This window comes from Annulohypoxylon truncatum (assembly GCF_022578515.1).
Source record: "Annulohypoxylon truncatum strain CBS 140777 unplaced genomic scaffold F4807scaffold_41, whole genome shotgun sequence".
In the NCBI taxonomy this organism is placed as follows: Eukaryota; Fungi; Ascomycota; class Sordariomycetes; order Xylariales; family Hypoxylaceae; genus Annulohypoxylon; species Annulohypoxylon truncatum.
The window spans coordinates 1-129,866 of record NW_025953827.1 but is presented as its reverse complement, the minus strand read 5'-3'; the positions used below and the strand labels follow the sequence as shown (position 1 = coordinate 129,866).

Below are 129,866 nucleotides of genomic sequence, written 5' to 3'. Positions count from 1 at the left end.
CTCGAAAGTCCAAGTTACAGGTCTTGAGGAATCAGACTACGTCGACAAGGTAGATGCTGCTAAAGAGAAGAAGCAATCGGGCGCCGTGACCATCGCCGGTGAAGTAGACCGAGTTTACACACCGGCTAAGGGACCCTCGAGTCCGGTAGTCGTCGCGGAGGACGGTGAAACGGTTTTCAGCATCGTCAGGGACAACCTTAAGGATGTTGTAGTCTGGAACCCGTGGACAGACAAGGCGGCAGGAATGGGCGATTTCGAGCCCAAGGACGGCTACAAGAACATGATTTGCGTTGAGGCCGGTTCCGTTAAGGGCTGGATCACTCTTGACCCCAGCGACGCGTTCGAGGGAGCTCAGACAATTTCCGATTGACTTATCGGAGACAATGATGCGTCGAACGGGGCTACGAAGATGGTAGGAAGGTTATGAATGAATGAACGTCGATCCGTTACGAGTTGCTGGGGATAAAGGACACGGTCAAGGAGAGCAGTGTCTTTGAGGATATGAGAATCCTATGGCAAGAGAGAAATTCTGATTAGATCTCCTCGCTATCTACTTTCCTAATAGAGGGAGGGAATCATGATCGTGCTGGGTCAGTTACAGAGATATCCATCCGTTCCTTTATTTTGGACTTGTTTGATTGTGACTTGAATTTCTTAAAAGGTAGAGCTATCCTTAGGAAATGCATTCGTAAGGTGTCATAAGAGAGCAGCAAGTTACGTACATGCAGTACCTAAATTATCTGCGGGTGATACAACCCATTAATTTCTTCGGTTAGAAACATCCCGTTTCATAAGTCCACGTATAGATATACTTAAGTCCCTACAAGTGTAAAGAGATTCCTTGACTGACATAAAGTGACGCTCTGCTAGATTTAGCCAGCAACTGCGATGGGCATCATTATTATAGATAAACTATGTAGGTACTTCAACAGCGAATACGAACAATCTCATCATTTTCCTGGTTCATATACGCCGTTACTGGAGTCCGGAATTGAAAAGCACCAAAGATAGAACTATACGCAACCAAAAGATGCAACGGTCAACGCTATCAATGTTCCGCTGAGTTTCAAATCAGATAAAAAGAATAGCAATACGAGTATGAACGAGTTTGCACAGAGCCTCTAGACACAATTAACCCATACGCTACGCCCGATGATAAACCCCTTTCCCAACGCTCTCGCTCCTACCACGAAGCATCACCCACCTCAAAAGACAGAAACCGCAGTAGCGGAAAAAAAAGAAAAGAAAAGAAAAATCAACCCTCATACCCTCTCCACATCCACCCCGCCGGCTTAAACACAATCTCCAAGCCCAGCTTCCCGAAAACCCCCACCGAAGCACACAGATCATGATACCCCTCCAGCCCCGTAACCGGCAAATCCTGCTCGCGGTCCGTCTCCTCGTGCAAATCCCAGCGGCCTCTCTCCACCCCATCCCTCGTCAGGAAAACCTGGACTTCCAATCCTCCCTCTTCCCGAACGCGGAACTCCATGCCTAAACCGATAGTCTCACCGACCCGGAACCGTTCCGTGAAATCCTTCCCGCCCCACCGGTCGTTGACGTACCTGTGCCCGTCGTCGCCGTGCACGGCGACGCTGCCGCGGTGCCACCCGGGCAGCCGGAAAGCCGGGTACGGCGGCGCGCAGAAGCCGAGCGCGAGGGGCACCTCCTCCTCCTCCTCCTCGCCAGGCCGAACTTCGTCTCGCAGGATCCGCACCTCGTAGTACGCAACCTTCCCCCGCCCCGTGGCCAGCGGACTATGCGCCGCGACCTGGTACAAAGGCGGCCAGGTCGTCAGACACGTGTCCGCGCACCCGCGCGCGCTCCTCGCGCGCCACGACGCCCCGGGGCCGAGTTGGTCTAGCGAGCTCTTCTTCTTCGCCGCGAAGAAGAAGGGCGGCGCGTACACGGTCACGTTACCGCTCTGCGCCGCGGCGGCGAGGGCGTACGTATTCGCGTTGGCAGGTGTAGGATGGTAGAGTGGGTTCGCGCGACACCAGGATTCGCCCGCCTCGCACTCGTCCTCGGACGCGTTGTTCGCGGGCGAGCGGTCGTACCCGGCGAAGAAATCCGGCGGCGGGGGAAGCAGCGCCGTGTCCGGGACCGCGGCTTCCCAATCGTGCTGCGGAGCCGGTTTTTCTTTATGATGGGATGATGGTGGGGGGCCGGGAGGCGGCGCGTATTCCTCTGCCTCGGCTCGGGATCCGGCGGAGGGGATGGGGGGGTTGTTGAAGAACGGGTTGTTCTTGGTATCTGATGATGGTGGTGGTGGTGGTGGCGGCGGACCGGCCGGAGGCTGGTAATTCTGAGAGTGGGAGGGAGGGGGGCCTGGGGGTGGAGGGTAGTACGGAGATTGAGGTTGAGATTGGCCCTGCCGGCGAGATGGCGGCAGTCCAGGAGGAGGTGCGTAGTCTTGAGGCATACTGACTTTTGGATTTGGGGTGCTTGATGATGGTCGGGTCTGGACGGGTTTAGGAGCTGGATCGTCGGTTCTATCTTTGCGTCCGAGACACATTGTAGTGTGTTCAGATCGTGGATACTATAAGCGTAGTTCTACTGAGGTGTAGTGACGGTTCCAAGCTGTAGTTTGGGCAAGCATAAAGAGTTGAGAAAGTTAAGGTAGTTGAGATTAGTGGATTATTGCCGCGAGCCTCGGCTTTATGTAAGATGTTGGTACAATGCCAAGTAAGACCATGAATCACCAAGACCAGCGGCGAAGCGGGCGTACGACGAGCTGATTTGTTGCGTTACGCAGGCCTAATTGAATATTTGCTTACTATTCGGGCTGTGCTACTAACAAATCTCTAGATTCGGTATTTTCTATTAGTTTTAGATGGAATGGTTGAAGTGACTGGGAACAAAGAGTAAGCTGCTAAGTTGAAGTTATTTGTCATGAACTCTACTCAGCCTCAATGGGTCTAAAATATACTTTATAGGAATCTCTAGCTGAGACCCGCGTGGTCGGAAACCCCACTCGAACTTAACTCTAACACATGAACTACTGCAACCCATTAACGGGCCCGTGGTACTTGTGACGTAATTAGGAAACAGGTACGGTTCACTAGTGTAAGCTGGATATTACACAAGGGGTTCGTGAGCAACTTGATATACCTATCTAATACGAAGGATAAAACTTTCGAATCACATTGAGTCTAGGATCAAAATAAAAATTAGAATATACCGAAAGGAATGTCAATTTACTCGAACGACTCAAGTAGAGTCGGAGTCTTTATCAACGCGCTAATTGTTACCCCAATCCTGATCAGAGCGGCCAAGTTGGCTGGCTCAGCTAATCTCCCGCAAAATCCTCAAATATCCACTCAAAACCCAAATCAATCAATCGTCGGAAGTCGACTCGAAAGAACAAGTGACCTTCGTTAAAGAATCGTAAAATCGTGTAACTCCCCAGTAACGCGAGAATCCATGTGCTGAAAAGTAAGTTCACCTGCTCGCAGATCTTCCCAAATACGCTGAATATCAGCAATGATAAATGGCAATCATATCTCATGCTCGTGTTGAACATCACGGTATCTCGTCGCTAAAATATATGGGGTGGTTTTTTGAAGGGGTCATGGACGACACTTAATCGCCCAGAGAACTGGCGGCATCGCCTTCAGGATAGAAGAACGCGACAACCGCAATAATGACATAAGTAGCGCAAAGTAGCGCACCCTCTAGATAATTGCTTCGGCCGTCCAGGATCAGGAAGTTGATTATGAATGCCGATACGAACAGGCACACGGTCTCAAAGAGGGTAAAGTACAATGACATGGGTTGACCAATAATCCAACCGATGATAACCACGAGCGGCGTAAGGAATAGAGCGATTTGAATCGAAGAACCGATAGCTACGCCGATTGCTAGATCCATCTTGTTCTTCATCGCGACCGAAACAGCCGTCACGTGCTCTGCCGCGTTTCCGACAATGGGAAGGATGATCAACCCAATGAAGGTTTCTTTAAGAGCACTGTTCGATACCACGTCGTCGATAGCATCAACCATGAATTCGGCACACAAGGCGACGAGGGCCGTGGAGATCAGCAGCATGATGACAGCTGCGCCGCGCGACAAATCGCCTTCGTGCTCTTCGCCTTCCTTCCCAGCACCGCCGGTCAAGACCGATACTGGAACCCGAGACGGCATCATTGCTCCGGGGGGGCGATACTGATATTGGTTAAGCCTCTCCGGAAGGGAATTCGTTCGGCGAATTCCGTATCTGACGCGAGGGACAGGGCCGGACGGAACAGGAGGTGTGGCTCCCATCTCCGAACCCTGCGTGAAAACAGGCGGTGCCAGGCTCTTAGCCACGGGCCGAAGGGACAGGACACGAAGGTTATTGAAAGGACGCTTAGTGCCAGTGGGTGTAACCTCAAACGCACCTTCGACGTCAGCAACCGTATCTGCGAAATCCACACGACGAGGCTCTCCGGTATTCGTGACTGGGTTGACTACGCCGTCCGGTCCGGGTGCGGCAATGTTCTCAGGTTGAGCAGCTTCTTCGTCGACAGGCAAAGACATCTTCCTATCGCGCTTGTGCTTACGTTTAGAACGCTTATGTTTACGGCGGGGTTTGGCCTCATCTTCCTCTTCAACGGCTTCGTCGCTACCCTTGGAGTTTAATCTAGGGAAAAAGCTAGGGCCATGTTCCGAGTTGCTGGATCTGGATCCCTCGTGGATGGGACTGGCGTTGTTGGTTCCAAGCGATGAAGTCCGGGTACGAGGCACGTCAGTATCGACAGATGCGACGCTGGACTTTCTACGGCGGTGTCCACGGATAGCACGCTTAACTCGCTTTGACATGGTTTCTCTGGAGTGACTTGAGTTATCCGAGTCCGAATCGGAAGAGGAGCTTGAGTCAGAATCAGATGATTCGAGCCATGCGGCAGCAGGTCCAGGAGTTGCTTCTTCGTCGATGATATGTTGAGGAGTTGACTCATACATGTACGCATGAGACTTCAACTGGAACATAAGATAGATGACATAAACCAGGAGGAGAATTACGCTGACACCATGGCTAATCTTTAGAGATTCGCTGTCCGCTTCGGTCTTGTCCTTGAACGAAGCATGAAATGCGGTCTAAAAAATGTTAGAATAGTCTGTGGGCATTGAAGATACGACTCACTGGCAACATAAGACTAATCACACTCAAACTGAGTAGACAAGCGCTCATCTGAGTAACGGTGCTGTTGTAAATCTGTTCACGGAATCGTAAACCACCGAGGAAGAAGGCCATGCCCAGGATAAGGAGCAAGTTTGCGAGGATAGATCCAAGCAACGAGGCCTGCACGATCCGAATTTCACCCTACATATAATTAGTCACGCACTCATAAGATATCCAGTGAATATATTTACCTTGACCAATGCAATGCTGTAAAAATAAGGTATTATATTAGCAACTATTCATCATGCAGTTTTTTATTTCAAGCGCCGCGAGACACTTAGCAAGATAGTCAACTTACATGCTATCGAATTGTTAGCAAACCCAAGTTATTTAATTGAGATCGTTGACCTGTATCTTACAAAATAATCAATTCAACAGCGTTGCCAAACGTCACGTTAAGCAATGCACCGATGGTGTCGCCCATCTTGCGAGCCACGGATTCCGTGGCGTGGCTAAGGAGAGCCGCAAGAGGAATAATGGCGACGGCGTTAACGCCGAATGTAGCTCCGGCATTTCTGTTCGGGATGTTCGCGATGGCAATCCCGATAGGAACGCAGACCAAGAATAGGTTGATCCAGCTGTGGAGAAGGACCTTCTTAAATTCGAGGCAGGTTTCGATGAAAAGGTTGGGTTTCTTCTTGGTACCATTGTCGTCTACGAGAGACCCCGTCCCCTCCACTTCAGATGCCGGCGAACTTGACTTATCGGCAGCTTCGTTATCCGGTCCGGCATGGCGAAGTGTGTGGTTTGCGGAGCCGTCAGGAAGACCCTGAGGGCGGCCGGCGAGGTTGCCGGTGCTAGCATCGTGACCCTTTTCCGAGAGTTGCTGCGAATCAGGTGCGATTGGGTTGCTTATGGGAAGAACAGGAGTACTGTTGGACGCGGTGGACCGTGTTGAGCCTCCATACGCGTGACCTCGTGCCCAAGAGCGTATGCGATCTATATAAGAGGCCTTATCAGTCGAACTTTCCTTCATCGATGTATGCGGCTTTGGCAGATTCGACGCCAAGGTCGTTGGATGTTCTGTAAGGAGAACGGGAAGAGGGGGGGAACGTGTTGAGCAACGTAATGCGAGAGCGAGAGAAGCCTAGACTAAATAGGCGTAGAACAGTTGGAAAATCGGGGCGGGACGGTGGCGTGGGGAGTGCTCTGATTGGGGAAGATCAAGGCGTAATCAGAATTGCTATCAGGGGTAGCCCAAGTGGTGTGCTCGGATTGGTTCCCAGGTCAAAGGCTCGTAAGCCAGTCATCGACGTTTTCCAGCAGAGGCGACGTACTACGCAGTACGTAGTAGGTAAGTTTGGTAGACCGGCTTGGCAACTGGTCACTGGACCCCTGGAATTCGATAACGTGTAGGCTAAACTGTGTGGATTTTCGCCTTGCTTTTCGGGATGGCGATTGTAGCGTCGATCCACATATGAGGCTTGACTTGTAAGACGTAATCAAATGATAATAAAAGAGACTGGGATTTTAATTTTCTTTTTTTTAAAGAAAACATTTTAACTTCTTTGTTGCTTGATCTCGATGATGGACCGACGGGGTATCGCATCTCCTGAGCTTTGGAATAACAATGGTTATAAGCTCAATATAGGAGCTAGAAGCTTGCGAGCGGTATCGACCGCCTCCAAGATGCCTGGTATTTTCCCAAACGACTAAAGCCGGCAGAGGATCAACCCCACTTGGAAGTTTGCCGGAATTAACGTAGCGTCGAGCGCATACGTTGGGGTGTATGGATGGATCCATCATACGTAGATTCGCGGAATAATACCACCGCGCCGTGACTTCATTCGAAGTGACGATAATAATACGTGTCCGAAGGGAGAGGAGAGTGGTAAGGAAGGATTTGTAACTTGCAGAGGTGATAGGATAAACAAAGCAAAAAAAGCGAAGAAAAGCAAGAACTTACGCATTCTGTCTTCCGCGATCAACCCCGAAGAGAGAGTATCGTCCAACTGCAAGACGAATACTCCCTCTTATAAGCTAGCTGGGCTTTGTGTCTCCAACACCCCAACAAGCTGGTATTAGGTATTGCCTTTTCTGCTTCTACTGTTTTCTCGTCAGCGATTGTGTAACGCGTCCCCCGCGCTCTCTGCCCGGCGATATCAGCGAAATTGATTCGCAGCGTCTTAGGTCCGACCGTTTGTTGCGAGGCTTGCCAAACAAACCGCCAGCAACTAAACAGCTAAAACAGCTAAACAAATCAAGCTTAGAGGCGGTGGGGTCCTCAGGTATGTAGGCGACGCAGGTAGGCAGCTGGCAGGGGAACACCGCCTCACTTCTTTATGAGGCACAAGGTAAGGATGCTTGTATTCCACACTGTGTGCCACGCTTGACTCCAACGAGCGTGCGTAGGGCTGACAAGCCACCTATGTAGCGTTCGACGGCTCTTCCTAACTTGTATTAAGGGCCGGAAACTCGAGCTTCTAGGTTTTTAAGAGAAAATATGCGTATTGTATTGGTGTAGGATCCGGAGTCGGACTTTCTCAGATAGGATTCCCAGATCGTTAAATGGATACCTAGATCAGGAAGGGAGAAATTGTAGATACTAGATAGTGTTTGTGAAATGTAGAGATATGTGGCTGTGCTGTGTAATAAAAGGAGAGCATTTAAGCTTAGTGTGGCATTCCAGAGTTGGTACTTACGACCGGGGAGTTCCTAGTAAGGTGTTAAATACCTAATGTACGAGTCATAATGTGACTGTTTCCAACCTGTAGTGTTGTGAAGCACCTGCCAAGGTTTCTGCTCCTGCCTTAGAGCCCACGTGTGATAGAAGCCGTAGTTGGCCAATGACGTAGTTACCAGATATTCGTACTACCTGTAATTTTCGTAACTGCGTATTATTTACTCGAGACGAAGTCTTCGCTTTCCAGTATGACGACAATTGCACCGTTAAATATGGGTATTTCTTCGGTATTTCTTCTTATCACCAACATCAATTAATAAGAGCATTGAATTGCCAGGTTTGCTGACTCTACTACAGCATCGATAATCGTCATTGTATGACTCCTTTAGAGCCGAGTTGTCTTCCTTACATTGTTAGACCCGATTCCGGAATTAGGAATTGGGCCGCAATTCTTCATCCTTCTCATCGTGGCTCTATCAACATTGCCGATGACCTGTAGTTCGATTAAGGTCATCGTAACTTAGACTCGGATCTCCGCCATCTCTGTCTTTGCCGCCGAGTTATCGGCTCGGTTTTAACAGAAGGGGTCGACCTCGGTCAATCCAGCATTAGGAGCCTTCATCATATTTAAAACTACCCCCGTCGTCCAATTTGCGAATGCGAATATAAACCAATTGAAAAATTTCTTAATCAAAGAATCCTAGCAGTGTGTCGTGGCACATATCAAGAGACGATCATTTCGCATTCACAAAACTTCAATTGGCCATAGTCAAGTGCTGTGGGCTGCTCTGATGATATGACTCCGGCAGGCTCATTAACACACATAGATGATATAATACTTAACCTTGTTAATATCATTGAATACATCCACCGCAACGTTGCCGTCAACAAGATCGAGCAGGGAAATATTCATGACTCTAATGTTTTCCTTCATTTTCTATGGTTAGGGTTCAAAAGCCTCTATCCATGTATTAACATGTTGACACAAAATATATGACGCTATAGGTTGCTATCAACGAAGACTTTGAGTTTACGCATGAACATAACATCAGGCCCAACGTAACCTGAGAACACCAGAGAACAGTTCGAGGAAGGTTCAAAAACTCATCATAGTTCTCGAGATCGAATAGACCTGAGTCCTATCAAAACTTACATGAAGCTTCATGTAAGTTTACACCTCGAATATTTCAACCTTATTCTCGCCCAAATATTTAACTATAATTATCGCCTCCTTCCCCTTTCTTCGGACCACACAAGTATATGTTGTTACTTCGTTTCTAGCTTACCCACATATGAGTTATTCTTTTATTTAGCCAAGGGTTATGGAGAGACTCCATAGATGCAGGTGCCTGTTAAGACAAACCCTCCCCTTCCAATGGCCTTTCTTAGAATAGCATCTTTAGGACTCATGTCTACTGAGGTTACTAGGTATCCTCAAAGTAACCAGCCCAGGTTGGGTTTCTCCAGGAGATTTACTCACACTCAGAAACACGGGATACTAACCACCTTCTATTACTTCGTTTCTCGAAATTCGCTCATAGGGTATTCCATCTCCTTGTTCTCAACATGTGATCAGATTCTTCCTGTCATTCAATATCCAAACACATTAAACCGCGGGAGCTATTCTCGCAACTTCGCACTAACCTCGATCGATTCAGGCGACCAGAACGTCAATCAAGGACAGCACGTTTTAAATTAGACATTCATCAAATTTATCTTATCTAATCCTTTTTATTCTCTTCACCTTTTCTTTCCTCTTCCCTCCCCCTTTTGTTTCTCTTCCCCTATTCTCTCTCCTACTCTTACTACTTTCAAGGTCTAGGTAATTCAACTAAGTACGCCTTACAACTCCTCAAACAACATACGGCAAAACTTGAAAAAGAAGAACAGGAAAGGCAAGGCGAGCGAGCCTATGTACAAATCCTTTTCATTTAACTTCACTTGTTGTGAAAAACCCGGGTATTCTCATTCCTAAACTGAAAAAATCATTGATTGCAAAGCACGTGCAACGCCAGATGTACATTTAACCTTTAATTCGCGGTGACTCCCCAAGTCTAGATAAGTATCTTAATCTAAGCTCATCCATGCGAATGCCGAGAGCGAGCCCGCAATCAGAATTGCCGTGAGGATGCCAGCACCAGCCTTATCCCCACCGGTTATGGGGGAAAAGGTAGGCACGAGGGGCTCGTCAGAACCGGCATTCACGTCACCCTTGGATGTACCACCGGTGTTGTTAGTCAGAGGCGGTGCGGCATCAGGGGACAGAAGGCTGATCAGGGCTCCTAGGACGTTCATCTGCTGGCCAGCGCCGACCTGGTTGTCAAAGACACCGGTAGTCCAGTGGAAACCACAGAATCGGCCGTTGGTGCCCCCGGTGCATTGCTTGACAGCCGCCTCAGTCGACGCCTTCAGCACCGGGTAAATCTTGTCGCGCGTGTAAGGAGCTAGCTGCATCGTCGAGCCCATCCATCGATGAGTATATCCCTTGAAGGATTCCATATCGGCGTTACACTTGGTCCCCTCGCATGACGGCTCGTATGCGACGTTGTTGGGGAAGAAGATCTCGATCATGCGGTCAACCAGGTTGTCGATGCGTTCCTTCCAAATTTGGCTGCCGTCGGTCTGAATCAGGGTTAGCAGCAGGTACGGATGAATTACCCACGATGAATTTTATGAAGCAAGGTACTTCCACCCATGGGAATATCGGTGATAAGAACGTACGTAGTTATACAAGAAGGCGGCGCCTTGCAACAACATGGCAGCATTGTAGGAGAACTGGGCCTTGTTGATGTCGGTACAATCCGGCAAGTGGGCACCGTCATAAACATCCCAATTGTCTGAGATGTAACCTAGATCGCTGATGATATCCCAAGTCTTGTTTGCAAGATCTGCGTAGGTCGAATTGTCCGTGTAGCGGGCTAGCCGAGCGCCGATGTTGAAATAGCAGGCATTCGCGATGGCTGTAGTCTGGTTAGTTTCCGGGACCTTGTCCGCCCCGCTTCATATAGAGTCTAAAGAATTGTGAGTTATTCAACATACTGTTAATGTAGTTGTATCCGTTGTTGGACGGATAAACCTGCCATCGAAGACCCCACTTGCATCGTCCACTAGGCACTCTTCGATCCTCATGCGTCTGCTCGTTGAATACGGCCTGCGCCAGCGACAACCACTGAGGCTGGTCTGACGGAGGATCTGTGTATCCCACCTCGGTAGCCAGCATAGCAGACAACGCCCAGAAAGCTTGATCATCGTTACCCATGGATGCCGTCCAGTTGGGCGGCATGAAGTCCTCGTTAGGACCCACCTGCCATAGTAGCGCTTGCGACACGGTCTCGTCATACGTCTTGTCGCCGGTATGGTGTCGGTAGTCTAGCATCGTACCCCAGAGTGCACCTCCCTGCCACCAGTAGTAATCGCCGTCGGGGGGAGGGCCGGGCAAGATGCCGGGAACCATGCCCGGCTCGTCGCCATGATAGAAGGTGAGAAGATCTTCGGCGACTAAGGCGGCCGCCGACTTGATCGAAGCTGGATTAGCGAGGACGACATGTTAGTCATCTCTCCTCATCCGCAAAAATACTTATCGTAGATTTTCAAGGATTAATAGAGGTACCTACCTGGATCGTCAAGATTTACGTCGAGGGCTCCATAAGCTCTGTCGGCGACTAGGCCCAGTGCCGCCAGCAGCGGTGTTGATAGTCTCACCATGATCATGTGAAGTCCGTATTGTCCGGGAAGAGGGGCGAAACGAGCGAATCGAACGAATCACTAGGAAGGGGAAAAAAAGGGAACGAATGAGTGAAAGAAGTGAATTACTTAGATCTAGATTAGTGGTGATAATGAATGTTCATCCGGTAAGAGAACGGATGTATATTATTATTACAACTTTATCGTGGTAGGTGACGAGAGGGTTTGGGCTTAAGGATAGTGGAACTCGACGTCAACGACATAAAAAGATAGAAAAAGGCAAAAGGGACAAGACAACACTAGATCACCCAGTCACCTGGCGGATTACATTGGCAAAGAATGTCAAGCCAAGGTTTTCTGATTCAGGAGGTGACAGACGAAGGGTCGTTGACTAAGGATTAACCCATCTTGGGTGCTTAGCCAAGAAAAAGCCCAGACCATCGTGGAGATTGTTTGCCGGGAAAATATGGGATCAATGGGATCACTGGAACAAGGGACAAGACCGGGACGAACGAATCACCTAGACCGGTCGACCGGCTTTCCTTTGCCTAGAATTACCAAGACTTAAAGCGTGCCTATTTCTTTATCTCATCTTTCGTCGTTCGTATTCTCTTTGCGAGGACTTGCGAGGACCTGCGAGTACTCGTAGCCCATTCTTCGGAGGTTGCGAGATGAAAACTCTATGTGGGAATATCGGAACGTTGAAAAAGAAAAGTTGAGATTTTACCATTAGCTAAGGAAGTATCCAGGTAATTCGCCGTAGATCATGAATCCTGACAGATCAAGCATGTGTTACACAGTACCCGACCGCCGAATTCCCCTCACAATATTTGAACGATTGAGCAATCAGAAGGCGCCTTGTACAATATTGTATAACGTACCCCTGAAGATCTTGGCGCCTGAGCCGCCAAGCCGCGCTAGTCCCCAGACGGATTAAGGTCTCTAGGCGCGCGCCAGAATTGCAAGCCAATGAGACAAGGCCAAGGTACCTTCGTATTTCAGGCGTATCTCACTGGAAATCCGTCCTTTCCGATCTCCTGTTCTGCTGTGCCTCGCCCAAAGGATGGGACATCTAGGTAGACGCTTGTCGATAGAAATATTCTAGAAGATTTTATACATAGATCTGCTATGTGACATTTTCCACGTCTTCCAACTCTTCGAGAACCTCGAACCCGGTAGGTTAATGTAAGTGTGGTTTTGTCATAGCTCATCTACCACGAATAGTGGTTCGCGGAGTAGGATAATAATCTAGTACATACCTAGTTACTCGTATTTTCTCGTATTGCAATTTTGGATTAAGGATATTATTGCGAGAAAGCCTATGACGGCTTAATGGTATATATTTCAGCTGACCACATTTATACGCAGCATAACTGAATAAATATACTCGGTAGAATATAATTGAAATTCGCAAGGTGAAGACGGTCGTATCCGCAAAGGAACATTACGAGTATATTCACGTTACATATGTATAATATCTCGAAAGTATGGATTTGCAGTTCGCCGCGATCTGTGATTCTGCTACTTGACTTATCCGATTCTACCTATTCCATCTATGGGTGTTACCATAACCTTGCCTTCGATCGATAGTTTTTCCTCTAAGGACCGATCTAGTACACGACCAAAACCCTATAGGTTCCTAAGACGCAAGAGCTTGGCATGAACATGACGAGCTCCGGTATCCTTCCCCAACTTGCCAACGAAATAGCTCCGTGTTAGCAACATTTGGTCGTACCTCGGGAAAAGGATGAAGTAAAAACGTATCGTCTGCTCAGGGGACTTGAGCGATCTTCGGGGGTGCGGAAGCGAAGAAAAAAAACGAATGTTAACACCAATTGTTCTAGCCTGATCTTGTTGGCTATATCGCAACCTGTAATCCAACTCCAATGATAACGAAGCCATCCTCCTAATGCCTATTTCAACCAGGTGCGGTGAATGTGGAACGGCTTTTCCGAAAATGCAACCGTGCAACCGATTTGATAAAACTCCTGTTCCAATAACGCCTGGTTTGACAATGCTGAAAGTGAAAGTCGCAAATGCAACGGATATCATATGCTTATGTCCTTGTTGCTCATGTCATGATTGATTGGCGTAGTTCGTTCAGACGCTGCGTATTCCTGAGAATGCTGCATAGCAACATGTGTTGCGGATATATATTCATAGGCGGACCGAGCCCGGAAGAGAATCGTACCGAATATGAAGCGTGAGAAATTGTTTGTTAAATCTCTGAATGGATCAACGAGAAATTTGAGGCATCATCGCCCTTTGCTGGCTCGGAGCAGCTTTGTCCTTAACCACAAGATGAACATAGTCCAAGTGCTCTGGGTCTTTTTCCTGGCCGTGTTCCTCCGCTTAGATGGCTGAAAAGCAACGTCGTGAGCCCCTCCGGCTTCGTTACCAAACGCCGGCGGGTTCTTTGCATCCAAGGAGTCGTAGTTGCTGCTAGCAAACCTGTCAGACTCCGCTAAGGGGCTAGGGGCGTTCTTGCGCGACGTGCCCGGTCGGGACATGCTGGTCCGGGAAATGGCTAAGCTGGGACGACCACTGCTCGTGGCGCTAGCCTTCCTGTTCTGCTTTCCTCGAGCGATCGCTTCCTCGAGCTCGATCGCCTCTTGACGGGCTTTGACAGCCATCTGCTCTTTGTATAGAGCGGCCGCGTGTTTCTCTTGTTCCTGGGCGCGCTTGTTGTCGGCACGTTCCCGGCGTTTGATCTCCTCTCGTGCGTATTTCTCTTCCTTCGCCTTTTCCCTTAGCTCAAATTTCCGCCGAGCTTCTCGGAGATGCTCGGCACGGGTTGCTGTATCAAGATCGGACTTGGCGCGCAGGCGCGGGAACCCGGCCGCATCGAACGAAGAGCGAAGCGGAGACATCGGGGCCGCGGAGCTAGCTGGCGACGAAATATGGGTTGACGCAGCATTGGCCGGCGAGTTGGGTGTCTCCAACATGCACTCGAGTTGTAGATCGGATCGGCTCTCGACCTTGGCTAGACGCGAGGACTGCGCCGAAGTGGTTGATGAGACGCGGGATGTATTTATTCTGAGGGACGGCGGATGGTGAGAAGAAGTGGGAGAATGCGCATTTTTCACTTCGGAATAGGACGTGGTGCGCTGGGTGCTTGCTAGAGACGGTCGTCTGACGCTAAGGCTCGGCTGCGAGTGAGAGTGGGGGTTGGCGTTGACGGGATGAATCTGGAGACTGTTCCTGTGGCTGTTGCTACCGTTATCCTGCTCATCGTCGTTATCGTCATCCTCCGTGATATCGAAGAAGGACGTCTGCGAATTGGCATATGACAACGGCGGGGTCGAAGTTCGAGGCATCTGCTGGAAAGGATGCACAAACGGCGCTCCGACCTGATGACGTGGACCAGAACTGCTCGACGTCGCGACAGAGACATGGCTTGCGCCGCTTATCGATCTAGAGTGATGGTACCGACGGGTTCCGACCGTCTCGTTGAATGTAATGCTCATGTCTTTCCCCGGCTGCTGCTCGTACGACCCCCCCGCTCCTCCTGCCCATCCGTCACTATTTCGACATTGCCCCTCCTGATCTAACCACCCTCTATCCAAGTCTAGCGAGGTCTTTTCTGCCTGGGTCGATAGCTTTTTGAGAATTGGCTTCACCGCTGTTTTGGCTCTCGACTTGCTTATCTTGCTACTTGAACTATGCGACGCAGAACCAAACCCCGACAGGCTCTGAATAGATGCCATCGTTCACAGCGACGGCCGTAATAGCACCGGCGTACTTGGGTATATGTAAGCGTATATATGTACCTTAGCTATATATACACGTACATATACACTTATAGGTTATCGCGGAACCATCGAAGATTGTAGAATAAGACGATTCAGGAAGACACGCAAGGTTCGTTCGAACGAGATTGGGGCGACCGACCGATTAACGTCGTGCTACCGGCAGAGAGCAGAAGCGGACTCGCAAACAGCCAGAGATGCGGAATCACCGGCATATAGACATTGAACAGCAGGATCGGCACGTATGGTCAGGTGCCTGGTGCCTAGGTACGCAGGGTACGGTGGTGTTTTGAATAATAAATCACTCAGGAAGAGCTAAGATGACTAAGACCAACGAGGGTAGCGAGAGTTGCGATCAAGGTGACACCAAGGACAGGCCAATATGTCCGTCGCAACCGATGAATGTTATTGCTGCTCGATGTTGACTTTTACCATGTGACTGATAAAAATACTAGTCGTGGACGGACAGAGATTGGTGGGCCTTGGGGTTTTTTTGGAGGGGAAAACAACGTTTGCTTGGTCAAAATATCGGTCAATACAACATGACGGTGAGATGAACAATGAGAACGCGCAACACAAAAATCAAGTTTCGGTCATCCGAAGATGATTGGTAGAACAATGGACGTCTACCTCAAGCAGAGACTGACTAGAATGAATAGGTGGAAAAAGGAAGATTCTTTATTCTTGAATCATGTAGGCGCATCGGCGTATTCCTCTATTAAAAGTAAGAATAATCAGGCGGTGGTAGAAGTGTGAGATGTAGAGAGGATGATGAGAGGATTACGCAGCGAATGGGAGCGAAACGGGATCTAGAAGGAGGAAGAGGCGGAGAACTTGAGCGGAAGGCTACACAAGCCCCAGGGTTAGCTTTGGCCAGGCAAGGGAAATGAGGAGGAAGGACCTTGTCTGTTGTCCGCGAGCAGGAAGGTCGGGTAAGTCGGGCAGGCCCAGCAGATCCAGGTCGGGGGAGACGGGGAACCAAAACGGGAAGAACGGGGGAAGAGGAAAGACATGAGGGAAAAGGGAAAACAGCCTTCAGCCTCACCATTCCATCTCGCCATTTTAGCGGCCACCTGGTCCTGGCCCAGCTGGTTACCATTAAACCTTACTATGTGCTACCTACCTACTCCTGCTACTCCTGACATACTACACTACTTCTTACCTTCAATGTTTCTTTACTCAGCTGCTCCTGCTTTCTCCAGCTGCTTACACCTTCCTTACTTTACCGTATGGTTGCTGGGCTGTTGCTGGTCTCTTGCCGGCCTCTTACTGGACCGCTGCACGTGGACTAGGTATTAACTTTACTTCTAACACACCTTCTAAAGAGGGGAAGACGGGTCGGGGTACCTAGGTGGCTAGGTACCTAGTTAGGTAACGACGAACCCGGAACAGGGTTCGGCTTCGGATGGGTTTAAGTTCGTTGGCATTCCGTCTTATCGATTGCGGAAATTGACCACTGAGAGGGTTGGATTCCAGAAGTTTTCTAGCTGATCAGCACATTCTAAACGAAAGCCTGGGCAGATCTAGGGCCACCCATGAACCGATTCCACTCAACAAATCAGCAAATCAGCCGTGTACTTCGCTAGTTGGTCAATCGGCCAATCGGTCAGTCCATCAATCAGCCAGTAGACAATCGATCCGCCATCTAGATTCGTAGCAGATCCTAGGAAGATAAAAAGGAGGTAAGACTCAAGAGGAGAGGGGAGGCGAAAGGAATAGCTGAATCCCCCTTATCTTCCCAATCTTCCTCAGCTCCGGAAGAGCAAAAAGAGGGGGTGAAGACGAGGACTAACGAAAGTTGTCATGCATGATTAACATGACTGATGATTACATCTATCTGGCTTGACGATTTAGCGCTTGCTAGGTAGATTGGAATCGCCGGTGGGATCCGTGAAGATCTTCATATGTACAAAAGTATATTGACAGATTGAAGAACCTTGGAACCTCGGGACGTTTACCTTGGGATTTGGACAGATGGTTGGTTATGATGTACCGTAGACACATAACCTTGAGACAAGACACGGGAGAAGTCGACCAACCTTTTCTAGATTAATTCATAGAATGTTCTTCGATCGCAGCGATCGTAGTTAGATTCTCTGCTTTAGAAATGCCTGTTCATAATTTTCATCAGTGTTTAGGTACATACATAGGTGAGTACTATACCATGCGCGTGGCATTACATACGGCAACATCGTTATTCCCTCTTTATTCCCACGCCCGATAAACTGCGCCTACCTACGTAGTTGGCGCTGGACTAGTTATCCATGCTATGTACAAGCCACGGGCTTGTAGCTTAGTCGAAAGTCAAACTTGACGTAAAAGCCGGCGTGTTGCTTAGCCGTGTATTTAGAGTTGCGAATTAATATCTAGCCGCGTAATTCGTCGCCGTACGGCCCCGGAGAGGGAGCCAATCGAAGGATGAGGCAGAGCCCAGCCACCAAGTTTTCGGAATAATCATTTAGATGGTGTAGACGTGCACTAAGGCGACGGTGCGGTGACGATATTGGGTATCTAAACGTTGAGAGTCAAGCGAGTCTTGCAGTCAATGGCAATATCTCTCATGTGTGGCGTCTGAAGAAGGAATATCGCCCCGACTTAGGTGTTGGTGTTATGTCTGCCAATCGACATCAACCGGGGATACTAAGATGACAACATATGTATTTCGGCGTGCAGGTGTTATGCTGAGCTACACTAAACGAAACGAAGCGGCATTCCTGTATTCCTCATGTCGTTTCGAACGTCTCCCGAGTAGAATGTCATTCAGTTCCGATGAGCCCTTAAGAGTTGGTCTTAGCCACCATTGGCTTGATAGTATGGCACGACAGACCTCGAGCACTGCAAAGACATCGAACAGTACCCAGATAGCTGCAAAATCTTGTGCGTATGGACATGTCCTCGATTAAGATCAGTACATGCGTCCATTGCAAGATTGTCATCCGTAGTTGTCTTGCTATTCCCGACATCGAGCAGATGGGAATATCGGGATAATAGACCAAACGAGTCGGAACGAAACGACCATCTAGGACGCTCAGTCTACTCCGACAACCAAATGATACCATCACGGTCGGCGTAGACGAAAAGGACGCCTCATTGAGGGTCTCGTCACTTTAGGAGCTCGGGAATAAGAGACTTGCGCACCCATGTCATTCGGAACGCGAGGTTCGGTTTGACGGCGCTCATGATGCGTCCGTGGACTCCCTTCTTCAGATCAGCGACCACGTTTTCGTGGGCTGGTAGATCTCTGTTCCGCGTTGCCTTTGTTATCCAGATCGACGCAAGCATATAGCTGAAACTTTGCCTGCCGAATCCAGACCGCATGGTCGCTCCAACCGATCGGATATTAGACCCGATGGAAATAACGTCGGTTCCCCCGCTCTCGGAGTCCGGACCGGCGATAATGCGAACTCCCTGTATAGGATGACCGGCCTGAATCATCCCTGTCCGTGTCTCAGATTGATCGTCCACGACGGGGTCGGCCTCGACGGGACGACCGCCTCGACAAATTTTCTGCGCAGAGAACTGATGCCTCGACAAGACGGATGACAGATATCGTTAGGCTAGTTTCGAGTGATTGCGATGCTGTTGAATATTGATCTTTCCAGCTAACAATCATGAGTTTGCGTGAATGTGTCCCTTGTCCCTTAATCATAAAACCGGTCCGTACGAGTGCTCTCTCCCGCCGTCGAACATCCGACAACGTGCCGTCTTATCTTCGAAGATCTGGCTTCTCAGACATGTCTTATAATCATGCATAGTAGTATATGTATGAAGCAGGGGGGAACTGTATATTTATTCGAGCCTTTGAGTTGCTCACCACCAACGATCCTAGGGAATAAGGTAATCGTAAGAGCTTCTGGTCGTGAACTTAGGAATAATTAAACTCGCTACATTTCGCTGATCTAATTATGAGTTGCGAATATGTGCGGACTTGTAACTGCTCTTGATTATAGATCAGGCAAGAATCCTTAGGGTCCTGAATTTCCAAATTTGAATAGTTTAGACGGCTTATTATTATGACCTCGAGGAGGATTATGGTCCGCATATTGTGCTACGGCAGATCGGGGGCAAAGCCCGCACGTCGGTTCCCGATCGAACGTCTTTACTTTGTACGTTCCTACTGTGTATTACGATTTATCTCTAGGCGGCTCAAAGAACATCTCGGCACAGCTTCGCAGTACCGTAAAGTACTTACCGCTTCTAGTCAGTAATTCGCCTCTCTACCAAAGGAGAGGCCCCATCCTCTCTTAGTCGCTCGCCACCCCATTTGACATCTGACATTTGACACTTCTCAATATCGGAGGCGAGCAAAGATCGTCCCTCTTGTAGCCGTCGCGAAAGTATGCTAGCGCTTGGCAGGTCGGCGTAATTATTGAGGGGAAAAGCAGCGGCGAGAAAGCAGGCGGCTTATCATACAACCGCGACCGGGGTTCCCGGCAAGTGAGAATCTAGAGCTGCACTGCCGAGTGGCCCGGCGCGTTCCCGGCGAGTTCAAATGCGGAAAATGAAGAGCAAGGCTGCTCCTCCTTTGCCCAGGACATTCTGTCCGGTCCCGCATGCCTTCGACCAAAACAGCATCGATCGCTCGGAGACGCGCAGCTCGTTGGGGTCGTGGTCGGAGAGCGCTGGCCGAATGGGGGCCCTCTCGACGGTCTCGACTATTACCATGGTAATGGTCGTGGCCCGCGGGCCTCAGCTGAGCCCTTTTGCGCATAGGAAGGAGAGCGGGTAGAGCTCTTCATTCGCCGCCCCGGGTCGCTGTGGGCGACGGGCCAACGAATTGGGCGACGCTAAGGGCTCGATTCGTCGCGGGACTCGCCACAGGAGCGTTAGCCACTTTGCTATCGTGCCGACGACCAGAGTTCGGGCCACATCCGCGCCTCCTTCTGAAAGGTCCGCTGCGCGGCTTGGTTATTTTCCTAATCACCAACGTGCATCTGTATATTGTTCGTGCCTATGTAGCCCGAAATTGTTGTTCGCGAATGGGGGAACGTCGGCAGCGGCCTGCGAGCGTAGGTACGTTGGACGCCTTAGTTGAAAATATGCCTATTGCGCTGACCGCCAAATGCCCTTTAGACTGACGAGATTCAGTTGTGTGCTGTATTGACAGGGGGTAGCTAGCCAAGCGACTTACGGCGATGGGTTGGTTGGTTTCCGCATTCCTGGGGGGTTTTTAGGGCCTACTCCTGCCGAAAAGGGACATCGCTTTCCGGTGACAGGGGAACGAGGAGAAAAAGGGAAAAATTTTTTTCTCTCTTCCTATCCCTTTCAGTATCGACCCTCGTGGGTTTGATATCATACCGTAGGACGAAACGTGGGGTTGTCTACCACGGGGCCGGCAGAAAGGCCTCTCGCATAGGAGAACAACTCATAGTACTGCTGCAGGATGCATGTTGTGCCTTAGGATCATGCAGAGGCGAAGGGATCATATGAACCTGACGTAAATCGGAGGGCGAGAGGACGGAGGGGCTCGACTCGTTAGCGAAAAAAAAAGCGTACGGTACCCATAGAGGCTACCGTGCAAGTGATAGACACGATATAGCTTCTCGATCTAGATATGCTGTGAAATGTCAGAAAGTATACTGAATTTATCCGCAAACACAGTAATTTCGCCACATAGCAGGCCCTAGATGCACATCATCTGGATCACCTCTGGTCGGATGTGAGCTCGTGCTTCCGCGAGCCTTGTCTCCCGCTGTGGGCCAAATTAGTATTTCTAGATCTGGGTCGAGGTTCCATCGACTAATGGGACTCTGGAGCTGCCGAATACAGATGTGCTGGTGCTTGGTGCTAAGATTCGGAAGCCAACGAGCCCTTTGGTGCAGCGAGCTCTCTACCGTCTCGGGTAGGTCCTTGCAGGAGATGCTTCGCTCGATTTCTCTTTTTCCCTCCGCTGGGTACCATCGTTACTATCTCCAGGCCGTACGTACGTTGCTTAGGCGGGACGCTGGACCGCTTAGACAACTTGGGACTGGCGTCATGTAGGTAAGAGACCGGTTGCGAACCGCGTCATTGCTTCGACACAGGCTGCCATGTACCAGTTGGACGTGCAGCCTGGTACGAGAAGGGTACCTGCAAGTACCTTTTCAACCCCCCCGTTATCTTGCTCGACCGCAAAGGGAAATGAAACGAGGAACAACGTGGGAGGCCATGCTTCTCGGAAGAATTCGAGCCTGGCTAAGATCACGCCCTCGTCGAGGAGGGTGTGAGGTATTAAACCAGGCCCTGTCGTATGTATAAGCGAGGGCTGTGGTTGCAAAAGAACCGCTTGGAGCCCAACGCCGGACGAGGATATGAGATGGAACAAAGGTGATTTGCCCGTCTCGCTCCTGCTGATATATGGTAGGTTTAGACGTACGCCGGCCAAGAATCAGCTGCTGACGTGATGGACTGATGCTGGTATGGAAATAAGAAGTTCAGCGCAACATCGCTGCTATCGGAGCCCGCCTCGTCTGGCCGGCTTCTCCTTGACCTTTGGAGGATGCGGTAAATCTTGCAGACGCCCGGCCGTACGCAAACCTCCGCGGGGTCTGTATGGCTCTTTACTTCTCGACCGTGAGAGGACGCGAGTCGCCTTTTTTCCCTGATCGCGTACGATCCCCCGCCCCACGAATTTTTTGTTTTGCTTGTTTGCTTGCTCAGTGGATCCAGGCTCTTGTACGACGGTTTGAGTAACTATAAAGGAGGAGGCAATATTAGGGAGTTAAGGTAGGAAGTATTTGACGAGGAATGTCGTTTTCACCTTCGACTTCTCGTCAGTTAGGATTGGAATCCCGGTGCCGAAGATACCGAATCCATGCTCTGGGAACTGGCTGTTCTATATGTAATAAGATAAGTATTTACGACCACGCTTGGCAGGTAGCTTTTCTCAATAAAAAAATCTGTTTCGTAGAACTTGTTTGACCTGCGGCCCTCGGTCAGCGAAAAAAGATTCACCAGATTGTTTTATTTTAAAACTACGACAATCTTTCCGTTTGCGTGTCGTACCTAACGAGCATGTACAGTTCCAAATCGAGATCTGTCGCTTTTGCAGCCACTAAAGCGAAGCCACAAATGACGGCAATTCCACGAGTATCCAACGCGAGGTCGTTTCGAAGATGTGTGAAGGTCGATTTAAAAAAAAAATTTAAAAAAAAATTACACCTTTTACCGAAAAGAGCTCACCGATCCTGCTTAGACCCCCGATGACATTTTTCAAGACTTGTGCCGCCGTACAGCGAAATGAGCATATAATATCTCCGTGACCGGTGAACGTAATGCCTTCCTTTATCGAACGTCGCGAAATGCCTCATTCGGCCGGCAAGGCGCGTTAGCAAGGCACGTCTACTAGGTTGGTGCTTATGGAACCATGGTAGCAGAAACGATGGTCACGTTCCTTCCATGCTGCTTGAACCGAACGACCAGATTAGAGCCCCATCATGGGCCTGTCCGTTCGGTCTGTGTGTTCGGTCTGTGGGCAAACCGGCCAGGGGCCGCACGGTCAACAGCGCTCTTCTTTTTCCCCCTTCAGGATGGGGGCTCTCTTTCGTGGATTAGCCCAGAGCCGTCTCCACAATCACCCCGTCGCTAAAAATGGTGGCGGGAAGATCCTGATCATCAAAGCACGAAAGAGGCGACGGGGTGGTCACTGATCCATGCGTCCGTCTTCCTTGTTCTACAGTAAAATTCACCGAGCGTCAGAGATGGGTAGCGGAGGTAATAAGACGAGTCGCTATACGATACGTAATGTAACGATAACGACGTCTTTCGAGTTACTTGGTTACATACCTCGTGTTTTTTCCCCTTCACGAAAGCCGCGATGGCGAAAATCTAGGAGATTGATCGTAGAGCATGTTATATTATACGTATTATACTAAGGAAGAAGTAGTCTTTATTGTGTGGTGGCAAGGTGACTATGGTGTTAATCTAGAGGCTTGGAATCCCCAACCGAGCCAGATGAAAAAAAGAATACACTCTAGGCTGAATTGTAACATCCAAAGTAGCAAGTAATAAGGAAAATAAGATGACATATCAGATAATATCGACACGACGAGAAAATAGGAGTACGAAGGCTAAGGTGTATGCGGTGTACCTTAGAGTTCCGTCGGCTACATCGTACCGTAGGGTAATACGTCGCCAAACCTGGTTTGATAGAGGTATGTCATACAACCGGCGCGCTCGCGCCGACGACGTTGAGAGGCGGCTGGCATGATTCGAGATGATATGTAGCTACATTAGCTTCGCAGGCGAGTCCCGGTTCAAGATTGTTGGATATCCGGTACGGTCAGGGTATCATTCCGGTCAACATGCTTGCAAGACACGCCATGCCCAAATTCTATTAGATTTCCTCGAGTCTCCGTGGTTGCTCGCTCTGTAAGGCATGGTGATGGGACGCTAGAAATGAAACAGACGACGGGCGGAGCGCGGAGTACATACACGGCTCCAGATAGCCTCATCGGCGATCACGCTAGGAGAAGCGCGGGACCAAGACCGAGATACAGAAATAGCGAGAGGGAAGGGGGAGGAGGGAGGAGAGTAATCGAAAAAGTTCATGACAAAGCTGCGGACCTAAGGTATTATTATGGACCTGGAACTAGCCGGCGCAGGGTTTGCTGAGACTTATGTACGCCTATCCCTGGAGATGACTAGCATGATCACAGCTTAGTGCCCCAGGGTTCGTCCCAAAGCGTCCGGATGCATCTGTACGTAAAGGCGTCGTCCCCACGTCGTGAAGAAATCTGCGCCCGGTTACAGCTACGGTACTATCGTGGGAAAGAAGAGAGGCAATCGCAGAGGTCCATGTCAGAGGAGGGAGACAAATGTCGAATGTCATCCGGAATTCGTATCGCGAGATTGAATCCCGTAAGTAACGACGTATAGATCAGACCATCATCATTCGTAGCATGAAAAGCAAAGATATTATTTGCAAAGTCCGCATATCGTAACCTATATCTACCTATATCTATCATCTATAATAATATCTACACCTAATACGTATGATAATTCAGCTTCCGCGCTTGCTTGCGTGGGGCTCGGGGACCTCGGATTTCCCCCATCCTACTACGACCGTCTACGATGAATTCGATTGTCGTCGCTCGACCGTGGTTGAGATGCAACGCATGGTCGCAATATACGACGGAGGTGATTGGGCGTACCCTGGAGTATGGCATCATGTATGTAGGTCATACAGGAAGGCGTTACACCGTCCTTCCGCGGCAGATACATTGGCGTAGGGAAATCAAGATTCGAGGAAACGAGAGATCTACAAGGTCTGCATGTACGTACATGCGCTGATGATTGCAAAAGTAGATGGATCTGTAATGACATTTTCCATAAGGTACGATGACGCTGACCGAATCCGGATTGCGCCAGAGCACGCCGGGGAACCGTGCTAGGAACAAGGCCCGATATTACACATGCCGGCACGGTAAATCAGGTCATTGGCCAATGGCTCGAGATCGTCCCAGGCCTACCCCAACCTCACCTTTCTTTTTTTCTTCTTTTTTTTTGCTTCTTCCTTTCTAGTGACGGGCAGATAGCTCGCGATCCTTTTCGTCAGGGACCTTAGCCAGGGGAAGCTCTGTCGTGCGACGCCGCTGTCACGACACGCCACGCCTGCTCTGGTCGTAGCACACCTACATACATCATACCCCCTTATAGCGTGTGTGTGAGTAGCTAGGTTGGATGGGGTTGGGGTCGGGATTGGGGTGGCTAGTCGGGGAAATAACCCCCCTCTTCGTCTTTTTTTCCTATTTGCGATACTGTCATGTCGCGACCTGACGTTGTGTAACCGAAACGGCGGACGAGGACATCATCGGAGGTGTCATGGTGCTGTCGTGTTCCCTTAATGTCACTCGCAAGAGTTGGGGAGCCTTGGCTAGAGGCCGACTCGCGCATATTTGTTATTGAAATGTCGGCCGACAGATCAAGACGGCCATCTATTATCACGGTCGTCTGCGAATACGGATACCAGGATCGGGGACAATGACAACCATCAAACCCTGTCGGGAAGAGTCTTCAACCGGCAGGTCGTTGTTTGGGCATGCAGCCTGCATAACGAAATCTTGCGAATCTAAGAAACAATAAGCTGCAGCGGCAGAGGAACAATAACCCCTCGCAGAATGACAACCAAGCCTCGACGTCCCACGGCTTCCAATGCCCTGCCTAGTCTCTAGTACGGCGAGGGTGCATATACCTTATCATCCGTTCCTGATGAGAAGGTTTTTGTTTTCTCTATATATCTCCTTTTATTATGCTATCATATTTTTATTTCCCTACGACTCCAGGGGGAACAGATTCCGCGTCGGGAGGCACGATGCCGAATATCCATGACAGCTTGCAGGTATCGTGATTTAACGGGTTAACCTGGGTACTAGGTTACGATTAGGTGCATACATAGGTATCGTCAATATCATCGTCAGGGGTGAAAATACACGCTAGAGGCGGCTTGCAGACAGCACCATCCACTGGTAACAGTTACGGGATACGTCGCTTGATGAGACGTGGACGGCAGTTCCCTACTATAGTACGCACAAGAAATAATTATGCGTCGTATAAGTGGCCGACGTCGTGTGAAAAGAGAGGAGCCTTAGCCGCGCTAGAAAGATTTACTAGCTCAAATTTGTGTGCTTGTGCGTTACGTGCTACGTGCGTGCCCGTCGATATCGAAGCTCCCACAGGCTCCCACCACCTTACATAATAAATCTGTGGGGGTTGACATATAAGTACCACCGACAGCAAGCATGTATGTGTGCGTATGCAGGTATCGTCGTCCGAACCAACGTACGGAGACGCTAGAGTGTAACTTCGACACACGGGGGGGCGGACCAACCCGGTACTTCTTCCTAGTAGATCGTTATTATAGCAACACGCACACGCGCAGCAGTTGAGTTGCTTCTGCATGCGGCCAACCATTCTTCGACTTCTGGAAGAACCGCCCTCGAATAGAATTTTCCAGATCCTCTAGAGTTAAACGACGCATCGAATCCAACCCAAAATCTTGCGAGACCCGCGTACGTTACAGGTACCGGATTTTGGTTTGATCGTGCCAAATCGTGCCAAATCTTTCTACACGTCCACGTAGGCGCCGGGACCTCAACGAATTTCTTTGCCTCTTTTTAATAGAACAACGCAACTAAGGGAAAATAAAAACAAGGATTAGGGATTTCGTCCCGGGCTTTGTTTGACGCAATCTTTTTTATTTGCGACGCGGCCGAGATGGGACAGCAAACGATTCTCGTATGAGGCGTATGTATGTTATGTATGTACGTCTTGAGCGCGTCGCAATCAAGGATAGACGGAACCGACGAAGCTCTTCTAAAGGAACGACCCTTTGGATATTTTGGAACCGCATTTATTGGCAGCAGAATTACCCGTGACTCCCGTCCGAGGATAGGTTGGGGGCCGTATAATGCTCTCTCCCGAGCCTCTGATCTTCCGCCCACGCGGCTAACGTAGGCCAATCCCGGCCCATCAAAGGCTCTGGTCTTATAGATGCCGAGGAGTGGAAGCTGTGGGAGAGATATTCCTTTCCATCCAACGGGCGGGATTTCTTGCCTCGCGATTTAGGACGATCAGGGAACTAGGAAATCTCTCTCCAGGACTTCGTAATCCTGGGGCCACTAGCATAGCGGCCATCGTGGAGGCTACCGATCAGCGCTAATCCGACTAGCAAGAAGCTCTAGCAAGTAGCAACCTCCTAGCCAATGCCAAGAGCGAGATCGTTCAAGCTGTTCGACGGGGCCGTGCTTGCGAAGATCGATTCGCGCGCTCCACAGCGGCGCATCTCGAGCTTGATTCGCTCGAGACTTGCTATATAGTAGGATCTCTTGGCCGGTTCGACGGCTCCAGCGACTTATAATCTGTAGGGTCCAGCACCGGCCCCGACCAGTGAGAGGCACGAACCCGAATAGACGATAGTCATACGCGCTGAACGCACTGAATCGGCAGCGCTTGATTGAGCAGTATCTTACATAGCTATGTGTCAAAAGCCAGGCACCGTATAAGCGAGCATCGGAGAACCATTCACTTTGCATCATTACATACGAACCTCCCTTTTCCGTGCTGTCTGCTGTCTTCTATCCCTGCGCGTCAGGTCACCTTCGTTATCTTTTATTTCTTATTTTTTTCTGAGATATTATTCACCTATAGGAAAGGGGGAGGGACATAAAGAAAACAAAAATAAAACAAAAATAAACACTGCCCAGACCCGTGTAAGTCCTGACTTGTACCGGCCAAGTATCGTCTGCAACTCGACTTTCAAACCGGCCAAAAACCAGCAGTTGGCCTAGCAGTCGACCTAGCATTGCAGATACGATACAACATGTAATGTACCTCTTCTAGGCGTCCTCTGGGCAGCCTGGATATAGCCCTGAAGACGGAGCACAGTGCAAGTGCTCCGCTGAGGACCCCTTTTTAGCTTGCTTAGAGCCCTGTGGATAGAGCTAACGCGGTTGAGCTCGTGCAGCGAAGCGCAGTACCAATCTACACACCCCCTCTAACCCTGCAATGGCCCCGACTCCACTGCCCTAAGTTTCTAGGTTCCTAAGTTCCCTAAGTTCCCTACTAGGACCTACTGGTAATAAGTCTCCTAGTTGCTGCTACCTGTCTGTGAACGTCCACCAAGCCTTGGAGCCCACCGTGCCCACCACGCCCACTAAATGTGGTACCTATCCACCGCACCGCTGCTCCTTAGAAGCTCCCATCCCAGCGCCCTCCAGCATGTCCAGCATGTCCAGCATTGTCCAGCATGGTTTTCCAGTTGGGGATTTAGAGGGGGAATCCTCGTTTTCCATACAATATCCGCGGACCTCGACTAGCCGCATCCAGTACATCCTCCCCAAACCCCAAACCCCAAAACCGGACGTTTCTCAGCGGCAGCCTCTTCTCCAACTGGCCAAACTTCGACAAAGGTGGCACCGAACCACCATTTTTCTCTACCATTTTTTTTCTCATTACCTACTAATTCTACATAGGTATGTACTAGTTGTCTAAGTTTTCTATTCCCTTTTGCAATGCTGTCGTGTGCGACTTTCTCATTTTCTTGTCAATCGGTCCCAAAGTATGACCAACAGGACCAATTGTCCAGATATAGCTAAGGGGGATGATGATAGATTACCATACTCGTCCTTCTCGGTCTACCTTCCTCGTCTTCGGTTGTATTCCGTCTCCCATTCCCGCGAAATTCGTAGGTAATCCGGGGTGCCGTTTATTACATGTATTATGTGACATCGACAGGATTGCTTATTTTTATCTCTTTTTATTTATTTTAATCTTTTTCTTCTTTTTTTCTCTCTATTAATCCCCCAATCTACTTCGAGGTACTTAGCCTAGGTAGGTAACATCCTAAGGATGTTTCGGCATTTTTCAATATTAATAAGATATTATTTGCTATTCGCTTTTATCAAACTATTTTCCTTATTTCCCAATTTTTTTCTCCATCCTTTCCCTTTTTAGCTCGTGCTCTAATCATACTGGTTGTTTCCCTACCTACTCGAGTATATGCACGTCGGACCCAAAGTATTATACGCTTGTCCTCGTTTTTATTATTATTTTTTATCTTATTTTTTTACAAGGTACCTGTTCCCATACATCGTCACAGCTGCAGAACGGGTCGATCTAAGCACTACTCTACTTTTCCCACATTACCCTTACTTATGTAGGAACGGTACCTATCTTACCTAGGTTGCTACATAACTAAACCCGGGATACCTGGGTTGCCTGCCTACCTACCTACGTACATTACATACTACATACACATACATGTTACGGCGGCCCCTACTACGCAGTACTTATCTTCTTAACCATACTAACCCCATAATTAGGTACGTCCCATTGCATCAACCGCCTTTTACGTATGTAGGGGAATAGGTAGGCACTGTAGTAAACAGGTAATTGTATTATCGACCGTTGGTTGAATGGGGTCATATGGGTCCATCTGCCTATATATCCTTGCCTCCTCTCCCGGGTCTGGCCCGTTTGGCCTCACCTCTGAACGACTTCTCCTATGTCCTCTCGAAGCTCGTTGACCATCATAATGGCTTCTTTTCTTTAGGGGTTTTCTTTTGGTCTGTCGTGTATTATATTATTTGTGTTCCCGGCTCGCTACCTCTCTCTCGGCTTGAAACCCGCCTCGTTCCCGAGAAAATAGTTGCAGCAGTAATAATAGTAAAGGACTCGAGGTGTCCCTCTCGCTGGTTGCTAGGTCGATAGGACAAACTCTCGTTTCGAGCCTCTCACGTTCCGGGGATTCGTTCTTTCTGCTGTTATCTACCACAGTAACATCATTCATACGCCCTTCCCCCCTCCTCAGGAAACCTGTTCAATAGTTGCCACCGTTGCATGGTCTCGGTCTCGTCTATTGTTCCTAATTCCATTATCCGTTAATCACAGACGCAAGAGAGAAAAGGGTTCGTCTGATTCACGACCCTCCGTTTCCGCGCGTGACCGTATCGTGTCCAGATCCGAGAAACGAGAATACCCGTCCAAGTTATTTTTAATAAAAAAAAAGGCAAGCTTCACCTTCCCTCCTCCTCACCCCTCGCCTTGCCGAGCTACGTACACGCTTCGCCGCACCCGTTTCGCGTTGCAACCTCATCTCATCCCTCGCCTGGGGTTACCCTTTGGAGGGGGCTTCTATTTTTTTCTGAGATTGTGTTCCGAGGACCCTGCGGCTCTTACACAACCAACTACATCCCGGTTACTCTCCGCAAAAGTCACCCTAGCCTCTCACTCACACCTTCCCTCCGCGGGTGAAACAGCCAGCTGACCCTTATAGTCCCTTTTAGTCCATAGATAGACTTTTGGTGGAGGCTGTCAGCATCTCTTTGAGGATTGTTCAGACGACCGGCTCGTACATAACTACACGCTCCTCAAGCACGCCCTGGCAGAGACCGGACGCGACAGCTTGGGCTTTGTCTCATAGAACCCTTGATATTACACTAATACGCCAATCCGGATTTTTTTTTCAGCATCCGCTCGGAGAAGAGAAAAAAAAGATATCCGCCATGGGCATCGGTGATTTATTCTCAGATCTCGCTCGTCCGAGCTTCGACTTCTTATCGTCGCCAAATTTTTGGTGGTATACGTTTTGGGTGCTGTGGTAAGTCACGAGTTTTTGCTCTCGCGACGACGTTTCTCGCCCGAGGAGTCATCCTCCGGCCGGCGTCAAACGTAGACATATCACGTATTAACTCTTCACCGTCAGGGTGCACCGATATCTACGTTTAATCGTTCATACTTTCAGCCATTGGTTTTACAAGTCGAAACCAATTCCTGTCAAACCTACGTTTACTTCTGACGACGTGACGGTCATCATTCCCACTATCCACAATGCCTTCGAGGAGCTCCGCTCCTCCCTGGAGAGCATCTTGGCCTGCAGGCCGCACGAGCTGATCCTCATAACGACGGTGGACAAGCACGTGGCGTTAGAGAAGCTCGTGAAGACGTTGTCGACTTCGAACGTCCGCGTGCTCTTCACGCCTATCGCGAACAAACGACTTCAGGTTTGCGAGGCGCTCCCCAAGGTAAAGACGGCGATCACCATCATGGCCGACGACGACGTTACCTGGCCGTCCACCCTCCTCCCGTGGGTCCTCGCTCCTTTCGAGGACCCCAAGATCGGAGGCGTCGGGACTTGTCAGCGCGTGCGTCGAGAGTCGGGCGGATCCGTATCCACCCAGATTTTCAACTGGCTCGGGGCTGCTTACATTGAGCGCCGCAATTTCGAGATCTCGGCTACTCACAATGTCGATGGGGGAACTTCGTGCATGTCCGGTCGCACAGGAGCTTACCGATCAGAGATTCTGTCGAGCCACGACTTTCTTGAGGGGTTTAAGACCGAGCGATGGCGCGATTATATCCTGAACGCTGACGACGACAATTTCGTAACCCGCTGGCTGGTCAGCCACCAGTGGAAGACCTGGATCCAGTACGAGCGGGAGTGCGAGATCGAGACGACGCTGGAGAACGGCCTCAAGTTCCTCTACCAGTGCTCTCGATGGGCCCGGAGCAATTGGAGAAGCAACTGGACGAGCTTGGTCCGAGAGAGATACGTGATTACGTAAGTGCCATGCCATTACCCTGTTCGTCGCTGTTCGTTGTTCGTTGTTCTGCTTCCCTAGCTTCTCCTACTCCCTTGCAAACAATGCCCCCCTTGTTACCCCCTGTATAGCCCTTGTAGTGTATATACCCCCTGTCCCCTCTAGCACCACCCAACTATCTCAACAGGGCCGACTGCGCATGGACTAACTACGGCCCCATGCTTTAGCCAACAGCCGTGGTGCACCTACGCTCTGCATATTGCAACCTTTACTTCGCTGGCCTTCGTCGTGGACCCTCTATTGCTCGTCTCGCTTTGGCGGGGTACCGAGGGATGGGACCTGGAGGCACGACAACGATGCATTTGGGCTCAGGTTGTCTTCATGTTCGCCTTTACGAAGGTCGTCAAGCTGATCGGACTCTTTCGGCGAAACCCGAGTGACATCGTCTTCCTGCCGGTGTCCGTCATTTTCGGCTACTTTCACGGGCTGATCAAGCTATACGCTCTGATCACTTTGAATATGGTACGGAAATCCGAAAATAAATAAATCGAAATATAAATAAATTTGAGCCTCTTGCTGACATCATACACAGACTTCTTGGGGTAGCCGACCCGACGGTGACGCCAACGATGCTCTTCGTATGTCGCCTCGTCCCAGAAGAAGCGACAGCATCGCGACGCCCCCACCTCGGTTTGACGACCTCGACCGTATCTTCCGTATGCGAAATGCTCGCGGCGTCTTGTCCGAGAAGGACGCTCTCCTCCTCGACTATCCGAGAGACACGTTCCCGCCGATCACCATGGTGGCGGGCTTATCGTAACAGCGTGATGGAGGCACAATTCCATCGCGGCTCTATTATTCGGCTATTTCGTACGGATGATTACTGATTAACGGGCTCATAGCACAAAAGAGATGCTATGCATTTACGATTCATGAGTGTTATATTCTACGATTTATTTTGCGGGAAGGGCTTATCGGAAGAGGTCAAAACGGTACTCTCCTACGGTATAACGGCCACTGCCTGAGTTACGGATAACGGCCGCTGCCTGAAATTACGGATAGCGGTCGAAGGGCTTTCAGGCTATAAGACGACGTCCGTCTTCGGAATCTCCGGTCGGTTATTCTGCGACCCCCTAAAAAGTTCCTGGTCTTGAACTTCGTCAGGATGGCGGAGGACGGGTCTCATACCACCACAACACACCAAACGTAATGAATGTTTTTTTTCACGGTCCTGTGTTTCAGCACAGGGTACGGCGGATGAAGTCGCAGAAGAAAGCTCGACTCGTATTCGCCAAGAGAAAATCGTGCCATACTTAATAAGGGAAGCCCCTACAGGACGGGCAGGTGGCATATTCGTTATTTTTCCTTTCAATTTTTCTTCCCCCCTCTCTTTGCTTTTTCTCGCATCGCATATTTCGGCACGCAGCATTTTTCACACGCTCGGCTCTTACCAAAAACAAAATGGATGGTATGGTTTGGTGTGAAGACTTTAGGGAGGTTTCTGGTTGGAGGGCAAAAATCGGGAATAGATTGTGACTCTAGTCTGCATGGATGTCTACGGATTCCTTCATAGAGATGTATTAGAGGGGCATCATTCGAGACCAATGCGAGGCCGACAGAGGAAAAAAAAAAGAGTGAGAAGAAAAATAAGAAGGGTCCTTTTTTCACATGCAACTGCGTAATAGGACATTGGCTGATGGGAAATATTTGTGTCGTACTGCATATATGTAGTAAGATTTTTGATGTGATGTGACTTCAGCTTTTTATTACCTATCCCAGACTCGATGGGATGCAACCTAACCCACTTCCAAGTTACCGATCCGACACCCCCGCGACGTGCCAACGTAGGTCGTGCAGCATACAGGCACCGCACGGCATATGCAAAATGCGACTGAGCTGGACGCGAGATCAACCGCCGAACGGCCTCATCAGGAGACCTGGCGTCGCACGACAGCAACGGCAACGGCAACGTACCAGGGGTAACTCACGGCCCAGAAACTGCCAGATACTTGGTTACCTCCGACGGTCGCGTAAGAACCGCCAAGCACCAGGTAGTAGGTATGTCAGCGGCCAGCTGTGACGGCCGACGGGGTCCTTGCTTACCCCCAGCTTTTCGGCCACGCCAAGCCGTAGAGGCTCTGTTTATAGATGCTCATAGGTTCGTACGCGACCCAGTCGGATGCTTTGACGACTCGTCTACGCCTCCGGAGTCGTGGTACTCGACTCTCTCTCTCTTTATTAAATACGACCGTCATTCGTCACACGAGTCGATCTGAGCCGATCTAGAATGTCTAGCCTTACCGTATCCTTCACCTCAGAAGAATAATCGAGGACGGTCAGGTGTAAGGCCAATCCGTTCCCTACTCCACCCTCCGGGAATATCGCTAGCCACGATTTCCCCGTAAATTGATTGGCCTTCCCCCTTACTACGCACCTCACATTCTTAGCTCAAGGTAGTTAAACGCGTATGTACATACCCAGGTACTCGCTCTAGTGTCGGCGATGTACCTCGCGGAGCCGGGCGATCTCGGGCCTGCGCTCGCAATCGGGCTCGGTTACCAAGACCTTGGTCGTCGAAGCACGTCGATATTAAATTACTACCGGACTCGTCTGCCGCCCATCCCTCAGTCCGTCTTATCTGGGGTTAGAGAATCTTCCAGGGAGCATTCCAGATCTTGGGTGCTACGGTCGTCTCAGAGCAACTTTCTTCGCTAGGGATAAGCGAACAAATACTAAGCCGCTTATCTTAGATGACCGATGAGGGGAACTTCGCGGAAATGCCAGGAGGAGGGTCAAGAGGGGGCTAAGACTCCGAGGACGGTTGAAGCGTCACGAACTCCACCTGCTCTTACATTAACATCCTCATCTAGTCTTATGCCGTCTTAGTTCTGAGCCTCTGTAGATTATTTATGGGTAACCCCCGCAATTGTATCTGAATTCGTGATCGTGTTCGACGATGCTAGGGCTTTTAAATCATTGCCATTCTAAGGTAACGTGCCGCGATCATATATCATACTAGTACCACGCCTCCTAGATAGGTAGCGCTATCTGGGTGTTAGTAGCTTGACGAACCAGGTATATCCTTACTACCTGTCTAGCTACATACTAATCTAGATTGCTTACCCGGTACAGTGGAAGGCTACGATACCTAGCTAAATCGTCACATGGCAACTGGAAACGGCCTGCCGGCTTCAGTTAGGTTGGCATCACCAGCTTCGTAACAAACTCGGCATTCGTCTGCTATGCGGGCCGAGTACCTACACATATATACCTACCTATGTAGATGTAGGTATGTATGCTCGTACGGCGGAGAATTGTGATGACCATTGCAGTGGATGTGCTACCATGGTTGCATATGAGTGACCTGGAAGTGCAAAAGACAAGATCCCACCACCGCGGTTTGTACGGACCCGATTTAGGAAAATAAGAAAAGGACCCTGCCTAAGCTATTGCCAGGAGAAGCCGCCTGCATGTATTAGCGAGGTTGGACACAGGTAGACGGGCTCTCATGGCCTCTCTGCGGCGATGAATGACAGACCCGATTATATGTATTACCACAGTTTATGTGCGACCAACAAACCAAACCGTAGCCCACTGCACATCCGTGGACAGGTAATCATCTATAAGGAATATAGGAGCTGCTAGCGTATAAGCCAACGCCCACCGGACCTCCACCAACGCGATATCACTCGCATCCATGCGCCACAACACTAATGCCTTGGGGAAAGGGGAGGGGGTAACACAACCTAGCTTACCTTACCCTCACCACCAAGCCTTAAGATGTTCGACTATAACATCCAACTTCCCACCGTGATCGCTCGCGGACTCTCGTTGCCGGCATTAGTGATTACCAACTAGGGACAAACACGATCGTGGCATACCTGCACGTACCTGGAAGCGGATCAGGAGGATTACGGAGAGGTGGGGATCCAAAAGGGGTATTTAAGCAGTCACAAGAACGGTTAGAAGCATCGGTACGATACAGGTTCATGAGATCTGAAAAAAAGATGATGGTCACGATCCTGATCTAGATTTTATCGCGTGAGACGAGCTTACTGAACCAGGTAAAAGACGAAAGAAAGGGCTGACGAGAGATTATCAGCCATGGTCGAGCTCACCATAAGATCCCGGCAACGAACCACTGAAACCCTTGAAACCCTGCTAGTTCAAGATCCCAAAGTGATCTCTCCAAGGAGTCCCCTCGATCGTCGATCACAGCAGCGGAATACGTACCGCATTGCAGACTTGGGGGGGACTTGGGGTTTGTACTGTGTAACTGGAAATATAACGATTTTTCTGATACTGTATAAGACGAACGGTGACCTCGACCATGGCATTACGAACATCAAGGTGATAATACCTAGTAGACACCTGGGCATACTTCGGCATCTATCTTTCAGGGCTGAAACATCACACCCTCTTCCTCGCCGGCTTCTATACCCCTTTCTCGCTAACCTTGAGCAATTGATAAACCTATACTACATCATACTTGATATTCGATGTTCTATCCTACATAGGTATGTGGCTACCTCCTAGTTATCTGCAACGCCCGACTAAGCGACCTCGAAGTACATATATAATGTGGAGAGCGACACTACTTCACCCCTCCTCTCTTTTTTTTTCTCTCATGGTCTATCATGCGGTACAACCGAAGACCACCATGTACATGTCACAACGGGGCGCTAATCATAGACCACATTAAAAAAAGAACCCTGGACGATTTGCAACCTCGCGAGCCGCGCTTAACCCCATCTTCTCGGACCTGCGTCTGCGATCATGCACGACTTTACAAATAGGGTGGGACTTGAGAGGTAGGGGGTAAGGTGAAAAGGAGGGGGCGTATATTCGCATGCAGCTGCGCTAGGAAATCTATCGAAACCCCTCTAGCTCGTCCTGGAATAGGCTTACGTATCGTGCTATTTGTGAGGTTGTCTCCTCATCATCTTACATCTCGTTGGACGGTTATATCGTGACGGGAAGAATACGAAGGACGGCAGGTTGGGAAAGCACATTAGGCGCGTTACTTCGCAGATGTCGAGTCGAGCACATACGAGGTGCCAGCCAGGCGCAATTGACAGGTGAGGAATGAGGTGTGAAGTATGAGGTATGAGGTATCGTATAGGTATCTCCAAATTTTCCGACAGCTGCGCGAAGCCATCATAATGACGACAGAAGCGAATGAGAGGGTCGGATTCGAAATCTCAATCAATCTCGTGCGAGAGAGTCCGATCGAGATTATCTTCGGGGGGCCCAGCTCGGCGTGGCCCACCCGGTCTCCTATTCCTATCCGAGACACAACGTGGTAGTCCTCGCGTGCTCCATCGATATACATGTACCTTTATTAAACGCCTACTTACCTATATGTACGTGCCCCCCTTCGTACATGGGTACGTACACAAGCAAGTCCCTGCGCAAGGACTGCCTAGGTACCTATACAAGGACATCATACCACCGGGGTTACGTAGACATAGAGAATAGACATAGAGAATAGGCTTCGTAGGCGCAAATACCAAATTCTCACTTGCGTTACCGAACGAGTAGCAACTGCTTCGATGCGGCAGCGACACATAATGCCAATATTATACGCTTCTTCTCCGTCTCCTCTCGGAAGGTCCCTCTCGTCTCCTGCCTACACATACCAATCAAGGTAGTCTTCAGCAGAACAATGGCTTGCGAAAACCCACTGCCGGGGTACATTAGACAGTTACGGGGGTAGCAATATACTAGTAATGGTGACCACCTGGCGATGTCTCTTCCGAGCGTGCTACCTCCCGATCCGTAAGTAGGAGGCAGAGGCTAGCTTATAATGTCATGGGCGGACAATAGCCCCGAAGATCCTCATAGTCTATCCCTGGCGGGACGCGCCATGCACGAAATTCAGATCAGAAGAGGCAAAGAACCGTCATCGCAACGGTCTTGGTGTAACGCTCGCAATCGTCCAGGGATCCTCATACATAAGTTGGGGGCGCCGTGCCTTGCCTAATAGCGTACCCCCATCCTACCCCCTTATTACGTCCCTCCTCCCACAACTCGAACACATCTGATTCGGCTTCGCAATACTCCGTTTAGCCTTCAATTTCAACCTTTTTATGCACCCGCTCATTCGTGCTTCTCGACGTGGATTTACGTTGCCGAACTCAACCATTATACGTAGAAGAAATCTTCTGCCCGCAAAGATCAGCCATCGCACTCACCGGGGGGGTTTCCGTCGAGTGGATATGAGCTGTTGTTAGTGCCACTGACGTATTTCCCTAGTCGTGAACCTGGGATTAGGTATATGCTACAGAAAACTTGTCCACGCGCTTCCTCGTAGGTATCCGCAAGGTACGTAATTGGGGTCACTCGAAAACAAACGCCAGAAACAAAAGAGACGGATTTCCCACTTTTCCAAATATCGGGAAATATTTCGCCAGGTAGATCAGCATGTACAATGCCAGTATTTACCCCAGGCCAATGACGGCATGATGATGTCGTCGCATACCACATATCAGGAATGCTATATATAGGTACCTACGTACCCCGGGAGAGCACTGACGACAGGCTAGCCGACGATCTATTCATGGTAATAAGCTTATCGTAACCGACCCAGATTCGCGGGACCGTCCAGCGAGACTGCGGAACGACCGTACGGGGTAAGCGAGCGAGGATCTAGATAGACCCAGAGCGCGATCTAGACCTCTGGAGACCAGTCCGGGGAACGACATCCGCCTACAATTCACGTACCGCCGCAGAGTCGCAAGTAGGTACCTACGACGCGGTTCACTTTTAACCTACCTAATCTAGATAGGCCCAGTCCAGCTCATACCTTGACGTCTCGCGTGCTTATATACGCGCATAATTTTACTCCCGGGGAGAATGAGCTGCCTGTGGGGGATTGATAATATGTGACAGGTAACCCGCGTAGAAAGGCTGGGCAGTTTCATTTCCGAAGTAGGTATGTACCTATCGCCTAGGTAGGCAGGCGAGCGAGGCTCCTGACTTGGGTACGGAGACAGCCCGGTGCTGTAGTGGTTCTCGCTAGGTTACCGCCTTCATGGGAGGTGTGTGTCTCTTATTTCTATTTACGAAATACGTTGGATATCCCTACAACAACACGGAGTATCTTCGCAGTTCGCACCATCACCATCTTAATCTATATCTAGTACAGTCATCTCAACCATCGTCTTAGTGAATCTCATTGCTTGACTAGGTATCAAATAGTCGTCACATTTTTTAGACACTGCTTATCGAAGTTACGATTTTATAGGTTTTGCTTGAGATATGGATGAGAATCTTTGTAAACCACAGAGCGCGAACTCAGATGTACACTGGGTATTTACCTGGTTTAAGGTGTTTCACGTATGAGTACCTAGGTAGGTACCTAGAGGATATGGGCGTGTCCTACGTCACAGCTTGTTAGTAATAAAGGGGCACACGTGGCGATATGCTTGGATGGCTATTTTTAGCTATGAGTTGCTAAGGTTGAACGAAGCATGTGAGATACACGGCAATACTTATGTGTATCACAAATATACAAATATGCAGTAGCTCATTATCTCGATCACTCACCCAATACAAGTTTTGTTTTCAGTAATTGAATTAAGATTTTTCATAAAAAGGCTAAGGCACGGGCTCGCATATCTGTGCTTTCATGCTTGGAAAACAGTGCTATTCCTATTGTCCAGTAGGATAAGTTATGCTAAAATATCAACTACGGTTCTCGGGTTAGGGGGGGCTCTTGTCTCTATATTTAGAATGTGTTTGGTGATGCTTGGTGTTTTCGTTCTCGGAATATAATGAACTTGAATTTCCGCCTACTAACTTAGGTAACAATATAGCTATTGACAAGCACCTATCTCTTTCATGCCTTTCCCAAATGTAGTTCGATATAGAACTAGAATGGGTAAATACTAAAACCACTAGCGATACAAATAATTTGAAATTAAGTGACAGGATACTAGATCCAGGAGGCAATACAAGCAAATCAGTATGAAGTTCTCATACATCCTAGCAGGTTATCTCCCGTGCTTATATCCCGTAAGGCTTTCCCGAATATCTTTGCCGCTTGAGGATACAGTTTTGCGGATACTGCACCAAGTACTGGAAGCTTTTTACCTAAACAAAATGGGAGTGCGATTATCGTACCCGAAGTTTAGGGTCGAAGGGATCCCTTGCATTATGACAGTATCGCGTCAACATGCATGAACAACAGTATGGACATATACCTATACAAACATTTAATTGGGGCCAAGAACGGTTTGTAGTTGTCAGGGTGCTTCGACTACGCGCTTAAGAAACATTAGAGAGAAATTTAACTATCAGATTAGCTTGGACGTATCATTGTTTCCCGTTATAAAGGGAAAGTCTCTTAAACTTGGAAAATATGTAATGGTATTATTGAAATGTGAAAGGAAACTTAGCAGATACCTAGTTGGCATTGATAATAAGTGTTTGTAAGCCGGCAACTTTTATAATTCATAAGCTTTAGCCACATGCTTTTAAAAACATTTAATGCGAATATGACCTCAATTTATCACTAATATGTATGTTTGTTAACACTTGACTGTCGTGTAACATTTTTCTGACACCTAGAACCATCAAGTAGAGCACGTGGGCTATATGTTTCACTATGCATATTGTCAGAGTTTCCGAAAAGGTCGAAGCAAAGTGATGATCGAGACCTACCAGGGAAGTCTTCAGCAAATTGAAAAATATATTAGAAACACTAATCAAGAAATAAGTTCGCCTCGAGGAAGACTATCGTGATTTCTCGGTGAGTGATTTTGAATACGTCTAAAGGGGTATTGCACTCCCTGGATTGTGTCGAACCTGGTCCTTGTAGACTCCTCTAGAGAAAGGGGTACTCGAAAAGTATTGGAAGGAGAGCCCTTGATATTTTTCCAAGTAACTGGACTAAATTGTAGTTACCAGGTATGTTTATCTATGGTTCAAAGGTGGACGACCCAGATTTCGGGAGCCGAGTTTTGGTTTGACAACGAGGCCAAGGAATCATTAAGTGGTACTCTTCTTGAACCTATTTAGTAACTAGATAAATGACGGTACAAGCTACCTTTTTATCGCAGTCTTACTGATCTACACAATAGTTCAAGGGTCGACATTACGATGACCGGAATCGAAATACACCCTTACTGTGCCTACATATGATCCCATCCGTTTCTGTTGGGTAGACACTAATGAGAGAACTTATGAATAATAACTTTGAAAATATACGCATAATTCCTATTAAATATTATGTACCTATTGAATCCCTTTCCTCCATCATGTTTCTTCCAGCTCAAGCCATCTACATTCATGGACTGGAACCTGCATACTCCCATTGCTCCCGTAAACCCACCTTCCATCCAAGTAGAAACAAGAAGGAGATCATGTACACAGAGGATAATAACAGATACCTACAAGATAATTAAACCTTCCCAGCTAGATACAATATGTTCTCCTTGATCGCTTCCGTCAGCTCGCCCTGTCCTGTATACACGTACTGGGCCGTCTGCGGCCACGATTCGGCATGTGGCATCGGTAAGTAGACGACATCTCCCTCGTGAATGTGGCCGGACACTAATAATGCCGCAACGACGGGTAGGTACGCGCGCACGTATTTGAGATCTGCGTGGGTGTATATTGTTAGCACCAGTACCTAGGAATAAGTGCTAGGGTTGAAAATACTCACGGACAGGTACCGCTCTCGCGTCTCGGACTAAGCTGTCGAGGTCTATGCTGCCGGTGCCTGATCGTAACAGCGCTCCCGACCGAACGCTACTAGAACGCCTTGACCTTGGTTGCGCCGGGGGTGGGGTGCCGCTGGATAGTATCGACGGGAGACTAGGACGCCGCCACTCGTTTGGACTTCCGCTGATTTGAGATTGCGGTGGCGGGTCCGGTATCGTCGCCCGAAGCTCGTCTATATCGAAATTGCGTTGGATCAAAAATGACGGTCTATCAAGAGCGCGAGGTCGCACGATGGCGCGAACGGTCAACCGATTTTTCATGGATGCTCCCGCTGGTCTCGTAACCTCCGTTGGAGAGCCGCTGCTACGGCGGCGCAGAGATCTGGCAATAATGAATGCGTCGGCCGTCTTAGCGTTGCCGTAGTAAACGTGTCCCCAACTCCGGAGTTGGTCATGAACCCCCGAGACTGAATTCCTTCGCGGAGATACCGGCGACACATCCCGAGTGTAGTAACCGGGGCTCCTATCTTGAGGTCCGGACATGCCACTTAGCGACCCAGATCGCTCTAAGGCGTTCAAGCTGTCTCTCCGGGGAGGAATACTGGGCGAGGCAGGCGTTGGTAAGCCATGAGAGATGCTCATCGGTGGCAGGATGCTAATCTTTTCGAGCCTCGCAACTAAGGGTGACGGCGAATACTCATCGATGGGGGTCAGAGGTGCTGTGTTCACCACGTGTCGTGTCCTCTGATCGAAACTGTCGACAAGGGCTCGATCTTGCTTCCGCATCGATTTATCATACGAGGCAGGATGAACCGGGCTAGGACCTGGGAGACTTTTGGGAGATAGCGGCGACGGAGACAGACTTGCGTTTATAGGAGTTGGCCGGTAGACCGTATTAGGCAAACTGCCGTGGCTCCGGTAGTTAGTCCATATGGGCTCGAGACTCGGGCGCCTCGAAACGTTCACATCGCTTGTCATTGGATCTGGTATGATGACTAGAAGGTATCAAATGCAAGTAATGAACCGAGTATCAGACTATAATCGTTTCTCTGAGAAGTTTTGAGGTTTGCAAAGTTGTTCGGCCCAGAAGTATGGTCAACATCCCGCCGCGGGGCTTGCCTTAAGAGTATTTTGCTATGAATAGATCAAGAGCACAAAGCCTTTTTGTGTCTTCTCCTTTCTATCTTTTAGGAAAGAGGCGCGGGCCGTTAAATCAAAGGGGCAATGCATATTAATTGCGACTACGTCAGGCATACAACAACATAGGTCTCATAGTGTTTGTAAATTTGTGGCGAAAGCCAATGTCCGTCAATCACATAATTCTCTTCCGATGGGGTAGCTTTAGGCGACTACTATACCCGAGAAGATAAAGAGAGGCTAAGTTTCTTGTCGTTTGCTTCGACTAGGATGAGTAATTGATGATCTCAGCTGAGTAAAGAAGAATAAGGGGTCGACTTTTCTTTAGGGAGAGGGCTATAACAAAGGATCTCTTTTTTCATTGCCACGATTTATATGAAGTGAAATTCAAGTAATTTATACAATTCATATCAAGTAGAATAGGTAATTAGGAGCGTTTGCTCCTTGGAAAGAGTTGTCTGACACTGGTTTATCAATGTTGACCTGTCGAAGCATCTGTTTAAAAAGGGGTAAAGTATTCCTTATTTACATGTCACTTAAGGACATATATGAATTTATATGAGATCAGGTTTACATGGTATTTTGCAAACCACATGATGACATAATAATATGATCTCATCTAGGCAATGACTAAACAGGGTCCCGCCGCGTATGATTGGCTAACCCATTGACCCCAACTCGTCGCAAGTTACAAGGTTACAGGCCGATAACCTCAAGCTGTCTTTTTTTTTTTTGGGACAACATATCATATCCATATCACATATCGAATTGATATCTGTTCAGAACTCCCTCTACCGTCGCGATGCCAATCTGTTTCCCGTAGTCCATCCTACCCGAATTATCTTCAATCTTATTTCCATGTTCGTTCCCGTACCTTGCGCCGGGGAAAATGGGTTCCAATGCGACGAGTTACAAGCAGATGAAGGAGGATTTCGTGTCCAACTTAACAGGAGGTTCGGTCACCGAGATCAATAACGTAGTCACCGTAGGACCTGTATGTGAAACTTCAAGTATCCATCCATCTTAAGTGCCGCCGACTGACTCGAGCTATTCGTTCAGATTGCCTTCGCCCTGTGGTCTATTTTACAGTCGCGCCAGTCCTTTTTCAAACCGTATAAACCCCTATGCTTCCTAGTTGATTTCCTCCTTAACGTAGTAGCTGTGTTGCTTGCAATCACGCTCTATGCGAATTCGACTTTTTTGCTTTGGGGTTTGATCCTCGTTCCCGCCATATTCGTCTACGCGCTCCCACCGAATCCCGCCGTCTCGAAAAAAAAGCCCAAGCTCCCTCCTAATGCGCAAACCCAAAAATCCGCCGGCGCGCTCGGCGTCCTATCTACCAAGCCCTTCTTGACAACCTATCGAGGGTCCATGTTGGTCACTACGTGCTTGGCGATACTGGCGGTAGACTTTAGGTTGTTCCCTCGTAGATTTGCGAAGGTCGAGACCTGGGGCACCTCGCTGATGGACGTGGGCGTCGGTTCCTTCGTCTACTCCGCCGGCATAGTCGCCGCGCGCCCAGTTCTAAAAGAGAGAGCCGAGGGCCGAACGACACCATTGCTGCAGAGGCTCATCTACTCTATGCGGCACTCGCTTCCTTTGCTAGTTCTTGGAATCGCCCGCCTTATAAGCGTCAAAGGTCTCGACTACGCGGAGCACGTGACTGAATACGGTGTCCATTGGAACTTCTTCTTTACCCTGGGGTTTCTTCCTCCTTTCGTCGCTCTTTTCCAGTCGGCGCTGAAGATTATCCCATCTTACGCGGCGCTAGCTATCATACTCGGGGTTATCTACCAAGTTGTGCTTGAAAGCACAGGTTTGAAAGCCTTTATCCTCGTCGCGCCGCGAACCGGTCTCTTTTCCATGAACAGAGAGGGTATCTGCAGCTTTTGCGGATATCTTGCCATCTTCTTAGCCGGCCAGGACACCGGCATGTTTGTGCTACCCAGGAGCATTAACCCGCGAAGCGGAACTAGCACCGGCACTCAGCGGACCACCCTTCTCCTGACCATGGCCGCGTGGACCTCTATCTGGACGGTTCTGTATTTCTTCGCCACGGATTACTCCTACGGTTTGGGATTAGACGTGTCTCGGCGATTAGCTAATCTGCCCTATATCCTATGGATTGCGGCGTTCAATTCGGCGCAGTTATTCGCATGTTGCGTTATCGAGACTGTTTTCTTCCCGTCGTTTCATAACGCTACGGATATCAAGACAGAGCACGAGGCGTACGAGACGGCCACGAGTAGGGTTCTACGATCATTCAATAGGAACGGATTAGCCATTTTCCTGGCGGCAAATTTGTTGACGGGATTGGTTAACATGACCGTACCTACGTTAGACGTTGGCCCAACCGCCACGATGGGAATATTGGTGGGATACGGCGCCGTATTAACGGTGCTTGCGGTCGCGTTGGATACATGGGCTATATCCATTAAGCTGTGAGTTAGGAGTATATCAATCAACGAATCCCCTGAAGAACTATCCGTATTAGAGCTCAGTGTGTTGACCGTGTTCCATGCTGCACGGTATCTTCAAGACATCTCCGTATCGTAGCTCTACGCAGATGAATCTTCGGCTATATTGTCATTTCTACCTTAGGTCCATCTACCTACCTAGGTAGGTTGTTCTTGGACACTGTCGATGCCTATACTATCATGTAGCACGGAAGCGAACAATTGATTTGTTACACAAAGGAGGTGAGTCAACGAGGACTTAGTTTGCAATAATGAAAGGTCGTTAAAGAGACCATATATATGAAACCAATAAGGACCTTTTTAACAAGTGGCGCTATGCTCAAGCCTTTGCAATAGTCTTTCTTCTCTTCCCCACCGGAGTTGCAATGCCCGGAGGGAAAATGTCCATAGGGCGCTTAGTTATATGGTACCTAAGCGTATTCGACAAAGCTTGCAAATTAGGCAAACTAATCAGTGTAGAAAGGTACAACTTTGGCACTCCGCTCCTTAAATCCAGGCCTCCTGAGCGACGAGAGCTTTAGCCCTTTGTGATATCCTACCCGAGTCTTTGTTTTTCTCGGCCCGCGTTGTTACATACCTCCCCAAGTTGTCGAGGGCTCCTTTATGTAACCCGTTCCTTTAGAAGAAATCGGAGATACACGGAATCATGCGTGGCATGCTACGAGGCAGCACTAGACCATCCACCGGGACGTTACGAGTGCTCGTCATTCCGTTCCCGCAGCGGATATGCAAGATCTAACATCAACTTTAACGGGCATAACGTCTGCCGTCACCAGCTATATGAGCGCACCAAATTATAACGACATTTAATTGTAAGGGAAAGCCGGCGTATATTCTCAGGTCGAGAATTATGGTTTTTTTTCGCGGGCTACATAATTAATGACGTTGTAATACCACTCTACAAATGCATGCCTGGGTATGTAGGATGAGCGTTGTTTATACACGACGCAAGTTCCGAGACAATTCCTGCTAGAATTGAGTACTCTATGTAGGTGGTCTGTATGGGTATGATAGCATAGACCTTTTCAATCTTGCTCGCTATCATGGTTTTGCTTTAGATGAAAAAGACGAACAGTCTATTAATAATGTCGTAATTGCCGGCTCTTCTGCACGTTTCGTACCTAGATACCTACCTAGCCCTATAGCATGTTCAATAAATAACAATTAGGAAGATAGGTATGGGAAGTAGATCAGATTAGGTACGGATGATCGTCTTCGAAGGCGCGGTGGTGAAGATACTATTAATGTGTATCAGGTTGATCAGATTGATCAGATTGATCTCCCAAGCGATTCGTATTCTCCGGATGATCATTGGAGACAGCCAGATTCCTCGTCGAACCTCCACACTAATATATTTTTGAACGTTTCCGCTATTAAGGATCTTTAAGGGGCGGCTTCTTGAAGGTTATTACGTACTAATATATCCTCGAGACATCGAATCAAGGTAGTACCTAGGAGCTGTTGCAGCTCGGTTGAAATTTCCGGCGCACATATGTAGATACCCAGTGAAGTTTCATCTAAATACTTACATAACTGAGTGTTCTGAGATCGACGCTTGCTCGCAGAGCAGAGCATGTATAAACTCACCCAGGTCTCCTCTATTTTTTTCTTAGTTGGCCGAGAATTGTAGTTACGTAGGTAATTATATAAATCTCCTAGCATTGGGCACCTACTTGGACCTAGGTACAATTCAATTTTACGGATATCTCGATGTTGTTGACCATCTGAATTCTGAAGTATCGTTACACAAACTATCAAGGCCTCGTGTGCTCCCGTAATGTTTCATGCGCGTGAAGGGGGTCCCTTGATAACATAATCATCATGATTTGACTGGCCGTATGAGCGATGACAGAAAGGTCGATCTTCAGGCGGATAAAAATGCCATACGCTAATGGTGAGAGGTCTGAGCTCTCTTGGGTCTTGATCTCGTTTCGGTTAACCGCTTGATAGACCATTCGTGGAACGCTAATAAACATAGGATTATTTCTCTGATCCCTGTCCTTACCCATGAAAGGTCATCTCCGACGTTCATGCGAGAAGATCTGATCTTCTCAGCCTACTAGCCTGGTGGACCTCGGGAATATGTCATATACTATTAAAGCTGAAAGCTGGAATGGAATCACTTTGGTATGTAGGTAAGTCTGGCTGTCTGGATGGTAAGCACGAGCTGATTTTCACGACTTGTCTTTTGAGCTAGGCTCGATGTTGGTTGTAAATGCCGCGTCTCAAATCCTGTTTATTGGATTAGCGCCTCAGCCTTACCGGAACTTGGCTGAGAGGAATTTCCTTTTCTTGATTCGTTATAACCGCGGTTTTCATGGGCCATACAATCCCTAAACGACGTGTCCTTCCAAAACAAAACAGAGCAGGCCATAATCACGACCCGCCGCAAGTGGCTGCGATCATGAGAAAACCGACGCGCTTGAATAAGACCCTGCAATCTGTGTTGATAGAAGGTGGGTATTATGTGGAAAATATTTTCATACTTCCAATGCATGACAACTCAAGTCGGATTAAGGCTGGGTAGAAGAATAAAAGTCATACATATTAGATACTCACAAGGTTCAGCCTTGCATTGTTGATATTGAAAACCATAGCTGGGGAGAAGAAGGCGATGGGAATACAAATGGAAGATGGTAATGAATAATATACGATGATGTGATCTCAGTCCGATCAATCATGGATGTTGGTACATAAGGAAGAAAGAAACGACTGTTTACGGAATGGACACCTCTTATTTTAGACCCCGGCATCTATAACCCCTGCCGTTTCAAGTTCCCCGTCGTTGTTTTTTTCCCGTTCAAAATTCGGTCTCTCCTAGCCGGGACTCGGGAGATGTTAAACGAACACACAGAATTATCAGTTCGTCATCCTTGCGATTCGTGAACGCCACACGTTTAAATAAAAAAGCCGGCAGCGGGACGGATCTCTAAGGGAAGATCCTTGCAGCTGGAAACGACAAACAATTTCGGGACGAGGTCTTTTTAACATGACTCGTGGGTTGGTTACTCACCTCACTTACCTCGGTATTCAGTCGGCGATAAGAATTGGTATAGAAGCCCAGAGACTGATATTGGTTAACGTATTTTGTTGTAAACGACTGACGAACAGAGACCTTGATATTGAGATGTATTGTTCGAGCTACGTAATTGCTGGTTTAGACCAGCTAGATCACTTGAGTTACTTGCTTGGTAAAGAGGAATGCATCTCGTATTGCCATTGATGTTTGCCCTCGTCGTCTGAATTTGCCTAGAAGCCAGATGAGAATCCATCAAAAGAAAATCCTGAGATGTCAGACGAGCTTCCAACAGATGCATAACGTACGTTAGCTGTAAGTGGCTGAATAATGCCTACGTAGGTAGACTCGGGTATCCTGGTACGATGGATCACCGAATATCAAAGGAACGAGTCCTCCTGCACTCCTCCTGCATGCAGCAATGAGGAAACGTAATTCGATTTCTCGCGTCTTCACTTAAGAATACCACATAAGAACTAGTGGTTCTAACCGCATAACAAAATAAACAAGCCGAACTCTGGTAGGTCATATGTGAGTCTCTATTAGTGACTAGAAAGCGAAGTAATTGTCCGTCATTGGTGGGATATGTGTAGTATGGGTTAGTGTTAATAGCAGATATTTAAATGCAGAAGGTGTCGAAGGAGTTAAAAACCAAAAGACCATTGTTAAGCGTCGATATGCCTTGCCTGGAATATTGCATCTATCCAACAATAATATCTAGCGAGCAGTCGATGTAGAAGAATAGAAGCAAAGTCAATGTCATAGATGAGGTTTGAAAAACAAGCACTGCTGTATGTAGGTACGTATAACAACGTGAAGCTTTTAGCAAAGTTTGGGTAACCGACTGCCCAGGCTTTCGGTGAATGTAGCCGTACCTAATGGCTGTCTTGTGTGCTTGTGCTGCTTGTGGTACATGCTACATATATCGTATTGTACCTGCATGAAAATGGATGATTTTATCGTCATTAGGTGGTGGGTACGCACATTATGAAGTACCTTGAGCTTGGGCCGCTTGGAGACCTTTGTGCTACTCTGGCTTTTGGCCGTCTATCCGTCGTGGTAACTACCTAATTTGGTTAATGGCAAATAGTTTCCCCCACAAAGCTCCCGTATCGCGGCGCCTTGTACCCCACTTAGGATCTGTTTGCGGTTAGTCCGGTGTTAGTATTCCCCTCTAATAAAGCGGAAGAAACACGCCAAAGAGAGACAGAAGTCGCGTTCTGCGACCAGCTTGGTGCAATACATTGGGTGTAACAAGAACTACCCCTGCTGGCGTCTCCATCTTGGCCATCTTCCAATTTCCCTCTCAAGGTAATCCCTACCCACATTGTCCCAATTGATGCTCAATTTCACTTGGACGCTTGACGGGTTTGGTTTTGGGGCCCTTTTTTCCCCTTCCCTCTTCCTCGTCGCCTGTCGCCCATCACGTCGTCCACCACCCTCCTGGCCTGCCTTTATCCAGGCGAAGGGCTTTCTAGTTTTTGTCGCGCAATCTGACATCCCTCTGAATACCTTGCGTTTAGGTATCTCAAGAGTTGTACGCAACCAAGCAACAAAACAATTGGGAGACGGTGTATACGCCTCAAGCTCCCTAATTAATACCAATTTTCACATTTCACCTTTTTGACCCTCCAACTTTTTCTTCTTCTTTTCTTTTCCCTTTGCCAGTTGGCCAACATCTAATTGCAACGCGTTCCCCAGGCGTTGCGCAGCGTTAGCTAACAAATCTCCTAACTCAATTGCTAGCCGAGTCCAACGATTAAGCTCGGCTCAGCGCCGGTGAAAGGGGCATAGTCTTAACTTCGCATATCGTTTTTGTGGGCTGTCGAGATCAATCTTTTATTGGATCCAAACCTACAGTTGTCAATTTGTCAACCCCCTCTAGTTTTAGGTCGTTGAAAGGTAACCGATACGCGAAGACGAAACGTCCGTATCGCCTTTTGGAAGTCGCCGTCTGCTCTGTCGTCTCGGATTGCGATCCCGCCACATAATATCTACGAATAATTTGAGTTCGGATCTGGATTTTTGAGCCCACAACTCCCACGACTCCGGTTAGAGCTACGGCTTTCAAGTATACCAAATCGTAGCGGGTTTGGGACGGTAAAGGAGAAAGATCCAGAGGACGCAGACAAGGACAAGCAGGAAACTAAAGATTACTGGTGCCCAAAGCTGCTGCACCCGCATCTGCATGTGCATCTAAGCCTCTCCCCTTTTAAATTTGGTGCAAGGTCAAGGAAAAACATTACAACCACAGCACTTTTTTACCGAACGGAGACGAAAGGTAGCAACGACGAAACACATAATCCCCAATCCTCAACCGGGACTACACGGCAAACGAACACCAAGTTGCCGCTTCCTTCTCAGCGTAGAGAGACATACATATAACTCGTTACCTGACTTATTCGTTTGATAAGAACGTGGCCAGGGAGACGAATCGCCGATCAGCTGCTTTATCCACGCGGTACGTTGTTCAAACGAGATAGCACCCTTATTGCAACGCACAATGCCAATCTGAACTGGCTTATTGGAGGATCAGACGAACCGGCAGCCCTCTTTGATTTTTTTTATTAAAAAATTCAAGGCGCTCGCAGGCATCCCTAATAACCCCCATCATTCCCCTTCCATCACTTTAATAACACCTAAGACCTTCACCGACTCGGATTCATCACCCGAAAAATTTCAAACCCATCACCGCCGACCCTTTCCAACTCATCGTCTTAGGTACCATCTCTTCAGGGCCGCATCTCCCAAGGCCCCGAAGACCGATCTACGCGCGTAGCGTAGAAGATGTCTTCTGCCGCGTTGCAATCAACTACTCACCAGCAGACCTCCCTGCCCGCCTTAAATACGCCTTCACCCGCGGCCGCTTCTCAGCCCCATCGCCAGTATACCCCGGCCCAATCCCCTAGCAGAGAGGGTCGTTATGCGAGTCGAGATAACGCGAATGCTTCGCCCGCATCTTCGAGACGTCCGTCTAGACGACCTAGCGGAAACAGCGCGAGCGCGGCGAGCCCTGCACCGACCCACCCAGAACAGGCCCAGTCGTCGCCAATGACGTCGCGAACCGCATTAGCCTCGCCGGTGCCGGTGGCGGGTACTACGGCAGAGTACGATAGGTCAGCTACGGGTCGACGAAGGAACGAGCCACCCGTCGCCCCGCCGCGAACGTCGTCTACCCAACATGGACCCGCCGGTCCAACCACCTCTCGAAGGGCAGCTCGTGCCGAGGAACGAGCCGCAAATTCCCCCAGACGAACCGCGGCAGACGGTAGAGCAGGCACAAACGGACAGTCGGAGCTTGGACGAGGCGGTTATGACGATCCGAGCTCTCGAAGCAGAAGAGCAGCGTCGCAGCACCTGGCCCAGGAACCTACCCAGAGACCCAGCAGCAATAGAGATCACCGACAGACCGTGACGACCACGATGCCCGTCAGGTCTGCTACCAACGCCTCGTCAAAACAACCGTCGCGCGAGGCTAGCGAGGTACTACATCGCGTAATAGTCTCCCAACCGGAAGATGACATCGAACGAGAACGAGAGCGGCTTGGCGAGGCTCAGGGCCAGCCGTCTAACCGTCGTGCCGCGGCTGACGATGATGTGGCTGCTCCTCCGCCGGTCGTCGGCGTGAACGACGCTCTGGAGGATGGCCGACGTGGAGGTCGAAGCCGCCACGACCATTCCAAACGCGAGAAAGGATCGAAGTTTGGAGATTATTATCTAGGAAACGTCATCGGCGAGGGCGAGTTTGGCAAGGTGAAGCTCGGCTGGAAGCAAGACGGCGGGGTTCAGGTAAGCCACAATTTTCTTTGTTTTGACGTACGTGCGAATCTGAGCACGAACTGATGGTCGTCTGCAGGTAGCTATCAAGCTCATCCGCCGCGATAGCGTGGGGAATAATCCATCTCGGCTGGCGAAGATCTACCGTGAGGTGGCGATTTTACGCGGCATCTCGCATCCCAACATCGTGAGATTGCACGAGATGTCAGAGACGGAGCGACACATCGGAATCGTCCTGGAGTACGCTTCCGGGGGAGAGCTTTTCGACTACATCCTTAACCACAGGTACCTTAAAGACGGACCTGCTCGCAGACTCTTTGCCCAGCTCATCTCGGGAGTGGGCTATCTTCATAAGAAGGGTATCGTCCATCGAGACTTGAAACTGGAAAATCTACTCCTCGACCGGAATCGCAACATTATCATCACCGATTTCGGGTTTGCCAACACCTTTGATCCTAACGACGAACTAACCGAAGATGAAGAGTTGAATCTGTCCGACCGCGAGTTTGTCAAACGCTCCGGCCTGGACAAGACTAAGCAGAATGGCATGCGTAGGGGCGACCTGATGCAGACTAGCTGCGGAAGCCCGTGTTACGCGGCCCCGGAGCTGGTGGTCAGTGACTCGCTTTATACCGGTAGAAAGGTAGACGTCTGGAGCTGCGGAGTCATCTTGGTAAGTTATAAACGACTTATCTTCGTAAGCATGTTTTGAAGTTTACTTACGATATCTAGTATGCTATGCTTGCGGGTTATCTACCATTCGATGACGATCCCGCCAACCCCGAGGGCGATAACATTAATCTCTTATACAAGTATATCGTGAACACCCCCCTCACCTTCCCCGAATACGTCACTCCTCACGCGCGGGATCTGCTACGCCGCATACTGGTACCGAGCCCCCGAAAACGTGCAGACCTATTCGAAGTAGCTCGGCATAGTTGGTTGAGCGAGTACGCGCACGTAGTAGAACTCATCACCAGCACAACGACCACTAGCAACGAGATCCAGAACACGACCGTGCCGTCTGAGGACACGGACACCGGGAACCTGGGGAGGAGCGCCTCCGTCAGGGAACCCTCTAAACCGAAGACGACCGCCGCCCCTCCGGCCGATTCGCCACGGAGGCAGAGCAAGGCCGACGGAGAAGAGCAAGCGTACGGAAAGCCGCCGAAAGACAACAAGCGGCGCACCGTCCAGGTGGAGTACGTGGCTCCCGTCACCCAGACGCAGAGAGGAGGTGAACAGCAGTCGGATCCTCACTCGTCGCCACGCGGAAAGACTCGAGCTCGTTCCTCCAGCCAGGGTCCCGTCGAAGTACGCGCGCCGCCCGCCGACAAACCCCTGCCGAGGGACCCGCCCGTCTCTAGGGAGGAATACCCGACCGCGTCTCGAGACCCGCGGAAACCGCCCAGCTCGCACAGACGAGACGTGCCGCCTCCTAGATCGAATATACCTCGCTCCACGTCCGATCACGCTTACATGACTACTGCCGGCCCGAGCTCGTCGGCCGCGCGACCTACCACGGGAGGCTCGATGCAATCGACCGCCTCCAGGTTAGCGTCGTCTACTAGAGGATCGTACGGTCAACCGCTACCCCCTACCGTTGCTGGCACTAACGCTCACGGAAGCATACAACAACCGAAAGGTAGCAAGAACTACGTCATATCGAACCCCATCCCTCAGGAGGCGCCAGACATGGACTTCGGTCGACCCAGCATCACCGTGCCTCCCAAGCACGCCCAAGCTTCGGGTTTCAGTCAAGGACAGCAGCAGTCTGGCGATGCTAAGGGTCATCGCAGGTCCAACACCATCGGTGAGATCGGCGGCAAGATATTCGGTCGCAGCGGTTCCATCTTCGGTAGCCGGAAGAAGCGCCCGGATCAACCGGGAGAGAAAGCCTCCAAGAAGTATCCTCCTATCAGCATGTCTAACGCTCTGCCCGGCGAGTCCAGGACTTCTATGGAGTCCCGCGCTTCTAGGAGATCGTTTTCTTTGGGACTCGGAAAGAAGAGAAGCGGTAGCATAGCGGGTTCGCAAGTGTCGATAGACAAGCCGCAGAATCGCCGGTTCTCCTTGATGAGAGCGATCGGCCTAGGCAAGGAGCCCACGACACCGCCCGCTGAATCTTCCCAGCAAGATTTGCCCATCCAGGAACCCCCGGAGATGGACGATTATAATCGATACGTGGACCACCAGCAGGTTCGTGGAAACGTGGGGCAGCAATACGGAGACGGTACTTACGAATCGCTACATTCCCAGAGGCTAGGCTCGGCGCCCACTTCTAACCCCAGCCCAGTTCATCTACGATTCCCGGCTAATCCTAGGCCTACGGCGATACCTTCATATCTACAGTCGGGCGCGGTTCTAAACTCCGAATCCGAGTCCTCGCTCGACCCCGCTCAACGAAAGCCACCCAACTCGGCGCCGTACCAGACCGGCTATGATTCTGATCACTACGACGGGCGCCAGTCCGGGCGCGGAAGCCGCGTCTTGCAGAAGAATAGGAGATTCGTGGACGCTTACGACGGGGAAGAATACGGAAGGCCTCACGACCACGCGGGTAGCAGCGGCGCGGCGAAGAGGGTGATGGACTTCTTCAGAAGACGGGGACGGGCGCGCGGGGGCGAACCTTAGAGACGAATTCGTAGGACGTTTATTCAGGGGAAGCGGTCGATCACGTAGGAGAGATCCGTCGCCGACTAAAGAATACGACATACAGGTACGCATCGGCGTACCTAGACGATCTCAAAAATTGCTTCGACTAGAAATCTCCGGAACGCTAATGACACATTGTTCTTCACTAAACGCCTATATCCTACGGTACTTACCTTGTAATACGAGAGACGCAAACCTTTTTGAAAGATCCAAATCTAATATTTTATCCGCTGAGAGATGATACAAATCGTCGATCGTTGGGGAGGGGGAAGTTGAATGAGATGGCCTTCCGGGTGTGTGCTAGCTAGCCCGCTGGCCTTTAACAAGTTTGGAAGAAAGATCAAGCAACGATAAGTGATAGTTGACGATTCGGAACAGACCATATATTTTTTCCCCTCCATCATTCTGCGAGAGTAATCACATCATAAGTCATTAAGGCTAGGAGTTCGGACGGCGTATGTATGTAGAATGGGAGCCTCGGTTTTTATGTTGAGCTCGCTCTTCGTCGTCGTTTCTTAAATCTCCCGGAAGTGCCCCCAAGTATTTTTTTCATCTGTCAGCATTTGAAAAAAAAAAACTTATTCTTCAAGAACATGTTCTCGTGAAGTAAACACTATTCTGTTCGGTTGATTTGTATGCCATTAATGAAGAGGGTCAAGGTTCTAAGGTGTGGTTAACTTATTTGCCAGGCCCTGTTTTTTGTAAATACCCATAACCCGTCGGCTCACTGTCGCGGAAGTCTAGTCTCATAGCCTCGAGAACCAATCTCACTAAGTCTCCTCGTTCTCATCGTTTTCTGTATACTTGATATGTTTAACTCTAATCCACTAAGCTTTGCCTTTGAATATGGACTTGAGATACATGACTTGCGCAAGTTAACGTATATGAGAAGAGCAGCTACGATAGGCACTTGTACAATTTCAACAATCTTATGTTAGTACATCAACGCGTCAGCGTTAGATTTGGAGGCCTTTGGGCCGGATCCTTAGGTACGAATTTTTTAGGATAATCTTATCATATTCAAACTTTTTGTCATTCTGGATTAGTCTGGGGTTGATATCCCGGGCACTACGCAGAGTTTAAGTATCAACAGAAGACCGTGCTTTTCTTCGGCGTACCGATTCTTTGGCACGATTAATCGTATTACTACAGTATCTAATAAGCACGAGCACAAGACGCCTTAATTACTTCTCCCATTCCCCATCTCCAAAGTACCTATCGGGCATATCGACATCCCACAGCGGCCGCTCCACTAGAGCTACCTCAAGGGTCTCCCGCGAGGCTTCTTTTGCGACTTCCCCGGCCGTCCCGTTCGTCGGCATATCTTGTTCGTCGTGTTCGTCGCTGAGTGGCACGATACCTAGAATCGGTCGGTACTTGTACGTGTGCCAGAACGCCAAGCCCTTGCTCGATTTCGCCTCGAGGGCCGACTTGCCCTGAGCACCGCGAAGTAGCGCCAGTTCGCCCGGATTCTCGTCGTCCGAATCCTCGCTCTCGCTCTCGTCTGCCGGCTGGCTAACCTCGTCCTCGTCCATAGGATCGAAGACGGGGCCATCAAGGGGAGTTTCTTCGGCATATTCTCCCGGCACTTGATGAATGATCTTCGTGGGTCCCGCGGCTCCGATTTCCATCCTGCTGCCGGCACCGCTATCGGGACCTCTCTTTCGTTTAGTCCCTTGCTTTACGAGCTCTCCGTTAGACGGGCCCTCGGGGTCGGTCTGTTCTACCAAGTCCCTTGACAAATCTAACATGAAGAGGAACGTGTTTCCGTAGAGCCAGACTCTGTCTCCTGACCAGACAGCCCCTTTCACGAGGTCGCGGATGTTTCGAAACTCGGCTGGGAATCGAGCGATCTGGTTCCTTCTCGACCAGGACGTCAGAGAGCCTAGGGTAGGATTAATGACAAGAACCTGAGGCCTGGCAGTGATAGTTAGAAGAGTATAATCGTCCGCAATTTCGTCGTCATTTGTCGTAGAAGCTTGTGATGCGGGGACACGGTTTGAAAAAGATAGAACGGTAGGGGACGCTTGTAGTCTAGGAATAAGAGACCCTTTCGGATTACGAGCCCATCGCAACCCTTCTGCGTCGACCTGGTCTTCATCATCTTCGCTGCTAGACGATGCGTCGTCATGAGTTCCGTTCACGCCATTTTGCAGCTTCGGCCGCGTTATACCCAATACCCAAGTATCGATATAGCCAGCCAAGTCCGCTACCGCTAACATTTTGCTGTCCGGCGAGAATGCGATGTGGGTGATTGTCCTATCATATTTTCCTAGGCCGCCTAGTGTCACATGCTTTTGTGTCTTCCGCTCGATGCGTTGTAAGCGAATAGCTTTAGGGTGAAGCACCGGCTTTCCATCTGGAGCGGAGTCGCGCAATATCTGTAGAAGGATGACCTTGCTGCCGCTTTGAACGGCACAGCACCAGCGTCCATCTGGAGAAATTTGGACCTGCGTCGCGCCTTGCTTAGATACTTCCTCTTGTAGTTCGACTTTGGAGATCTTGAGCTCGTCCTTCTTCAAGTCGCTTCGAGGCTTTAGGTGAAATGCTTTGATATCACAAGTGGTGGTCACCACGAGCAGAGAACCGTCGTAACTGATCGCTGCCGACGTTATGTTGGCTTCTCCTTTGATTAGTATCCGAGCTAGCAGCTTCCGATTCTTCTCGACAGCAGACTCTCCGTCAGGCATATCTACCAGATCCCGCAGAGGTTTTCTCAACCTCCATACGTGAACCTCTCTCTCCCACCAACTAACGATCAACCTACACTTCGGCGCGCTTTTCAAGGGGGGGCTCTGGGGAAGGTGCGATAGCGTTCGGTGGTTCTCCATGCCAGCTTCTTGCAGGGGTAAGACGATCGGGGTAGCATCCGTGCCTAGAAGAACGGTCAGAGATTGCTATCGACGAAGAATAAGAGCATATACAGACCTCCCGAAACAATAACACTCATCCCGTTCCCCTCGAAAGATGCCATCGTCTTGACGTCGTGGCTGTGATACCTCCTATGCCAGACCTTACCCCATCTCGCTGTCGAACCCGAGGTCTTCCTGTACAGGACGGTCCTGCGGTCCATTCCGCCGCTGACGATCGTCGAACCGTCGGCGCTAGTCGCAAGCGAGAGGACATCCTGGTTATGAGTCTGTAGCCTTTGCGCCTGCGTATACGTTTTCCCGTCCCATATGCAAACCTGGCCGGTCGAGTCACCCGATACGATATCGCGTCCGTTGAGGCATTTGACGGACCAGACGATAATCTCCTTAGCACCTCCGGAAAGATCAGATCCTAGGGTCATCTTCCTCAAGACGTTGCCGTTGCGCATATCGTAGACTCGGATGGCGCTATCGGAGCACCCTACAACGACGACATTACGATTCTGGAAGGCCATGCTGACCATCTTGGTCTTCTTGGACGAAGACCTGACGAGTATCCTATCGAATCGAAGATCGTCGTCGTCGATCGAGTATAGGACGAGGCTGCCATCCATCGTCCCAGCTACCAACTTCTTCCCGCTCTGCACAACGCCGTTCGTAGATTTCTCGCCGCGCTTGGTGGGCGCGACGAAGGGTTGGGCAGCAAGGCACCATATATCACCGTGCATGCCGCTCGCCTGTTTCCTCGGCTGTCCCTTTTCAAGATCCCATTCGGTAACAGTGCTGGTGTAGCCGATGCTGAACAACCTCGATTTTCCAATGAGTTTAGCGCCGTCTTGCAGAACCTGGTCAGGCTCGGTAACCCATACTAGACCGTCTATACTCCTATCCTTGCCCCCGTGAAGGGTCGTCTCCTGGTGCCATATGCCGTTCAAGGGATTCCATATCTCGATGTCACCGTTGGCGCGACCGATCGCTAATCGCACGGGTGCTGCTCTCTGGGATTTGGTGACGGCCGGGTAAGAAAAGGCGATGGCGTTGATGGCGGAAGGAGGGTATGGGACGAAGCGGCATCGGTGGATATCCATTGTCGCGGCTTCGAACCGGTTCGACAGTTGTTTACTACCAGGTTTGGAAGTCGTGATATTGGAGGGTTCGTTGAAGATTTCGCATTAACTTGGGACTTTTTTTTCTTTTTTTCTTATCGTCTTATCGACTTATCGTTTTATCGTTACCTGTGCAGGGGTGTGGCCTATGCACTTAGGCGCCTACTACGTACCTCCCAGGTAATACCCCACTAAGACAATCCCCTTTCCATTCACCAATACCGACTATAACTTGAGGAAATACAGCGTGTGTTCGTTAGACTCAAGTCTAGTTACCATACTTGTATTCACTTCAACATCATTTTTTCTACGGATTTGACCTACATACCTACATACCTACATATCGACTTCTTGTGATCATTTATGAGTCAATTTGCTTCCAGCTTTAACTGCGGTCTAATCAGACTATAGGTACAACTACGAATGAATCGTAATTATGCGTCAGGCACGGATTTGCCTACGTAAGTATCTTATAGTACTGAGATGTGGCAGAACCTTCCAAGGTTCAGTCTAAGAGAGTCTCACCTCCTATACCTATGTAGCTCTTTCCCAGTGATGACAACAACAACAACAACAACAACAACAACGCGATGAGAGACCAATGTTATTAAGCTTTCATTCACTCACCTACCCACTCTCTCTTGATAGGCTTTCTCTTCGTAGGGTTGGAACGCTTGTAACGCATAAGCCCTGAACAACACCAATGAAAGTTAATATCATGAAATATAGGATACATCAACGGAAGACGCGAGTTACGCCGTAATGAGTATATCGTAACTTGTTTCGACTGGATCCCATTCTAGATTTCTCTACTAATACAGCATTGAATTCCTCTTTCATTTTATCTATATGCTAGTGGGACTTGTGGAGTTCTGGTGAATCGACTGGCATCCCTTTGGTGACAACAAGGTGAGTGAGCGATCTATCTATCAGGATAGCAAGTTCGTGTAAAGACTAGCAAAACAGCTGTTTCCCCGTGAGAGTTTGCAATCGAAGCCTCACGCCTCTTGCCGTCTCTAGGGTCCTTGAATCGTAAATATCCGCCTCACCAGCTCGCATTGGCGAGGAACGCTTTCAGCTTATCGTCCAGCCATTTCACGTCATCCTTGCTCTGCCCCGGACCGCCCGCCCTATCTATCGTTAGCTTCCTCCCTGCTATCTGACGTGTTATACGGGAATAATCACCAGTGGCCCCAGATCGACGGGAACGGGATGCATTTGCCGACTCCGGCTGACATGTTCAAAACCTCGTTTTCGGAATCATCGGGAGGGAAGTATAAGTCCGTCTTGCAAGGAAGGACGAGGGTCTTGGCTTTGATGCTCCTCATAGCTAACCCGAAATCTAAGTCCATTTAATACCAGCGTTCTCGTCGACGGCTAGTCGCGCATACTTACCTTTGTTATAAGGCTCTTGGTCTGAGCAGTCGCCCGCTTGCCACGTGTGCAGCATCGTCAGCATGTTCTCCGGGTCTGTTCGGCTATGTAAGCTAAGGGGCTCCGCGCGTTTAGTTGTAGCTCGACGTGCCTTTAGATGTCGCCCAGCCCTCCCAGAATTTGACCATAAAGTCCTCGAGGTCCTTGTAGCCGAGCGCCGTCTCATAAAGTCTCTCACGGTAGAAGGCTTGGCTGAATCCCCACCCCGCGTAGACTCGGCCCAGAGCCTTGAGGCCGTTCTCGCGTTCTGCGGCCGTCCATCCCCGGTACAGCGAAGCCGGTGTCGTCTCTCCCCGGCAACTGCCGGCAGAGCTGGCCCCCTTGGCTGCCAACGCCGCACTCTTGACGCCTTCGAGGAAGACTTGGTTGTGCAGGCTAGTCTTGGCGCTACCGCAGAACGGGACGGCCAGGTCCACGAAGTCCGGGTATTGGGTGATCCACTGGTAGGTCTGCCCAGCCCCTGAATTTGTCAGTCAGATGAATTGTACCTATGTCAATGCTTCACGATTTACCCACCCATGCTCCATCCTAGCACGCACTTCGCGTGTTTGACGCCTAACCCTTCCGTCACGAGACGATACTGCGCGGCCACGTTGTCGTAAAAGGTGACGTCGGGAAAGGGACGAAATTCCGGACTGTTCGACGGGCTTTTGGACTGGCCGTTGCCGAACAGCGCTGGGACGATGATGAAGTACGTCTTGGGGCTCAGGGCCATGTCGTTACCGATCAGCCACTCATTGTCGGAGATGAGGCCGCTATACCACGTGGGGTAGATAATGGCCGGATGATCGGGATTGCCGAAGGTTTTGTAAGCGATGTAAGCGTTCGGGATCACGGCTCCGGACTTGAGGGCGAAGTTGCCCAACTCGAATTTCTTGATCTCCATGGCGACGTAGCTAACACAATGTGAAGATGTTGCGAACGCGGTACTTAGTTTAGAGACAAGAATCCTAGAACATGGAACATCGAGCTGCGGGGTCGAATAGGGGAATCCATCTACGTTCGGGAACGTCGAAGATAAGGCTTCCCGGCTATGCAGATTTAAGTTACGCCGCGAGACCGATCGGTTATTGACGGAATCGGTGGATCCACTTCGAGATAGCGAGATGGCGCGGTAGCTGTGATGCGAATCGTCGTAGTCGCTCAGTACGGGGAGCAAACCCGCTAGTTGTCATCTAGGGTTGACGGGTTGTGTCTGATTGGTCAGTATAACAACCCAAGGATCTCTTGGCGAGACAGAATACTATTAATTACTCAAACAGTTCAGTCGCTGGTTCTCTAATCCTGATGTCTCGACTTGCAGTACCCGGATATCCACTAACGCTATTGCTTCATTGAGACGATAGGTCGGCTGATTATAATATTGACCCCGTCTTATTCGAATTCCGATCCCACGAAAGACCTTAACATGTCATCCTATCCCCATTCATGTTACTAAGTCGAGTTACTATATAATCTTTTCCTCTTTGTATTGGGTGTAATGTCTCACCTAAGGGGCTTTTCACTTTCTAAAGAAACCGTTGATATGAATGCCTGGTTTCTTGTGAAGGTGGACGGATTCAGAAGTTCGACGTTTTTCAATTATCACTTATTGATGAGGACATCATATAATATCCATTATAGACTTTTCCCCCAGGAAGTTAACTTAATTCCAGATACCCAATGAGGAACGTTCTTGTAAGATCACGTTTGCACTTTTTAGACCGCGACACGAATGACTTGGTTTACGCGGAAGTTAAGGAAGCCATTGTGACTGATGAAAGAGGCTAAGACTAGCGGTCGATTACCTATATATTTGAACGAGTTTCGTGCTGGTCAAGATACATAGAACCCTTAACTTGGAAGTTAAACAAGTTCTAATCAAATGCCAGATAGCCTGTTGATGCGTCTCGTTCAAGTTTCTTCGACGATTTTCCGAGTCAGCCTTCCAAATGTCGAAGTATCCATCCAACTTCGGCATCTACCGTCTCTAGTATGTGTTGCGGCTGGTAGATAGGTTTCCATCCAAGCTCTTCTCCGGCACGTCGCGCCGTAAACGTGCACCTGTCATTGCGTAGCAGAGTCAGATTGTCTCGATGATGCGGTGGCGCGGAAAAACTCACCTTCCACCTAGTTGGAGAGGCACGAATTCCTTGGGGGCACCGAGCGCGGCACCCATCTCTTCCATGATCTGATCGTCTGCCATCTCCACTTCACCGCTGCTTACGACGCCGCGTTTAGCGAGGGCCGAGCCGGCGGCGCTATATAGATCATCCCACTATGGCAGTCTTAGCGAACGATCTCACGGACGTGAGCAATTACGCGCAGGCATCCGAGCATGTGCTGTTCCCGGACTCGGGTATCCCAGAGTTGACGAACAGTGCGCAATATGAGGACTTCGCTTACCGCGATGCTTCCCGAAGAAGCCAGATAATAGCCATTTTTTCCATGGCTAGGATTTCCGTCGATTAGAATCTTCCGCAGCAGTTCTATATACAAGCTAGCATTATCGACTACATGGCAAACCGGCCAGGTCTATATTCCTTCATAGTCAGTTCGCGCTTGGATCGTAAGAAGAGAGTATGAACACACCGGGTGGTCGGGATCGACGCGATATACACGTTTTAACGCCTTTGCCGCTTGCACGATCTTGTATATCTGTCTCAGCGTCGCGATGGGTTCGCCAAACCCTTCGCTTTTCCCGTCTGCATATGAAATTTCAGTAAGCGATGGTTTTGATTATCACAACTCCTGCAGCATCACTGAGCTGGGAATACCACTACCTCATACGGCACTCCGGAATATCGATGTCAGAAATTAATGAGGAAACAACTTACACACGATACACGGCACGAAGATATAACTCCGCACATCATGCTGTTCAGCTTGTTCTGTTACCGCGCAGCTGCTATTAACAGCCTGTACGATGTATTAGCGCCGCGACTTGAAAAGAGGTCCAATCAAGATGCATCTACTTCTTGAAGCAGGCTCAACTTCGAGCGTTGGGATTTTTGAATGTCGTAGAGCCGGGGATCAGTATCCAGCAGGGGACGGTCAGTCGGAGCGCCCGCGTGGCTGGAAAAAAGCTTGGCTCCTGTAGTCTAGAACACGATTTGACAGTGAGTTTCGAAATCGACCGGACTGGAATCGGTGCCGATGGCTTACATGTAAGAAGTGGACCGTTTGCCCGGTTCTTTTCTTCACCTCGGCGAGCGCCTTGATGAAGAACAATGGCGGACCGTAAGAGATCGCGTCGACCAGGTAGTAAACCACCGTAATCTTGTTCTCGACAACGGAAGCCCATATTTCAGCCTCGTCCTTCAGGTTGAAGGAAAGGGGCTGCGCTCCATACTGTCGGAGGCTGTCTGCTTGCGCCGTTGTCCGCGCCGAGGCGTACAGCTTTCCATAAGGGGGCAGGTTGGCGGCGCCCATGCGAGCAAGGAGGGTACCTCCGAGGTATCCGGATCCCCCGGTAATTAAGACGTTGTGTAGCATGATGAGATGTCATCAGACGGAATTTGCTAATTCTACAATTCCTCTTCAGAGTCAAGTCACTTAAGTAGGTAGTTCATCTTCGCATTCCGATTAATAGAATAGCCGAATTTACATAAGCCTGTCCACTTTAACCGGTGTCTAGATTCTACCCGTTCATTGTTTATGAGATTATATAATCACGGACTCGGTGGGTTTATACATCATCATTCAAGATGCTAGGTACGTAGCTTACAAATCGAACCCCATTTCACCTTTTCAGGGGTAACTTTCTACCACCAACACTTAGCGCGCAGTGGCGGGTCAATTCAGTTGATCGAAATCGTACAGGAAAAAGAGTATTGATTAGTTGGCTTTGGAAGGGCCCCCTTAATAAAATACTTCAAAACTACAAAGATGTGCCGTTAACATACATTTACACACATTCAAAATGAGCAGCGCATGAGGTCCGTTATTGCAACATAAAATTGTAATAGTAAATATTCAATCATATATAATATATTGAAGCCTAGATAAGAACAGGGTATCAGTATATGCACACAGAATTGCGCCAACACCGTGATATCATTGCTCTTGTCCATTTTCTTCTTCCACCTTTCTTGTCTCATCTGAATCTCCCACAGTTGTCTCGTCTCGTCTCATGCGTAGCTTAGCGTTGGTCCTCCAACCACCCCTGAACAGCGAGTGGAATCGGAGACATTGCTTAGTCCTATCAGGCGGTCCGATCTAACACCGCCATATATCCTTCCATACGTGATGCTTAGATAAATGTTATATAGGTAAAGTGAAGTGATTCGTTATATTTGGGCCGCTCGTCTTAGATCCCTCCCATGAAACCGACTCGCCCCATCGCGAGTCCGTTATCCACCCACGTCTGCCAATTGAACCCTTCTTCCGCGTCCATGTCGACGTCTGGGTCGTCGATCCTCGGCGCGTTCGCAGTCGCTTGATTCGAGGGGCCGGCGGCCCAGCTATTGGACCAGAGCCACGGCGGCGGGTTATCCTCGAGGAAGTTTTGCGTAGGGGGGACCTCCGTCGCGCCGTAGGCGGTGCCTCCGGGGGTGCCGAACGTCTCGGTAGGGACGGGCGGAGCCGGACGGGAATTGCCCGGCGGTTGGGCGCCTCCTTCCGTCATGTACACCCGGTCGCTGGGAAAGGCCACGGAAAATAGGTCTTGCGAGTCGAGATAAGGCTGGGACATCAAGTGATCGACGTATTGCATCTCAGGCTGGGAGTCGCCGACGCCCGGCTGCCGCGGTGGAATTTCGTCGCGCTTCGTCAGCGCGTCGGCGTTCGCGACGTCCGCGAGAGTAAAAACGGGTTTCTCGGGACCCTCGACCCCGACGAGCTTCCGCCACTGATCTTGGGCGAGGGAGCTCCTCACGGAGCTGGACAGGTGCTTGAAGTTATCGGGCTGCAGCCGCTTCTGCTCGTCGATGTCGAGCTGCCGCGCGGCTTCGGGATCCGCTCTCAGCCGCTTGATCTCCTCCTCCCTGTGGCGCTTAGCCTGCGACATAAGCTTGCGGAGAGGGACCCAGACGCCGGGCCTGGCACGCTCGGCCGCGTCGGGGCTCTGGAAGACCGCGTTGAGCACCATCCAGGCGCGCTCGAGCGACGCCGTCCAAGGCAGCCGGCACGTCTCTAGTAGGAGGTAGGCCACGGCGTGCCACTGCGCGTACGTCTGGAAGAGCCATCGCCACTGTTGGCAGCGCGGCTCCATGTTCAGGACCTTCGTGAATTCGACCACCTCGAGAGAAGCCATGAATAGGCGATGCCGCACGTCTTTGTCAAGGGCCTGGCCTGTCGAGTGGTGCAGCATGGGTTGGTATATGATCAACCTCATCTTGGCCATGATGAGTCGCGCGATCATGGCGGCGACCCAGTGCAGGACGTCCACGTCCTTGTCTCCGCACGTCTTGAGATATTTCTTCTCTATGCGCTCGTAGCATTCCAGGAGCATGTCGTCCCGCTGCGCCTCCGTGCTCCGGCCGTGGCACGGGGCCATCCCGTTGGTCGCCAAGTGTATCTTCCTGGACAGGGCGCATATCTCATAGCGGATGAGGCAAAACGTCATGTCCGTAGGCCCGGTCTTCTCTTCCGGGAACTCTGTCATCTCGGGACTTATATCGGCGTCGTCGACGTTCAGCGGGAATTGCGTGTCGTAAGTCCGTTCCGCAATCGTCAGCTCCGTGCCTTGGTCCTCCGCCGACCTGAGATCGAGGATGCATATCGCCCACCACAGCCGACGCCTCATCTCCACGTCGAAGGGGCTCAGGTCGTCGAACTTAGTCCCCTCGCGATGTATCCCCAGCGACTGGGATATTCGTATCGCGAGGCCCGTGAGCGTCCAGGCGAACCTGGTGTCGTCGTACCGCCGGACGAGGACGAGGAAAAGGGTGAAAGCTTGCACGACTACCAACTCTGACGTGACGAGGAAGTTGGCTTTCGCGAGCGCCTGCTCGGTGGCGAAGCGGTATTTATTTATGAGCTGCCCTTTATCGGCGCCGAAATTTATCTTGACCTAAGCGGATCTCGCAGTCAGCCGCATTCCCCAATTGTTTATCCCAAGATTTCCTACCTCCTCCTCTCCCATGGAGGTGATGGAAGCGTAGTATATGACGAACATGAGGGCCTCCATCCCCGGTGAAATGTCGTTCATATTGCTTCTCAGCTCGCGAATAATCTTGCTCATGGAAGGCACGTGTAATATTTTAACTAAGGGGTCGACGTTCTCTTGGTAAACCTGCCATATGAACGGTATCTGAGACGGCAAGGGGTGCAGCTTGCGAAGGTCGACGTTGGAGGAGCTGTAGCCGAGCACGAAACCGTGGTGGTCGACCTGATCCGAGTACGGGTTGAACATGCCGGGGCTGCTGCCGTCTTCCGAGCCCTCGGAATCTTCGTCGCTAAGTTGCTCCGTCTCCGTCCGCAGCTGGTTGATCTGTTCCGCGGTCAGTACCTATCTCGCCGTCCGTTCACCCGTCCGTTTTCCCGAACCCGCAAAAACGTATAGGACCATACCTCGTCATTTATCTTAGACCAGAACGCGCTGCTCACATACCGCGTCTTACCCTTCTCGTTTAGCACCAGCCTCCCGAAAGATTTGTTAACTTCCCCGGCCGCGTTCTTGAAGTCGCCAGTCTGGGAGCGGCCGAGCTTCGAGTGGTCCGCGGGCGGATAACCGCCGGGAAGGTTCTCGCTATATACGAACCCGCTGTGCCTTCGCCTTTCCCTCTCCTGCGAGGTGCCGTCCGTCACTGCCTCGGGCGAGCCCCCGCTGGAAGGGTGTCTCGCGGTTTCGACCTCTATCTGGCCGCTCAGGTCCTCCACGATGCTCTCGAGCTTCCGCAAGCGCTTCATGAGCTCGATCTCGCGCTCGCTCGTCTGTTTCGGCGGGGCGTTCGGGTCTTTCGCGCGCGGCCGCCGAGGGGCTCGGCCCGGAGCCGGGAAGACGCATTGGATCTGCGCTTTGCGACAATTGCCGCACGGCATGAATTTGTCGCACCTGACCTTCCGGCGGCGGCATGTTACGCAGCTGCGGGGGTTGAGCGCCGACGAGGGAGTGGTAGAGGGGTCGAGGGATATCGGGCCCAACGGCGCGAAGGTGGCGGGATTGGGAGCGCCGCCGGATGCGGGAGCCGCCGAAGATAAGGCGCCTGGTACCGGCGCAGAGTCTTGCGGCGTCGATGCTGCGGCGGGCGAGCTGGTAGAGTTGTCGTTCGGGGATGAGCGGGACGAGGACTCCATGCGAGCCGGAGTGGAATTGGCATGTACGAAAGAAGCGGGAGAGGTGCCAGACATCGTGCGGGCGATCCGCGGGCGGCTCTCCGGGTTTTGGGCCAATGCGCGTAGGACTGAGAGATTTGGGGGTGTTGTCTCACTTGCCGAGGAAAAATAAAGGTTGGAATCTCACCCTCGCTTTGGCTATTCAACTAGTATCCTTTGGGCAGGAAACGTTCAAAAGTCGAGGATTCAATACGTAGGTAGTAGGATGAAAGCTCGTGAGAGAGAAGGATAGAAGCTGCAAAACCTGGTTCGGGTGGCGTTCGAAATAATTACGCAGGCTAGTTCGAAAATCCTACAGGGACAGGGCTGAGTTTAGGACTGCTCGCCTTTCTATGTAGTATTGACTCACCGGAGATGGTGTGGATCCTTTTGTCGAAGATAATAAGATAATCTAACCCAGATCGTCTTGGATCGTAACGGTCATCAAGGATTATCTTAAGCTGCGTCTCACATTTCGATTCGTGATCGTCCGAATAAGACTAGCCAAGCTCATACATACGATATCAAGAAAGATGGGAAAATATTATACTGTAAGTGCGGCAGCATGGGAAAATGGGTAGACGCGGGGCATGAAAGATCCCCCTGACCAGCCGGTTATAGTAGCGTCACTCGTCTCTCTTTCACCGCTTTAAATCCGTAAGCTCGGACGTATTGTTGAAGACTCGGCTTCTAACCACCCACATCCGGGTATTTCTTTCGAAGCTAGGTGCTTAAAGAGACCATCGTTTATAATAATGACGAACACACCAGTAGTGGTTTTCAAGATGAAGCTAGTCGCAGAAGCTCGAGGTTGTCTTGGGATGTCCCAACGACGCGAGTAAGTCAAAAGACAATGGATTAAAATCACATCTCACACTAGGTAGGTACCTTTGTAATACATCCCGTGTTCGAATGGTCCGCTCGATGCCAGTGCTTACCATGGGTTCGATTCGAAGCACATAGGTGCTATGCTATTGGTTACCTACGCGTGTACGCAGATTACGTATCAGCTCACGGTAGCCGCCTTCCTTCCGGTTGCTACGATGATGCGGAGGAAAGGTACCGAAAAACACTCATCCTCGGTAGTCGTTCCATATCTCGACGGAGACTGGGTCTGAGCATCGTTACACCACGCAACTCGTCATTTATATATTACCCTATTAGGTAACACACGTAAATAAAGAGATGAGGAAGATCAGATTAGAACAAAATCAGCTTACCTATACTTACTTACCTAAGTAGCTTGAACAATATTACTCTAGCCTCCGAGAAAGGACCAACACAACACTATCATCCTACGTTAAGTCATGATGCAGTCCACTCTACCGAAGACGATGCGCGCGGTTATCTGCACCGCTACCGGTCCGGTCTCCGTCATGGAAATCCGGGACGTACCATTGCCGACACCGCAGCCAGGCCAGGTACTTATAAAGGTCTTAGGGTTCGGCATAAACCGAGCTGGTCAGCCTTTCCTACATCCGGCCTATCCGCCCCATCCGCGTATGCGTGCTGTGGCGTGAGCACACGGCGCTAACTAGAGAGCAGAGATGTTCACGCGCCAGGGTCACTCGCCGGGCGTCGAGTTCCCTCGAATTATCGGGATCGAATGCATCGGCGTAGTCGCGGGATATCCCGCCGCGGAAACTGTCGAGTCCAAGTCCGCTCGACATGCCGTCGGCACCCGCGTCGCCACTTGCATGGGCGGTCTCGGCCGCCAGATCCCGGGTTCCTACGCCGAATACACGTGCGTGTCCGAGGCCAACGTCCGACCTATCCCGGCGACCGACCTTTCGGTCGGCACCTTGGCCGCGTTGCCGGAAATGCTTCAGACGACCTGGGGCTCTCTAGTCGCAGGCTTAGACCTGCGGCCGGGCGAAAGCCTGCTCATCCGAGGGGCCACTAGCTCGATCGGGCTGTGCGCTCTGCAGCTGGCGCGCAAGATCGGCGCCGCGCGTATCGGAGCGACGTCTCGAAGCACGGAACGCGAGGAGCTGCTACGCCAGAACGGCGCCGACGAGTTTTTCGTCGACGGCGGCGAGATCGCGAAAGACGTGGCCCGGAGCGCCAGGGGAGGGTTTGACAAGATCCTCGAGCTGACTGGCACGACCACGCTACGAGACTCGGTCAAGTGTGCGGTTTCGAAGGGAACGGTGTGCATGACGGGAATCCAAGGCGGCGAGTGGGAGATGGAGAAGTTTAGTCCGATGGGCGACCTACCTAATCGCGTACGGCTATGCGCGTACGGAGGCGGTCCAGATGATTTCATGGCTCTGCCGTGGGAAGAGCTAATTCGTGAGGTCGAGGCTGGGAAGGTAAAGATTCCGGTAAGAGAGTTCAAGCTCGAAGATATCCGCGAGGTTCACAAGATACTCGAATCCGGCGGCGGCGGCGCGAAAATGGTGGTTGTTGTTAGCAACGAATGAGATTAAGAGGTAAGTATTAAGCAGTGTAAGGTGTAATTGATGTTATTTACGAAGTATGTATGATGTTGGTTAATTATTATCTGTATTGTAAATCAGGTCCGAGAGTTGATTAGATAAGCAAAATAGGTAACCCCTTCTAATGTGGCCCGCTGTCACACAACGTTTAGCACCGCGTTTTAAGGAATTACCGCGATAGGTTTAGATCCACAATATCCCTTCGTAAACTCAGGGTATTCGGTACTTCGTCCGCCGTCGGTCGGTTGATTAGTTAGTTGGTATATTTAATGCCGGGGCAAGGGGGAATGACCGTTCCCTCGCAGACCTCCCTAGGGGTATGCGATGTGTGGAGCTACTTCAAAGTCTACTCTTCTAATTTCTAATCATACAAAGAAAAGTCCCAGTCTTATACAAAAAAAAACGTCCTCTATATCTAACCTATTAACACATATAATTATGCTCTAACCGTTCCCGTAGGCTCATCCAAATGAACTCGTGTTCGGCGTACAAAACAATTCGGGGGTGCCCTACAGGCTATGAGGTCACCGTTTTCTTCGGTTCTACGGCGTCCGGAGTCGGTCCGCCTGGGTCTGAAGCATGTGAGCCCTGGAGCGGCGTAAACTCAGGGTAGTATAACCTGATTGCATCCAATGCATTAATAATTGGCCTTTATCCACGGTTCGCTAAGGGCCTAGCCTTCGCTCTAAATTCATAGTTACGTATACGAGGTACTTAATGAGGTAGCTTTCCGAGGTTTCTTAAATAAATGCTTGACGTCGAGCTCCAATACGAAGAAAACCAATTCATCTTCACCTAAAACAAAACATCTCAGAACTTACCTACACATCAACGCACGAAATTCGAAACAGCATGTCCGGCATCACCGCCATGAAAGCCTGGGTCTACACCTCAGGTGCCGGCGGCCTCGAGAAAAACCTCAAGCTCGTCTCCGACGCCTCGCCCCCGTTCCTCGCCGCGCCGCCAAATGACGTCGTCCTCGTGAAGGTGCACGCCAGCTCCCTCAACCCCGCCGACTACAAGATCGCCGAGATGGGCCCCGTCTCGCGCCTCGCCATCGCCCCGCCCGCCACGCCCGGCCTCGATTTCGCCGGCGTCGTCGCGGCCGTGGGCTCCGCCGTCGCCGCCGCCGGCTACCGCGTCGGCGACAAGGTGTTCGGGCGCATCGGCCCGAACAAGTACGGCACCCTGGGCGAGTACGTGGCCGCGAAAGCGGACGGGCTGGCGCTCCTGCCGGAAGGCGTGTCTCTCGAGGACGCCAGCACCGCAGGGACGGCGGGGCTGACGGCGTTCCAGTGCGTCGTGCCGAACGTCGAGGCCGGGGCCGGCGACGAGGTGTTCATCAACGGCGGCAGCGGCGGGACCGGGTCGTACGGGATCCAGTTCGCGAAGGCGCTCGGGTGCCGCGTGACGACGACCTGCTCGGCGAAGAACGAGGCGCTGGTTCGCGCGCTCGGCGCGGACGACGTCATCGACTACACGAAGGAGAACGTGAGCGAAGCCTTGAAAGCGAAAGGGCAGATTTTCAAGCTGGCGGTCGACAACATCGGCAGCGCACCCCCGGACCTGTACAAGGCGGCCGACCACTACATGCTCCCCGAGGGCAAGTTCGTCCAGATCGGCGTCCACATGTCGACGGGCGGCGTGGCGAACATGATGTCGAGACAGTTGTTGCCTTCTTTCCTGGGAGGAGGCAAGAGGAAGTTCGAATTTCTCGTCACGAAGAATAGTCACGAAGACCTCGAGCAGATCGGGAAATGGTTCGAGGAAGGCAAGGTCAAGGCCGTGATTGACGAATCGTTCCAGTACGAGGATGCGCCGAAGGCGTTCGAGAAGTTGAAGACAGGTCGCGTAAAGGGCAAGCTTGTAGTCCGCGGTCCTGCTTGACCGGATACGAGCGACGGCGCTGTTAAATTAGGGAATATTTACTTATCATAAACTCCTAGCACACAAGCTACGTAATTGAAAGTTGATTGAAGAACATGAACGGGTTGGATATCGTGACTTTATTATGTATACTGCTAGCGCACAATTAGCCTAAGGATATTCTACCAATACTCCTACCTCGGCGAGAACCCGCAAGGGCCAAATGTCGCCTGTAGGATTATACGAATACCGTATTTTTCGGGAATCTAATATGAAGAAGCACCCCTTTGCTTTATCGCGAAGCTATTCTACGCCCGCAATCGCTTGCCAATGCTTACGCCGCTCAACATGCTCTTGTTCGTCTCGCGAGAATGAAACACTCTCTACAACGTAAATTCCCAACCGACTTCCTCCGACACCTCGCAAAATACCTGCCCAGTAGTCTGTAGTTTTCGCGCCGAACAAACCCAAATACGAGCCCGTCGAACGCCTATCACGATGTATCATCATGTTCCAAACAGAACGTGTCTTCAAATGTCGCGACCTCCGAAACTAAGTCGCAGAAAGAAACAAATCGAAGCGTCTATCGCTTCGACGCGGCTGCCCGGTCGACGGCAGCCGGGCTCTTGACGGCTTTCTCTACCGCGGTCGTCATCGTTAGTCCGACCGGCGTCATGGGGGCCGGCGTAGTGCTCCGGGTCGGGGGTGCGGAACGGTTGTGCGCCATGTGAGCCTTAACTAGGTGGCCGGCGGCAAGGGCGCTGCAGAGCGACAGCTCTCCGGCGAGGACCGACGCTCCGACGATGCGGGCAAGGCGGCGTGCGTTGTCTCCGGGGTTCGTCGGATGAGAACCCCTGACGCCGAGCATATCAAGCATGGCGGCCTGAGGTTCCAGGATGGTACCGCCGCCAAGTGTACCGACTTCGATAGACGGCATAGACACGGAGATTTGCAAGGATCCGCGGAGGCTTGGCAAGTCAGCACTGGATTCATGGGGCTAAAAGAGGAAAAAAAAAAAAAGACTTACTTCTTCATAATAGTAATACAGTTAGCGCTCTCTACGACCTGGGCCGGGTCTTGTCCGGTGGCGAGGAAGACAGCGGCGACGATGTTGGCCGCGTGGGCGTTGAAACCTCCGATGGAGGCGGCCATGGCGGATCCGATAAAGTTCTTAGCCGTGTTCAGCTCGACAAGACTGTCAACGTCGGTCTTGAGCACCGCCTTCACCACGTCGCCAGGGATGATGGCTTCGGCGACGATGCCTTTGCCTCGGCCGTCGATCCAGTTGATGGCCGCCGCCTTCTTGTCTATACAGTAATTTCCGGACACCGACACGATGACCATATCATCGAAGCCGCCCTCAGTAACCATAACATTCAGAGCGTGCTCGACGCCCTTCGAGATCATGTTCATACCCATGGCGTCGCCGGTGGTCGTCTTGAATCGGATGTAGAGGTTGGTTCCCGCGAGCGCCGTCTTCATCGTCTGCAGCCGGGCGAACCTCGAGGTCGAGTTGAAAGCCTTCTTCATGACGGACTGGCCAGCCTCGGAATCGATCCAGAGCTTCGCGGCGCCGGCGCGCTCGAGCGTCTCGAATTGTACGCAGGGTCCACGCGTCATCCCGTCGCTGGTTAAAACTGTGACAGCGCCCCCTCCCGAATTGATTGCCTTGCAGCCGCGGCTCGTGCTGGCGACGAGCACGCCTTCGGTGGTGGCCATAGGGATGAAGTAGCTCTGGCCGTCGATGACGAGCGGGCCAGCCACGCCGACGGGGAGTGGCATGTAACCGATGACGTTCTCGCAGCAGGCGCCGAGGACCTGCTCCCAGTTGTAGTTCTCGTACGGGAGCTTGGATCGGTCGAGGAGGCCGGTGAGATCCGCGGTCGCCTTAGTCCTAGCGATGATGCTCCGGCGAACCTTGACGGCACGAGTGCAGTCTTTCAGGCTCTTCTCCAGGGCGTAACCGGGGATCTTCCCCTTGAGAGAGAGGGCGACAACGTCTTCGTCGGACATTTCGTGGACTCGCTTTGCGGCGAGCATCTTCTCGAGCTCGGCCTGGCTCCTCCGGATGATCGGCACCTTCGACGGTTGAGGGGCGGGGGCGGGCTGGCTGCTCTCGTCATCGGTGTAGGCGGGAGTGATCGGCCTATCCGGTACGGCCGGTTCCTGCTGCTTCGGCTGGATTTCCCCGAGAGGGAGGGTCGCGGACTGGGTATCGTTGAACATTTCAGCGTCGGCAAGCTCTTTGGGGTCGACGGGGTGGTCGGGCAGGTTGGGATCCCTAATTCCCCACCTAGCCACGTTGAAGAGGTAGCCGTTGAGCGCGACGCTCATGGCCAGGGCGACGACGATCCACTTGGACAGGATGGGATCCTCCAGACTCGTGAGCAGGCTGCCTACCATGCGTCCTCCCACGCCGTAGCCGTGCAGCTGCGAATAGCTGCCGCCCCCGCCGTGCCGCCCGTCGAGGGAACCTAGGGGTGGTTCAGCGTAGTGGATCGAGGGGAACTCCAGCTCGTACTTGATAGGGGTTAGGACGGTAACGATGGTCGGCGTCGAGTGGCTCTTCGCGTTGAAGAGGATCTCATCGAGCCCGTTGGAGGCGACCTTGAAAGGGTCCAGGGGTGGCGAGCTGACCACGCCGCCCAGCCCGCCGGCCCAGGAAGAGATGCTGGAGATGTCGGAAGCCCTGAAGGGGATCGTGCAGAGGTTGGCGACGTTGACGGCGACGAAGCCGAGGATCATCCAAAATTTGAACTTGGGAACGCTGCTGCTCTCGAGGTCCTTGCCGAAAAGGGGCTCGTCGATGGATCCCTTGCCGTCTTGCCGAGGCCAGTCGTTGCTCTTGGCGACGTTCTCGGCGACGCGTCGGCTGATCCCGTCGTCCTCCAAGGCTCTCCGCATCTCGACATGGCGGCGGATGCGGTTCACCTCGAGCTTGATGCACAGGATGGCGGTGTAGAAAGTGAAGAGCAGGATGCAGTCGAAGAAGAGGATCCAGGCGGCCAGGAAGCAGAACTGCTGCAGGCCACCCTGTACGCCAGAGGCAGCTCCGGCGACGAGTATCAGGATCTCAATGACGTAGTCCCGGACAATGTCGTACCCTTTGTCCCTGATCGCCCGCTGCACGGCGTATTGTATGATGCCGTCGGAGGCTAGGAACTTCTTCGATTTGCTGTCCTTCTTTTTCTCGTCATCGGGCTTGCGGTGCTCGAGAGCGTGCGACAGGACGGCTCGCGTCAGAGCAATGTTCTTCTCGAAACCGATGGTCACGACTAGGAACGGCAAGCCTTCGGAGAGCAGGACCATGCTGATGGGAACGCCGAGCTTGGTGGTGACATTGAGGCCGAATAGGAAAGCGAAAGTGGAGGAGAACAGCACGCTGATGGCGAGCCAGACGTTGGATCCCATCTTCCTCATGGACAGGAAGAGCGAAACGAAGGTCAGGTGCATGGACAGGTACCCGAGAACCATGATGATGATGTCCAGGGTCTCGGCGTTCTTGATCAGGTCGAGAAACTCGGTCCAGGCGTTGTGAACCCACCTGATGACGCTGCTCCTGGTGTAGCCTTTGGCGACCTTCATGATCCACATCTTCTGCTCGCTCTTGCCGAGCTCGGTCTCGCGCGACTCTTGCCCGGGCACGTCGTTAGGGATTTCCTGCGCGGCCGCGAGGAATTCCGGCGCATCGTCGTACTTTACGGCAAACGCCAGAGCGCTATCCTGGGAATAGGCCGTCAGCGTGTTCGAAGTGGACGGCAGGTGCGAGATGGACAGGTTCTGCGGTAGCGGGACGATGTGAGGCAGCGGCGCGGTCTGAGGCGCGTCCTCGGACGACTCCGGGAAGATCAGGGTGACTAGAGCCAGGTGTTCGGCGTCTTTGGGGGTGGCCGAGTCGGCGTCGTAGCTCTGCCATCTCCACGAGGTCTCGGGTCCGGTTCGCAGGCTCCTGCTGCCCTCGACTAGGGAAGACCAGTCGGCGTTTCTCGCGATCCTCGAGACGTCTAGGAGGCTCTCCTTGACGACGCCGACGTATGTGGTGCTCGCTATTAGAGCAACGATGACAATAGTATGTATTGGGTGTAGGCAAGCTATCTTGGAGAAGAATTGGAGTATCGGCGTAACCCTCTTGTTCATCTTAGATGGCAGGACGGGAGTATCGCTCGGCTGCTCGCCGCGAAAGCGGGAGGGGAGAAATGTAGAGGCGATCATGTCGGTACTACCGCGAAGGCATTGGCAATCGTCTATTAATTCGTCTATTAATCACGTCTGGTCTCTAATTAGAGGCGTTGCATTAGCACAATTCTTTCATCGCGTCTTCGAGAACAGACATTCGTCAATAACCCGTCTTCTAGCCTCGTGTGATGTGTGAGGCTGAGAAGACGAGGGCAGCAAGATAACTAGCGAGATAAAAGCTTTATTTCCGTACCTAATGTCTAGAACGATACACGTATCATCCGCCCTCGACTATCTAAAGCTGGGACGATGGCAAGGTTAAAGGGTTTGCGGATGATATTTCCAGGAGAGGTTGGTTGAAATAATTTCCTAGGCGCGAGATCGGCCTCGATCAAGTCGAGTCGAGTCGAGTCGAGTTATAGGTAACAAGCTCTCAGGTAGCCTTGTATGATGGCTTGATGGCTAATTCTAGCTGACGAGAGCGGTCAAAGTTGAATTGGCAAGCTGAACCGCTAGACCGTCGTAGACCAGTAGACCAACAACGCACAAAGGGGGAGAGTTGGGCGGAAAGAAATGTTGGAAGATTTGGTGGTAGGTGTAAAGGGGGGAGGTGGGGATTTATTGTCATCGGTGTAAGTAGAGAGAGAAATTTCAGCAATACCTCTAGCAATTGATACCTGGTAGCGTGTATATGTACTCGCTATCCTAAAGTACCTACCTACTTTAAGTTCACCACATGTGCCCTGAGTTCTCGCATGGCAACACCGTCCCAATCTTCAAATTAGGGGATCCACCACACCGCCGGTCTGTTATCGATTAACGAAGCTTACCCAAGAGGGAAATGTTCGATAGCGAACTCCACATTTCTTTTCACCTCCGTCACACTTTCTGCCACTTACGTACCCGGATACCTGCGTCCCTACATGAGCTTGGCACATTTGCGTGTACTTAGACTAGAAGTACAAGTACCAACATTATGTAACATTAATTAATTAGGTAGTTGCATCCATTTCCAAGATGATGTCAAACTCTAGCGTTCCCGAGTATGACGGTCCCGAGTTTAACTATTTTCAATGCTAAAGTTTCGTACTTGATATGGCGTTACTTGAAGGCGATTTACATACTTAAATATTGAATTGTCCAAAGATAAAGGCTCTACGGTTTCCTAGCTAAAAGCCATATTATCATGGCTATAAAGGTTATCCACCGAAAGAGACGTTGTTTCCTGAAAGTGTATTGATCTTCTAGCTATTGGGTATAGATACATGAGATCCATGCTTAGCATGTACCGTCGCAATTATATTTTCGGTTCCCTTGCACTAGAGCGCCAATGACAAACAATTTGTACCTTGGCTGGCACCTTCAAATCCAAAGACTCGGTCAAAAGAACAATATGGGAAATGTCCCGAACGCTGATTATTCATATTTCTGAGCCATTCCCTATCTCATGAGGCGATATCATAACATTGAGATGGAAGCACGATGTTGAAGGTGAAAGCCACGGTCCACGGAATTCAAGGTGAACAGTTCATAAGGCGGATGTGAGTGGGGTGTGGAAAGGATAGAAGCAAGAAAAGGCGAATAGTTGTCCCCCACGCTTCTTTTTAAAGCGATCCATCGCTGCAGTGTCACAACAAGGTTTGCTCATTCGGAACCTGCCTTACATGACATGTGGTATCGGAGGAGTTTCCTGCGGAGCAGGATTTGTTACTAGAGATCTCTGGCGACATTCATGATGTTCGAGCTGTCCTGCTCACATTATCAGATAACTAACTCCCTTCGGGCCAACCACTCTAGATCGGAAGGCCACGCATGCATCTGCCCTTTTTTTTCTTTCTGAGTGACAGGCTGCGCTTTGCCGCTCACGTAAGTCCGCTACCGGCTTGTGCGACTCGGGACGCTTGTTACTGGATCAGGAAAACTCCGAGTCCAAATTACTATAGGTACGCTGCTGGGATGTGTGGCTGCTGAGAGGCGAAAGTCATGCTCGGTGAGACTTCAGCTTAGCCAGTCTTGCCCGCTCACTGCGCCGTCATCAATCGACTTACTTCCGGGCCGTCCATGCTGACTATCTTGACACCGGACGCCCCGATCTCCTTCCTACACTCGGGCCAAGCGGACACGTCGACAGGCTTAGTGCACTCTTCTACCAGGTACGTCTTAAACCCTTCCTTAGCGGCGTCGACCGCCGCATTCTTGACGCAGTAGTCCGCTGCTAGTCCTACCACGTACAGGTCTGTCACTCGCTTCTCTCTCAGAGCCTTGGCGAGGCCGCTGTCGTAGACCCGCGGGGACGTGAAGGGGTCGTAGAAAGGGCTATACATCTCGACCCGCGGATCCGTCCCTTTCTCGAGGACCATGTCTAGCTGGTTAGCACGTAGCTCGGGAATCAGCTCCGCTCCCGGAGTGCCTTGCACACAGTGGACCGGCCACAGTCGTGACTCCTGGGTCTCCGACCTGTTGAGCGGGTTCTCGATGGTGACAAAATCCCGAAACGGGGCTTTGCCCTCGTGGTTTGTCGCGAATGAGATGTGATCGGTAGGATGCCAATCCTTCGTCGCGATCTTAGCTACGAAAGGTAGTTCTAGAAGCTTGTTGATCAATGGCGCGACGTCGCGGCCGTTAGCCACGGCGAGCGAGCCGTTCTGCCTACCGTTAACTATCAATCTCGTCGACGGGCCGTAGGTCGTAAGATCAACTTACCGGAGGACAGAAGTCCTCTTGGAGGTCTACTATTAGCAACGCTGGTCTGAAGTCGGGCATATTTGATATGAACAGCTTCACAGTGGGTAAGGACTTAATTTGCTTATCGCGAGGCAAGATTGCAAAGATGATGTCTCATGTCTCAAATTGACGCCGGAGACCGAGACTCGATGACATACGAGACCCGATAAGGCAATCACCAATAGAGTTAAGCTCCCGCTTACTAGAGGTAGGTATAGGTACGGTAAACTGCGGGGAATTTCCAGCGTAGACTTAACCTAAACATCTTCCCCCGAATACCTATTCGTGGATAGCTTCATCTTGTTTCAATTTCAATAATTGGCAGGTATTAAATAAATCCGTACACCTCAACATTCGAACCTCGCAAATAATTGGCCAATTCAGACACCACGAAATACCCCACAAAGAGGGACTTATACACGTGTTCACGTATGTACAAAGCTAACACCTGCGCCAAGCTCACGGTCTAGAATCCGATGATTATTCGTCCTTCTTCGAAGGTAAGGTATATTCCAAACCCTTCGATAAATTCCCAAACCAGAGTTGGAAGTAATCGAAAAACGCATTCTTACGGCCATACCACTATCGTGCATGAAGTTAGCAAACTTGATTGTCACATACGCTGGGCTCGCTACAGTCAATAGCAGAGGGGCGCGAAACATAGAGACACTTGGGAGTAGGAGATAAAACTCACCGGAGATCTACCCGTGATCCTAGGAAACCTGCTCTGTGCCATGACGAAATAAGTCGAGCTATGCGCTACTACCGGTTTAGACGGGTGGGTATCGTCCTGGGCGTGAACTGGCACGACCGACGTAGCCCCTACCTTTTTCATACGCTTCCAGACGCTGATGAGCAGCTTGATGCTGGCGTCCGCTCCCACCGTCCACGAAGTCGTCGTGTACCCGGTTACCGTTCCGGCATTCGGAAGGCCGGAGAGCATGGCCCCTCGCCAGCAATAACGAGTCCCAATTTCGAGGGGTTCTCCGTCGACGACGGGGGTAATTCCACCGAACAAATGGAGGTCTGCAATCCTGGCGGTTAGCGATCCGAGGAAGGCTCCTACTTGCATAACTACCTAGGTAGACCCAGGTAGAGGTAAGCTACTTACTCAGACCGGTTGCTGGCACGATGATATCCGCCTCCAACTTCTTCCCCGACTCGGTCAAGATGCCGTCTTCCGTCACTTTTTGGATGCGATCGGTAACGACGTCGCAGTTGTCCTGATGCAGCGCTTTGAAGAAATCGCCATCCGGACACATGCACACCCGCTGATCCCAGGGGTCGTACCTGGGGTTGAAATGGACGTCGACGTCAATGTCGGCCGGCAACTCTGCCCTCATCTCTTTCATTAAGATTTTCCGCATCTGGTTCGGGAAGTTTATGCTAAAGGAGGAGAAGAGGTTCTCCGCTATAAGAGAGCTATATCACCATTCGTCAGTCGATACTGCTCGAACTGTTCTCGGAGTAGGACAGGGTATATACGGACAGCCACCAGTTGATCGAGTGAGCTATGTGCTCCGGAAGATTCCTCTTAAGCCATACGTTAACCGGGCTTGACAGAGGAAGGCTCATAACGTAAGAAGGACTCCTTTGAAGCATCGTCACGTGGCTCGCCGTCTTAGCCACTACCGGGACCATGGTGACAGCGGTAGCGCCGGATCCGATAATGATGACTTTCTTGCCGGCATAATCAATATCCTGAGGCCAGAACTGCGGGTGCGCGACCGTGCCCTGGAAGTTCTCTATACCTGGTATGTTGGCCTGGAGCGGCTTCTCGTAATCGTAGTACCCGGTGCAGGCAAGTAGAAAGTTGGCGCTGTATTCCTTTTTAACATCGCCCGCAAGGACTGACAGAGTCCAACGCTGTTCCTCGGAAGACCAGCTAGCGCCGTTAACTCGGTGGCCGAATCGTATCTTTTTGTCGATACCCTCAGCTCGTGCCGCATCTTCGATATATTCTCGAATGAGATGGGCGTCGGCCATGTCGTTCTCATGAGGCCATGGCCGCCAGGGGAGGCCCAGAACAGCAAGTTCTGAATCCGAACGGACGCCGGGAAACTTGAAGAAGGACCAGGTACCGCCGATCTCTTCCCGCGCTTCCAAGATGGTGTATGAGCAGTCTGGAAGCTGGGTTTTCAGGCGATAGGCAGCGTCAACTCCTGAGAGTCCGGCTCCGATGATGATAAAATCGTATTCCTCCATGGCGAACCGAGCCAAAGTTGTAGTCAGTTATAGTGAGACTTTGCTGGTCGTCGAGAGGCTAGAAAATATCTAATACTAGTATGAAGAGCTGCGGCGTAGCAATTGAAAAATGGAGCTCCAACGAGTCTAAACTCGTTATAGTAAATATGGATGCTACCGTCACATTGAGGAATCTCACCTGTTCCAAGCACATGGTTACCGCTTCATATGTGCGACCACTTTTGTCGGAATTGTGAAGTCTAATTGGTCCGGGTAACTTTTAGGACAGGCATACATATGTCTGCGTCTGCGGCGTGGAAGCGGCACGAAAGATTCCTCGACAACCCGTCTGCCCATAGTCAACGTTGAAAATATCGGGTTGCTTGGCTGGCTCAACGGGGTCTAATAGAACCCACCAAATTGTTTACGGGGCTGTCGACTACCTAAATTAGGTCCTTACGAATAGCTACATAGCATGTTTCCGTTCATGAAGGCCCGATTCGTATCTAAGGCGGCTACGATACCGCCCCAATATACTTACCCATCTTCCTCATTCTTTCTCGACGGGTTTCGCTGCCGTCAACTCGGCGTCGCCTTTTTCTTCCTTTTCCTTTTCTTGTTCTTGTTTGATTTCTTTCAAATTCTTCCATCCCATTCCCCAACCACTCAGAAATGCGCAACTTGCTGCGGCAAGTTGAAGATACTAGAAATTTGTTAGTTGGTATTAGTCGTTGCCAAAGCGATGAAGCGCTTACAAATATGTGGCTGATCGCTTGGTTATAAGCCAAGAGAGCCCCTGCGAGCTGATCTGGCGGGACAACTTTGGATATCTCCGTCACGCCGCTGTTGATCAACAAGTTTGGATCGATATCCGGGGCAAACTTCTGGAGAGCCGTCGGGATCGAGCTTGTAAATATGCTTTTCCCGACAGCGGAAAAGATGGCGCCCCCTAATAATTGAGAGAACATGGCGTATCCGGTCGCTATCGACGCGTCTTCTCTAGGACAGTTGGCTTGCATGGCGGTGACTAGCTGAATTCATATTTGTCAGCACCTCAACTCCCAAACAAGACGGCCTATCACTCACTAGCTGTAACACAAAGCCTCGGCCGGCTCCCATAAGGATCTGATATCCTATGATGCTCCCCAAGGAGGTAGTCGGGGAGAACGTCGAGGTTAAACCGGCTCCGATCGCTACTAGAGCGTTCCCTCCTATTACCTCGGGTAAGTAGTAGCCGGTCTTCTGGACAAGAGCGCCGCATATCACCGACGCGACGAGTTGTGACAATATCAAAGGGAGGATCATTATGCCGCTCCGCAACGCGTCTGCGCCTTGAATTGCTTGGAACCAAACGGGTAACCAGTAAAGGGCGTTGATAGCTCCGCCGCTCTGCACGAACGAAGTGATTGTTATCATGATGTTGATTCGGTTACGCAATAATCTAGGTGGCAGCAGAGCCGCCTCCCCTTTATAAGCGAACCAGAATCCTAAGACGCCAAAGGTCGCCGCTCCGCCGCACATGAGCCCGATGACTGTCGGGGAGTTCCAGGGGTATTCCGTGCCGCCCCATTGCAAACCTATCAGCAACATGAGGGATGCAGCCGCAAAAATGATGAACCCCCCAAAGTCGATCTCGAGAACTCGTTGCAACAGGGACGTCCGTACTTCGGAAAGCCTCGACACTGGTAACCTCACCACGAATACGAACAGGAAAACGACCAAGCCTCCTACCGGTAGGTTTCTGATAGGGAAGGGTTAGCCGTGGCTCTACTGCCAAAAACGGCGGTCGACGTCGCTTACATGTAAAAGCACCAGCGCCACGTTATCCCCTGCGTCAAGGCGCCGCCGATTAAGGGACCAGCTGCCTGACCGACCGCGAAGCAGCCGAGTATGATGCCGTTCAGAAAAGAGCGGCTCGCTATTGGGACGGTAGCGGCGACGATGGTGGATCCGCCGTTTAGGATACCGGAACCCCCTATTCCGCTTATCGCTCTCGCGATGATAAGCATCATGGAAGACGTCGATAGCGCTGCGATCAAGGAACCGAGCTCGAAGATGACTATGAAGGTAATGAACACGACCTTGATTCGGAAGGTTCTGTACAATTTTCCGACAAAAGGCACCATAACACAGCTACGCCTAACTGTTAGTCTTCGGACGCTCGAAGGCAGGTGGCATGGAACCGAGGTAGACTGACTTGGCTATCAAGTACGCCGAAGAATACCATCCAACATCGTTCACGGTATTGAACTCGTTTGTGATCGCGGGGATTGCCTAAAAGTGTAAGCGATGACAGAATTTAGATCGTGATGAGGTGACCCTCACAGTTCCTAGGGCAGTGGCATTGAACGCTATGAGGAGAACGCCCAAAGTAACGGAAGATATCAATACGTAGAATGGCCATCCGCTCATGAGTGGTTGGCTAGTATTCTTAGTACCATCCTGGTCGTCCCTCGGAGGAGATAGCTCAGCATCGCTGCGGTCGCCATGATCGTGATCCGCAAGAATAGCTCCGCCAGGCTCGGTTTTCAAGTGTTCTTCATTCAAACCAGCCTCGACATCTCTTGCGAGACCGCCCTGAACTGGCGGTTGGCTACTCATGATTAAGGGTTAAACGAACACCCGCGTAAAACGTTGTTCAGCTAACTATCCTTAGCCGAGATATGGCAACCTCAAGGCTTGATATGGAGGTGTTGTAGTGTGACATCTTAAACTATGTAAATCTAAAATATTAAGTAACACTAAATTTATATGATCTGTTCCACCGCAGAATCTAGGACTGATCAAAGCTTATTTACGATAGGAATGACGATAGGAAAGTTCAAAGGCCGGCGCGCTTTCTCGAAACCGGCAGAGCGGTTGGAAGGCGTGTATGGCAGATCGTGCGACTCAAATTAAACAATACGGCCGATCGGAGTTTATCTTCAAAGTCCGGTTCAAGGTGAAAGAACGGCTCTTATTAGCCGTAATCTCTATGTGGAGACCGGATTGCGGAGAATATCTTCAAACTCCGTCCTCTTTCTTACACGTCCATACCTTATACTTCAATGATTTCCAAGTTCTGACAATGTTCACTTTGATTCACGGCTTAGTTTCTCAAAGTCCGCCGGCGATTGTGACTAGAATATTGACTTTCGTTAGCAATATTGATGGATAAGCCAAAGAACTCCGCAATCGCCAAATGGGGTGCCGCATGTTCTCCGTGTGCTCTAGCGAAAGCAAAGTGTATCCGCTCGAGTAATGTACCAAGTGCTAAATGTGATAGGTTAGTATACACTCCTACGCATGTTCCGTCTTCGATACAGGTGCTTACTAGGCTTCTAGATGCGAACGATTAGAAAAGGATTGCGTCGGTCAAGTACACAAGCCAAGGAAGAAAAGACAAAGCAGGCCTTCGTAAGCATCCCGTGTTCCTAGTAGTTTATAAGTCGCGACTTATCATGTACTCTATAACTGTTCATACCAAGTACATTCCCACAGTGTTTCTTCATGATATCACTTTAATACATCCTCATAGTATCTTCCCTATTCTAGTCCCTCTACAATTTCTCTACACCGAGTCTTAGGAGCAAGGGAATAGGAGGGATATCACTAAGCAAAGCTTACCTCATCAACTATATAATGAACGTTGAAACAACACATTAACAATGTACCACATTATAGTAAGACGGCTCAGCTCGAAGAGAGACTGAATAATCTCGTCGACTTCATCAAAGCTAATAACTCTGGCGATGTCCCTACTCCGTTGCGCCAGGTCTCCGCAACTAGACAGCTTTCTCCGTATTCAGGGGAGGCCGAAGGGTCGGTGCAACTCCAAAGCCCCGAGATAAGTGCAGCTCATGGCAACACTCCGACTCAAGATTTGAGGATAAACCGCGAACCAGCAACAGCTGTATTGCCAATACCAAACTCTTACAATGAGCGTGCTCCTCGCATATGTGTCTGCCGCGGTCCGGCGGGCGAAGTTCCTATTCCGCCTGAGCCGGATGAAACAAACCTGTCGATTTATATAGAGAAACTCATGCCGAACTACCCATTTGTTCCGTTGCCAATAGGGACTACGACGTCCGAGCTAGCATCGAAACGTCCTTTCCTACTTTCCACGATCCAGATGGTAGCATCGTACCGCAACATTAAGTCTATGAGAGCCCAGAACTACTTCATACTGAAACACATATCCGAGCATATGTTGATGCGCTCTGAACGGTCTTTGGAGATTCTCCAGTCCATCCTTCTCGTTCTGGGATATTATCACTACCATTGCATGGTACATGCGCAGATGAACAATCTGATAGGATTAGCGAACAGCCTAACCGCGGACCTGGGCATAAATAGAAATCCCGAATTGCAAGAAAGGACAAAGTTATTACAGACAAATTCCGAGGCTCCTCCGCCAGTCAGAACCAACGAAGAAAGGAGGGCGCTTTGCGGGGTCTGGTATATGACTTCGATGTAAGTGGTGATCACGGTGCCGCCTAGCTCAGGACGTAAATAGTCGTGATGCTTATAAGTAGCAGTATCTCTCTCGCGTTCCAGCGAATCGATCCTCCCAGATATACGCCATACATCGATCAGTGCTTAAGAGAGCTTGAGGCCGATGGAGAGTATAAATCAGACTTGCTTCTCGTCCAACTAGTCCGTATCCAGAATCTCTCCGAGCGCATCGCGCAACTGCACGTGAAAGATCACGTCGCGAACGAAATAAACACGATCACTCGTGCACCTGCGAGCGCTTACTCGAACATGTTCCACGCGGAGTTAGAGAAGTTCACGGAGTCTCTACCTGCTAACTTAGTAACGAATCGTAGGCGATTCCTCGAACCAATTACAGGCAGACGGCGACTAATCTAGATATAATAGAGCTCATCACCTGCCACATCAACACGGCAAAGCTGCGCCTATGGGAGCCCCCTCGGATCGACGCCACGCTTCTGGAGAAGATATCGAACTCCCTAGCGTCCCTATCCTTAGACTCGGCCTCCTCGCTCGATATATTCTACCGGGCTAGCGCGACGCTCAGGTCGTGGTTCGAATTCTGGTTTTCCATAGAAGTGACGGACTACTTCGTCCTGCCCATGCCCGTGTCGGCTCAGCTCATCAACGCCGTGACGATGCTGGCCCGGTGGTCCAAGCTCTCGAGCCCCGACCGCAGCTTCAAGCTCGCCCCGAACCCGGCGTCGGCCCAGATGGTCCGGAACGACCCGGGCTGCGGCGGGGCGGCGCTCGTCCCCGTCCCCGCTCTCAGGGCTAAGGATATCGACCCCGCGATACCCTCGGCCGTGCACGCGATACGCACGCATCTGCTCTCGCAGCCAGAGCTCCACATCGACGTCCCGGGCATCCTGCAGGCCATGGCCTCGCGGTTCGAGCAGGCGCAGGCGGAGAGCCAGAAGCAGGGCGGCGTGCCGTGGGATAACGACACGTGGGACATGGCAGCGAAGAAGATCAAAGGCACGCGTCTGAAGCTCGAGCGCTGGGCTGAGCTGGTTGCCGCCGCGGATAGCGAGAGGCGGAAGCCCGGGTTGTCGACGGGCACGGGCGTTGGCGGTGGACAAGACCTTAATGCCGGTCAGGGTATGGATGGGAATTGGAATATGGACTCTTCGTCAGGGTTAGATGTTGACGGGCAACCATCCTACGAAGAATGGAACCCCGGTATTTCGTGGGCTAATGATTTCTTTGAGGGCTTGGGCCTGGATCAGAATTTTTTCTTTGAAGGGCCGGTGGACTATGGCACGTCTATCTTGACTAACTTTTAAGTTGCTGATGGCTTGGGAAATATGGCTGGTTCCTGGGACATCTTGTATAATCAACACACAATCTTGTATATTAATATAGCAAGCGTAATTAGTACGATTGTTCATCAACATATTTCCCTTCACTACTCTATAATCCCGTTGATTATACAAAATTAGAAAAGGGGCGGTTGCGAGAAGGGGCGAGAATGATAATAGGGCCGTGGACAGACACTATAAAAAGAGTATCGAGAGACGTTACCTAACTAAGTATCCAGCGCCGTGTATATTAATAGAATTGCGGGCTATAGTCTTTGTCTTCGGGGAAGCGTACCAATTATTAGGGGATGCTCTTGAGAAACTTTTGCGCCTTGGCGCCGCGGAATCGCTTCTCTCCATGATAATCCTTTCATTTGAGATGAAAGAAACGGTGGTTTAATTTCTAATTATAACAATACTATCGTCTTAGTATAGCGGATCTGGGGGCTACAGGCGTTGTCTCAACTGCCCATGATATGTCGATCATCGTTTGCTCGGCACGTTACCCCCTTTATTCTCGAATATCGCCCTTCGGACAAAGACCTGGTCCCAAGACTCGAGAACCTTTCAAATCCCTCGCCTTACCTGACATATGTTTGGTTATTTCTCTCTTCCTTAGGTAAGGAATTACCATTTCGGATCCAATCCGCCGGGTAAAATCGACGAAACCATATCAACATGGATGGGATGTCAATGTCAACGGCAACGCCGACGCCAACAGAAATCATGGCCACATCCGCGATGCAGTCAACGCTCAGCTCAATGGAGCCAACTTCTAGCGCAGGTATGGGAGGCATGAGCTCGATGGGAAGCGCGGGCGGGACAGACAGCAGCTGTAAAGTTTCGGTAAGACGACGCTATCGCCTTTACCATTACCCGCCGCATACACCCCGAATTCACGCTGACCGACGCTAACACCACCAGATGCTCTGGAACTGGGAAACCATCGACGCGTGCTTCCTCTCGGAGTCGTGGCAGATCAAATCTCGAGGCGCCTTCGCGGGTCTCTGCATCGGCATCGTGTTTCTCGTCATCCTCCTCGAATTCCTACGCCGCGCCGCCAAGGTCTACGACCGATACCTACTTCGCCAGCACATGAGGAAGACGAGCGCCCTCGCCGCTACGGTCGTCAACGGCTCTTCGGAGACGGCTCACGGCGCTCTCATCGCGAAGGAAAACGCGGCGACGACCCTCGCTTCCGCTGTTCCGTTTCGGCCTAACGTCTTCCAGCAGGCGGTTCGTGCCTTGTTTCACACATTGCACTTTGCTCTCGCTTACTGGATCATGCTTCTTGCCATGTATTATAACGGGTATATTATCGTTTGTATTATGATCGGCGCTTTCATCGGGTTCTTCGCACTTCAATGGGAGAGCATTGGTCCTCTGTAAGTGCAGTTCTACCAGGATATATACATGACAGTCGTTACTAACGTAATTGGTATGAAAGAAGCGGTATCGAAGGTGAATACGGCATTGGGAGAGACGGTACCGGTTGCCACGGATGAGTTGTAGAATCGGCACCGAGACAGCTTTGTAAAATATCAGGCGTATAGGTTTTGACGGGACGATCTAAGCTCGAGATACGAGGGGAACATACCCGCACCCTTGGAACTTAATTAATTGGTTATCGATGACACATGCCTTTCTCGTAAATATGTGGTTATGGATCGAAGACGCTAGAGCGGCGACTTTATGAGGGATAAGCCAACGTAGAATAACGGATATCATTCAGTCGAATAATAACTCACTAAATTAATTACAAAGCCCGAAAGCATTGAAATTTGTTGATTAGCGTAAAGTCATCTGTCTTCGTTCCCTAATCCATCCGTGCATTTTTCAACGCCCTGAACGTGATTCACAATTAGATTACAGATTCCCAATGACCTGATGCCTCGACAACCAGTGAACTAACCGCTCGAATCGAGCGGCTCGATCGCCTCGCACATTAATCGATCGAGGCGGCTAGGATAGACATCCTCCCCTTCAAAGCTTCCCCTCGACGAATATTCATCAACGCTCATCGTCCCATACGGATGACTCCGGCCGCGGCCAGCTTCTGGATGTTGGAGCGCACGGCTGGATTGCGCATGTGTTCCTGCAGCGCTGCCGGGTCGGACTGTGCCTGCTGGAGGATGGATTGCATGACGGGATCTTGCATGATGCTCATAATCTGTATGGCGGTGTTAGTCATATAAATCATATCATAGCGAAGCGAACGGGATATGTCTGGTACTTACCTCGGGGTCCTTCATTAATCTCTCTCGGGTCTGGTCTTCCGTCTCGTTCTCCCGGGCAGCGTACATGGCTTGCAGGGCCTTCTGCTGCTGCTGTTCGATCTCCCGCGCGTTGGCGTTGTTGTGGTGTTGGGCGTCTACCGTGGTAGCCTCGTTGCAAGCGTCGATGCACTTGGAGTAGTCGCGCATGCCGAAGTAGATCTGCGCTTTGCGGATGTACGCCCGGATAAACTTGGGATCCTTCTTGATCGCCGCGTTACAATCCTCGAGGGCGCTCGGGAATTCGAATAGCTTAACGAAGGCTGCCGCGCGGTTGCTGTATCCTCGAGGGTCTTCCGGCGAGCGCTTGATCATTTCCGAATACGCTTCGACGGCACCGGGGAAGTCTTGCTCCTTGAATTTTTTGTTGCCTAGCTCGCGGGCTTCCTCGGCCTTGGCCGGGTCGATGTAGGCCTTCTTGGCTTCTTCGATCTTCCTACGCTCCGCGGCGCGGAGCTTGTTGACGGTATCGGGCGTCCGGTGCTCAGTCAGCGACTTTTGGTAGTTCTCGACCGCGGACGGAAGATCTCCGAGCTTCTCGTACGCTGTACCAATGCGCGCGTACGACTTAGCAATCATCTTAAAATCAGCGTAGATCTGGCGGCCTTCCTCGATCGCCTTGGTGCACGCGTCTATGCATGCCTGGTAGTCGCCTTTCTCGAAGTGAGCGGCACCCAGATTGTTGAGGTACGTGATGTCCTTGTACAGCTCCCAGGCCTTGCTGTAGTACTTGATAGCCTCATCGAAGTTTCGCTTCTTGTAGTTTTCGGTTCCTAGAGCTTTTTCCTTGTCGGCCTCTTCCTTCGCCTTCTTCTTCGCCAGCGCCTCCTCGTCCAGCTCGGGCTCGGGTTCGGGCTCGGGAGCCTTGGCCGGTTCGGGTTTGGCCTGAGACTTCGGATCAGGAGTGGCCAGATCCGGCATCTCGACATCCTCTTCGGCTTCCTTGGCACCTGAAGCGGCGGCAGCGGCGGCACCTGGCATATCCTCAGGACCTCCCATGTGCATGTCGATGCCCATCAAAACTCCTAATACCTGGATCATCCTAGGATCGCTGAACAGGTCCTGAGTATTTTGGGGGTTCTGCTGTATGGCCTGGATCTTGGCCATGAAGGAAGGGTCGGCGAAGTAACCGCTAGTCTTCGGGTTGTTCATCAGTTTCTGGAGCAGGTTAGGGTCCTTGAACATATTGCCAAGACCGCTGGCAGGATCAGCACCAGAACCGCTACCTGCACGGGAAGAAACGTCAACATATGATAACCTAGAGAGGGCTGGAGCTTGAGCTTCATGTATACGTACCAGATCCTTCTATCGCTTTTTGAACAGACTCGAGCGATTTCTTCAAGCCTGCGTTGCTGGGGTCGAGCTTGAGGGCCTCCTCGTAAGCCTCGCTCGCGCCTAAGAGGTCGCCGGAGCCATGTAGGGCAGCCCCCTTTCGTCCCCATCCTCGCGGCCACTCCGGCTTGATGCTGGTCGTTTTCTCGGCATCCTTCAGAGCGTTGTTCCAGTCTTTCTTCGAAGCGTAGGCGGCAGATCGGTTGCTGAACAAGACGTGGTTGTTCGGGTCGATGGAGATGGCCTTGGTGAAAGCGTCGCTGCGATAGTTAGTTTGGCCGTTCCACGCCCTTCTCAATGTTTGTGACTTGCTAACTTACATGGCTTGGTCAAAGTTCTTGTCGGCGATAGCTTTGTTGCCTAGAGCCTTAAGCTCGTCTACGGACGCCATGATGATTATAGTTCGCCCGAGACGTATCGGTTACCTAGTTGATCGAGCAGAACAAGCAGAACAAGCAGAAAAGGTGTTTCCGGATAGTTCAGGTTGCTTGGTTCGTAAAAGAGAAAGTTGTCGTTCGTAAACTTTGGAATGAGACAACCAGGAAGTTGGATCTTTTTAGGGCTGAATGCGTTTGAATTCGAGAGCTTTCTACGCTTTTCACAGTGGGGTATTGGCATTCATTGGTGGGGTACAAGCGGTAACATCTAAGGAAGCTGCTCTTAGCGCCCTACCAGTACCACTAAAAACTCAATTGCCTTAGATTGGATCATCGGATCGGTCTAGTGCATATTTTAGATGTATCTTTCTGCCTTATCTGCGCCCATCGATACTTCCCAGCTCTTCGGACTGCGCCTACGTGCATATGTAGTGGGTCGATTTACAAGCAAACGTCCGCGATTGGTGAGTACGATAACGATAACGATAACGATAAGAAATATTTCCAAGCTCCAAGGTTCCTTTCATCGATCTTGTTGCCGCGGGGCAGTTCTTAATTCTGTAACTGTACAGGACCTTTCGCGACCTCGATACCTAGCATCGTCATTTAAGTCCCACTAGGACTTCAACCCTTAAGATACTAGTTATGTATTCATAGCTAATATTCAACGCCTCAATGCGCTTCCACCGCGTGCAATTCTCAACCACCTAGTACTAATATCTCGACATCTGAGTCATCTCCGAAGCACCATCCAAAATGGACGACGAAACCTCCCTTCTCAAGACCCAGCTCTACGCTGCATGCGAAGACGCGTGCAGCGGGGACCCCAATAGGTTATTCTCTCAGGAAGACCTGATGGCTCTCGGCGTCGTCCCGCCGAAAGATGTCAAGAAGCTATTGCAGATCGTCCAACTTCTGACCAGGGAGCGGCTATTCGCCCCCGTCCATTTCCACAGCGGCTTAGCATGGCGAGTCCGTCCCGAAGCCGAAGCAGTCAAGTGAGTAGCGTCGTTACTCCATCCTTCTCTCTCCGCCCTACCTTCCTCGATCGCGAACTAATTGCCGCTTTAACAGATACAAATCCCTAACCTCCGAGGACCAAGTCCTCGTCTACGAAATCATCGACTCGGCGGGCCAAGAAGGCGCGTGGCAGCAAGAAATCAAGAAGCGCCTCAACCTCCAAGACAATGCCTTGCGCAAAGCTCTCAAGGAGCTGGAAGCTAAGCGCTTCATCCAGCAATTTACAACCGTCGAGAACACGTCCAAGAAGATGTGGATCAAGTTCAACCTTCAGCCCTCGGCTCGCGCGACTGGGGGTCCGTGGTATACCGATCAGTATTTGGACGAGGCCTTCATTGACGTGCTGCAGACGGTGGTGGTGCGCATCATCAAAGAGAGGGGCAGCTACAGGAGCACCGGCGAACGAAAACCCGGAAGCGTCAGCCCCGTCATGCCAAAAAAAGGGGTCATCAGGGGCGGACTATCCGAGGCCGCGATAAAAAGCAAGAAGCGAACCGCTGACGCTATGTCCCGAGACGACGCCGCCGCCGCTCCCGCTCCGGCCCCTGCCTACAAGGTTCGCGGAACCGTCCGTCTCCCCTTGCCCGCGGGTTATACCGGGTACCCGACGGCCGAGGAGATTACCGCGGAAATCATCCAGAAGCAGGTGGCGAAAGGGCAGCCGTTGAAGACGGAGCACGTCCAGGAACTGATCGATATCCTCGTCTGGGAGAACCGGATCGAGGCGGTCAAGATGGGCGAACGGGTCGGCTACAGGGCCGTGCGCATTTCGAAGCATAATCCGGAGATGGCCAAGCTGGACAGCGAGGATTTCTGGGAACCGAGGACTAATGGTTTGACGACAGTACCTTGCGGCCAGTGCCCCGTCTTCGAGCTTTGCGAGGAGGGCGGCCCTGTATGGGCCGGAGGATGTGAGTACTTTGATAAGTGGCTAGCATGATTCGATGGCGTATGATAGGATTGGTGGGTACTTTTGTTCTTTATTGCGTGGCCCTTTTTGTTCCTTGGCTTGGAAGTGGCCAAGGCTATTATCATTGCATGGCATGGCGTTCGATGGAAAAGAGGCTTGATATTATAGGCAAACAGAATTCGAGAGTGTTCATCCCCATCACATTGAGACCTTACCAAAACTCGGGGATGCAATTTCATAACTACCTCGATATCCTTGAATGGCCTCCTAAGCTTAGGTACCTTCTATCAAATTTCACTTGGTCAAACTATAATACTTCACTCCCAGATGGAGTGTACTTTGCAGGAATGTGCGACTAGCACTGTACTAGTATTTAAGATATCTATACTGAGATCCAAGCTCAAAAGCTTCCTAACCAATACAACATCTTTATCCCCTCCAATCTTTTCTCTCCCCCATCCCTTGTCGCTCTCCTATCTTCTCGCAAGTGTGCGGTAGCAATATCGAGCACCAGAACCTCGATAGGAACTAATACCTATAGGTTATTTTTCCAAGGATTTTTAAGAACTCAAAAGGGGCGTTATCTGTCTAACTAGATTTTCCACCACCTAGGTAAATCGTAGCTTATATGGCGTCTCGAATGTAGCGGGACGTGTCATATCAGCCATGACTTCTTCCCACAGCTAGTCACCAAAATGGTGAAGGACGAAAAGTTTGTCCACCTTCACTTACTTATGCTTAGCTCTGCTTGAGAAATATTTGATTGTCACCATGAATCGTTACAAACATGAGTACAAAGCCTGGAATGTTGGCAATGGCGTTGTTAAATAACAGCTCATATTTGCAAAGTGAAGATCTCCACCAGCGGCATTATATCGACAACCCTGAAACATCAATTGGTTCACTGGGCCTAGAGGTTGGTTTTCATAAGGGGAATGAGACGAACATACCTGTTCTAGTATCACAAGGAGAACCTAAGGGAATTGCTTCGCCAAGACTTGTCATTTCGATATAGTATTTCCTCTAATAATCGTACAAGTTCCTACGATGGGACGAATTCGTTTACAAAAGTGAACCCACTATGCCATTTTTAAGCTGTAATATACGGCCAACCACCCGAAAGTGAGGTATATTCGAGAACTCCGTGATCACCCCCTTTTGCTTAGAATCAATCCCGAACAGTCTCAGCATTCTCACGAAAGCTGCCAATCCGAGATAGCTGGGCTACATCATTCACGGTATGTCTGGGGTCTTACGATAACAATTAAAAAGCGAGGCAAATGTCATTGGCAACTACCTAGGTACCTAGCGCGTAGACCTGCTAGTTAAGTTGATTCTCAACTAACCACTAAAGTCTTTTTGTCCGATCCTTTTTTTTTGCACAGCCTATACCGATGCTCGGGGAGGCGATCTAGCACGGCCTTACATATTGAGTAGAAATGTTACTACACTATAACGAAGTCCGTAGCGTCTTCCTATAGCTCGCCAGCGTTGACGATGGTAGGTCGCTTGCTATATTTGATAGCACCGCTCTGGGAACCCGTAGCCTCAATAGACTTGACAACCCTTACGGAGTCGCCATTTAAGTCGACGGTGCCGAAGGGGACGTGGCGGCCGTTCAGCCATGAGGTCTTGATGGTGGTGATGAAGAACTGAGAGCCGTTGCTATTCGGAAGGATGTCAGTTACGTGTGAATGGGGCATCGGGAACGACAGATCGATATCTCAAGATATGTATAATTCGATCACCTAAAGGAGATAGTACGAAATGTTCAAAAGGGAGCTTACGTGTTGGGGCCGGCGTTAGCCATGGACAGGGTGTACTGGTCTTCGTGTTGAAGATCAAGTCTCTCATCGGCAAACTTCTCTCCGTAGATGGACTTGCCACCCGTTCCCTACCACAGGGGTTAGCAAGACCTAGACAGTTTCGCAATATATGTTTATACAGGATCAAGTAACGTACGTTGCCACGGGTGAAGTCACCGCCCTGAAGCATGAATTCGGGGATGACACGGTGGAAAGAGGATCCCTTGTAGCCGAATCCCTTCTCGCCAGTGCAGAGAGCGCGGAAGTTCTCGACCGTCTTGGGGACCAGCTCCTTCCAGAGGATCAGCTCAATACGACCGCTCTGAGCTACAAGGTTGAAAGGTTGTCAGCTTCAATTCGCCTAGAAAACAGGAGGGGAAGCACGCAATTGGTGTCTAGAAACCAATTGAGCTTCGTGCTGGAGATTTCCTGGCACGCCCACGTACGCAGCTGTATAACTGCGTCCGGTTGCGTTGGTCCAATATAGCACCGACGGAAATCCTCGAGGAGGAGCTATAACAGATAAGTTGCAGGAGGAAATTAGATAAAACATACGCTTCACGGTAGGAGTAGGGTTCAGGTCTTGGTCTAGGACGGGACCTTCCCACTCCATGTCGAGGAAGCTAGACGATATATTAACACTCTGTCCAGAGGTTTATAGAGCTATATGAAGTCCTAGAGCGAGGGAGTGATAGACTTACGCCTTGATCGTCTGTCCGCGGTTCGTCATGTTGGCAGAGCTTGCTGAAAAGAATCGAATAGATGGTTGGATTATTTGTGATGAAGGAATGGCTGAGACCCTTGGGGAGATTGAAGGCCGGAAGCAGGGAGATGAAATTGAAAATGAGGAAGAGGAGGAAGAAAACGCAGCGCGGGGCAGTCGAAAGAGGGGTTGGAAGGTCTGTCTCATCATCTTTGCGGACTGGTTTGTGAACTGTATAAGGGAGGGGTCAGCTTTAGCTATTCGACCAATCAAGTCGCCGGAACGAGGGGAGGGAAAAAAAAGCTCTTTCCGAGGGGGTTACAGGTGGGGTTGGATTTGCAGGTACCCCATTGTACCTCCTCGCGTTTCAGTGGCGAGTGTATACTTTATACACGTACCATGGAGGGGCTAACTTGGAAAAGGAGCGTGTTGTCGTCACTCGAGGCGGACTTTCCTTACACGCAGGTTACTAAGAAATACATAGGTACACCGCAACAACGATCCAATGATCCGATAACAAATTGAGCAGGAGTAAATAAACTAGAAATAAACAAACCAACCCGATTGCTTCGGGATGAACAATCGGGATTGGCATATTCGACGAAACTAACCGCGAAAAATGACATGGGGAAACGCTCGAGGAAGATATAATCAAGGCAAAAGAAATACCTCTTAACAATACAAAATTGTACAATGTCGAAGATGGAATCGGTGATCAAAGGGTAGGTATGCAAAATGTATGCAAAAGGTATGACGAGATGGCGGTATGGGGGTCAGGGGTCTTAGAGGGTATCCCATCACCCATCATTCCTGACAGGTATCTAGGTATCCGGCAGTATGCTCAAGGCCTAGCCAATGCCTCACTCGAGACTTGTCCTAAACATGCCCGACATGTTATTGTCGGCGTTGACCTACTTCGGTCCCCAGAATATCGGTCACCTTAGATCTTCGACCTCTGGCCAAGAAGAACTGAGGTTTCTTCCATATAACATAAAACCAACACAAGACGGTCAGGAAGGTCAGAGCATCACCGTAATTTCTGCATCGTCAAGCATGCAATGACGTGCTTCGGGACACTGACGATCCAAGAGTCTCCCACGTGCGTCGACCACCGTCGGATAGGGCAACCACTTCTCTGAAAAAGGACGGGGTAGTAGTCCCTCAACATTTTTCATCCTGCTCTCATGCAGAATAGTGCTTTGACCATTTGCCACGCTGGTGGGATGGACGTGATGTTTTTCTTGTACCGGTTCTTGTACCGGATGTCTGCAACGAGCATCCCACTAGAGACGCATGCAACCTCTACGTACACAACATCCACACACCAACGAGGCGGAGATAGAGGTAGGCAGGGCAAAGCTGCAGCTTGACCCCACTTCCGCCCATTCGACCCTTCGACCCTCGAGGAGTTCGGCATGCTTCGGTCTGACAAGGGCAAAAGGGGTTATGCAGCTGGCTGAGCCGTTTGACAGTGTTGGTCTTGGAAGTTGGCCAGATACTGCTGGCCAGATACTGCTCTCAATGCTGAGAACAGCGCCGTTATCCTTGTATAACGATGCTGGCTGAGTATGTTGATGTGCAATGTTGAGAACCTTTCTTTATAATGGACGATGCATTGCTGATTCCTAAATATCTCGAAGCTCCTAAGCTCCAGAGTCCAGACTCCGCTTGGAGCTGTTAGGGCTCTTTTCATGTTCAAGCTTCGAATGTGTGAATTGCAAATTCAGTACTGATGCAAGAAAACTTTTGCGTACCTCGTTATAGAGCTGCGTAGTTAAGAACCGATTCGTATGTAACGATGGGTGTATACTTGGGTACTAGGCAATAACGTTCCCTCGAGACTGGACGTTGGAGCTTCTTATGAATGGTCTTGAGCTATCAAATTTTCTATTTTGCGGCCACTTTGGAGAGTTTGATCTAGAGTGACCTCCACGTGGTCCGAGCGCCGGGGTTCGGTAGACTTACGTACATGTAGGTGTAAAAGTGACCTCTAGAGCTATTCAATCGATGGCCTACAGCTAGAAATTGCTAGTCTATTGCTTATATGCTGAGATATTAAAATATCTCGAATTTAGTAAGCTGGAGATGCTATGAAGAAAGATATTCAAGATCACCTGGCATTTCTCTTCTTTTATTCAAGTATTGCAGTTTTGCACCTACTAGTTCTAGTATGTAACCAAAACCTCTACGAGGTCACGTGACATATCCCGTTCGCTGACGTAAGGAGTCTGAATCCTTGTACGGATAGCTTGTCAAGGTGGTCACTGCACGATTCCGTCAGGGGTCCGAAGACAAGAAGGTGCCAAGTGCGAAAGATCAAAGTGTCAGTTTCCCGATGCAATCCCAATTCATCTAACCCAAACAAAAATAAAGACGACGTTAACCTCAGCCTCGTCAACTCGTCAACGTCCTTTACGAATCTGATATCTACTTACTTCTACCACTTGCCTCCGTAATTACCTAATCGTTTTACTTGCCGTCCCTCGTTGGGACGAAAAGCCCGTAGCCCAAGATGGATTTCAACAGTCTCAAAGACCAAGTGAGCAACCTCACCTTATATGACCTCAAGGCCGGTGTTCGCAAGGTCCAAAATGGTAATCGTCTCCCTACGCATGATGGCATATCGCGCAAAGCTAGATACTGATATCCGCGGCTTACAGCTGTCATGAATTACACCGAGATGGAGGCCAAGGTTGGTACCCCTAGGTCGATACCGACCGAGAACAACACGTTAATCTTGGCGCGCGACAGGTGCGAGAAGCTACTAATAACGAACCGTGGGGCGCGTCGTCGACCCTCATGCAAGAAATCGCGAACGGCACCTTCAATTAGTACGCAATCACCTTACCCGTCCCCGTCCCCGTCCCGTCGACTCGTCGTCGTCATGCTAACCTGGTCGGTGTCAGCCAAACTCTCAACGAGATCATGCCGATGATCTATCGCCGTTTCACCGAGAAGTCCGCCGAGGAATGGAGGCAGATCTACAAATCGCTTCAGCTACTCGAGTTCTTGATAAAGCACGGCTCCGAAAGGGTCATCGATGATGCGCGAGGTCACATCACGCTCCTAAAGATGCTGCGGCAATTCCACTTCATCGACCAGAATGGTAAAGATCAGGGCATCAACGTCAGAAATCGCGCGAAGGAACTTGCCGAACTACTCGGCGACGTCGAACGGATCCGAGCAGAGCGAAAGAAGGCCAGAGCCAACAAGGCCAAATACACGGGAGTCGAGGGCGGCTCCATGGGAGGCTTCTCTTCCGGCAGCGGAGGTCGCTACGGCGGCTTCGGCAGCGATTCCGGTGGTTTCGGAGGCCCTTCCGCGGGTTACGGTGGCTATTCGGGCGGCGTGTATGGCGACGGCGGCGGCTTCGGGGGCCAGTCCGACGACTGGAGAGAAGGCGGCAGCAGTCGCGCGGACAAGTTCGAAGAGTACGACGAATTTGACGAAGGAACCGCGCCGTCGAGTTCCGCCAGGGCGAAGCGACCTGAGCGGACCGAGAGAATCGGCGTCAAGAAGACCACGCCTGCCGAGCCGCCGAAGAAAAAGGAACCCGAAGTCGATCTCTTCTCCTTCGACGACCCCGAACCTGCGCCGGCTACCTCGGCCGCCGTGCCCGCTCCGTCCAACGGCGCTTCCGCCCTAGCCTCCTTATCGACTGCGAACAACGACGACGACGACTTCGACGACTTCCAATCGGCGGCGCCTGCGACCTCGAATAATGCGGGCATCCCTCCGATGGTGACGTCGAGCGCCCACTCTACCGCCCAGTTTGCCGCGCCGAAGCCTCTGTCCGGACCGCAGCAAGCCAACTTGACCGACATGATGTCTGCGATCTCGCCGCCTGCAAGCTCCACCACTACGCCGGCAGCGAACTACTCCGCTTTTGGCCTGCCAACCGCCCAGGCACCGAAACCAGCGGTCAGCTACCAGGCGACGGCACCTAATTATTTCCAGTCGGTCCAGGCGCAGCCCACAGGATCGTCCATTTCCGGGATGTCAGCGTCTGGTGCATCTGCGCCTTCCGGTATGTCGTCGCTCAATAGACCAGCCGGTCAACCGGCGGCGAAGCCGGCCGCCGGAGGTGACCCCTTCGCCAACCTCTGGGGCCAGGCCGGAAGTGGCGTGAAGAAGGCGAGCACGCCCGTGGCCGGCCCTAAGATGGGCCAACTTGCTAAAGAGAAGACTAGCGCCTCCCTCTGGGGCGCTCCTGCGACCGGCACGTCGAAACCGCCGACGAGCACAGCGACCGGCAGCAGTGGCTTGGACGACCTGTTAGGATGAAAGAGTAGGGCGATCCGGAGCGAGGGTCTGGGCGCCCAACGAAAGATTGAGGAATCTGTATATCACATCGGCAACGCCGATAACTTGCAATACGTCTCGGGGCCTAGATTTTGAAAGCTGATGGTGAAAGATGTTCTTGTTTTGAAAGTGGTGTCGAATTGATGGACTTGACGCATTCGCAAAAAAAGGCGTCGGGGGGTAAAAGAACTAGGAAAATTAAAACAATGCCAACTTACAAACCAGCGCTGCCGTCTACCTTACTGTCTAACCCTTAGATGATTTCGCCTAAAAAGGGCCACGGTGCGTTGGCAAAGTCCTACTGACAAGTACATACGCGTAGGAAAAGAAATGGTATTCATGCGACTTAAAATATCTTATGATATCGTGTCACCTCAACCATAGTCTCGCGATATCACGACGTAATGACTTAGATATCATATACGTCGCTTCCGTTTCAGGTCGAGATCAACTCTGTGATGATAGGCTATCCTAGCTTCGACAGCTTCCAGCTAATTTCCACTACAGGTCGGTTGGCTAACGACGAAACCTGCAGCTCGAATATAGCTACTAATCTGCATGACGACGGAGCCGCCTTACCAGGCCGACGGGCCTGACTTCGCCTCATCCGTCAATGTCGGCTTAAGAATGTCGCACACAGATTAGAAACTTTATGGAAGAGGACGATCTGCCAGTTCATTGGTCGACAACCCACGAACCTCTTGAAACAAACATTATCGTATATGTTCTCCACGTTGGCGGCTAAGAATACCGCGCCGTGCGCATCTAGTGGAAACCGACCGTTAACCGCGGCCCGCGCTTAACACCCTTGAGTGACCCACCGATCTCATCTCGCCTCGACTAAGTCTCCGGCCAATCAGAATTCGCCGATGACCATCCTCCTCACCGTGGTCGAGACGACGCTAGGCGACTACACCTCGATTGGCATACCTTGACTAGCAATGCGGTATCCGCAACAGCCATATCCGCGACGACATGGATATCTCATGCCGGGTCTCTGATGGAAGGATGTTCGCAGCTGTACAATACCTTAAGCGCAATGCCGATCATCTCTTCCCCGATTGGATACGCCAGCGCGTCTTGATTCCCGCCATCATCTGTACCAAGTGCCGACTAGGTGCTTTCCAAAATAGGATCGCGTACGGGGATGGTCGGGCAGTAGTAGCCAAGACGTAGTTGGATACTCAGAAGCTGCGCCTAGACTTACCCCGGTCAAAATACGCGTAGGCGATTAGATGAAGGTCTAGACAGACGACCCTTGTCTTATACAATATGACGATGAATAGATATTTAAGATGTAGAGCTCCCCGACAGTGAATTCTCTTATCCTTCCGTACCTCACGAACAAACCAATATCATCACATTCTCAATCTTTCCCTTGAGTCTTTCTCTTTTTCCTTTTCTTTTTTCTTGTTTCCTATCTGTCTCTCTTTTGTAGGGGGTTACTATAACGGTCACTATTACGAACGCAACGCAAAGTCTTTAGATTTCGACGTCTCCTTCTCTAAGTCACACGAAACGAATTTCCTACTTACGATCTTCTCGGATTTTCTATCAGTCGTTTTCTCGCAGTAGACCTGCCCTCAGCTCTAAAACTCACTCTTTCGAATTTGGAAACCCACCTGCTTACTACTCACTGCTTCGGTTTCGAACCGCCACTCATTCACAATTCTCTCCTCAACCCCCCAACCGTTTCTCCCATATCCGCGGCGGCGTCTTCCCATACGCACCATCCTCAAACTCGACCGTCCTCGTCCCAAGCTTTCACTAATTACCAATTTCGAGACGAGCATACCCCTGAGAATGCGTTTCCAGGCCCCCCAACTCGGCGCCCTAGGCGTAACCTTCACGGCTTTCCGAGCCATGCAGTTCGTTTCGCTAGTCGCTATCATCGGCATGACATCCAACTTCATCAACGATATCGTGACTTCCAACCGCGACATGCCAGACGTGCTCGTCGGTACACTCTCCGTGGTACGTATACTTACGTGTAAATTCGGACACAACCCCTTAGCTAATCCCTACTTAGACAAGCATCGCGACGCTCTACGTCTCAATTTCTTATATTCTCTATTACGACGGTCTCCTCCCTCTCCTTGTGGCAGGCGGGATCGATTTCGCTCTCCTCGTAGCCAGCATCGTCGTCGCCGTCACCATCGGCAAACCTCTATCTATGCTCAAGTGCGAGCTGCTTCCCCAGCCCGCCGAAACCACTCAGACGTTTACGGTGTCGATCTCGGCTCGCGACGCTTCGGCGGCTACCAAATATAACAACTACCTGGCACTCATCACGACCGACCAGCCGCACTGTTACGAGATCAAGGCTGTCTGGGGGTTGAGCATCGCGCTGTGCGTGCTATTCGCCTTTTCGGGCGTCATCTGCGTCGGACTCTGGCGCCGCATTAAGTCCGGCGGCGCTGGCGCTCCCAAGGACATCGAAGGTTAGGGGCGCGCGGGCGCGCGCGGGGACTCGGCGGGGGCAGTCGCAGTCGAGAAACCGTTCCGGGGTGACTTCGGCCCAGATCGGCAAGTTTCGGGGCCAACCGCACTCGGAACCCGGCTCCTCTCCGCAAGGGATCCGGGACCGGGTCGATGGGCCCCGCCCCCTCCTCTCGCAGCCCCCGAACCCGCGCGTCGCCCCCCTATTCTTCGATCCGTCGACGAAGATCTTCGACCGGCGCCGCCACCCTCCGTGGTGGTACATGCAAACGCCAACGCAGGCCCGACTATTGTCACAGGGCAACAACCTCCGATTAGCAATTTTCCTCCTCCCCCTGCTCCGGCTGTTTTGCCCGCGGCAACGGCCCGTTCCTTCGATCCGTCCAGCGACCCCAAAGAGGACTACATCCCCATCGTGCACCAGACATCTCTCGACGAGACCAGCACTAAATCGAAGGGGAAGATGCCTGCTCCCCCTATCGCAATCGTAATCCCGCCCACCCCGAGCGACGACGGCTTCACGCCCGTCACGCCGACGCCGGCGTCGCCTCGGGTGAAAGGATTCCGACTCAGCCGGGCTCCTCCGCTCCCCCCATCTCCAAATGCGCTCGGCATATCGGTTCCTGCGGGCAAGAAGTTCGTCCGCGCACAGAGCATGAAGGCCGAGATCTGCCACGTGGACGACGACACGACGCCTTTAAGCCCGACCAGCGGTCAGGATTTGGAGGCGCAGATGGTGACGATGACGAGGCCGAAACCGAAAAGGAAGACGCTGTGGGGGGTTATCGAGGGGTGGTGGGACTTGGGTTTATTGGAGCGCGGGAAAAGTTTAAGGCGTAAGGGTTAATGTGTATGTGAACATGGTTATAGTAATGGATGAGGTGTAGGCAATGGATGGTCGGTCTGGTTGGGGATGGCTGGAGTTTTTGATTTCTGATATTGAGCAAGAAAACATTGGTAGAGATTGGTTTAATAGGCAGCATTGGTAATATCTAAATAAGCATAGAAAACATGAATCAAATTAATAAACCCATCGATGCTAGGTTAATCCGTTTAAGATATTATTTCAATACTTTCCTTGCTTTCTTTTTTCCGCAGGCAAATATGGGAAACTCTATTATAATCGGCATACCTAAGGATGCAAAACATTGCGCCCAGCGCCTCTAGGAATAAATCCCAGCTTTGCGGTCGTGGAATGTGTCTCCATGGAAAAAGACAGTCAAGCCAAAGAAGAATGATTACCTAAATTTGACGATAATACAAGAAGGTTGTTACAAACTCACGACACTCAATCCTGTCTTAAGCAATCTTCAAGTAGATACGCGGACACGCTTTTTGGGGCCGCATTCCACACGATCCGCTCTTTTTCTCTTGGATTCGGGACTACTAACTCTTGCTCGAGCTAGACCCGTTCTTTTCCTCGGACCGGGGCGCGTCAGATTCTGCAGTAGAGCCGACAGGAACCCCCCATCCGCCTTCGCCTCATTTCTATCGATCCGCTTCCCATCCTGTAAGGAATATTCGCTGAATAGGTCGAAGTCGCTCCAGGACCATATTTCAATTTTCTTGTCAGGTACGCGTCTAGCATCGATGTAATCGACAATGTTGACTAGAACCTTCTTAAGCTCTCGCCTACACTCGGTGATGGTATCTCGCTGTTCGACGCCGATCTCCCGGCACATATTTTGGTAGATGTCGAGCTTTTCTTGCTCACTCAGCGAGTCTTTGCCGAGTTCGGGGATAGTCTCTAACGGCGTGGCGTCCTTGGGCTGCGAGGAATAATGAAATTTCAACTCGTCACGAATCGCCCTAGTCCGCTGTTTCCGATATTCTTGAGAGCCAGAGACTATACCTTGGGAAGAAGCGAATCTGCTAAATTCATCGTCAAACGAGGCATTGTTATCGGGCTCGAAGTTGGGGAATTGGTCGAAGTAAGACTGCAACGCCGGCGGCGGTACGAAGGTTGCGTCGTCTTCGGCCTTGACAATACCCGGACTGGGGCGGTTTGAGTCTCCCGAGGATATGCAGGATACGGAAGGACTATCCGGCAGAGGGTCCTCTTCTTCATCTTCCGTCTCGCTTTCGTTCGAAGCAACAGCATCGCCAACAAACATGAGAGCTTCGTTGTACGTGTCAAAGCCTTTGAATACCGCACCAGAAAACTTAGAGACTTGTTTTTCACATTCCTCCCAGGTTTTATATATTCCGGGCTCCCTACCGATGCGGACAGCATAATAATTTGGCTTCTTGCGCTTAGCCATCTTGTCTTCTTCAAATGATTATTTACTTCCAACAGAATAACGCGTCAACGCGTCTTACTGTATATGCATACAAGGGATTTTGCTTTTGGGGTATATACTGGATAAGTGAACATTATATGCTTAAGTAGTATGTATATCAGCCCTGGTCCGAACTTCAATACTTCAATACAACCATTTTCACGCACCTTACGATACTAAAAGCGAGAAAGAAAAGAAATCAAGGATTGACGTTACGGAAATATCTGAAACTATCTATCTTCATATCTCGCTAATTTTCTCTCGTACCTAAACTCCAAGTCTAACATCTAGACGTTAGTTTTGTTCGAATGCTTAAACCTCATCAACCTTTGCGGCCAGATTCCCTGCTTCCCGGGTGACAGAATGCCGTTAGGATCCAAAGATTCCTGAAAAGAAGTCAGTACTCTCCCCGAGTTACTCCCTGATGAAAAGTAAACGTACCTTCAATGTCTCCACAAAACGGCGGTAGGCGTGATTGTTGAAATCGAATAAGTCGGCGTTCAAATCTAGTATAGAGCATCAGCTCTTGTTCCTTGAGAAAATACCCGAGTGGGCAAGTTCGGGATCGGCTTACCCATGTGGTTAATATGTGCTCGATACTTCGCAAAACCTCGCTTGCTGCCTTGTTCGAAAAGGTTATTGAAGACTTTATCCACGCCGATCCGTTGCTCTTCGCTGGTCTTGTCAAAGCAGAGCATAGTGACAAATATAGCGTACTTCTCGTGCATGAAAAAATCGCACAGAAAATCAAAGCCTTGCTCGGCGCAGATTGCCTTGGCCGTCCTAGCCCATTCCAGCACGGTCTTGCCATCTAGGGGTAAGATGGGAGAGTATGCCCCGTGAGCCCCGACTGAGTCGTCGCGAAGGTTATAATAGTTCACCATCGGTATATTCCACATGCTGGGGATTCCCACCCTGATTCCGCCGTAGAGCGGATCGACGGCTGTCGCCTCAAGAAGCCCGCCGTCTTCGCTAGTGAATAAGGCCTGGCGAAGACGGCCGACGGGAGCATCCTTGGCTACCACCCGCTGGACCTCCTCGAACTGAGCCTTGACGAGCGCCGTCGGCCCGTAGAGCCCGAACTTCACGGTCCAGATGCCGGCGTCTAGATCTTTCTGCATCTCTTTCAGTCTCCAGTCGGGAATCGGGCCCTCTCCTTTCCACCACTCCGAATGTTTGCCAAACATGGTGGCCCATTCTGCGATGTAGAAAACGTATACCATGTACGGTAAAATACCGTTGCGTCTGAGTTTTCCGAAGACGTCAGTAACGATTTCGATGTGCTCGAACTCGGGAACGTCGAAAGAGCAGGCCATATAAGCCTGTGGTTGCGGCGTCAGGTTGATACCCATTTTGGTTACTATTCCGAGATTGCTCTGTACGAAGAGTCCGTCAATCGTAGGGCCAAAAGTCAGCTTTGTTAAATGCGCCGACGGCGAACTGGACATGGCAAATTGACCCGTGCGGACGACGTCGCCGTTCGCGAGGACGACTTCCATACCGGCCACATTTTCGTGATGTACTCCGGTCGGGATGAACCCCATACCTCTATCAAGCGTCTACGACTGTTAACGCAAATCCCCCTTCCTCTGTCAAAAGCGGATACCCACGTTACCGATGACGCTTCCCCACCCGAGCGAAGCTGTGCTTGGCCAGACCCCGAGTTTGTTTTTCGAGCAATACTCGTACAGGTCTCCGAAAGTGACTCCGGGCTCGACTACTGCGTAGCTAAATTTTTCGTTTACCTCTAAGATCTTGTTCATCCGGTGCAGGTCTAGAGCGATGCATCCGGGAACACGTGGTGCCGGTCCTCCGTAGCTACCCTCTCCGTCAGCTTTTCATCTTCAGCTCATCACTTTATCCGCACAATAAATTGGAACAAATGATACCCTAAATTCTTTCCTCGGGACTTGATAGCAAGAGTTAGTATATCTCTTTGAGAAGGAATTTGACATGTTTAAGCATCCCCCTAGTCTTTTGACTACAAGGTTCCGCGTCCAACTCCGGAAAAGGGGAAGTCTTGAGATTACATACAAATGTCCAAACTGGAATTTTGTGATCGTTTACGACCTTTAGCACAGCTTGAAGTTCCGATACCGAGGATGGACTGCCCGAAGAGTCAACCACTCGTGTATCAGTTAGCCGACCCATAAGAGGAGCTTACCAAACCGCCGCGCTCGGCACGCTTCTTTCGTGCCCAGCTTCGGGGATCTCGTAAGGGTCGACATAGTCCCTTAAACCTTGGCCGCTAAACACGGCATCTTTTCCAAGGGCTTCTATGAGCTGCTCTAGAGCTAAGGCGAACTCTTCCTCCGACACATCTGGTGGCAAGGCTGTTTTGATTTTCTCGAAAAGCGGCTTTGAAAAAGCCTCGTCATGAGCCGTTTGATATAAGGGATCTGAGTATTTAAGTCGTAAGCTGGCAGCCATGTCGCTCAAATTTTGTTGGATGAAAGTAAGGAAATCACCGTAGGAAAACGAACATCACAAATGATAGAACGTCTCTTTTAACCTCGGCGCTCAAGCCGCTTAGCTCTCATGATCGCCATGCCTAATATGCGGAGATAGCAACGATGGCCCACCAGAACAAGGGGTATTCTCTACCTACATATGGATATACCCGTACAACTTCCCCGACTCGAATTCGGCAGTTGTGGGTGAAGCTACGGCAATAATCATCAAGTCAACCAGCACGGGAAACGCAGAACCAAATCGAACCACCAAAGTCCGTGGAAGTTTAGCGCATTGGCACTCATATATTTTATTTCTATCCCGGATAAGGATTAACTATCTAGTTAATAAACAATCTCCCCATTGCGCAAACAAATACAGGCAAAGGCACGACACCGACGAACTAAAACATAAATAAACAAGACGCACAATCGCGCCAGCTGCACCGAGATCCGCTCATCCATCTTTTGATCTCTCCCCCGTCCCCTCTCACCCCGTCCTTAATTTAAAACTCACGCTCCGGCGTCGGCGAGCGCGCTATCGACGTATTCGTGAGCTTGGCGTAATGCTTCGGCCGCCGCGTCATCCACCGACGTATTACTGAATGTAGCGTAATATAGGAATCCGGCAAGGTACGTGAGCGTGATAGGGATGCCGATGATGACCCAAGCCGAAAAGTGGTCGCCCTTGCGGAGAAGACCTTGTACGATTTGGACCGTGCAAAAGAGGGTAAAGATAATATAAGGGAGCTTGTTGTAGATGAGGTATTTGATGAAGGTAGCGCCGACGAAGAAGGAGGAGAGTATTAAAAAGACGGCGCCGATACAGAGAATATGCCAAAATGATTTCCTGCACGCGGAGGATAACGCCTTGATCACCGTCCAGAGCAAACCGACCAACCCGTTCGGTTGTTTGGCAAGCGATTTCAGGTGGTCGTCCAAAGTCTGCGCCTCAACATAATCTTCTTCCGGATATATCAAACCCTGCTTGTAAACGACCCAGCAGTCCGTGAGGTTGACGACCTCCTGGCCTTCGCTGGTCTCCTTGTAAGCGTCCCAAGTCACCGTCTCGTCGTAATCCCTCAGCTCGGCCATGCCCTGGCCTTGGTTGATCGGACGGTAGCGCGTCAGCTTGGGGAACACGGCGAACTTGACCTTGGCGCCACGGATCCGGTGGTATTCCATAGTACGGCGTTCTTCCTCGTTCTGAGGAAGTTTAATAGGAGCTCCGGTGCGGTTCTGAGCCGGTCGCCCGGCCATAGATTCCGTAATGTACTCGGTCCAGTACTTTTCCTGCTCCTCGTAAAACGCCTTAGATTCGCGGTATAATTGCATATCGGACTGCTTCTCGATGTCGTAGTCCATGCGCGCGCCGGGCGTGGCGGATAAAATATGGAAGATGCTAGGCGAGACGGCCATGCAGACCTGGATCAATCCCGCGTGCGCAAGTATGGCGTGCACTTCTTGCAAGAAGCACTCCTGCGAGTACCGGCTCATCGGATCGTTCGGGACGACCTCCTTCATCACGTTAAGCAGCGGCAGGAAGACCTTCAACGTCTTAGCCGCCAAGTCGTCGACCCTGTTCCAGAAATTGCGCGGTAGCAGGCGTCCTTCCAAGCCGTATCTCGCCGTGATAGCGCGAGCAGCCTTGCGGCCGTACCCTTTGACATGTTAGCAAGCTGACTCTAAGACATCAAGAGGGGAAAGGGTGGGAGAAAACTGATAAAAACCAAGTTAAGATGACTAACCTTCTTTTCCTAACCATAGACTATCTAGTCTTTCCAGCTCCTTCTCGATAAGCTCGTCGGCTCCGAAGCAGAGCTCATTAAATATCTTCTTTTCCATGATCTGAGCCAAGATACCGACTACGAGCCATTTTCGCTGCGGACCCTCGTTTAGGATGGCGGGCCACCCACCAACCTTTTGGTCTTCTTGGACGACGAGGCGGGAGTACTCGGTGAACTGCTCCGTCAGGAGCATGCTCCAGATCTGGTTGGGCCCTTGCTGCGATTCCGTGATATATCTCAGGTCTACGCGCGCGTCGAACCACTTATTTGCGAAGAGCACTGTGTTCCTGTAGAGGGACCGCCACTGGCGCGAGAAGAACGCATCGTCATAGTCGCCGGGATGGGTCGCCCTGCCGAGAATTTCCTCGACGTTGATATGCGCGGGACGTACGTCATCTCTTAATTCATTGTCTAGCATGTACGCGCCGGTTCTATATGACCTCTTCATGCGCCTCGAGTCCTCGTCGGGGTCGATGACATCGTCTCTGTCGTTAGGCTCGGCAGCTACGATATCCGTAGTGTCCCACTCGACCCAGCGTCCCTCCTTTTTCGCCGCTCTGACATGTTTATAGAACGGACCCCATTTCTTGTCGGGGTCTCCAAAGATTCCCGACCACATTAACTCGACGACGCCCTTAGGATAGTCCTGCACATCTCCCTCTCTCGGATAAATCGCAGGCCGGACATTTGCCTGGGGTGTCGTGTTAGTAGTCCCTCCGGTGCTACCGCCGGGACCCCAGACGCCTGGAGTGCCAGGTGCTGCCGCCGATGTCGACATGTTCGTTGAATTTCTAGGTGTGTGATATAATTGCGTAATACTTGTCCCTGATATTTGCCAATCCTCCTAGCTGAAGTTGATACACGCGAAGAAAAAGAAAACAAAATTGTCCTACGATTTTAGTGGGATCTAGTGACGGCTCGAATACAGGAGTTTATGAGTTGCCGATTAAAAAAGGCCGCCCTTAACAGCGCTCAGAAAAGTTACTTGGCGAACAAAGACTACCAAAGCACAATGCTTTCGAGACAATGACCGAGTTTCGCGATCTGTGATTGGATGTTTCCGTGTGGTTCTTACCGGATTCAGTTATACAAGTGAACGGTCGCATTCCAAAGGACCGCAAGCAGCCCGACAACAACTCCTTTCTTTTACGTCGCAAAGAGTAGTCAACTAACAAAGTCAGAGTAAATTTATTTGCTTTCATATTGCCGCGAGGGCAACGAATAGAGAAGCTTCCAGAAATATAAGCCAACGCAAAACAGATTGGATATATCCTGAGGAAGGAGTCAAAGAATCGGGATATAGCTCTTCGTTCTTTTGTCCGTACTCTATTTCTTTCTCGTCTGCTAGGTAAACATGAAAGGTAGGTCTCTATCTATCTACAACGTTAGTTACCAAACACAAATCCGCTTAAAGCCAATTGTATACTAGGAGGTGCCGCGGGTCCCTTACTCCTTTATCCCTTCTTTTTTTCTTTTTTTAGGCTGGGTGATATTGCTGAGGTTGGCCGGGAACTTCGTAGATGGGCTGGCCAGGGTTCACGATCTGCTGGGGCTGGACGTAAGAGTTCCCGGTGGGTTGAGCCGACAGAGGAGAGGGCGAGTTCTGCGGGTAGATGACTTGCTGGGGAGGAAGGTGCCCTGCTGCAGGCACAGTCTGCTGAGGGTAGACCTGATTGGCCTGAGGCTGCATCTGGAACTTCTCGCCGTCGGTAGGCACTACAGCCGCACCCGGAACACCGCCGGACGCTACGTTCGAAGGCATAGCCCTAAGCCCGGCCTTGCGGTGGCGGTGTAGCATAACGCCGTGTACGGAGAGCGAGATGACGTAGAGGAGGCTAGTTAGGTAGCGTTAGAGTTATATATACATTTACAAGGGGCACGATTAGGCAACCTACAACTCGACGCCACCTAGGCCCGCAGCACCAGCCAAGCAGCCGATGTAGGTCTTAATCGCCGTGTCGTAACTACTCAAGTCATAGTAGTCATCGTAGTAGTCGCTGTAGTCGTCGTAGTACACGAATGCCGCCGCAACCTGAGCAGCGAGGAGGGCAAACGAGATCAGCCAAAAGATGACGAGGAAGATATCTAAGCCGAGTATAGCCCAGTAGTTAAAGGCCTTCGGAGGGCCAAAATTCGCAACTAGGCAATATATGCTAGTTATGATAGTCGCAATCGCCTATAGACCCTATCAGCATCGTCTTCGTTGATTCACTCCAAAGTTGGGTGTCGCATACGGTAAATAACATCAAGGCATCTCCCGCAAAGACTAGGTAAGCAATGCCAAAGGCACATAACCCCAAGCAGACGATGCTGAGAATTAGCTGGATTATCCGGACGGCGACAAAGCCTTTGGGATAGAGAGGAATGTGCTCCTTACCAGGAGCTCGCTGGTTGGAATACTTCGAAGGCGGTTGCTCCATGACGGACGAAGAAGCTCCGAGGAATAATGTACCGTGTAGAGGAAACTCGACGCAAAAGTGGACTAACAGCAAATGACGACCACGAAGAGAAGGACGGGACGTTCATCACGGAATAAAGGGGGGATCCATCGTGCTCATATGCATCTATAGACCCTGTCGACTCTGCAGACTAGAGGCCTCGTCCGCTAACCAAAAACATTAGCCTGCTTCGCGATAGGGGGGGCTGTAAGGCAGGTGGAAGGGCAAGGTAGACATCAACAGCGAAAGGCAGATTTCAGTTCCTAGGCCAAGCCAATTGGGACAAAACAAACGCCACCCTGCAACAAGTCATCTAGCCTTCTAAGCTAAAGTCCAAAGTCCCTTGGCTGGGACAAGGATAACGACGAATGGCGATTACCTCGCAACGAAGAAGGGACCCGCTCAGAACGCTTAGATCCTTAGGATCTGGTATATAAAATGAGATGGGGTATTGCGGCTTCATACTGCATAGTACATAACGGCAACCTATCACTGACCGAGACGACAATGGAGATTGGAGTCATGTTTTTATTGCGGCTGAAACTAGGATCATACTTTGAAAGCTATAACGCCCATCCCTGTCAGCTGAGAGCAGATCATATTGGTCATCTCCAAGCTGCAGCAACGCGATGTCACCGTATAAGATAGCGTTTACCCTCAGGCTTTCTTCAGCAAATTTGTCAGTTGGGCAGTCTGCCAAAAAGGGAGTCACGAACGAAGCATTGCTGTGTACAGGCACCACCGAGCCCGCTTACTAGTCGAGACGTTCCCGCTCGGACGAAGGTGTCGTTTCGGGCCAGTTCTTGACCACGAAAAGCGTCATGATTCCAAGCGCCGCCACTCTTTGTGGGTAAATATATCAAATCAAAACGAGAGGCTTGCGGCTGAGAGAAATTTTCGCGACTCCTAATGAGCTGGAAACTTGGCACATAAGCCGAGAGAGGAGAGCCAAGCAATAAGTTTCGAATAGCTCATTGTATAACGTCGTATCTTTCACAGCCGTGCTTATAAGAATGAGTTTCAAGCTGGCGGTGGCGTCAATTCAGTAAGAAGAATTTCCGACAAGTGAATGAACTTGAGATGATACCGCAAGTACTAGCCGCTAGCAGCTAAGGGAAGCGAAACGGCTTTCTATTGGTTTATCGAGACGCCAAAGATCTTGACTGAGCTTAGCGTATACGGCATATCGCACTGAATTAAGGCTTGGCATCGCTTCAAATTGGCAGGGTTAAATCAACGGCCGATCTGGTCCTGGGCAGAGGTTCTTAACACAGCGCCAACAATTTCGACTAGGGGTTTAAAGACTTTATTATTTCCTTCTCCTGTTGTTGGTTCAGCGAGAAGCTACCTATCGCCAGAGAGATTCGTCCACGAGGACGATGTTGGCGATAAAGGGCAGGATGCGTATATACGCATCATCGTGTAGTCGACGTTCGAGATACCGGGGAACGAACGGTTCGCCAAAGGTTTTATAATCACAATTGTCCCATATTCATCTCCAAGGTAAGATCTCTTTGTCTTTCTGCTTCATCGATCTCGTTTTGGTTAATTGGTAAGTCCGGGAACTTTCGATGACTTGGTGGAAACTTCCTCGGAATTGACAGAAGTGGTCGATGGTAGTGGTAAACGATTCGACTAGAAGTTGTTTCGTAATCGTCTTAAAAATGCCCCTTACACTTCGAGTGCTTATAGAGCTCTTGCTTGAGCATAATAAGCCCCTTGAATTTTTGGACTATCTTTCAAGAGCGGCGTAGACATGATGAGCGGGTCGAAGTAATGAAATAGTATAACCTAAAGTGGATACGATGTGGTTGGAGATTGATGATAATGTGGTACGGAGTTCAAATAGCTATGCAAAGATTCTTCTACTATTTTATATCCGACTTGTTGTCGGATTCGAGATGGGGAGGACACGGAACCAACAACAGTATAATCACAACATTCTGAAATGCTAGAATCCCAAGAGCTACGATTATAAGATTAAAATATCAGGTACTTAATAAATTGCCTACTAGGAACATATATATTCAACCAACCTTAGAAGTAAATGAGCACAATTGATAATTGCTGAAAATCCAACAAGCAACGACATCAGTGAACTTCGTCATTCTCTCTACGTGAGAGGTGGATTATGAACTCCATTTCAATGCCTCCCTTATATTCATAGATATAATAAGTCTAATTAAACTTATCATCTACTATACACTGTTGGTCGGGATAAATAACCGGGAAGGGTTATAAATTGACAAAGTGCCGCGCGTACTCTCAGGGAATATACTTACCAACAAAGAAGTTATGGGAAGAAAAGTGAGGGGATACACAATGACCTTCATGATACTCCAAGGCTCACCGAGCAAGTAATTAAGTGTTAATAAACTATCATGCCGTGACCTTAATAAAGACCGACGAATACATTGTCCATCGCTCCCGAGCGACTTGAGATTAATTTTAGAATGATGAAGACCATAAATCGATGACTAACTTGGGTATGGACCAGTACCACGGCACGATTGCGGTTGTTGCAGGGACGGCCTTCAAACTCAGGAATGAACTCTATAGACGGATGCTATGTCCCCTTAGGTATATTCAACATATGCGCGTAAAGATTAACCACGTGGGATTTAAACTTCTACATAGTCAGATCTTGAAACTACCTCTATTTGCTCATGCGATCTTGAAACTTACCTCCGCACCACTTTGACATCATATCCCTCACGTCCCCTTTTATCCAAAGCTTAATTTTGAGGGGTCCATCCCAGGAAGCTGGAAACACTTTGAGGATATCTTTTTCGATCACCTCATTGGCATCTTTTGTCGAAAGATCATCTACCCAGGTATTCGTTCATTTATCCACCCGACACTTAAAATCTCGTTTGAAATAGGGGATAACGTCTCTCAATATGCCTGGACACTCTCCTCTAAGTTCAGATCCTGTCCCTAAGACGTCGTCTCACTGGTCCGAGATCGAAGATAACATTCTGAAGCAAGCGGTAGCACGGCATGGCGTAAGTCATTGGGGTGATGTCTCGAAGTTTATCTGGACGAAGAAGAGCGCCGAAGAATGTCGCGCGCGGTGGGCGGAGATAGTTCCTCTTCTACACGACGGGCTCGCGCAACGTGAACACGATCTTGGACAGCAGCGTCGTAAAAGAAGTATGACGGCTTCAGCGTCGGTGTCAGAGGCGCTCCAGAGTGACGAAGCAACATACTTCGAACCACTACCACCACCGCTGATCCGAGGATGGGAAAATCCGGGACTAGAGGAATCTGCTCGGAGTGCCCGGGGTATTCAGAGTGCGGCTAAGGATACATCAGATCTCCAGCGCCATACCGAACCTCCTTCCCCTTCACTCCGAGTACCGTCAGCAACGAAACCTCCCCCGTCATCTCTCACGGCAGCCCTGTCTGCTAGAGGACGTCGCAACACCGAACCTGGAGCTCGGCCACCCCAAACAGCCACGGGTTCTAACGTAGGAGAACGGCCGGGCAGAGAATGGAGAGCGCCTCATCCGCTAATGCCGGGACGGTCCCGCAAACCATCTGTCCCTGCAAAACACGGCGGCGTCGAGGAATAAGTACCTACAATGACTGATTAGCTGATCACCCCGACAATATAACGACTCGCGGGGTATGCCGCTTAGTTCGAAGGTCTAATATCCTACTGTTCAATTAGCGAGCAGGCAACGGCAAGAAGCATAGAAAGACAGAAAATAGAGCATATGGACGAGCTGTATACCCGATAGCTGCGGCTAATTTCGTCTCGCCATCTCTCAAAATCACTCAAGACATTATATCCAAATACACAGTTTTCGAAAGCGAAAACTTGACTTTATACATAGTCAATTAACCCGACGTCCGACCAAGTCCCTCTAGCAGTGTAAGATGTGTAATTTACAGTAATCGCCGGCTTCGTTCTCGTCCGTAATCGTCACCTCCTCGCAGGACATTACCCCCCGTCACTCATGCCGCGGCCCCGAGACAGAAGCGCCTCTCCGGGCTCGTTTCAAAAAAAGGACCCGGGATCCGTAAAGCCATCTTGCATGCAAGAGTCGCCCGCTGTAATCTTTTCCATCCCGCCGATGCTCTGTTGCCCGTCTATATGTCGTAGTACGCAAGACGCCAACATAATAATGGTAATAATAAAAGATAGAAAGAAATCGATTCCCATTCTGCCATAACCTGATCGATATTCCCAGCGAACCGGACAATCCGGCCGCGATAATCGATCAATGCTAGGTTAGATAGGTTGGTACGTATGTATGTATGTCGGTGGAATGTGCCGTCGCATCGACTCAATTCATCCGTAAGAAAGATAGGTTTTAAGTTAGGTACAGATCGAGCCGACTATGGTACGGCTCCGTACAATCCATCAAAGCAAGAAGCCCACGGGGTATCTGATCGAGACCTGACGCAAATAATAATAATAAAGAGCACGGAAGGTAAAATGACAAGTTCGAAGTCGGCTTCGAAATTTAAACGAGACGTAACGGTGTCGGCATGAACCTCATTCGCTTCGTACACCCCTTCTAGGAGAAATCGTCCGCGGTCGGCGACATGACCAGACGGTCGATCCGCTGGACCAGGTCTTTGGTCTCGCGCACGATCTCGAAAGCGATGGGCGGTAGCGTCTGTGTCCACATGCGCCATTCCCGGTCGCTCTCTCCGAGGCCGCGAGCCGCTAGATCTTTACCCTGCTCGCCGGCTTCGAGCAAGCGTTGACGGCAGGCCGATAACCGATCCGTCATGTCGCTGCCGTTGCCGTATGCCTCGGTCTGCCCGACGACTTTGCCGACGACGTCGGCGATCGACGTGATCTCGTCGTTGATCTGCTGGATAGGCGCGTCGCCGCGGATGGAACCGACCAATCCCTGGATGGTCTGGACCATGATCTCGGTCTGATCTTCGAGATATATCTTGAGGTCTTCGTTCTTGGCATCCTGCCGCCCCAGGCCGTTAGGGGAATTGTTCTTATTTATACCCATGAAAGTCATGCCGTTCACGCCGCCGTTATACCGCTCGCCGGATTCTCTCGGCGAGCTGACGGGGCTATAAGCGGAAGAGTTGGCGCTGTCGCGTATTCCGGCACGGAGACCTTGAAAGGGAGGGGGCGGCACGAGGGGAGAATCCTGAGGTTTCATGTACGCTTCCTCCTGCTGCGTTGTGGTGGTGGTGCGATTCGAGAAGAACCCGGTCGAGTCTACCGGCGTCACCGTGCCGTCGTCGTCATCCTCCAACTCGCCGGCGGGCGTGGCGCGTATTTTGACGGTCCGTAGCAGCTCCACCAGAGCGGCGACCAGGTGAGAGGCGGCCGCGTCGAGCAGAGAGACGGGGGAAATACCGGCTCCGGAGGCGAAGTTCTTGGACGCGGTAATTAAGTTGTTCGCGGTGGCGGATACGCGGCTCTTGAGTTTTTGCTGCTGCTGGATCTGTTCTCCGTCGTTCGGCTGAGATTCGTCGATGTCTTTGGTGATGCGTCGGACACCGACAATCACCGCCTTCATAGAGTCGATCACCTTGTCCGGCTCGTCGGTCCGGGCTCTCTGCAATAATTCGTCGATGGCGATCTGGAACTTGGTGACGTGAACGTCCTTGACCAGACCGTCTTCTTCCGTGAAGCCCCTCTCTCGCACGTACTTGCCGGCGTCCTGGTCGATCGCGAGTCCCATCGACGAGGCGCGCATGCTGCGGAGCTGAGTCTTGGTGCGGGCGTAGCGGTTCCGCCAATCTCGGACCTCCTGCTCAAGCCGCTCAACGGTCTTCTCCAGCTCGGCCTGCCTTTCCCAAGACGGGCTGTGCTGCTGCGAGAGTATCTTCATCTCTTCCAGGAATTGGCGGGCTTCCAGACGCACGCTCTCCGTCACTTGCTGCTGCTCTTGGAGCGCCTTACGCAGTTCCTCGTTCTCCTTCGCGACCTCGGAATCTCCCCCGACGCCCCTATTGCCGATGCTTTGCTGGGCTTCTTCGAGCTCTTCCCTCAATTTCCGCGTCTCCATGGCGTTATCGTCCCTCACCCTGTCGAGCTCTTCTCGCAAGGACTCGTTGAGATCCTGCGCCTCGGCCAGCTTGTTCTCGAGCCCCATTCGTAAGTCGTCCCATTGCTGCTTTTCCACATTCGAGGCCGTCGTGCGAGATCGCTCGCCGTCCATCAACTGGGCCAGCTCGTCGTCTTTCTTCTTTAGCTGATCCTCCATGCCGTCTATCTTATCCCGCAGCTCTCGTACTTGAATTTGATAATCGTCTATGAGTTTCTTGTCCACCTAGGAATCGTAAGCGAATATTCACGCCGCTCTCGGCAACCGCCGGCGACGTTCTTTAAACTTACCTCAGATAAGCCGCCGCTCGTTCCGACGCTTCTCTTGCTCTCTCGGTTGCGTGACCTAAAATCGCTCTCGTCGTTCGACCCATTCAGGTCGTCGTCTTCTTCGACCATCGTACTCTTGTTAGGTACTATCGTATTGCTCTGGAACTGCTTCGCCAGAGGCCGGTCATAGTTGCCGTTGGGAAGACCGGGCGACGGAGGCACGGGATAGTCGCCGACAACCCTCGGAGCCGCCGAGCGGATAGAGCTCGCGTCCGACGGTCGCCTCATACCGTTCGGCCCTCGCATACCCATCGGCGTGCCCGCTCGGCTCGAAGGCATCCCCGGGGTGCTCATCCGAGGAATATCTCCGGCTATGAACTTAGGTATGCGCCTTTCCAATTCGCAGAACACGTCCGTCGCGAGGTCTCTAAACCTAGGCGAGCCGAGGGTCGAAAGTTTCTGACGTGCTTGGTTACGCTTCGGGTGGAACGTGTCTTCGGGCAATAGGTAAGTCGGCGGACCGACGTTGGGAGGTGCGTTGGGCGGCCTCCGACTATAGGCTTGACGCCGCATCAATTCGTCGAAGACGTCGGTCGACAACTCCAGAAACTGAACCGACGACAGGCGCAACAGCTTGTCCCTCGCCTTGTTAGGGGGCGGGTTCGCCCTGCCATCCTTGGAAGTCGAAGATAAGTATCGCTTGAGGGCGACGTAATGCTCTCCCAAGATCGCTTCGGTGCCTTCTTCGCGGAGGCTTCTCCCGCTCTCGCTTCCCGCGTAGGCGCTAGAACGTCCGACAGAAGGCGGCGGCGACGGGCCGCCGACGCTCCTCGGGCCGGGAGGGAATCCGTTCATGTTCCCGCTGGAACCGTTCGAGTCTGGGGGGGAGACGGGGCCTCGATTGTTGGGATAGGGTCCGTCGCTGTCGACGTTTTGGTACTTGGACATTCCGGACCACTCGCTGCCAGCGCCTACAGAGACAGGTGAGAGCGGCGCATTTCGAGTATTCATGGTCAACATCAATGTCTGGTATGCGAGCGCGAGGTTGGTCGTCTTCGGGGCTAAGGCAAACAACAAAGAAAGGCGGAGAGGAGAAACGCGCGCGCCACGTGAGAAAGGAGGAATGGGAATGGGAATGGGAATCGAGGCGGCGGTAGAAGTCTCAAACCTAGCCCAGCCTAGCGCTGTCAAATCCGATCTAACGCAGCTGCAGCTAGCTCCCCCTTGATTCCTAACCCGAATCGAAAGCCGGTCCTGGCTCTTCTTTCTCTCGACTGTTGCTCTGCGATATTTGACCAAATCGCTACCCCTTTCCCATCCGAAAAGCAACGGTAAGCCGCCGAGGGGGAAGATGAGGGCGCGTGATAACAATTTGATAAGGTAAAGCGATTTTTGTCTTGCAGCAGCAGAAACGAAAGTCTGGTACGACCGGCAGGAATAGGTTACTACGAACGCGGTACAATCGTGGCACAGAAGTCTTGGGTCGGAATTGCAACTGTAGCCACGCGCTACAGATTGCGCGAACGAGATAGAAAAGAAACTAAGAATCGAGGCAAGGGATGATGAGGCTCTCGAGGTGAGGAGACCGGGTAAAGAAAAAAAAGAAGTAAAGTCCGTCGACAGACTTCCAACTTCAAACTCTTGGGGGAGTGGAAAGAACGTATGTTCCAGGGTTGCTTGTGGCTGGTGGCGTCTCAAATTCGATCATTCCAAGCTGCGAGCTGCAGGTTGCGAGGAGGATTTCTGCAGGTACGGAGGCAAGTTACAACACATGAGACCTGAGTCATGTATACCATGTACAGCATGTACAGCAATGCCCCGGGGAAGATAACCTTGGAAGTTTGTGTGAGAATTTACAAGTAACGGTATTATCGAACATCCTAAAAAAAAAATAGCGGAAGCATGAATGAAACCTCTTTACCTCAAAGGTGGTTGAAGCAAGACGGGGGAGACGGGGTGGAAACAGGGGGTCGGCAGGGGTTTCTGACCAATCGGGAAAAGGGGCAGCGACTTATTCAGGGCATTTTGACCGGGATCGTGCCTGACTAGACGGTTTTTGACTGTGCTGACCGTGACTAAAACCACCTTTAGCAGTCGCGACGAACACCGGAAATGGGTTCAGTGAGCGGTCTCCCATTTATCTCCGCCCATTATGAAATTACTATGTACTGTACATACGCCGCGTACACCATGTACTTACCTGCATAACGTAAATTGCAGTATGCTTGACGTACCTAACTTTGTATGTATTAAATATTACATCCTTTGACATTTTCCAATAGTTCGACGTCCCAAGGATCCAATCAAGGATGCAAAGTTCTAGGCTTACATGTAGGTACGATGCAAGAGTCCCATATTCGAAATGAATCGTAGAGACGATGCATGATGAAAAATGTTGAAATCATGAAAGATGTGCATCTGATAGTTTTCGCCTCATGCAGTAACTATACATACATAATGAGCAAAATAAGCTTTTCTTGGATCTGCTCGCGTCGATGGTGCAGCAAGGCCTGTGGTGTGCAAAGTGTATTCCTTTTATGCGATCGCAGGGATACCTAGTATACTTGCTCCTGAGCAAAGCATACGTAGTACATCGTCAACCAAAATAGGGATGGATATTTTTAAGATTAAAAATATGCTGCGCCATCCACATCTAATTCTTCGCCCCAGTTTTCCAACTGGTTTCTAACTAGAACCGGCTAGCACGCAGCTGGTACGGAATCACCCGTGAAAATGTAGCAATTATTATCTGCATTCTAGAAGCACATAGGCACACGGAGCCGTACAGGGTATTGTGCAAGGCACGCGGCCGTTGTCATTTTCTCATCAGAAAAGAGGGAGAAGAGAAAAAAGATCGTCGGACGGGGGGCATCATAAGTCTCGACCACCCGCCGGCGGGATGGGAGAATCGAGATCAAAAACGATCTACGACCAAAATTCCCTATCTCGTCCTATCCCGGCGACGGTCAGATCTCCCCATCGGCAAGGAAAGGAAAAAAGACGGGGAACTGATGGGAATTGACGACTATTCGATCGAATACGTTGCGCAATATCGTTTAGCTAAGTAGATTAGCTTCGAGCTGGGAGCTCAATTCGACTTGTGATTGGTCGCGTGTTAGTGACGGTTGGTCGTAGAGTTCAAGCGAATCTCGTCGCGCGCGCTTCGGTGGTGACCGTATCAAGAAGTCCTATCGAGTAAAAGGGGTAACCCTAAGCTGCCCGTCGAAGATTTTGACTCAAAATCAATACAATGAACGATTGTAATTCAATGACTCGGAGGTCGTCACCATGGCGGCATAGAAAATTCAAGTTTTAGCCCGTCTGTTTTTATCGTCATAATCATCACATATAGCGTAACTCCACAGAATAGCTTGTACCGTGCGTGAATCGGCGTTAAGGAGCGACTTCCGGCTACGTTGACGGCCTCACTCTATAAACTTTGCCAGTTTGATAAGAAAGCCTTACTAGTTATAAACCGATACTGTTTCCGCTCGTATTGGAGAATGGGTAGTCTGTGGTGTTCTATATAACTAATGTCATTTCTTGATATTATCGTCCTAGCTACTTCGCAGACGACGTTTTAATGTAGGTCGTCTTACAATCACCGACAGCCCATGAGATACTCTTAACTTATGATGCATTATCAATGTCAGAAAAGCTGTAGATACATTTCATTCGAGTGAGAATTCCCCTGGGATTCGTCATCATGTCGAGCTTGGTTACCTAGGTAGTTTCATGTCAGAAAGTTCGTTGATGGCGAGAAACACCTCAACTGGCAGCTGAGATCGGTATGAACACATGAAATTCACAAGGATAAAATCATCTCGTTCCACGTCACCTCTGCGGAAGCGTCAGAAGACTACATGTTGCAAGAAATTTTCACATGGAAACGAGGCACCCCGTTGTCGCTATCTGGACGACCATTATCGAATTAATATGGTAATCCATTACATTAGGAGTTGCCCGGACACAGCTAGCTTCACGACAGACTGACGAAATGTAGTAGTGATATAGATAGGTAGAGTCGGAATTCTAAGAACCAGATAAGGATGTTATTTTGTTCTAATTCAAACACTGAGGGAAAGATGTCGACAAGAGCGAAAGAGGTACTGAACCACTCGATTGATGAACAACGATGACGACAAATCACAGGAATACAATGTCTCAAAGGCGACTATATGCGAAGAAAGTGGAATCTTAGGTATTTGTTCAAGTTGCTCCCTTGGATATTTCACCTCGCAATATTTATACCCAAAGTCTGCTGCATCAAAGTTTAGGCATCGGATGTTGAACAGGTCCTGTACCTAACACAACTATCTCGGTCAGCATGATCTGCTGAGTATCCCTATCGTTGAACGTGTTGCTAGTGGATGTACTCGGGAAAATTATCACGTAACTACATGATATTTCATTTGATTTTCCGCGGACCAAGTCGTCCGCGACATCACCGCAAACAAGACATTCCCTTCAAAAGGTTGTCGAGAAAATAATGAGCAAATCATGGAAACCTTGCTATGACTTTAAAGAATTACATGTATATGGAAGCGGCTGAGGGATTATTTACTTAGAAAGGCTACAACTGTTTCATTTCCAATGAGTTTGAATGGCATTTGTTACCTTATGAGCTAAAGCCCCTTGCTCTACTAACATCATATTTCAACTGAAAACAACTTACCAAGTCCACATCTCAAGCTGCTTTCTCATACCGTGACTATTCCTATGTTTCTGGATTTACCGAGGCGAAGCTTTGTCCGCAGTCAAAAATTGGGTAGCGCCGACACCAAGACGGAATACCCTCGCTCCTAATCAAGAAAATACACAAGGTGTCGGAAAGATCATCAGCATAAAGTTCCTCGTCACAACTTGCCACGTCATGTCAAATATTCGTAATTATCATTCTTCGGCCAGGCAGCGACCAAGCCAGCAACGGAAAATATCCCGGGGTATCATCGATAAAGAAAAAATCCGCAAACGCGTATCAAAACCAAGCCAGCGTCCACGTCGCCGGCAAATTCGGCCACCTCTCCTGCCACTCCCCGATGATCTCCGGCACACGTTCGTCAAAAGTGGCCCTGCTGGCGGCGCTTCCCATGTCGAACGCAGCGGCCCCCATGCTCTCTCGTTCCTCCTTGGCGGCGTTGTTCAACGAGTCTGCGAGGTCGAGAATGCCTCGCCCGCCGATCGAGGCTTCTTCGTGGTTATCTTTGATGTCGACATTGATGACGTGAACAGGACGGTTCAACGGGGACCCCCGGTTTAGCAGATCATCAATGACGGCGTCCCAGCATCTCTCTTCGCAGGTAAAGACGACGTCAACCACGCCACCTTCCGTACCTTCGCTTCCGCGGTCCGTGGTGTGATCGGTTCTGGGAATTCCTATCTGCCAATCCTGCCATCTTTCCGGTCCCCACTTCACCTGCCTATTCCTTCCCAGCATGTTCAGCAGGCCGTTCGCCGTATACAACCTAGGATCCTTCTCGTGAAGCTCCTTGTACATCGCATCGTACGATACCTTATTAAACTGATATACGTTCGGCTGAGTTATCGAAGGCCCGGGCAGCCGGACGAGAGATCCCGTACCAAAAGAGATGACGGGATAATGAGCCTGGGACAACCGTAGATGCGCCTCCATCGACCTTGGTCGCGTAAGCTCGTCTGCTATAAGAAGGGGGGATCGGATCGGAGGGGTAAATACCTGTTCTGATTGCTGGCACAGACGGTGCAAAACTTTAGCTTGAAGCCTCCCGGATCTTCTCGTTCGCCGTTCGCCGCCGGGGCGGCAGGGTCAGGGGTTCCGTTTGCAACTTCCATCTCGTTTATCTGGATGCTGTTTAGCTCAATCGCATGAGCAACGTGGATATCGACGAAGGTTGGCGCATGCTCGTCGCAAATTGAGACAGCGAATAAGCTTCAGAACTATGCTACGTCAATGCGTGTCTCCAAGCAAGGGCAAGCGTAGATTGAGTAGAACGAACGAGTATCTCCAAATTCAGATAATGTTGCGTAAGGTAATGTTAGGTGTCACCATGGGAAGGATCAGACAGCTCCAATAATAACTTTCATCATTTAGGAAATTCTTATAGGTCAAATGAAAACAAAAAAAAACAAAAAAAATCCGATAAACTGACTTACCTTTTATATGGGAAACGTGAAGCGTCGTGCAATTGTCGTATTGTCTAGAATGATGCACGTTGAAAATGTTGAAGTTGACCGAGGCTATCGACGGACAAGGATTTACGATCTCCATATGCGGCGGCTTAGAATTAATCCGCTCCGGCTTGAATCGGCTAGGTACCGCGTGCAGGGAGCTCCCTTACATAATCCCACTGAATAAAACTTGATGCAGAACATTATTTGTATAAATACGTACAACTACACCGATTGATCTGCTATGGTAATCTTGCCACTACCTTCGGTTAGCTTCACAGATTGGGCAATGGAAGCAAGGCAGGAGCAGAAAATGTGAAACAGGCGACAGAGTGACACTCCGGGGAGAAATTCTATCCAATGGAGCGGTCACGACGTATCCGGTTTGTACGTCGGCGCCCGACATGCAGAGCAAGTAAGGCGGTCGAAATTGATATGTCCAGAAATAGAAACATCTTCTGCACACGTACACTCCGAGCCTTCCCCCCTTACGCAGGCTAGATTATACTTACTCCAACTTGTCCTCCCGTTCGATGCAACATCCGATCCAACCAGCTGCCATTCCGGTCCGGCTCACATGCGTAACACTAGGTGAGTTTTCAACCTCCCATCGCGGAGACTACATAGTACCATCTAGTGTATTTGTCCTACAAGGACAAGGCGACTTCGTACAGTTAGATTTGGATGGAAAAGAAAAAAAAAGGTCTACACTATAGTAGCTCTCAATTACAATAATCGTTATACTTGGGTAGGCGTTTGCAGCTTATTAGCCATACATCGTACCTACTCTTGCTTTCGAACAAAGACAAGAACTCTTCGTAAGCCTCGTATATCGCTATTGCGGTACCAGCTATCAGACCGCTCTTTTGTGCTCGCAACTCCTATGCATGTGGTGAATTAGCGATGACGGACTGAAGCATCGGCTAGGGGTCACGTGTGCAGCGCGAATCAACGATGCCGACTTGTTTCACCATCGACTAGATGCATAGTTCTTCGGGCTCATCGTCGGATTCGTCAATCATATCCGCAGGATTGAATGTGGTGGTGCTGCACGATGTGAGCGCTAAGTAAGCACGACGAAGTAGTATATCATGTAAGTATCTACGTTTACAATACTGAATATCATTACCTGGTCCTCTGACAACGGAAATAACTCATTCTGGGGAATCCCGACCTTGAATCATTATCACTCGTGACTGTAGTAAGTCTTGAGTATCAGCCTTAAACTTGAATTATGTCTATTACTGATAACATTTCGGCAACTTGCTATACCATCTGACCTATATTGCAAGCTGAACGAATACAGTTGAAGGTAAAGTTGTTAGGAATATTAGCATTGTTAATTATAGACCATTCACCATCTTGATAACTTCACGACTGGGTTGGCAAGTATCACATTTCCTACATGAAATATGCCGATGGATTCATATTTCGAAATCTTTCGGTAATACGCAACGGAAGCTATGACCTCGAGCCAGGCTCCTTGAAACTCACACCTACTTTCCTCAAATTCAATTTTACCTTTGTCTCATCTCAGCCTTCATCTTGTCTGTTGGTAGACTCGACAAGCAGCCGGTACCACCGGCGCACCTCCAGTGTCCGAGTGCTTATTTGCTAAACCCCGCCTAGCCCGCCGTAAGGGTTCCCAAGGGCGAAGAGCCGCTAAAACAAGAGGACCGGCCAGTAGGATCTCTGTCCCGCGCGCTTAATCGCGACCAATTCTAGGCCTCCCTGTAGCCAGTTAGATGAGATAGGAGCCGCTCCTTTCTAGGGCTAGCCAGTCGAAGTCGGTGACTTGTGCTGATTTCCGTCTGCGATTGTGCTCGTACGCATTTCGATAGTCTTTACGTGCTAGTTATACTATGCTTATTTTGAAGATATCGTCAATGAGAGGATCTGGACTTGATAGAGACATACCCAAGTGCTAAGTCACGGCGGATAGGTGACATCGAACCTTAGAAGCTAAGCCACTTGGTATGGTCCTGGGCTAATTCCGCTACTTAAACTTTAACCTACTAGGCACCTGGCACCTGGCACCTAGGTAGGGATGTATTCCGGTACAATATTGCACAATACAAATTCGATGTTCCAATTGATCCTGTTAGTTCGGCCTTTTCGCAATTGCCAATTGGATTCGCCCAACCACTGCGGACTGCAGGAGCAAAGCAGGCAAGCAACGCTGAGCACTTCTTGCGTTCGACGTTCTCCATTCCCCACTCGAACTTTCCCATCCGATCTCCACAGTACAAGTACGGTCGTTACCTTGGTAGTAACAACTTACACCTGCCTAGCACCTAGGTAGTCTGGCAGCGACCTACCGCTAAAAAACCTAGCTAAACCTTACCCTACCGCCGAACTTTACAAAGTGATTTTTTGTACTTTTAGGAATTACGACACTTTTTTATCCTTTGTTCACCCCAGCGCCTCTGTTTATTCTTCGTAGGCTTCGACAGGCCAGCCCAAGGCTCTCGACACGGCTCTACCTCGAGTCTCCTCTCTCTGACCTAGACGTATCTAGTATTATATGCGCCAGCGCTTACATTTCAGTTCGCGACATTCTTTTTCTTCGTTCCGCTTCGCCCTCGCTCTACCTAGGCACAGGCACCAACACCGCGAATACGACTTGGTTTGACGAACTATAATACGATTCGACTTATACGAACGCCCTCGTCGTATTTCGGGTACCGCTCACGTAGATAACCTCTCCGGGGAGGGAAACGTCCGCAAACCTTCGTCGCCGCACCGTCGTGGATCGGAATCGTTTCTCAGGAATATAATTATATACGATCCTAACAACGCTTACTATTTTCGATCCCAGCTTATTAGACTTCTTCGAACCGTCGACCAAGCATCGCACCAGATTGCGAAACAACTTGCGGGCCGAGTTTGTTAGGCGGCAATCGCGTTCTGTAGGTGTCTCTTTGTCGTGCTGTTCCGTCCGCACCGGGCCGACTGTGCGAAGAGACGGCGCACGTAGTAATACGCATTGCGTAGATTCTATATTCTTGGGTACGCATTCGAAGACTGTTCCGGTCTCCCTTCCTCGATGACCGCAATTATGTCTTCATCGTACTCATCGCCAGCCGTCTCGCCTCCAGCAGCTCCGTCGCAACAACACGCTACCGCACCGACGACCTCGCCCTCGACGACGAACCCGAACCATCCCGCCTTAGCTCCCTTGATAACGTCGCCGCCCTCCCGACGATCAGCCGCACCTCGACCGATGTCCCACGCTTCCAAGAACCGACTGTCGCAATACTCGACGGGATCCGTCCCGTCGCGGTCGCGGCCCGCCTCCTTCCTGTTTCCCATCTTCCACTCCAGCCTCTCCTACACCACCGTACGAGACTTCGCCTACCCGTCCACGCATCCCATGCACTATGGCCCCCCGCCGGAGCCCTCGAGACCGCCCTCCGGCATGACCACCCCCGCCAGCGAGACGAGACGGCTGTCGGACCCGCCCGCCTCCTGGGAAGGCAAGATGGGTTGGGATTGGACCTCGGACGGCGGGCTCGGGAAGGGCGGCGAGCTAGCCCCGATCCACTTCGGCGACGGTCCGCCTTGGAGCGAGGACGAAGATCTGCAGAGCCCCGTGGTCAGCTCGCGGCATAGGAAGCACAAGTCGACGTCGGCGGTCACGGGACACCACAAGACAAGAAGTTCGAGGGACGGCGGCGCGTCGTCGATATTGAGCACGAGCAACTTGGACGTCGAGAGGGGATATTACGTCGGGACGAGCGGCGACGGGAGCGAAAGGTACTACGTGAGCCAGGGCGGGGAGGCGAACGGCCCCGGAGGAGAATTCGTGACGTATCCGCCCGAGCAGGCGAGGCATTCCATCAACGCGTACCAGACGCCGCCGGATCAGCGGCCGCGGAATTACGCCGAGAACGAGACGGGGTATCGGTCGGAGTCGGACGCCTCGAGCGCCGCCTCGTCCCCGGGATATCGCCCGTACGACGAGTCGAGATATTCGAGGGATTACCAATTCACCATCACCTCGCCAGACGAGGAAATGCACGGCAAGGCCGTCGCGCTATTCGATTTCGAGAGGGAGAACGAGAACGAGCTGCCCCTGGTAGAAGGTCAGATCATCTGGGTATCGTATAGGCACGGTCAGGGTTGGCTCGTGGCGGAAGATCCCAAGACTCAGGAGAGCGGTCTCGTGCCCGAAGAATACGTTCGCCTACTTCGCGACATCGAGGGCGGCATGACGAGCCTCACGGGCCAGCTCGAGGGTCCGGCCACTCCGAACGACGTAGGCACTCCGACGCAGGCCGAACACAGCGGGCACGCCATACTGCCCCAGACCGTGCACGCCCCGCAGCCCGGCCACGTCTCGACGGGGAGCAATTCGACGAACGGTTACCACCAGCCGGTGGTCTCGACCTTCTCGACCTCTAGCAAGGACTTGGATCCGTATCCGCAGCATCTCCTAGGCCAGCACGGACAACCGCCTCCGCAAGTCGTGCACTACCACGGCCAGCGCGGAGGAAGCCAGGCCAACACGCCCACGGCCCAGAATTCCTTCGGCGATACCCCGCTAGGTCGTAGCAGCCAGGAAGGTAAACGCAGCAGCTCGGCGTCTAGGAAGTCTCAAGGCCTCGACGTTCTGCCCCACTCGAAAATGAAGTCGGCGGCTCACGAACCTCACCTAGACGACGAGGACCAGCAGACGGCTCAAAAGCAGTGACAAGGTGGCCGGTGTGATTCGCGCAATCACGTGTAACAATTTGTAGAGGCGCCGCAAAATGTCGAACCCGAGCGCGATCCCGGGGAAAACAATTATATGTATAACAGCAGCGTCCGGCTCCGCCACGACTTTTGCGACCGCAGACCATATTATAAAGGATGGTCACGTTTGATTTATCCCATATACGTGCTTTATCGTCCTCGATTGGTCCCCGACTATTTTTGGTCGATGCGATAGGACCGCAAACGAACCGATCGTGGCAGGGAATTGGCCGAACGCGAATTGGACGATGATATCCACACGCTTGGCATATGTCGTATCGTAGGAAAAGGAGACGGGATGCGGATATGGGAGACACGTGGTCATAATGGTCATATGATCAACGAAGATAGGTTGAATGAGAATTAACACGATCAAGCAATTTTTACGGACCTATGAGCGTTATTAATAAGTGTCCGAGACCTCGTTTGAATGGCTCTTCGGAGCCTGTAATATTTAGGACAGCAACTGTCATAGGAGTGCTAGATCTGATCACAGATATGCCGTGTATTAAAAATAAGTTCCCGAGTATGAAAACGTGTTTAATTTCGTGTACTGCTAATTTTAGGGAATTTATTTCCAGCTAAATATATATGCTAGGCAGATCATATATTCCACGCAGAGCTAATATTGAGGAAAATAACTGCATGCTTATGTGTAGGGAGAAATAGGGGTAAAGGTGAATCGTGCAATGTTCTATAAGCGATGCAGTTTCTGCAGTTTAGGTATATTTATTCCTAGGTAAAACCGTTAAGACAATGAAAATATCTACATATTGCCTCGATCCTAGTATCCGACTAAGTGCAGTCGCAACCTCTGTCCCTGGATTCTCTTTACTGCAGCTCAGCGACGTAGTAGTTATGATTGCAAAACCCATCCGTCGGGCTATCCGAAACATCCACCTTACTACTGGCGCTCGCGACGACCTGTCCACTCCCATCCACCAGCTCGTTCTTCTGGGCCCCGGTCTTCAACCCCACGATGGAATTGTAGTTCAAGCCCGCGCTCACAGCTTGCGTAGCGAGCACCTGGCCTCCGCTCGTGACCCTGATACCTATACCCGAACTACCCTTCGGTAGAACAACCGCGTAGTTCACCGCGTCGACGGCGGCGCCGGATCCCCGGAGCGCGTACCCGTTGCAGGTGGTCAGGATGCCCCGGTACCACATGGTTCCCGCAAAATTGCCGGAGCGAGGGGTCATAGAGTCGACGGAGGTAGCCCCGGCTTTGAAAGCGTCGATGAAGGAGGCGATGAGGGGTTGCCATCCGCCGTGGGGGATCGTGTCCGAGTTGCCGTACTGCAGGATTTCGGCGGTTAGACCATCGGCCCAGCAAGGACCTATGTAGTGGCTTTCTCCAGCGTCATTCTAGTGAATTGAAGTGAGTCGAGATTAGTCCGGAGGTATGTATCTGCTAAGTCGAAAGCTCGCTTACCCAGGTAATAACTTCGGTAAGGTCGGGAGACAATGAGAGGATTTGCTTTATTCGTTCGGGGGGGTTTGTTTCGTCGGCTCGATACCAGGCGTCGCCGCAGCTGTTAGGACAAGAACAAGGAGCTGCTAGCCTGGTTAGCTCATTATATAGCAATTCTTCATAGCTCTACAACTCTTAGAAAACCTTGCTCAATACAGCTATGATCACAACTACATTCCTCACGATTGTTCTACCATAGCAGCAGTGCTTATATTGGAGCGTGGAGAGACCTGCGGCCGGTTAATTTTACTAATCGCGCTTCGGGTACGTAGGCCTTACCCATCATATAAGCCTTTCCGGCGGCGTCGGCAGCCGACTTGACAGCTTGGTCCTTGGTCGACGACACATTTACGGGCGTGTCGGAAGTATCGGGCCAGGCGGTCTCCCACGTGAACACCCCGTCGAGAGCATCGCCCCGGCTTTGGAAAAATGCAGACGGGTTGCTGTAGTAGTTTCCGTCCGCTTCCGGGTTCGGGATGAGGTAGACGTTGTTAGTATCCTTGAAGTTCTTCCACGTATCGGGACCGACGCCGTCTCCACTGTAAGAAGAGACAACGGGCAAATTGTTATACTGCAAGTAAGCGGCGTGGCCCCACAAACAACTATACTGTGGTCATCGAGGCACCTCGATGACCATTTTTTGGTATGGGCGCACTGACTAGGTGGTTTGTGTGACCTTGGTTTTAGTACCTCGATAACCATTTTCCTCGATGACCATTTTTGGCCCCCACCCGGGCCCCGCTTTTTTTCGGGTTGAGGTTACATAACCAGGGTTAGGGTTGATTTTTATCAGGGTTATCCAGGGTTAGGGTTTAACCCCTGCTTACGTAATTAACTTCAAATTTTTAAAAGTGTTTTTTTCGACGAAATGAAACGTTTAAAATAAAGTTTAAAAAAACGTTTATAAATCGATGGATTTTATAAGTTTAATTATAATATTATAACCGTTTTAAAGCTTAAACTTTTCGTTATTAATTAATATAAAATGCACTAAAATAAAGGTAAAAGTAAAAAAGTTATTAAAGGAAACGTTTTTAAAATAAAAAATTATTTTTTTAAAAATTTAAAACTTTAAAAATAAATAAAATAACGGAATAACTACGGTTTAAATTTATAAAAAATTTTAATTTAATTTATTAAAAATTTATTATTATTTTTAAATAATTTTAAACGTTTAATATTAAAAAATAATAAAAATAATAAAAATAATTATAAATATTTAAAAGTTTTAATTTTATTATTATATTTATTAAATAAAATAATTTAATTTAATATAAATTTATATTATAAATTTTTTTAAATATTTTAAAATTATTATAAATTAATAAAT

At 50.5% G+C, this 129,866-nt stretch overlaps 35 protein-coding genes across 35 annotated transcripts in view; 14 read left to right on the top strand and 21 right to left on the bottom strand.

Annotated features, from left to right (window-relative positions):
- F4807DRAFT_442412 (galactose mutarotase-like protein) overlaps positions 1–706 on the top strand; it is a 2,117-nt gene extending 1,411 nt beyond the window's left edge. Inside the window, exon 5 of the mRNA XM_047999471.1 lies at positions 1–706. This exon is cut by the window's left edge and continues 5 nt beyond it. Coding sequence (XP_047850127.1) covers positions 1–370 — 370 coding nt within the window. The 3' untranslated portion in view covers positions 371–706.
- A 180-nt stretch (positions 707–886) lies between these two features.
- On the bottom strand, positions 887–2,870 carry F4807DRAFT_442410 (uncharacterized protein). Its single transcript, XM_047999470.1, has one exon. The coding sequence runs from the start codon at positions 2,513–2,515 to the stop codon at positions 1,256–1,258; it is 1,260 nt and encodes a 419-aa protein (XP_047850126.1). The 5' UTR covers positions 2,516–2,870; the 3' UTR covers positions 887–1,255.
- Positions 2,871–3,081: 211 nt separating this feature from the next.
- On the bottom strand, positions 3,082–6,220 carry F4807DRAFT_442409 (calcium/proton exchanger). The gene is made up of 4 exons (XM_047999469.1): positions 5,521–6,220; positions 5,353–5,368; positions 5,123–5,302; positions 3,082–5,076 (listed from the first exon to the last, which is right to left on the bottom strand). Exons 1-4 carry the CDS (start codon positions 6,135–6,137, stop codon positions 3,583–3,585), a joined length of 2,307 nt encoding a protein of 768 aa, XP_047850125.1. The 5' UTR covers positions 6,138–6,220; the 3' UTR covers positions 3,082–3,582.
- A 2,977-nt stretch (positions 6,221–9,197) lies between these two features.
- F4807DRAFT_442401 (mannan endo-1,6-alpha-mannosidase) lies at positions 9,198–12,195 on the bottom strand. The gene is made up of 4 exons (XM_047999468.1): positions 11,399–12,195; positions 10,824–11,309; positions 10,506–10,744; positions 9,198–10,406 (listed from the first exon to the last, which is right to left on the bottom strand). Exons 1-4 carry the CDS (start codon positions 11,493–11,495, stop codon positions 9,852–9,854), a joined length of 1,377 nt encoding a protein of 458 aa, XP_047850124.1. The 5' UTR covers positions 11,496–12,195; the 3' UTR covers positions 9,198–9,851.
- A 1,426-nt stretch (positions 12,196–13,621) lies between these two features.
- On the bottom strand, positions 13,622–15,580 carry F4807DRAFT_276134 (uncharacterized protein). Its single transcript, XM_047994636.1, has 2 exons — positions 15,260–15,580; positions 13,622–15,209 (listed from the first exon to the last, which is right to left on the bottom strand). The coding sequence occupies exon 2, from the start codon at positions 15,173–15,175 to the stop codon at positions 13,724–13,726; it is 1,452 nt and encodes a 483-aa protein (XP_047850123.1). The 5' UTR covers positions 15,176–15,209; positions 15,260–15,580; the 3' UTR covers positions 13,622–13,723.
- A 14,618-nt stretch (positions 15,581–30,198) lies between these two features.
- F4807DRAFT_464483 (glycosyltransferase family 2 protein) lies at positions 30,199–32,053 on the top strand (the record flags this gene model as incomplete). Its single annotated transcript, XM_048002127.1, has 4 exons — positions 30,199–30,293; positions 30,399–31,253; positions 31,461–31,755; positions 31,826–32,053. The coding sequence occupies 4 exons, from the start codon at positions 30,199–30,201 to the stop codon at positions 32,051–32,053; spliced, it is 1,473 nt and encodes a 490-aa protein (XP_047850122.1).
- An 8,377-nt stretch (positions 32,054–40,430) lies between these two features.
- F4807DRAFT_442365 (uncharacterized protein) lies at positions 40,431–42,535 on the bottom strand. The gene is made up of 2 exons (XM_047999467.1): positions 40,901–42,535; positions 40,431–40,836 (listed from the first exon to the last, which is right to left on the bottom strand). Exons 1-2 carry the CDS (start codon positions 41,874–41,876, stop codon positions 40,637–40,639), a joined length of 1,176 nt encoding a protein of 391 aa, XP_047850121.1. The 5' UTR covers positions 41,877–42,535; the 3' UTR covers positions 40,431–40,636.
- A 161-nt stretch (positions 42,536–42,696) lies between these two features.
- On the top strand, positions 42,697–44,791 carry F4807DRAFT_442364 (GPI-anchored wall transfer protein 1). The gene is made up of 2 exons (XM_047999466.1): positions 42,697–43,029; positions 43,095–44,791. The coding sequence occupies exons 1-2, from the start codon at positions 42,925–42,927 to the stop codon at positions 44,478–44,480; spliced, it is 1,491 nt and encodes a 496-aa protein (XP_047850120.1). The 5' UTR covers positions 42,697–42,924; the 3' UTR covers positions 44,481–44,791.
- Positions 44,792–50,315: 5,524 nt separating this feature from the next.
- On the top strand, positions 50,316–53,939 carry F4807DRAFT_464480 (uncharacterized protein; the record flags this gene model as incomplete). The annotated part of the gene is made up of 3 exons (XM_048002126.1): positions 50,316–51,317; positions 51,385–51,978; positions 52,038–53,939. 3 exons carry the CDS (start codon positions 50,316–50,318, stop codon positions 53,937–53,939), a joined length of 3,498 nt encoding a protein of 1,165 aa, XP_047850119.1.
- Positions 53,940–54,991: 1,052 nt separating this feature from the next.
- On the bottom strand, positions 54,992–57,994 carry F4807DRAFT_442354 (WD40 repeat-like protein). The gene is made up of 2 exons (XM_047999465.1): positions 56,889–57,994; positions 54,992–56,835 (listed from the first exon to the last, which is right to left on the bottom strand). The coding sequence occupies exons 1-2, from the start codon at positions 57,916–57,918 to the stop codon at positions 55,145–55,147; spliced, it is 2,721 nt and encodes a 906-aa protein (XP_047850118.1). The 5' UTR covers positions 57,919–57,994; the 3' UTR covers positions 54,992–55,144.
- Positions 57,995–58,637: 643 nt separating this feature from the next.
- F4807DRAFT_275712 (Alpha/Beta hydrolase protein) lies at positions 58,638–60,615 on the bottom strand. Its single transcript, XM_047994635.1, has 5 exons — positions 59,887–60,615; positions 59,462–59,830; positions 59,332–59,406; positions 59,122–59,278; positions 58,638–59,066 (listed from the first exon to the last, which is right to left on the bottom strand). The coding sequence occupies exons 1-5, from the start codon at positions 60,254–60,256 to the stop codon at positions 58,982–58,984; spliced, it is 1,056 nt and encodes a 351-aa protein (XP_047850117.1). The 5' UTR covers positions 60,257–60,615; the 3' UTR covers positions 58,638–58,981.
- A 1-nt stretch (position 60,616) lies between these two features.
- Positions 60,617–63,225, bottom strand: F4807DRAFT_275707 (NAD(P)-binding protein). Its single transcript, XM_047994634.1, has 7 exons — positions 62,515–63,225; positions 62,325–62,450; positions 62,187–62,268; positions 61,942–62,054; positions 61,756–61,884; positions 61,473–61,627; positions 60,617–61,413 (listed from the first exon to the last, which is right to left on the bottom strand). Exons 1-7 carry the CDS (start codon positions 62,842–62,844, stop codon positions 61,290–61,292), a joined length of 1,059 nt encoding a protein of 352 aa, XP_047850116.1. The 5' UTR covers positions 62,845–63,225; the 3' UTR covers positions 60,617–61,289.
- A 70-nt stretch (positions 63,226–63,295) lies between these two features.
- On the bottom strand, positions 63,296–67,169 carry F4807DRAFT_442341 (fungal-specific transcription factor domain-containing protein). The gene is made up of 3 exons (XM_047999464.1): positions 65,863–67,169; positions 65,420–65,782; positions 63,296–65,362 (listed from the first exon to the last, which is right to left on the bottom strand). Exons 1-3 carry the CDS (start codon positions 66,640–66,642, stop codon positions 63,659–63,661), a joined length of 2,847 nt encoding a protein of 948 aa, XP_047850115.1. The 5' UTR covers positions 66,643–67,169; the 3' UTR covers positions 63,296–63,658.
- A 71-nt stretch (positions 67,170–67,240) lies between these two features.
- Positions 67,241–69,351, top strand: F4807DRAFT_275640 (putative zinc-binding oxidoreductase). The gene is made up of 3 exons (XM_047994633.1): positions 67,241–67,486; positions 67,563–68,067; positions 68,152–69,351. Exons 2-3 carry the CDS (start codon positions 67,914–67,916, stop codon positions 69,027–69,029), a joined length of 1,032 nt encoding a protein of 343 aa, XP_047850114.1. The 5' UTR covers positions 67,241–67,486; positions 67,563–67,913; the 3' UTR covers positions 69,030–69,351.
- Position 69,352: 1 nt separating this feature from the next.
- F4807DRAFT_275615 (NAD(P)-binding protein) lies at positions 69,353–71,212 on the top strand. Its single transcript, XM_047994632.1, has one exon. The coding sequence runs from the start codon at positions 69,897–69,899 to the stop codon at positions 70,929–70,931; it is 1,035 nt and encodes a 344-aa protein (XP_047850113.1). The 5' UTR covers positions 69,353–69,896; the 3' UTR covers positions 70,932–71,212.
- Positions 71,031–75,716, bottom strand: F4807DRAFT_442335 (3-hydroxy-3-methylglutaryl-CoA reductase). The gene is made up of 3 exons (XM_047999463.1): positions 75,340–75,716; positions 71,938–75,186; positions 71,031–71,878 (listed from the first exon to the last, which is right to left on the bottom strand). The coding sequence occupies exons 2-3, from the start codon at positions 75,120–75,122 to the stop codon at positions 71,494–71,496; spliced, it is 3,570 nt and encodes a 1,189-aa protein (XP_047850112.1). The 5' UTR covers positions 75,123–75,186; positions 75,340–75,716; the 3' UTR covers positions 71,031–71,493.
- Positions 75,717–77,082: 1,366 nt separating this feature from the next.
- Positions 77,083–78,069, bottom strand: F4807DRAFT_275516 (pyrazinamidase/nicotinamidase). The gene is made up of 2 exons (XM_047994631.1): positions 77,790–78,069; positions 77,083–77,731 (listed from the first exon to the last, which is right to left on the bottom strand). The coding sequence occupies exons 1-2, from the start codon at positions 77,847–77,849 to the stop codon at positions 77,108–77,110; spliced, it is 684 nt and encodes a 227-aa protein (XP_047850111.1). The 5' UTR covers positions 77,850–78,069; the 3' UTR covers positions 77,083–77,107.
- Positions 78,070–80,279, bottom strand: F4807DRAFT_275515 (FAD/NAD(P)-binding domain-containing protein). The gene is made up of 4 exons (XM_047994630.1): positions 79,300–80,279; positions 78,922–79,232; positions 78,505–78,836; positions 78,070–78,392 (listed from the first exon to the last, which is right to left on the bottom strand). The coding sequence occupies exons 1-4, from the start codon at positions 80,013–80,015 to the stop codon at positions 78,291–78,293; spliced, it is 1,461 nt and encodes a 486-aa protein (XP_047850110.1). The 5' UTR covers positions 80,016–80,279; the 3' UTR covers positions 78,070–78,290.
- Positions 80,280–82,686, bottom strand: F4807DRAFT_275507 (MFS general substrate transporter). Its single transcript, XM_047994629.1, has 6 exons — positions 82,320–82,686; positions 82,192–82,268; positions 81,795–82,127; positions 81,081–81,735; positions 80,750–81,025; positions 80,280–80,697 (listed from the first exon to the last, which is right to left on the bottom strand). The coding sequence occupies exons 1-6, from the start codon at positions 82,593–82,595 to the stop codon at positions 80,545–80,547; spliced, it is 1,770 nt and encodes a 589-aa protein (XP_047850109.1). The 5' UTR covers positions 82,596–82,686; the 3' UTR covers positions 80,280–80,544.
- Positions 82,687–83,015: 329 nt separating this feature from the next.
- Positions 83,016–86,133, top strand: F4807DRAFT_442303 (uncharacterized protein). Its single transcript, XM_047999462.1, has 5 exons — positions 83,016–83,259; positions 83,319–83,390; positions 83,658–84,446; positions 84,512–84,798; positions 84,855–86,133. Exons 1-5 carry the CDS (start codon positions 83,144–83,146, stop codon positions 85,751–85,753), a joined length of 2,163 nt encoding a protein of 720 aa, XP_047850108.1. The 5' UTR covers positions 83,016–83,143; the 3' UTR covers positions 85,754–86,133.
- A 313-nt stretch (positions 86,134–86,446) lies between these two features.
- On the top strand, positions 86,447–87,733 carry F4807DRAFT_470960 (Ctr-domain-containing protein; the record flags this gene model as incomplete). Its single annotated transcript, XM_048002869.1, has 3 exons — positions 86,447–86,614; positions 86,693–87,153; positions 87,216–87,733. The coding sequence occupies 3 exons, from the start codon at positions 86,447–86,449 to the stop codon at positions 87,271–87,273; spliced, it is 687 nt and encodes a 228-aa protein (XP_047850107.1). The 3' UTR covers positions 87,274–87,733.
- F4807DRAFT_275429 (uncharacterized protein) lies at positions 87,641–90,000 on the bottom strand. Its single transcript, XM_047994628.1, has 4 exons — positions 89,694–90,000; positions 89,338–89,633; positions 88,006–89,267; positions 87,641–87,938 (listed from the first exon to the last, which is right to left on the bottom strand). The coding sequence occupies exons 1-4, from the start codon at positions 89,762–89,764 to the stop codon at positions 87,786–87,788; spliced, it is 1,782 nt and encodes a 593-aa protein (XP_047850106.1). The 5' UTR covers positions 89,765–90,000; the 3' UTR covers positions 87,641–87,785.
- Positions 90,001–90,312: 312 nt separating this feature from the next.
- On the top strand, positions 90,313–92,091 carry F4807DRAFT_442294 (RNA polymerase Rpc34; the record flags this gene model as incomplete). Its single annotated transcript, XM_047999461.1, has 2 exons — positions 90,313–90,748; positions 90,825–92,091. Coding segments are annotated over exons 1-2 (1,123 nt in total), but the record flags the coding sequence as incomplete, so codon positions are not given.
- An 853-nt stretch (positions 92,092–92,944) lies between these two features.
- On the bottom strand, positions 92,945–94,420 carry F4807DRAFT_442293 (cyclophilin type peptidyl-prolyl cis-trans isomerase/CLD). Its single transcript, XM_047999460.1, has 5 exons — positions 94,187–94,420; positions 94,041–94,108; positions 93,643–93,812; positions 93,468–93,574; positions 92,945–93,345 (listed from the first exon to the last, which is right to left on the bottom strand). Exons 1-5 carry the CDS (start codon positions 94,396–94,398, stop codon positions 93,156–93,158), a joined length of 747 nt encoding a protein of 248 aa, XP_047850104.1. The 5' UTR covers positions 94,399–94,420; the 3' UTR covers positions 92,945–93,155.
- A 2,280-nt stretch (positions 94,421–96,700) lies between these two features.
- On the top strand, positions 96,701–98,472 carry F4807DRAFT_464462 (ENTH-domain-containing protein; the record flags this gene model as incomplete). The annotated part of the gene is made up of 4 exons (XM_048002125.1): positions 96,701–96,782; positions 96,849–96,880; positions 96,940–97,019; positions 97,095–98,472. The coding sequence occupies 4 exons, from the start codon at positions 96,701–96,703 to the stop codon at positions 98,470–98,472; spliced, it is 1,572 nt and encodes a 523-aa protein (XP_047850103.1).
- A 1,638-nt stretch (positions 98,473–100,110) lies between these two features.
- On the top strand, positions 100,111–101,164 carry F4807DRAFT_275398 (uncharacterized protein). Its single transcript, XM_047994627.1, has 2 exons — positions 100,111–100,464; positions 100,520–101,164. The coding sequence occupies exons 1-2, from the start codon at positions 100,294–100,296 to the stop codon at positions 100,934–100,936; spliced, it is 588 nt and encodes a 195-aa protein (XP_047850102.1). The 5' UTR covers positions 100,111–100,293; the 3' UTR covers positions 100,937–101,164.
- F4807DRAFT_442250 (uncharacterized protein) lies at positions 101,075–101,963 on the top strand. Its single transcript, XM_047999459.1, has one exon. The coding sequence runs from the start codon at positions 101,393–101,395 to the stop codon at positions 101,774–101,776; it is 384 nt and encodes a 127-aa protein (XP_047850101.1). The 5' UTR covers positions 101,075–101,392; the 3' UTR covers positions 101,777–101,963.
- A 1,310-nt stretch (positions 101,964–103,273) lies between these two features.
- F4807DRAFT_470956 (putative vanilly-alcohol oxidase) lies at positions 103,274–105,638 on the bottom strand (the record flags this gene model as incomplete). The annotated part of the gene is made up of 7 exons (XM_048002868.1): positions 103,274–103,594; positions 103,650–103,714; positions 103,783–104,767; positions 104,819–105,026; positions 105,098–105,117; positions 105,243–105,315; positions 105,373–105,638. The coding sequence occupies 7 exons, from the start codon at positions 105,636–105,638 to the stop codon at positions 103,496–103,498; spliced, it is 1,716 nt and encodes a 571-aa protein (XP_047850100.1). The 3' UTR covers positions 103,274–103,495.
- Positions 105,639–106,171: 533 nt separating this feature from the next.
- F4807DRAFT_464458 (uncharacterized protein) lies at positions 106,172–108,223 on the bottom strand (the record flags this gene model as incomplete). The annotated part of the gene is made up of 2 exons (XM_048002124.1): positions 106,172–107,319; positions 107,407–108,223. The coding sequence occupies 2 exons, from the start codon at positions 108,221–108,223 to the stop codon at positions 106,172–106,174; spliced, it is 1,965 nt and encodes a 654-aa protein (XP_047850099.1).
- A 561-nt stretch (positions 108,224–108,784) lies between these two features.
- On the bottom strand, positions 108,785–110,093 carry F4807DRAFT_275267 (uncharacterized protein). The gene is made up of 3 exons (XM_047994626.1): positions 109,680–110,093; positions 109,341–109,621; positions 108,785–109,280 (listed from the first exon to the last, which is right to left on the bottom strand). Exons 1-3 carry the CDS (start codon positions 109,863–109,865, stop codon positions 108,923–108,925), a joined length of 825 nt encoding a protein of 274 aa, XP_047850098.1. The 5' UTR covers positions 109,866–110,093; the 3' UTR covers positions 108,785–108,922.
- Positions 110,094–112,078: 1,985 nt separating this feature from the next.
- Positions 112,079–113,534, top strand: F4807DRAFT_442206 (uncharacterized protein). The gene is made up of 2 exons (XM_047999458.1): positions 112,079–112,509; positions 112,569–113,534. The coding sequence occupies exon 2, from the start codon at positions 112,784–112,786 to the stop codon at positions 113,456–113,458; it is 675 nt and encodes a 224-aa protein (XP_047850097.1). The 5' UTR covers positions 112,079–112,509; positions 112,569–112,783; the 3' UTR covers positions 113,459–113,534.
- Positions 113,535–114,396: 862 nt separating this feature from the next.
- Positions 114,397–117,541, bottom strand: F4807DRAFT_274843 (uncharacterized protein). The gene is made up of 2 exons (XM_047994623.1): positions 116,206–117,541; positions 114,397–116,140 (listed from the first exon to the last, which is right to left on the bottom strand). The coding sequence occupies exons 1-2, from the start codon at positions 117,202–117,204 to the stop codon at positions 114,410–114,412; spliced, it is 2,730 nt and encodes a 909-aa protein (XP_047850096.1). The 5' UTR covers positions 117,205–117,541; the 3' UTR covers positions 114,397–114,409.
- Positions 117,542–120,604: 3,063 nt separating this feature from the next.
- On the bottom strand, positions 120,605–122,610 carry F4807DRAFT_442201 (RNA polymerase II subunit A C-terminal domain phosphatase SSU72). Its single transcript, XM_047999457.1, has 2 exons — positions 121,880–122,610; positions 120,605–121,820 (listed from the first exon to the last, which is right to left on the bottom strand). Exons 1-2 carry the CDS (start codon positions 121,993–121,995, stop codon positions 121,163–121,165), a joined length of 774 nt encoding a protein of 257 aa, XP_047850095.1. The 5' UTR covers positions 121,996–122,610; the 3' UTR covers positions 120,605–121,162.
- A 2,389-nt stretch (positions 122,611–124,999) lies between these two features.
- F4807DRAFT_274796 (uncharacterized protein) lies at positions 125,000–127,241 on the top strand. Its single transcript, XM_047994622.1, has 2 exons — positions 125,000–125,240; positions 125,430–127,241. Exon 2 carries the CDS (start codon positions 125,555–125,557, stop codon positions 127,022–127,024), a length of 1,470 nt encoding a protein of 489 aa, XP_047850094.1. The 5' UTR covers positions 125,000–125,240; positions 125,430–125,554; the 3' UTR covers positions 127,025–127,241.
- A 655-nt stretch (positions 127,242–127,896) lies between these two features.
- Positions 127,897–129,254, bottom strand: F4807DRAFT_464452 (glycoside hydrolase; the record flags this gene model as incomplete). Its single annotated transcript, XM_048002123.1, has 5 exons — positions 127,897–128,430; positions 128,498–128,662; positions 128,720–128,766; positions 128,816–129,138; positions 129,196–129,254. The coding sequence occupies 5 exons, from the start codon at positions 129,252–129,254 to the stop codon at positions 127,897–127,899; spliced, it is 1,128 nt and encodes a 375-aa protein (XP_047850093.1).
- Positions 129,255–129,866: the final 612 nt, after the last annotated feature.

Bases quoted from the DNA above. Each gene is read 5' to 3' on its own strand.
- F4807DRAFT_442401 (XM_047999468.1), bottom strand. From the start codon at position 11,495: ATGATCATGGTGAGACTATCAACACCGCTGCTGGCGGCACTGGGCCTA. The intron at 11,310-11,398 runs GTAGGTACCTCT...TCGCTAATCCAG, and splicing joins CGTAAATCTTGACGATCCAG to CTTCGATCAAGTCGGCGGCC. The intron at 10,745-10,823 runs GTATGTTGAATA...ACCAGACTACAG, and splicing joins CGGATACAACTACATTAACA to CCATCGCGAATGCCTGCTAT.
- F4807DRAFT_442354 (XM_047999465.1), bottom strand. From the start codon at position 57,918: ATGGATATCCACCGATGCCGCTTCGTCCCATACCCTCCTTCCGCCATC. The intron at 56,836-56,888 runs GTCTGTATATGC...CCGTTCTTCTAG, and splicing joins GAGTGTTATTGTTTCGGGAG to GCACGGATGCTACCCCGATC.
- F4807DRAFT_276134 (XM_047994636.1), bottom strand. From the start codon at position 15,175: ATGGCATCTATTCAGAGCCTGTCGGGGTTTGGTTCTGCGTCGCATAGT.
- F4807DRAFT_442250 (XM_047999459.1), top strand. From the start codon at position 101,393: ATGCCTGCTCCCCCTATCGCAATCGTAATCCCGCCCACCCCGAGCGAC.
- F4807DRAFT_442303 (XM_047999462.1), top strand. From the start codon at position 83,144: ATGGATAAGCCAAAGAACTCCGCAATCGCCAAATGGGGTGCCGCATGT. The intron at 84,447-84,511 runs GTAAGTGGTGAT...TATAAGTAGCAG, and splicing joins GTCTGGTATATGACTTCGAT to TATCTCTCTCGCGTTCCAGC. The intron at 84,799-84,854 runs GTAGGCGATTCC...TAGATATAATAG, and splicing joins TGCTAACTTAGTAACGAATC to AGCTCATCACCTGCCACATC.
- F4807DRAFT_275712 (XM_047994635.1), bottom strand. From the start codon at position 60,256: ATGGAGATCAAGAAATTCGAGTTGGGCAACTTCGCCCTCAAGTCCGGA. The intron at 59,279-59,331 runs GTAAGTATGCGC...AAATGGACTTAG, and splicing joins CCAAGAGCCTTATAACAAAG to ATTTCGGGTTAGCTATGAGG. The intron at 59,067-59,121 runs GTGATTATTCCC...AACGATAGATAG, and splicing joins CCGTCGATCTGGGGCCACTG to GGCGGGCGGTCCGGGGCAGA.
- F4807DRAFT_442206 (XM_047999458.1), top strand. From the start codon at position 112,784: ATGCCTGGACACTCTCCTCTAAGTTCAGATCCTGTCCCTAAGACGTCG.
- F4807DRAFT_275515 (XM_047994630.1), bottom strand. From the start codon at position 80,015: ATGGAGGAATACGATTTTATCATCATCGGAGCCGGACTCTCAGGAGTT. The intron at 78,837-78,921 runs GTAAGTAGCTTA...CCAGGATTGCAG, and splicing joins CGTGCCAGCAACCGGTCTGA to ACCTCCATTTGTTCGGTGGA. The intron at 78,393-78,504 runs GTGAGTTTTATC...CATGCACGATAG, and splicing joins GGATCACGGGTAGATCTCCG to TGGTATGGCCGTAAGAATGC.
- F4807DRAFT_274796 (XM_047994622.1), top strand. From the start codon at position 125,555: ATGTCCCACGCTTCCAAGAACCGACTGTCGCAATACTCGACGGGATCC.
- F4807DRAFT_442335 (XM_047999463.1), bottom strand. From the start codon at position 75,122: ATGATCGCCTCTACATTTCTCCCCTCCCGCTTTCGCGGCGAGCAGCCG. The intron at 71,879-71,937 runs GTAAGTCTTTTT...TGACTTGCCAAG, and splicing joins TGTATTACTATTATGAAGAA to CCTCCGCGGATCCTTGCAAA.
- F4807DRAFT_442201 (XM_047999457.1), bottom strand. From the start codon at position 121,995: ATGGAAGTTGCAAACGGAACCCCTGACCCTGCCGCCCCGGCGGCGAAC. The intron at 121,821-121,879 runs GTATTTACCCCT...TACGCGACCAAG, and splicing joins TGTGCCAGCAATCAGAACAG to GTCGATGGAGGCGCATCTAC.
- F4807DRAFT_275429 (XM_047994628.1), bottom strand. From the start codon at position 89,764: ATGGCGTCCGTAGACGAGCTTAAGGCTCTAGGCAACAAAGCTATCGCC. The intron at 89,268-89,337 runs GTACGTATACAT...CTTCCCGTGCAG, and splicing joins AAAAGCGATAGAAGGATCTG to GTAGCGGTTCTGGTGCTGAT. The intron at 87,939-88,005 runs GTAAGTACCAGA...ACCGCCATACAG, and splicing joins GATTAATGAAGGACCCCGAG to ATTATGAGCATCATGCAAGA.
- F4807DRAFT_275516 (XM_047994631.1), bottom strand. From the start codon at position 77,849: ATGCCCGACTTCAGACCAGCGTTGCTAATAGTAGACCTCCAAGAGGAC. The intron at 77,732-77,789 runs GTAAGTTGATCT...AACGGTAGGCAG, and splicing joins AAGAGGACTTCTGTCCTCCG to AACGGCTCGCTCGCCGTGGC.
- F4807DRAFT_275615 (XM_047994632.1), top strand. From the start codon at position 69,897: ATGTCCGGCATCACCGCCATGAAAGCCTGGGTCTACACCTCAGGTGCC.
- F4807DRAFT_275640 (XM_047994633.1), top strand. From the start codon at position 67,914: ATGATGCAGTCCACTCTACCGAAGACGATGCGCGCGGTTATCTGCACC. The intron at 68,068-68,151 runs GTCAGCCTTTCC...ACTAGAGAGCAG, and splicing joins GTTCGGCATAAACCGAGCTG to AGATGTTCACGCGCCAGGGT.
- F4807DRAFT_274843 (XM_047994623.1), bottom strand. From the start codon at position 117,204: ATGTTGACCATGAATACTCGAAATGCGCCGCTCTCACCTGTCTCTGTA. The intron at 116,141-116,205 runs GTAAGTTTAAAG...TACGATTCCTAG, and splicing joins CGAGCGGCGGCTTATCTGAG to GTGGACAAGAAACTCATAGA.
- F4807DRAFT_442293 (XM_047999460.1), bottom strand. From the start codon at position 94,398: ATGATGAGACAGACCTTCCAACCCCTCTTTCGACTGCCCCGCGCTGCG. The intron at 93,813-94,040 runs GTATGTTTTATC...TCAACCTTGTAG, and splicing joins CCCTACTCCTACCGTGAAGC to CTCAGAGCGGTCGTATTGAG. The intron at 93,346-93,467 runs GTAAGCTCCCTT...CCTTCCGAATAG, and splicing joins GCTAACGCCGGCCCCAACAC to CAACGGCTCTCAGTTCTTCA.
- F4807DRAFT_442410 (XM_047999470.1), bottom strand. From the start codon at position 2,515: ATGTGTCTCGGACGCAAAGATAGAACCGACGATCCAGCTCCTAAACCC.
- F4807DRAFT_442409 (XM_047999469.1), bottom strand. From the start codon at position 6,137: ATGAAGGAAAGTTCGACTGATAAGGCCTCTTATATAGATCGCATACGC. The intron at 5,077-5,122 runs GTGAGTCGTATC...AACATTTTTTAG, and splicing joins TGATTAGTCTTATGTTGCCA to ACCGCATTTCATGCTTCGTT.
- F4807DRAFT_275398 (XM_047994627.1), top strand. From the start codon at position 100,294: ATGCGTTTCCAGGCCCCCCAACTCGGCGCCCTAGGCGTAACCTTCACG. The intron at 100,465-100,519 runs GTACGTATACTT...ATCCCTACTTAG, and splicing joins TCGTCGGTACACTCTCCGTG to ACAAGCATCGCGACGCTCTA.
- F4807DRAFT_275267 (XM_047994626.1), bottom strand. From the start codon at position 109,865: ATGGAGCAACCGCCTTCGAAGTATTCCAACCAGCGAGCTCCTGGTAAG. The intron at 109,622-109,679 runs GTATGCGACACC...TAGGGTCTATAG, and splicing joins ATGCCTTGATGTTATTTACC to GCGATTGCGACTATCATAAC. The intron at 109,281-109,340 runs GTAGGTTGCCTA...CTACCTAACTAG, and splicing joins GGCCTAGGTGGCGTCGAGTT to CCTCCTCTACGTCATCTCGC.
- F4807DRAFT_442365 (XM_047999467.1), bottom strand. From the start codon at position 41,876: ATGACAAGCGATGTGAACGTTTCGAGGCGCCCGAGTCTCGAGCCCATA. The intron at 40,837-40,900 runs GTGAGTATTTTC...ACACCCACGCAG, and splicing joins CGCGAGAGCGGTACCTGTCC to ATCTCAAATACGTGCGCGCG.
- F4807DRAFT_442341 (XM_047999464.1), bottom strand. From the start codon at position 66,642: ATGTCTGGCACCTCTCCCGCTTCTTTCGTACATGCCAATTCCACTCCG. The intron at 65,783-65,862 runs GTATGGTCCTAT...ACCGCGGAACAG, and splicing joins GGTCTAAGATAAATGACGAG to ATCAACCAGCTGCGGACGGA. The intron at 65,363-65,419 runs GTAGGAAATCTT...AGATCCGCTTAG, and splicing joins CCTCCATGGGAGAGGAGGAG to GTCAAGATAAATTTCGGCGC.
- F4807DRAFT_275507 (XM_047994629.1), bottom strand. From the start codon at position 82,595: ATGAGTAGCCAACCGCCAGTTCAGGGCGGTCTCGCAAGAGATGTCGAG. The intron at 82,269-82,319 runs GTGAGGGTCACC...TTACACTTTTAG, and splicing joins ATGCCACTGCCCTAGGAACT to GCAATCCCCGCGATCACAAA. The intron at 80,698-80,749 runs GTAAGCGCTTCA...ACAAATTTCTAG, and splicing joins AAGCGATCAGCCACATATTT to TATCTTCAACTTGCCGCAGC.
- F4807DRAFT_442364 (XM_047999466.1), top strand. From the start codon at position 42,925: ATGGGTTCCAATGCGACGAGTTACAAGCAGATGAAGGAGGATTTCGTG. The intron at 43,030-43,094 runs GTATGTGAAACT...CTATTCGTTCAG, and splicing joins ACGTAGTCACCGTAGGACCT to ATTGCCTTCGCCCTGTGGTC.
- F4807DRAFT_275707 (XM_047994634.1), bottom strand. From the start codon at position 62,844: ATGCTACACAACGTCTTAATTACCGGGGGATCCGGATACCTCGGAGGT. The intron at 62,451-62,514 runs GTAAGCCATCGG...ATCGTGTTCTAG, and splicing joins AAACGGTCCACTTCTTACAT to ACTACAGGAGCCAAGCTTTT. The intron at 61,885-61,941 runs GTGTGTTCATAC...GAAGGAATATAG, and splicing joins GCGTCGATCCCGACCACCCG to ACCTGGCCGGTTTGCCATGT.